The sequence below is a fragment of the Maylandia zebra genome, linkage group LG2 (genome assembly GCF_041146795.1).
Source record: "Maylandia zebra isolate NMK-2024a linkage group LG2, Mzebra_GT3a, whole genome shotgun sequence".
Taxonomy (NCBI): domain Eukaryota; kingdom Metazoa; phylum Chordata; class Actinopteri; order Cichliformes; family Cichlidae; genus Maylandia; species Maylandia zebra.
Window position 1 is genome coordinate 31538161 of NC_135168.1, and position 132839 is coordinate 31670999.

At 40.5% G+C, this 132839-nt stretch overlaps 3 protein-coding genes across 7 annotated transcripts in view; 2 read left to right on the plus strand and 1 right to left on the minus strand.

Annotated features, from left to right (window-relative positions):
* Positions 1-2458: 2458 nt before the first annotated feature.
* On the plus strand, positions 2459-16179 carry guf1 (GTP binding elongation factor GUF1). 4 transcript variants are annotated; one of them, XM_076890877.1, is made up of 18 exons: positions 2459-2516; positions 3047-3252; positions 3551-3662; positions 4432-4580; positions 5455-5535; positions 5612-5689; positions 5776-5859; positions 5938-6002; positions 6094-6297; positions 8180-8319; positions 8543-8666; positions 10719-10851; positions 12269-12412; positions 12783-12916; positions 13188-13289; positions 15617-15736; positions 15835-15871; positions 15957-16179. In XM_076890877.1, exons 2-18 carry the CDS (start codon positions 3067-3069, stop codon positions 16089-16091), a joined length of 2028 nt encoding a protein of 675 aa, XP_076746992.1. In that variant the 5' UTR covers positions 2459-2516; positions 3047-3066; the 3' UTR covers positions 16092-16179. The 4 variants fall into 4 exon arrangements, with proteins under 4 accessions (XP_076746992.1, XP_004563236.2, XP_076746994.1 ...); XM_004563179.3 differs by having other exon boundaries at positions 2465-2568; XM_076890879.1 differs by lacking the exons at positions 2459-2516; positions 3047-3252; positions 3551-3662; ... (4 more) ...; positions 5938-6002; positions 6094-6297 and adding exons at positions 6615-6716; positions 6906-7039.
* A 2228-nt stretch (positions 16180-18407) lies between these two features.
* pigg (phosphatidylinositol glycan anchor biosynthesis class G (EMM blood group)) lies at positions 18408-107615 on the plus strand. 2 transcript variants are annotated; one of them, XM_004563181.4, is made up of 13 exons: positions 18408-18814; positions 18915-19120; positions 28658-28867; positions 29340-29528; positions 35302-35440; positions 41691-41903; positions 49669-49886; positions 51211-51495; positions 62944-63347; positions 67092-67283; positions 89826-90135; positions 93767-93930; positions 100544-107615. In XM_004563181.4, exons 1-13 carry the CDS (start codon positions 18661-18663, stop codon positions 100764-100766), a joined length of 2907 nt encoding a protein of 968 aa, XP_004563238.2. In that variant the 5' UTR covers positions 18408-18660; the 3' UTR covers positions 100767-107615. The 2 variants fall into 2 exon arrangements, with proteins under 2 accessions (XP_004563238.2, XP_004563240.1); XM_004563183.4 differs by lacking the exons at positions 89826-90135; positions 93767-93930; positions 100544-107615 and adding an exon at positions 72297-73029.
* A 23498-nt stretch (positions 107616-131113) lies between these two features.
* tmem271 (transmembrane protein 271) overlaps positions 131114-132839 on the minus strand; it is a 1797-nt gene continuing 71 nt past the window's right edge. The window contains exon 1 of the mRNA XM_076877156.1: positions 131114-132839. This exon is cut by the window's right edge and continues 71 nt beyond it. Within this exon, the coding sequence (XP_076733271.1) occupies positions 131480-132271 (792 nt within the window). The 5' untranslated portion in view covers positions 132272-132839 and the 3' untranslated portion in view covers positions 131114-131479.

Sequence of the window (132839 nt, forward strand, 5' to 3'; positions counted from 1 at the left end):
TAGCAGAGCTGTACATTTTAATCTTTTCAGAAATCTCTCAGTCAGAACATGCTATATTATGTTTAGTTGGAAACTAGCGAGCTAACTTCCTGCTAACTTCTAACTCTGTTAAATTTAATAAACTCTGTTTTCATGGATTCCCAGATTTTAAATTTAACTGTTACGCCAGGCAGAGCAGCCACACTGATCATTTTATTAAAGATGAAAGAATTTAGACAGTTTGTAACTGTGTGTTGCGCCAGTGTTCGTTTGACTTTGGGACCTGAAGCAGAGTTTGGACCCAGAAACAGCTAATGACGTCAGACTTAAAGACTGGATTGGGAGATGAGGGTGGAGTTATTAGCTAACATTAACTGGCTTGGTTAGCATGGTGCATCCAAAGAATGTATGGGTGGATCACACAGACACAAAAACCTGCTATTGGTGGTATATCACCCAAAAAAACTCAACCCACTAGAATTTCCCTCATCAAAACTGGAAGACAGACCTCTTGATGTTCTATTAGTACAATGAGCCGTACAACAAATCAAACAAATTATGTCAGATAATTGCATTAAAGTGCTCTAAATGGCAGACACCACAAATATGGTTCAAAGATCCAGTTCACTGAATCAGTTCAGAGTGAATTTGCTGAGGTTACACCTAAGAGACAGCTGCCTGTAACCCACCTGGCAGCCAGAGCATTCCTGCGCATTATAATCCACTTCAATGCTTAATATAATTTAAACAAGTGAAGGGAAGCAGGAAATTAAATTATAGACCAGAGACTAAAACTCACCAGGTTTTCTGTAGCAGGTTATAAACATGTTTATTTCTGCTGTTACAGGGCTTCCTAACATCTAGTCTAATGGGACTGACTCAGCCTCAGGTTCTCATTCAAAGAACCAGTTTTCTTGCCACATTGGCTCCATCTCCGAGGTCACCGTTTTTCATGCTTTCATAGGGAAACAATGTATTTTACAAAGTGTTTATTTCATATTTCAGACCTAGTAGAAAGTCGGATTCTGTCTTTCTATATCTTTTCAGTGAAGCTAGTTAACATGTCAGCATTGGGAATTGCTATATAAACAAATAACAGGGGTTGTAAGATATCATTTAGGTGTATCCTTTAAAGCACAGTTTCTTGAATCCATTCAAGTTCGATGGTATTTGAAATGAATCTGAAATGTGTTATATTAGTATTTTGAGAACAGCTCTCAACTGTAGCTCAGTTCACAACAGCTCTGTAGGCTCCTGGGACCACAATTGATGCAACTCGGCCCTTCCTCAGTAGAAGAGGATTTGTTGTCAACCAGTGCTCCTCGGCTGACAGGAACTATCATTATGAGCGTGTTGGCAAAACCCACAAAAAGCCCTGTGGCGCTGAGCTGTTAATGCAAAGCTCGCTGAAGTTTCATTTTTCCATCCACACTGTGGGTGAGCGGTGGTCTGACAGAAATCAGTGCTGACGGACGTTTTATTTCACGACATCCATTTTACACAAAAAAACTAAAAATGGTGTAACAAGGCTGAAAGATTCATATGAGTGGAAAGTAATCAGTGCATATGAAGGTCCTCCTTTTTGTCTTCTTGGAATACAGGAAGCTCACTGGGATTTTTCTGGTGAAAAAAATCCAGCCAGATAACATAATTCAATTAAGTTCAGTTTTATTTATAAAATTAGGCTCCTAAATCCTTGTCTGATGAATCCTAAGGGTTCAGTACCCAGAGAGGTTTTCTACTTTTTCAAATGTAACCTTAAGAACACACGAAAAACATTATTACAGGTCATAAACATGTCAAGTTTCTTTTTAATCTCTTAGCATGTTCCAATTCTGTTGTTTAACTGAGCAAACATAGTAGCTGCAGTTGTATTTCTGCAGTTAAGCACTGCTCAAATGCTTCTGCAAAAAAAGTTCTAAAAGTGGGATAAAATAGGTTATTTGATGCAACAAGTGTATAATAGCCATTAACATTGTTTGTGTTGGGTGACCAGAGGAGTGGTGCCTTTGACCCCCATGTTTCTCCCCCATGACTGCACCCCTGGTTTTACACTAGTTTTATACTATATTAAAGTATATTAAAGTTTTAACACTGCAAAGAATTACACGTGCACGATGTCTTGCATACCAACAGACAGTCCTGTTTCTGAGAGATTTATGACCGGCATCATTTTTTATTATGCGGGAGAAACGAGGCAGAAGCGCCTTTGATGAATGAGGCGATGTCTTTGAAACGGATGAATGCAACACGTTACATTTAAAAGCCTGCCATTTATTATCGAAAGCAAAACAGCTTTCAATCAAACGCGTCGCCCAGTTTAAAAGTCTCACGTTTTGAAAAGGGGAAAGATGATTGCATGACAGGCAGAAGCGGGGACTAGCAGAGGCTTATTATCTGTGCTGGCACAAAGAAGAGAGGCATAATCTATTCTTGTGCGAGAGGCAGTTTCGTTGTCATAGCAACTGATATCCATTTTTATCCTTCATCTGACAGCCTGAGTGGGCGGGACTTCCACCTGTCAGTTATTTCCAAAGGTATTTTTATGCGGTGACAGTTGACCCCTGGACGCTTTCGATGGTTTCAAACGTGAGTGTAAAAATATTATTGCGGCAATAATCACTATGGACATTGCTGTATAATATTTTTTCTTTTTTTTTTTACATCCTTTCACATGAACAGCAGCAGTCGAGCTAGCTTTATCGACATTAGTGTCATCTCGGCAGATTAGAAGGGAGGTGCGCTAACCTTTGCTGAGTGTACATTTGAATTAAAGAGATGTTTTTGCTTTCTGTGCTGGACTAAACGAAAACGGAAGTTATTGTAAGGCTTCCTCTTGTTGTGTTGCGCCTCTCTTGATAAACGAACAACATTTCCCAGAAGTCCTTGCCGCTGACCTGTCACCCAAAATGTCAGCCCTCTGAAAGCAAATGCGCCGGGGTTATTATGATTACAGTGCTCTTTCTTTTAAAGTTTCGTTTATATATATATAATTAGTATATTTAATTGTATCGCGTGAACATTACATCATCATTATTTCTCCTCCCTGTCTTCTTCATGGCGTGAGGCTACAAGCGGAACCGAAACATGTCGTTTTCTATGGTGAAACGGTGCTGTGGGACGCCCCTGTTTAGACGTGTGCTGCAGTTTAAAATGTGCAGAAGGAAGAATCAAGACTCTAATGTGACCTACACAGTGTTTAGACACCGCTGGATGAAAGCACTGCCTGTGCTATGCAGCAGCTCCAGGAGGCTAAGCACCCAGTCCGACAAGGTAATAAACTGCTGGGACCTGGTACTGTCAGCGTGAACTAGATACAATAAACATTGATAACGATAATATTAATAATTATAACCAGGTACCCTGGTGTTACAGTCCGGAAAGGACTCTGAGAGTACAGCCAAGGAGCTGCACAGTCATAAAGTTGTTGCCTCCATTAGCCAGTAGCTCTCTGTTTGTCGCCCCCAGAGAACCATAAGCTGCAGTTACTGAACCAAGTGTGCAGCATGGCTTTAGGTGGAGTACTATAATACAGCTGTTCAGTGCACGCTTCTGCTGTTTTGCTTTTAAGGATGCTGTGGACCTGTCCAAATTCCCTGTGGACAGAATCAGGAACTTCTGCATCATCGCCCATATTGATCACGGGAAAAGCACCTTGGCTGACAGACTGCTGGAAATGACTGGTATGTTTGCTCTCCACACTCTACACTGTCAGCTTTTCACCTTTTCATTTTTTAGCAAATCCAAATTAATCATAATTTATTTTTATTTTTTTAAACGTCCAGGAGGTAGAAGTTAATGACACAAACTTGTAATATTGCTCCTGTCGAGAGTGCTCCACGAGTGAAACTCCACAGTGTCCTCTACTTAAGGGTAAAAGTAACAAAGAAACAAATGTGAGGCAAAGAGCAGGGTTGTGTGATGCAGTGTGACACGTGTTTCTGATGCTAAGAGGTGGTCTGAAATTTGAGAAATAAACGCATCCAAAAACAGGAGAAACTTGGAATTTAATGTGTGAGGACAAATCAGTTGTATTTGACTTTGGTTTCATTTCAGCATAACTAGATCAAGGATTGAGGGGAGCGTGACTTGATGGCTTTCTATAACTGTCAACGTGTTGTAGCTGTTTTCAGCTGCTGCCTAGTCTGGAGTTCACTGGGGATGAGCCCATACATCACTGCTACCCTTTTTCAGCCACACACTTCATTTGAGACTCACATGTACTCTGTGACTTAAGTTCATATTCTTCCCTGGGACATTATGTCAGTATATGAGCGATGTGGTATGAGCAATCTAAAGTACGACTCCTGGTCACCCTACTCCTGCTGCTGGAGGCCCGATAGCACCTCTCACACACGTCAGGGAACACCCGTCAGCAGTTCACATTTTTTGGTGTTGCATATGTTGAAACTAATTCATGTCATTTTCACTGATGGTGTCACTAACAAACAGGTGCGATAGCGAAGACAGAGAAGAACAAACAGGTGCTGGACAAGCTGCAGGTGGAGCGAGAGAGGGGGATAACCGTAAAGGCCCAGACAGCGTCTTTGTTTTACAACCACGAGGGGCAGCGGTACCTCCTGAACCTCATTGACACCCCGGTAAGGAGAGGTGTACGTTGGTATACTAAGTAGCAAATTCAATAGAACCGGGCTTTGTTGCGTTAACTAGCCCGACGAACCTAAAACCCCCCTCACAGCTGACAGGTGTCACAATGGCAGTTATCAGCTGTTGCATGCATCGTTTCACTCTCTTTTTCCACAAAATCAAAAGAGTTACACCCTTCTCCACTCAGAGACATTATCAGAGGAACAGGTGCAGCAGATCTATAATGAGCATTCAAATAAAACACTGTTGCTGCAAGTATGATGAGAGTAAAGCTGAGAAAAGTCATTAACCAATCACCACTTCACTTAGTGGAGGAAAAAAAGAATATTTAGTATAATATATTTACTTTAGCGCTTCCTGACAGTCGATGTGACATTTGCCATCAGGTCAAAGTGAAATTTATCTTATTGATTGAAAAGGTATTCTTGGTGATAAATAGCTTACAGACTGATCAATGTTCAAGTCTGAGCTCATTCGTTGCAAATTTATCTGTGTAAAAGAGCCTCTGCAGCATTGGGACCAAGAATAAAAACAGTTATAGATTTTCTGCATCACCAACTGAATACATGCAAATTCGCATAACAATGTGATCACACAGTTTGCGCTGCTGTAATTTTAGAGCATGGCTTCCTCCATCTTTGTTAGCTCAAAAGTTTGCATGTATGAAATATATTCTTTCTGCAGAGGATATGTTGAACTCTTTAAGAGCACTTCCACATAGTTACAGACATACTGTTGAAACTGCACTTATTAAAATCAAAATGAGCTGTATGTGGCCCAAAGATGAGTTTGTGATCCCCGGGCTAACATGCCATTTTCCCGTAAAGTTGTTTTTGCTCAAGCTGTGCATGTGAATCTTCTCCTCAGGGTCACGTCGACTTCAGCTACGAAGTGTCTCGCTCGATTTCTGCTTGCCAGGGTGTCCTGTTGATCGTTGATGCCAATCAGGTACTAAAATATGCTTTCTTTGTCATGTGCTTGCTGCATAAGTGTGACGATTTTAATTTTTTGCTGTCGTGTGAAGGGCATTCAGGCACAAACTGTTGCTAACTTCTACCTGGCATTTGAAGCTCAGCTGACAATCATTCCCGTCATCAATAAGGTACGATCTGACCTTCCACTGTTTGGGTTTGTTACACGCTATCGTTATAGTCGAACACATGTTTGATTCTGGTGCGTCTCCTTCAGATTGATTTGAAAAATGCTGATCCAGAGCGGGTGGAGTCACAGATTGAAAAGGTGTTTGATATTCCACGCGAAGAATGCATCAGGGTGAGCACTTGCTGCAAAAGCTGCTCTTCACTTTGCTTTGAGTCACTTTTCTGAGAAATGTCTCCGTGTGTTCTTCAGATTTCAGCTAAACTTGGAACAAATGTTGACAAGGTGCTCCAAGCTGTTGTAAACAGGATTCCACCGTAAGAAGGCTCTGCTGGTTTTACTCCTTGTCTGAAAAATATTTGATATAAAACAAAAACACAAACGTAAAATGTTACTACTTTTTCACAGGCCCATAGCGAGCACTGAAGACCCATTTAAAGCCTTAGTGTTTGACTCCAATTTTGACCACTACAGAGGAGTCGTGGCCAACATTGCCGTGTTTGGAGGTCGGGTCAAAAAAGGGGACAAGATCGTGTCGGCACATCTCGGAAAAGCCTACGAGGTCAACGAGCTAGGCCTTCTCCGGCCAGATGAGCACCCAACGCAGAAGCTGTACGCTCTGTTAATCCTCCACTCATTTTTCCCATTTCTTTTCATTTCCACTAAAACTGACTTTAGGATTCATCTCATGATCTCTGCTACAGTCAGTGATCGTAACGTTTTACATAAATAAAAACTAAACTACTTTCAGCAAATTTATATGAAAAAGAGTTTCCACTGCAAGGGATGAAAACTTACCTGATTACCTGATTTAAGTTTGGCTGCTGTCCCCTTAAAGGTGGTCTTTTATCACGTAGCTCACGATTGTTTTAAGAGTTCCTGATTGATCCTGTTCTGACCGCTTTCACTTGATCAGTTGACGTGTGCTGAATCAACTCCTACACTGTGAGAAAACAGTGACCCGTCATCCTCAGGTTCAGAACGACGAAGCTCTAAGGAGCCCAATCTAGTGCTGGAGGTGAGGAAAGATGGTGAGGAAGGAAGTGAAGACGTTATACTTGAGAGCGTGAGCTTTAAAGAACATTTTAGGTTGATTCCTGACTCGATGTGCCGCCTTCAGTATTTTTCACGTGCACACTTTTGAAAGTGATAATTGTCAGCAGGAAGATGGAGTCAGTTTGACACTGACGTTGATGTTTACCCTCTCTGTGAGTTTGCAGCCCATGGGGAAACAGCAGATGTGCATATGGACATGGTCAGAACAGAACCTCCAAAGAACAATCAAAATACAGCAGGAGCCCTGGAATGTTTATGCCATAGAATGTATATAAAAGATGGACCTACTCATTAATTGGTTAGTAAAACCTACAGCCGAGCATTTCCACTGTTGCCATCTTGATGTTTTGAGCAATGGGCAGGTCTGACAGAAACTGAGGGACACTGCACAGCAGTATGGCAACGACATGTCAACAGCATGGTAAAGCACACTCTGCTTTATGCTCCTACTGGACATTAATGACAATTTTGTTGTATTCAGTATGACTTGGCAGTAACATTTGATACTTTAAACCAGCGGGCCCCAACCTTTTTTGCGCCACAGACCGGTTTAATGTCAGAGAATATTTTCATGGACCGGCCTTTAAGGTGTCGCGGATAAATACAACAAAATAAAATGACCCGACTAAGACAAAACCTGTGGTATTTTGTAAACATAATAATAAATGTGAATCCACTGTGTAATTGTGTAACTTTATTAGCAGCGTCCTCCTGAAATGCGCCAACAACACTGAAAGTTATGGTAACGCGTAAATATTTCTTTCAAAATAAGACACACAACTACAACACGGGAAGAGACCCAGGGAAACAGAGTTAACGATAAAAATCCCGAAAACCATAAATTTCACACCTGAGCCTCAACTCTCGTGGCCCGGTACCAAATGACTCACGGACCAGTACCGGTCCATGGCCCAGGGGTTGGGGACCGCTGCTCTAAACCCATCATGAATGTGTTTACTGAAAGTCTTGGAGCTTGGAGGTAGACTTCTTTTTAAAACCACAAAATTCACCACACTACACAAAACTCACTTGTTGGCTTTACTGTTATGACATATAGGCCGTGTCCATCTTTTATCTACAGGTTATGCTCACAGCACTTTACAATGAGATGACCTTATGTGGGATATCAACCAAATTTAAAAGGTTAAACTGGGTAAATTATTATTTATTATTTTATGGTGGGAGTCGGCAAACATTTTGATCACACCTTATCATTATTTTTTGTATGCTTTCTCTGATTTCTCAGAGTCTACCTTTGACAATAATTACTGTTATTTTATTTTATCAGTTACTTGAACTGTTGAATATACAGACCAACATTTCCAAAATAACCACAGGTTAAAAAATCAGTTTCATTTACAGGTGTGCAGAGGTTTTTGCAAAATAAAGACTGAAGGTTATAAATTAGTGTTGCTTTCTGAGGTTGGTTTTTTTGTAGATTTGCAGGTCAGGTGGGTTACATCATAGCAGGGATGAAGGATGTGAAAGAGGCCCAGATCGGTGACACACTCTACCTGCAGGAACAGCCAGTCGAAGCTCTCCCAGGATTCAAACCTGCCAAAGCCATGGTCTTTGCTGGTAAGAAGTGTCCTTTCTGTTTCAATGAGAAAAATAAAAAAGATTAAGAACTTGAGCTAATGTAACCATTTCTACATAAACACTGTGAGATGGTAATAATGTGAAGCTTAGTCCTGAGTACTTCGAAAGAACTGGATAAAGATGAAAGTCCTTTGTGTTTCCACTGTGATGCAGGAGTCTTGTTTCCTGCTGATGTACACTCTCTATTTTTCCCGTCCCTCAGGCATGTATCCAATGGACCAGTCAGAATACACTGGCCTCCGCAGCGCCATTGAAAGACTGACCCTGAATGACTCAAGTGTCGCAGTGCAAAGAGACAGCAGTCTGGCCCTGGGGGCAGGATGGAGGTTGGCATGAATGTTTTTTGAATTAGACTAAAAATGATACCCAGCCAAGGATTGGGCTGTTGGGTGTCATGTAGGGGTGAATGTTTGGGTAATTAAGACACTGAGGTGTGGACACACAAATGTTTAGTTCCCACTTATGAGATTTTAAGGAGGTTACTGTAAAAGTATTGAAAAAATTCAAATTTCCCATTTATGTTAGTGTTCAGGCACTTGGTACAGGGTGAAAGCACCTTTGGCAGCAGGCACCACTGACAGCGTCACGGCTTTTTTGGAATGACCCCTACAAGCTTGGCACACTACAGTTTTGGAAATATCTTCTATTTTTCTTGGCAGAGTCATTTAAGCTTAACGAGATTGGTTAGTTAGGTCAGTGCACAGCCTTTGGTCTCTTGAGAGGTTCTCTATCAACTTTAAGTCCAGACTCTGGACTCTAGCTGGGCCACACCAGGACTGTTTTTCATGTTTTCTTGGCAGTCTGTGTTGGGTCATCATCTTCTTGAAATGTAAACCTTTGCCCCAGCCTGAGATCCTCCTGAGCACACAAGGTGACAATCAGAGGCTGGTCTCCTCAACACATGCCACCGAGATGTGTGAGAGTGTGGCAGAGTAATCAATTTTAAACCAGAAGACTTTGATAAAGTTAAACTTTTCTCAGGGCGAACGACTGAAGTGTCTGCCAGTTACAGTGAAAGATACTGTTACTGATTCACTTACGATAGGGTGGTAAATGCATTATAGGGTTACCTTGGTAACCAGAGACTGGAATGTCTGCTAGTAGCAACTGACCATCAGCAACAACCAAGATTTGTCTCAGATTACTTAGACTAGCCGGGAAGCCAGATATTCGAGGACTGTTGGTGTGTCAAGATTTTTCTTTGAGAAGGTCAGAGGCTGCCACACTCTTTGGGCAGCTTCATCTCATTTTTGTTTATCTTCCTCTGATCTGAGTCTTGACAGAGTTCTGTCTGTCAGTCTGTCACGCACTATCAACTCAAAGATACCACACTCCTCCATAGTTAGATATGGAGGACAAACACAGACTGTGTTTGTGTACTTAGTCAAAAAGTTGTCTCTAGAATTCTGTGCACTGTTTTCCCTCAGTGGTCTCTATCTTGCCTACATGAGGAGAAAAAGAGGGACACAGGATACATCAATGAAACAGACTGTGATGCTAATAGCTTGACAGCTTACTTTTTTTTTCTGGATTGGCGTTATTTAGTTGTGTTTTTTGGTGTTTTTGTGTATTAAATGATCATCTGTAATGCACAAGAATCTGGAATTACGTGTGCTCAGCAACACAACATGTTCAGTTCAGTTTAATTCAATCTTATTTATATAACATCAAATCACAGTCAAAGTCAAAAGTAAGGTAAAGACCCTAAAATAATGCAGAGAACTCCCAACACAAGAAGACCCCCTATGAGCAAGCACTTGGCGACAATGGGAAGGAAAAACTCCCTTTTAACAGGAAGAAACCTCCAGCAGAACCAGGCTTAGGGAGGGGCGGGGCCATCTGCCGTGGCAGAATGTGGCAGTTAGCATGACCGTCCCAAACAGTAAAATCCTCATTTCCCATTAATGCCCAGCTTTCTGGTTGACAAAGTTTTTAAATGAAGTCTGAAAAAAAAAATCGCAAAAGTTTACAAAAGCTGTTTTCTGCTTTGTCACTTTGGACGTTTGTGTGTTTATTGATGAGAAAATTAATGAGCTGAATCCAGTTTAATATTCTGTCATGATTTTGTTCACAAACTTTAACAACAAATGATTAATAGGGGAAACATAACTTTCCTTAGGACATACTGGGTGTTGCCAGATTACTCAGCCAAGTACGAGTCTGTTTATTATCTCAGGTCACATTATCAGTCCAGATGATGTACATTCGATTCTGTTCATGGGCGTGATTTAGACAATCTAAATGTACAACACTGTGCTGGGATAGCAATGAGTCTTACTTACTGTTGAACTGTTTCCAAACGGCCTCTTTCTAATTAAAAGCCTGAATATCAATTATGAAGCTCGAGTGTACCTGTGGACCTTCCTGTCCCCCTGCAGACTTGGCTTCCTGGGTCTCCTCCACATGGAGGTGTTCAATCAGAGGCTGGAGCAGGAATACAATGCTTCTGTTATCGTGACTGCGCCCACCGTGCCCTACAAGGCTGTGCTCTCCTCAGCCAAATTCATCAAGGTAAGAGCCATTCCACGCTCGTATATCTTCTAGCCTTGCTGCAGAGCTTGGCTCACGCTGATTTCATCAAAAAGCAAGTTTCAGCTGACTTGGAAATTGATTATGGATGAAGGCTGTCTGGTGTCACTGGCTTGCTTCCTGTAAAATGATATAGTGTAGGAGCTACCTGATGGGAAATGGTGCAGAATGTTCTAACGCTAATGGGAAAACACAAAGCATGCTGAAGTCCCTCTGTTACTTATCGTGCACTCAGCTCTATAAATAGTTGGACCATTAAACGTTTTATTATTTTTTTTGTAATATCGCCTCTCCGCATCATTTTAAATCAAACATTCACAGTGTGATTAAAGTTTAGACTTTCAGCTTTTTATTTAAGGGGTTTAGCAAAGATATTTTATTAACATTTTAGGATTCACAGCCATATTCATGCATAGTCTCTGATTTCCAGAGCCCCAAAAGTAACTGGAAAAACTAACAGAATTTTAAATATAATGATTTTTTTTCTCAGATGAAAATCCTTTCCCGCCTTGAGATCCTGTGTTAGACCTTTAATGCAGCAACCTTCAGTTGCTGCTTGCTTGTCTCTCTGCATTCATTTTAGTCATCACTAACTAAAGAGCAGCTCTACTGGGTTAAAATCAGGTGACTGACTTGGCCATTGAAGAATATCCCATTTCTTTGCTATATGTTGTTATTCATTTGCTCTGTGAAGGGCTGGACAATTGGTTTTTGCAGCATTTAGCTGAACCTGAGCAGAGAGTACAGCCATGTACACTTCACAATTCATCCTGATACTTCATATCAGGTCACATCATCAGTAAACACTAGTGACATGGATCCACTGGCAGTCATATATGCCTCTGCTGATTGTTTCAGATCATGAGATATTCTTTCCTTTTCTATACAAAGTGCTACAATTTAGTCTTGGTTTTATATCTCCACACTTATTTTTGTTTGTTTTGCTCTTGTAGATGTTTTCTGCCAAAGTCTAATCTGGCCTTCTTGTTTTTGAATGAAACCCGACGTTTAAACCTTGTTGTAAATCCTCTGTATGTCCATTCATGAAGGCGTCACCTGATAATGTTATGTCTATCTGCTTCAGTGTTCTTGAATTTGTTAGATGCTGTTAAGTTGTTTCTTACGAAGAAAATAATTCTGTGATCATTGGCTTGAGTTGTCTTCTGTGGTCTTTCGAGGCGTTTGATGTTGTTTAGCTGCCCAGTGCACTCATTCACTTTAAGAATGTGTCAGATCGTTGGTTCAAAGACAAAACAACGTGTAATGCTGGGAAACGTTCTTATCCCACTGTCAGTAAATATTGTAATGATTTTCTATTATTTTGTGACAAATTATTAAAAAATCTCAGAAAATAGAAATAAATATGGTTTACAATGTTCAAACCTTCTTCTGCTTACAGGAACATGGCAGTGAGGAGATAACCATTGTGAATCCTGCTCAGTTCCCCGACAGGTCGGTCGTGTCAGAGTATTTGGAGCCCATGGTCCTGGGGACCATTCTCGCTCCAGACGTTTACATTGGAAAGATTATGACTCTGTGTTTGGTAAGAAGGAAATGGGGAAAAATGCAGATGGAATATAGAAGAAAACCTCCGTCTGCAGTTTAACCTGTACAAGTTATTTTACTTTTCTATTTTAACATTATCGCTCTACTTTGTAAACATCTTATCTAAATTGTGGGAGAACAAATTCTTTTAACTCTTTAAAAACTGGTCTGATGACAAAGAGGACCAATAATACTGTAACCTGGAGAACGAATTTCCATCTGTGTTTATGAAGAACGTATTTTCCGATGAGACTGACATTTTCAGGTGTTTTTGTCTCCATGCAGCCTTCCTCTGTTTCAGAAATAACCAATAAAGTTATAGCTGGTGTATCAATAACATGTCAGACTAACGGTTTGTGTTCTTATAGAATCGCAGGGCGGTCCAGAAGAACATGGTGTACATAGATGACCAGCGTGTCATGATGAAATATCTCTTCCCTTTAAATGAAATCGTGGTGGATTTCTATGACCTCCTCAAATCACTCTCATCTGGATACGCCAGGTAAAGCCATCAAAGTGTTATGTAAATACACTGTGTAAAGGATTTTTATAGATTTTGTAGGTTTCATCTGCAGTATTTAGGTATTAAGATTTATAGAAGGTATAATTTTTAGGAAAGTGTAGATTATGGAAAGTATCCAATGTTACAAGTTTAAAAATAGGTTTCACACATTAAGTTATTAGTTCATTTTAATTTTGGTGTAAAATCTTTTTCCATGCACTCTAATGGTGTAGCCTCTCCTGTGCACCTTATGTATTTTTATGTTGCGCAGCTTTGATTATGAGAATGCAGGTTACCAGGCTGCTGATTTGATAAAGATGGATATTCTGCTGAATGGACGCCCAGTAGAAGAGCTGACCACAGTTGTACACAGGTACATTTCAGATAATGCTCTGAGGTAAAAAATTGAGACTTTTGTGTTAATTTTCACTGAATGATTTACTTTGTTTGGCCAGGACATGTGACTCTGATGTTACTTAAGAGCACCTTGTTATGAATTTTTTTGGTCATATTCTTACCTTCATTGTTATTGTTACTGGCAAGGTTACAGTATATAGTCCTTCATTGCTATAGTAATTACTCTTTGCCTGTGAAGCATGAAATGTATTCAGCACTATGGTTAACATTTAAGAAAAAAAGGCCTTTTGGCAGCTGCTGTTAACATGACTTTACACACTGGACAAGGACAAAGGAGTAACTTTACAGAAGAAAAGTGATGACGCTCAGCAAGATCTGTGTGTAATGTACTCACTAGCAAAGCTGGTACAGGAGCCAGCACAGACGTAGGTAATTGAAGGGCGCTACGCTTCGCCAATGATGGCTACTCTCAGACGATTTATACAGTAAGCCTTGGAGTTGAGCCGACTCGAGCGAAGCTTCGGTCTGTTCCTTAAGGCCAACGCACCAATCACAGAGCAGAATGTCTTTTATTGGAGGCGTGTTCACTACGCCTTTTCAAGTAGAGAAGTCATTAACATACCTTACAGTTTGAAAACAGATGTATAGAAAATGTATGATCCAGTTTCTCCCAAAGAGATGGGTGATGAAGTTCATGCTTCATTTGAGAGGATGGTGCTAGCTGACCCATTACAGCTAGTTCCTTTTATCCAATCGCGAGAAAACTGAAAGCTTTTTCATTTTTACACGGGCTTAACATATCTTACAAATAAACAAGTAAATATATATTATCAATAACTATTACTATCTAAGGAGCTTCTGAACTTCTTGAAGTTTCTTGAAGACGTTTCACCTCTCATCCGAGAACCTTCTTCAGTTCTAAGGGTAATTGGTGGAGAGTCCCAGATTTTTAAACCCTACTGGGAGTGTCCTTAAGAGGGTCGTTGATCCATTGATCATCTGCCTAATCACCTGAGCCAGGGTGTGAAAACTGATGTGGATCACTATACGGGTGAACCCATTGTGAGACCTTGCCCCACCCTATCATGTGACTTATGCGAGTGGGCGTTAAGACGTCTAGGAAGGGATCTCAAAAGGGTTTGGGTGGGAAGGTGTCACAGTGGGTTCACCTGAAACTTTGGCTGATAGATGAAATGTCTTCAAGAAACTCCAGTTGCCTTTCTTTTAAAGCTGCTTAGATTACCATGACCTGGATGACTGAGAACCTTCAAAGACATTATATTTTTATATAATACTAATATAAAGCATAATTTTAAAACTTTGGACAGAGCTACACAAGCTATATGGAGTATGTTGTGCACAAGTTTGCACAACATACTTATTCTAAATAAGATAATTGCGTGAGAAAATAAATCAGACAAATGTTATGACTTTTAACTGTTTCCTTTCAATCGCTCAGCTGATGTCTGTCTCTGTAATGTGAGCTAAAGCATTCAGAAGTCTCTCCTTGCACCAGCACTGGTGTGTCTGAAACCGAAAACTTCACTTAGACCTACTTCAAACAGCTTAGAGCCCAGACGATATCAGCTGTTTGCTGATAAATTGGTATCTGCATTTATAACAACCAATAAAAGCAAAGTTAAAAAGTGAAGAGGGGATGGGAGAAACACCCTTCATTCATGTTAGGACTGTTGGTGTTGCGTAGTTTGTACACCAGAGGGCACTCTGCAACTTCCCTGTGGGCAACATGTTTCTAAAGCCATAAAAACAACCAAACTTGCGTTGTCATATTATCTTATTAGGGACTCATAAATACCTACACATATCAAATGTTCAGGAAATCAGTTCGTTTTGTGACAGAAAAAAATATCAGCTTCATATACTGGATTTTTAAATCACCAAATATATTGGTGTGGATAGTGTTTGGTGAAACTTCAAGTGTCAAACTGACTTTGGTGAAAATCCGGCTTTGCATTCTTCAGTGTTTAGGAGACAGTACCACCAATAATGCTGCTTTTTTTCAGTCTGTTGTTAAGCTAGTACTCTAGATTAAGGACAAATGTTTAAATTTCAAAGTACCGTGAGTCCTGTGGCTTCAACCACGGTTTGATTTTGTGCTGACCTCCCAAACAGAACGCTTATTGATTAATTGTAAATGACACACGGGCATGTCAGTATTCAATACTGTATTTTAAGGTGACGTGGTGAGGGTAGTGGACTTTCTGCTCCACTCTCATTTGCTTTTTCATCAGCTTTACCTGTCAGGGTGAAGCTGATATATGGGCACCCGTCAGTACTTTAACAGTTTTATGATTTGTTCTGATAAGTGTGTTTTCATTACAGGGAGCGTGCGTACAGTACAGGGAAAGCCATGTGTGAGCGACTAAAGGACTCCATCCCAAGGCAGATGTTTGAGATTGCCATACAGGCAGCTATTGGAAGTAAGGTCATTGCAAGAGAAACGTAAGTACAAGAGCTAAGATTTTGTTAAAATGATGTGTAGAAATCAGATGTGAAGTACTGTATTTAATATGTGGTATGACCACACGTGTCTCTTCCAGAATAAAGGCGTATAGAAAAAATGTTCTCGCAAAATGTGTAAGTAAAGTTTGTTTTTCTTTCTTCTTAGAAAAGTCCAAATATACCACTGATGCTTTGAAATCACTTTTTTTGGTCTCGATAGTATGGAGGTGACATTACACGGAAAATGAAGCTACTGAAGAAACAGGCAGAAGGTAAAAAGAAGATGAGGCGTATCGGCAATGTGGAAGTTCCCAAAGATGCTTTTATTAGTGTTCTGAAGAGGAAAGAAAAATAGACTGTGAGACTATAAAACAACATGGAGCAGGTTTTTGTTATTGAAAGGCTCTGTTACGTTTTCTTTGAATAAAGTGCTGCAAACTGGAGTGAAAATCCTTATTTGTACATGTGTCACAAGTTATTGGCTCTTTTCTCTCAGACAACACCAGCATTACAAACCATTCTTTCATCATTACACCTTCATGTTCATGACCATTATAGTTATAACTTATAGTTATACTTGTAGCATTTACATAAATGCAGTCTGAAACCAATCAGGAGAATGACTAGATGTTTGAAATGCAAAACCCCCACACTGGTTCAACAGGAAGTAAAACAAGAGAAGCTCACATAGTACAGTTCTGTACAACATCTACCTGCTATATTGTTCAGTATGCGCCCTGATCAAATTATAGAATTATATAGAAATATAACTGGGAGCCGCAATGAGGAGGCCAAGCAGTTCAGCAGGGCACGGTCGCCATGACAACTCGATTCAAGTATGTCAAAGGGACTTTCGGGAAAAATACACTTTTGCTTTCTGTTACACCTGAAAATGACGCATTATTTTTGGTGTCATCACGTACAGCAGTTGCTAATATTTTTTTGTTTTATTTTTTCCCAAGTATCACACAGTATCTAGGGAGGCACTAATACTGTCAGTCGTTTTAAAGAAAAAAACATATAGATGCCATTTCCATCCTTCATTATCTTAATGTGGAACTTCTCAGACTAGAAACTATCAGACTGCTTTCGCTGGCTGTTTGGCTTTAGTTGGTAGTAAACGCCGACAGCCACTGTCCTATTGTAGTCCTAGAAGACACTTTTACGTGACCATGAAAATGCTTTGATAGTTGGGATCACTAATACTTCTGGAATGACATCTTTTCCAAAAAGGCAATGACTCAATTTGACAATATTTTCTGGTATAACTAGATAAGTACTAGTTTTCACAAATTTTATTGGTAATAAACATCAGTGACTTTAACCACCTTCACTGTTTCTAAGCTTTTGTTGGAGAAAACAACTAATCAGGGGATCGTCCCCAATCATGAAATCACATTTAACAACTTTACAAAACACATCAGATGTGTTAGGATTAGGATTCACCTTTATTGTCATTACACATGTATAAATATGGGTAATGACATACAGTTTGCTGTACAGACGGGCAGATATACAGATGTACTATGAACAATTATACTGATGTGGTCTGACGCTGCTGAAGCCTGATTGGACATTTTCATCAGTTAACAGTGCTTCAATACTACATGCATAACTCAAATCAAACCATCTTTGTTTAGGAAAACAACCTGCACTTTAAACTTATCCCATAGTCCTATCAATATTATTTAGAACCTAGTCCTTCATACTTACTACATCTTTATTTGTTGTTTTTTAGACCTTTTCACATGAAAGAAAAGTACAATTTATATTCTGCATCATTCATGCTGCGTTTCTAGGGGAAAACTAAATCATTCATTGTTGTATATTCTGTTTTTCCAGTAGATGGCAGCAGGAGCTCAAGCACACCACGAGGTGGAAGTTAATTTCATCCCCAGCTAATGTCCAGTCAGGCTTCATCAGCATCAGACCACATCAGTGTCACATTTAAATTGTGCAAAAAAAAATTCAACACTGTCCCCAGCAGTTCATTTGCCTGATGAAAGTATCTCATTGCCTCTAAGTGCTGTCCTTTGTACTTAGGCAATGTAAGCAAATCTAATTCAGGGACCAGCTGGCATTTTGCTGCAGTAAAGAGGAGGAGGACAAACGCTCACAAAGTGTACTTCAGCGTGTGTAGTGGATTCAGGAGAGGAACACTTCTTATTAATCTGTGTGGACTATTACAGATTATAGGCCTGTTTTTCCTTCACATTTTGTCAGCATAGCAGGGAGAGCACATACGACTCTGACGGATGACTAATGAGGCCATTAATCAGCAACGTAGGGAATGAATGGCCATAGGTTTCCAACAGGCAGTTTTTATGTGGCTGTCAGACAAGTAAGAGCTTTCAACTGCTTCTGCTGTTGAGATGGAAGGTACTGAAAACAGCAGTAGAATTGCAAACATTCAGATGGAAAACTTTCCTTATAATTAAACAGAAAGTCATAAATATATATAATGTGTGTGTGTGCGTGTGTATAACACTGTAATATTCAATTCAATTTTAAAGTACCAAAACACATCAGCAGTTGCCTCGGGGTGCTTTATATTGTAAGGTTAATACCTTGCAATAACAGTGTCACTCTGACAAGCATGCGTCGTAGGAAACGCGATTTGGTGTTGTTTGGCTCTAAGTCCCACCCGTAGTTTCGTGCTATCAATGCGGAAGCAGCTATGAATGAACACAGTGCTAACCGCTGGTAGTGTGTATATTGTGAATTACGCCCACATATACACCACGCAACTCATTGACACGTAGCTTTATAATATTTTGATTCACAGCGCTTCCACCTGAAATGGGATACCATGACTTTTACTGCTCTTTTTAATTTAATTAAACAGAGTAGAAAGCGTTATATTGGTTGCTAGCTAGCAAGTCATCTCTGTAGCCTAACTTCCTAAAGTGTCCGTCGGCCAAACCATGAAGGTCCGCTCGTCTGTTTTTGCCTCCTTTATTTTAATATTCGAAGTGATTGGCATTGCCCTTTTCCTGCGGGGATTTTTCCCCGTACCTGTCAAGTCTTCTTTCTCATCCAAGAGCAAGCTGTCAGATCTGCCAGCCGAGCCGCTGACAGGTGAGTCCAGCCTCATCCACATCTGCTCACACTCCTCTCCTCGGCCTGTACTGTTGACATAAATCTGTTAAAACTCATAAGCTTTCTTCTAACCTCACAGGAAGCGCTCCTAATTCATCTCGCCTCCCGCAGCCCCTGTTTAAAAGGGTGGTTATTATGTTAGTGGATGCCCTCCGAGAGGACTTTGTGTTTGGACCCAATGGTCGTATGTATATGCCCTACACAAGGCACGTGGTGGAAAGAGGCTCATCACACAGCTTTGTGGCCAAGGCGAGACCACCTACAGTCACTATGCCCAGGATCAAGGTAGGATGCCACTAGCATGATGTTGAAATGAGAACTCGCCCGTCAAATCTGTCCACTGTCTCTCATCATGGCGTGTGTCTGTTAGAATTCTGGATTAGTGTTTGCTGTAGTGAGTCAACCACTTGGATCCAAACTATCAGCATTTCTCAAATCCTTTCCAACTCCACACATAAATCTGCATCTCTGAAACTCTACATTAGCACTTTATTATGTAGTGAAAACTTGAAACGGATGATGCCAGGAATATTCTGTTGTTAATACCTAACCCTGTAATGTGGTATTCCTTTAAATACACACTAACTTCTCTGCTCTCTTTATGGTGCTGAAGGCGTGTAATATTTTCCATTACAGGCATGAAACCCAGGCTCAGTGTTAATGCTCAGTTTACTGTCCATTTTGTCCGCTTTGCAACTCAAATGCAGATTTAAACAACTAAATCTCATCTGTTTTGGTGTTTTATAGAAATCTGTTGATTCACACTAATGAGAAAATTGGACGTGTATTTTTTTTTAATGTGTTAAAAGAGTCATTAGTACATTTAGAAACATCCAAAATGAACAGACAGTTAAAAAAGTGTGAGAAATCAAGACAGGAAACATAACAAAACAGCATGGAGGAAGAATAAAATATAACACTTTAAAATGCTTGTGGAAAGTATAAGTCTTGTTTAAAAGAAAATAGCTAGACGATTGGAAGCGAGCAAAAACCATAAAAAACATAAATGTCTTCAAATCTTTCTGATAAATTCGGTGGATGGAGAGCATTTGATTGAGCAATATCACTGATTGTGAAACAATTGTTTGGCAATATATAAGAGCTCAGGTGAGAAAATCACTGCAATGATAGAGAAAAAAATTCAGATCTCCAGCATCCATGGAATAGTGCCAAGAAATTCTACAGTGTGTGACATCTAGCAATGATAGAAGTCCTTTTTAATGAAAGATAAGAACATTTAATATATGATAAGATACCTGATAATGGAATATATTTAAATCAAAAAGGTGCACCTGCACCTTTCCATTTAGTATTTTGTTTTTTCTTAAAAAAATATTTTATTGTAATTCGGTATATTTTCTGGTTCATGTTGTTATAGGAAACTATAAATAATAACCAAAATGCAATAATAAAAGTTATTATTTTTATTATTAGTAGTAGTAGTGGCAGTAGTATTCATTTTAAAGACTTTAAAGTGTTTAAATTCCTAAGGAAGCCAGGCTTTCATTTGTTTGTACACAGGATTCCGATTTGTTCCTAAAGTTTGAACAAATTCAGGTATGAAAATGTTGATAAATGATGGATTTGTGTGTGAAATGCTCGTACGCATGATTTACGCACAGATTTGTGCGTATTCACTTTTGGTATTCATATCCTTAAGAGAGTGAATGGACTTAAGTTAGGGAAATTCCATCAGCTTGAAAAAACAAAAAAACAACTTAGCGCTATGTTTTTAACTTCTGTCTTATTTGTCTTCACTCAGAAGAGATTCCTGGAGACAGCTAAGGATGGAACTTATGCGGGTTGACTACTAATGATTAAAAGTTAGATATATTTGTTTTATGTTAGCATAACAGTGAAATGAGATTTTGTGCTCATGAAAAATTTTGCCTAAAGTGAACATATAAATAAACAAAAAAGCTCCTAAAGATGACTCCTGAGGTACACCACCAGTGATTGGGATGGAGATGAAGAAAAGCTCCAAATCTTCACCCAAAAGGATCTTAATCAGTGTTGATTCTGGTGCCAACCTGATTTAGGGCAGTTTAAAAGAGTTGTGTGATTGAGGTGTGCAAAGATCTGGTAATACAACGATATATACATTGTGCAATTGCAGATTCTTGATAATTTGATTGTAGACAAACGTGAAACTGATGAAGACCAGGACTGTAATTTTGACTTGTATTGAGAAGGATTTAAATCATTCAGTCCCTGATCAGAGGTGTTTAAGCTAGAAATGGCAGTGCTTCTGTGAGCCCAGAAAAGCTTGTAAAAAGAACCTGTGATGAACATTTTGAATTAAGCTCTAAGTTTTCAGCCCGTATCTGAAAATAGGGTTAGATGGCTGAAAGCGTGAAAACATGGTGTGTTGTCACATTTGGATGATGTGTCATGTTGCCGAGAGTATTTTGGGAGCGGAGCCAGGAGGGAGTTGGAGTCATGTCATGTGCACCTTTCATGACAGTCTGCTGTGCTGTAACACGTTAACATCGCAGGCAGACAGAGAGCACACCACCAATTAAAGCCTGCCTGGAGCCCTTGCTGATACTTTTTAGGGAATGTATCTGATATTGATATCATCAGCCAATAGCATTATATATACAGTTACAAAAGAGAGATGGAGTCATTGTTTATTAGTAAATCGCCCCTTCTCGTCTGTGATCGGTACTACATGTGCTGCAAACGGGAGCTGTGTCACGGACTAACCATTTCAAAATCTGCAATCGTATAAAAGGTGTTTATATTGGTGCAAAATGGACAACATAAAAACCTTTACCTGTATGTTTGTGATAGGCCGCAGTTGACAGTTTGATATTTCAGTCAGGCTCTGTTGTCAGTGGTGTTGAAGAGATTTTGCAAAGGGAATGATTTTCGGGGAAAAAGAGCAGCCCTCTTTTGTCCATGGGTGTCGGGTAGTGCTGAGCTTGGGGGAAGCCATCTAACGGAAATTGTCAGGTGAAGCAGAATATGTGTGCCTGAGTGTCAGAGGGCAAAACTAAAAGCAGAGCCTGTGCCTTAGAGGAAGCGCTCTGCGGTGGGAGGATCGAGGATGTGCTGACAGCATCGAGTTGTTTTAACGGACGGGGATTGCAATACAAACTCAGACCTGGAGAAACGTGCTGCTGAAGGTTCACGGTATGGACACAGTTCTCCTCTGTAGCCTCTGGCACGGGAGGCATGAGAGTGCTGACTCGGCAATCTTCAGGTTAGTGAGGGTGACAGAGAGCATGTGTTGGTTAGGCAGTGAACAGGATGAGAGGTTGAGGCACAAAAAAGTAACTCTAGTGGGATACCAGCATGGAGAATGGAGGGTAGAGAAAGAGTTTTTTTTTTTTTAAGTCAACATTTACATGTTCTGTATTTATTAAACATAAAGTGAAATACTTCAATCCTTCTTTTGTTTTGACTTTGATGATTGTGGCTTATAGCTCATTAAAATCAGGAATTCATTATCTCAGATTATTTTAGTATTGTAATCAATTTAGTAATCAATGAATGATGTATAATAAAGAAATGCCCAAGCAAGTTTGTTTATACACTCAACACTGGTTGGGCCTCCGTTAACACAAATTATTGCATAGGTGTGTTATGACGTGGAGGCTGAGGTGTTACTGAAGCACAGGTTGCTTTGATAAAAGTCTTCAGCTCGTCTGTATTTCGGGGTCGGGTGTTTCTCATCTCCTACTTTACAGTACTCCATGGATTCTCCGTGGGCTTCAGGTCAGATGAATTGGTTTGCCCGTCAAGCTCAGTAATAATCTATTCGGCAAACTGTTTGGTCAGATGCTAAGAAGAAATCAGACTGAAGCATGAAGTGCTCCACAATCTCCTGGTAGGTGACTGTGCTGACTTTGGACTTGATAAAACACAGTGGACTAACCACCACCAACACCAGCAGAGGACATGTCATCCCAAATCATCAAAGACTGCACAAGTTTCCACTGGACTTCAAAGATCATGGATTCTGCGCTCTTCTTTCCGACTCGAACACCTTGATTTCCAAATGAATGCAACATTTGCTTTTATCTGAAAGAGCACTTTGGACCACTGAACAGCACTCCGGTTTTTTTCTTCTTAGAAGAAGTCAAGTCAGAAGTGGCTTCTTAGCCTAGGTAAGATACTTCTGACGTTGTAGACTAGATGACTAAACTAATGAAGTCATGGAGTACTTTTCTGTTAATTGAGTGGTTTGACCCTAGGAATGTGGCAGTTGTAGCCCCTTTCCTGAAGACATCTGTGCATGTTGGCACTGAATGTCACCAGACTCAGTCCATTCATATAAAGTTCAAAATTTTGACTAGTTCTCTTAAGTACTTAAGAACTCAGTCCACAGTCTGTACGTTCTTGAGTACTTATGGCCGGTCCTTGACAATCCTTTCAAGGCTGTAGTCTGTGGAATATTGGCCCACTCCTCTTGTCTTTCTGAAGTTTAATTTACAGGATGTTGCACAGGCTGTTGTACATGCCCATTGAAAAGTGTCCCAAATGTGCTCAAAGGGGGTCATGTGCAGTGAGTAGGCAGGCCATATAAGGACTGGGATTCAACTTCAAAAGGGTTGTGTACAGATCCTTGTACTGTGGGGTTGAACATCATCCTGCTACAACTTTAAGTGATAGTACATGACCCCACCCTACCCCCCACCCCGGGGATTCATCTTTGAAGCGAACACTTCCCTAACATGATAGCTGCCGTCAAAGGTGATCACTGGTGAGGACCATGAGCATGCAGACTAGCAGTTTCTGAGAGTTTTGCAGGAAATTCTCTGATTGTGCAAAAAAGCTGTCCCGTTGGCTGGACCGCCACTTCCAGCTTCTGCTGGGGAAGAAGCTGGATGTGGCAGTCCTGGGTTGCTTTGGTTACATGGTTATGGTTGTGAAATAAACATTAAGCTGACAAATCTGCACATTTTCCTGCAATCAGCATCCCAACTGCACCCTCCGTCTAAACCAGCATCATCTGTGGCCCTGTGCCCTGTGATAACACTGCAAAATGTAGAGCGACCTTTATTATTACCGTCTGAAGACACAGCTGTGCAGCAACCACGCTATTAATTCAGCATCTTGATACACTACACCTGTCAGGTGGATAGATTTTCTTGGCAAAAGGGAAGTGCAGATGACTAAACTAATGAAGTCCTGGGTTTTTCTGTTAATTGAATGATTGATGTTGGTGTTTTGAATGCTTTTTACTCTATGTCTCTGTTGCCAATTACATCTGCTAAGTAAAAATATACTTAGAGGTAGAAGTGAATTAAACAGAAAAAAGTAAACTTTCTGTAAATGTGTGAGAGAAAGGAGAACAAACACCCCGAAAAAAAACAAGCCGGTTATGATGTTATGGAGCATGTCATTGGTGATGTGGAGGAAGGCTGACAGGATAGAGTGGAGCGAGATTGAGGTGGACTTGCAGGGAGACAGATGTTTCACCATAATCCCCGGATTTAGAGAAGGAAGCGGTAGCGATGGAGAGAAAAGACAGCTTAAAAAAACAGTCCCAGATTTGAACCTTTTAAAAAAGATTTCTTGACAGGACCAGAGAGGGGGTGGAGCAGGCGGCTGTAGCAGGAGATCAATAAGAGTAAATTTTAAATTTAGATTTAGAAGCGCGTGTGTGAAGGGTTTACGTTGCAGCAGAGGTGTGTAGTATGGACACGGAGGAGACGGGAAAATTCAAGATGGCACGTCCTTCGGCTGCCCAGAAACATGCAAGTTTGATTTGTGGTTCATCTGCAGTCCTGCAGAAGGGCCACTTAATCACTTTTTAGAGAGCTTGGCTGTAACTCTAGATTCAAGGTAACTCACCTTGCATTTTGAGCTTAATGTAGTGGCTTCATTTTTCAACACACCTCTCCACAATTACATCCTGCATGATTGGCATCTACCTTTCAAACTGGGCTTTTTCATTGAGGAGCCGATAGAAAACTATAAGAACACGGCCTAGTGTAGTGGCATCTGCTGTCACCCTGCAGCCGGTGCGTCACACAAAAACAGGCATGTAGTCATCAGGGCCCAGAGGCACGCGTAGATTTGTTTGCTGGTCAGTTTAACCTTGAAGTGATTCAGAAGTTCTGCTGTCCAAACAAAAAGTGCTCTGTTGCATCGTCGAGGCTTGATGACACACCAGTAGGTGGCATTACAGACCAACTGCCTATTACTGCCCACTATCACTGCATTGCACCCAATTAACTGCTATGACACAGCCAACTAACCTAAATCATAATCTCTCCGTGTCACAGCCATTAATTTACACACGACTACCTCCACAGTTTCTAATAATATAACAGTATATCTCCATGGAGATATATTGCATGGTTGACTTCAAGTCTGGTGCACAGTGAGGCTTTATAGTCTTCTTTCTTTTGTGTGTTGTGTTTTATTTGTGGGAAACAAACTGTTATTACGAAGGAAAACCCCCCATGGGAGTCATTTTTACAAAATTTGATGATCCCCAGTTTAGTTACTCATTCTTACCATGGCAAGCAGAGAAAATTAGTTTCCCTCCCCAGTCCTGCATTCACATGTGGCCGGTAGAGCCCCACGCTCCCACTGGCACAGCAGTCAGTGGACATTACTGAGATGCCGGACTTGGACAGTGAATTCAGTTAATCATAGCAGCTGTGGGTGTTTCAAAGGCTGGTATCTCCCGGGATAGTAAGAACACAGCAAGGCATGATAGTTTTTGCTTTTGTTTTAAAACTCCATATGTATTATCTGGTCATAAGGCCTGAGAAATTCTGGATATTTTCAGGTAATGGTAGAAAGTGTTCCTTTCACGAGTCAAGAGAAAGTAAGCACTGAGGAGGAAACTGAAAAATCTTCTTCCAGGCTCGAGGACTCAGAATCGCAGCCCCCTTCCGTCTGCATTTTGGCACCTTGACAAGTTTTCATCACTATGCCAGAGAGTGTCTCTATACCCCACTGATATTGTATTTGACATTTACGCAGTAGCATCGCAAGCCTAGACACATACTGTGGGACAGTAATTAGTACGTTGATGAATCACTGATTCATTCGGGCAGCTTCTCGATGCCGTTTTGGCATCAAGAAGGATTTTAAGATGTAGCCTAATTAAGCTGAACTTTTCTGCACAGCTTTCAAACGGATCTTTCTTGTGCAATCGTCTAGATGCTTTTGTGTCCCTTCATTTGATCTTGCAAACAGTGTTATCATTTTTGCCCTTTTTTATGTCCAAGGCACTGTTTTCATTAGTCAGGCTGTCTCTATTAATAGACTTGGGACCTTCCTGAGAGCGAACAAACTGAAAGAGACGCCTGCTTTTGAAGCAGAAAGCATCCATCTCTCCCCGAAACAAGCACCTGCGCTGGCAGAGGCAAAACAATCGCAAGGAAGGAAGTTGTGAATAATTGAGCTCAGGAACAGAGCTCAGAGGATGGGTTTCGGAATTGTTACACCTGTGAATAAACAGAAACAACTGAGAGGCTTCTGCTGTTAGTGGGTTACTTTGTACCAGAGTTTGTGTATTAGTTTGTCATTTTTAAATAGGGAGACACAAATATTTTAAGAAGAATATTATTTCTCTTAAAAAACACATAAAAGATATTGGTATGCATTAGTGGCTGTTATTTACAAGGATGTGCAAAAGGCGTAAACCACTGTGACTTCTTTGTATTTTGCTTCCAAGGCTCCAGAATTCCTTGTAATCTTTTAAAGGTTGCATTGAGTAGTAGTTCTTCAGTCTTTTTTAAGGTTTTTCAAAGTTTTGATGGTTTTCTTGGGGGGACTGTGGCTGCTTTTCACTCATTTTTAGTCAAGTCCCTATCCCTGACAATTTTCAGAAGAATCTTTTGTTTGTAAAGCTGCTCAACGACATGACTATCAAATGCTGTTTAAGTAATATGAAAAACTCCAGCAAAGACCCGACACAGAAACTGAGAGATTCATCTGGCCCTTCACTTGATCTGTCACCTGTGCATTGAAGCCTCATCAGAAATGGTCTGTGGAAGGTTGTCGGTCAAGAAGTCATTCGTAAGGAAGGGAAATTACTTAAGAACTGGTGTGAAAATTGGTGGCAATGGGACTGATGGAGTGATGAACCCAGTTGTGAAAATTTTGTTTCAAAATTGTCATTATAATCTAAAACAGTACAGCATCTATAGAACACAGTGGAGGCTCTGTCATGGTTTGGAGCTGCCTTTTAACCAGTAGTGCTGGGGATGTTGGTGAATTTCGCTTATTTTAATTCTGAATTATTAATGCAGGAAAGTCTGGTCAGATTTTGATCCACCATGCAATACCATCTGGAAAGTGTCCGATTGGCAACAGCTTCATTTTTCATCATGACAAAATCCCAGCTCACTGTCAGTGTGTATCCAAGTATACCTGGATAGAAAAACACACAGTCAAGGATTGGCCTCCCCAGCCAAGATCCAAAGAAGAGCTTTCAATGTCCCTCGAGAAGCCTGGAGAACTATTCCTGAAGACTACTTTTAGCCAGAAAGCTCAGTAAGAGAGTTTAGACTTTGTTGAAGAGTAAAGGTGGGCATAACCAAATATGGATTTTCAGCCTGGTTAGTATTTCTCAGATTTTGTTTTTGCCTTATATACTGTGTGTCCATGTATGTTTGCAAATCTTTCAATAGAAACATTGCACTACTGCAATATTAAGAAATAAGGGGGTTTTCAAGACTTTTGCACAGTTGTTTCGAATGCAATTTTGCACTGAATGAATGTTAAAGAATAATGAAATAGGTTTTAAACCAGGAGTGTTGTGGTTATTAATGAAGATGAACAAAATAAAATATAGAATATGCTAACAGAAAAAAAAATCATGAAATACCAAATTATTAGTCTAAACCTCAGCATTGGCATAGAAATTCACATCTGGCGTTAGTATTCAAAAAGTGATTGAAAATAAAGAAAAGCTTGAATCTTGTGACATTGATGCATGATACTTCATTTCTACCCCCATTTTTTGAAGTGTGACATCTTTGGGTTTTTTTCCTGTGTAGAAGCCATAGAATTGCGATAGAGAAGTGGCACCTATACGGTGATATAGCATAAATTGCTGAAAATGTCTTGTAAGCAAAAAAACCCCCCTAAAAACACTGAACAAAATACCCAGATGTGGACTCATCTGATCAGGGTTGATCAGATGAATACATAAACACAATAAGGGACGATATAGATGAATAGATGACAGGGAATTTTCTGGCCCTGGACCCCTTGACAGCTCCGTCTTGCTTTTCTCATATAACAAATCCTGGTCACTACTCATTTTAGTCTGGATTTTTGAGTGTCCCCGAGGATCCAGAGCAGTGCTCCAGGCAGCACATGGAGGGGGGGTGTTAAATAACAATGTCTCCTGCCATCATCTACAATCTCTTGTCTACTTCGCTGCATAAAGACAAGGCCTTTGTACTTTCCCCCTCGACGATGCACCAAGCTTTTTCCTGGCTTCCAAAATAGGCTGTGTTATAGTTGTCAGTCAAATGGAGGCCGATGTTGTTTTATTTCAGATTCCATGATGAAATCGGTAGAAACTATACTTCATAAATATCATGTGTCTACCTGATTCAGCTTTCACTTTCCATTTGTGGTAGCAAGATTGGTTTGGTGATGTGGGAATTGGTTTAATTTCTAATGTTAGATCAGTGTAGTAGCCATTTAAATTTGACTGTTTGTTTTTTTTTTACCTTTAATAATAAAATAAATTAATGAATGTATACATTTTTTAACCAATCCCTGTACTGCAGCACAAATCCTAATTAGTGGGGTTAATATGATGAAACTGTAAGGTTGTATAACACCATTAAAAGACAATTATTGTTCAAAGGACAATGACAAAAACATATTCCTCCCCAGGCTCTTACCACTGGCAGTATCCCAGGCTTCATTGATGTGGTAATGAACCTAAATTCTCCTGCACTGTTGGAAGACAACCTCATTTGGCAAGCCAAAACTGCAGGGAAGAGGATAGTATTCTACGGGGATGACACCTGGGTGCGCCTTTTCCCAAAACACTTCATGGAATATGATGGCACAACTTCCTTTTTCGTGTCTGACTACACTGAGGTATGTGTGAGTTGAGCCGTTGGGGTTTGCTTGTAAAAGTCATGTAATGTAATTTTCTGCTAATATGAAAAAAAAAAAAAAAAAAGAATGAGAGCACCTGGTTGCTGATGTGGTACATGAATTTTAGAAATGATACATAAAAATGATCCAAGTCATACAAGGGATAAAGGCAGCTGATCAGCCAGCATCACATCAAAACTGCTCATCTAATAGCTCCATATGCCTTAGCGGCAATTTTCTGTGGGACTGTTTGCAATCTGTTCTTGTTTATAGTAGGATTTTGGTGGTTCTGAGCTCATTACCTGATAGGAGGGATGTTTACTTATCAAGGGTACCACAGGTTTGGGTAAATTTCCTCTTAGCTCAGATTTAATGAGGATAGTCTTGGTATGGAGATGAATTTTGAATAAAACAAGCCTAAATTAAATATGACAAATCTTGTATCTAAAGACGTGCGTCACCTTCTTTCCAGGTTGACAACAATGTAACCCGTCACTTGGACAGCACCTTAAAGAGAGATGACTGGGACATTTTAATCCTCCACTACCTAGGCCTGGACCACATTGGTCATATGAGTGGACCGTATAGCTCACTCATCCAACCCAAACTGATGGAGATGGACGACATCCTGAAGAAGATCCATAGTGCTCTCATTTCAAAGGTAATTAATTTTCTTAACTTCTACTCTTATGTGCATCATTTGCATTCTGTGTTATAGAAGAATTCCTTTTTGTTTCTGTTGGGTTAGAATGTAAGCTTTCTTTTATGAGACCTCATTATTTTTATCCCAAGGCCCCTAATTGTAGCTAACTAGCAATATTTACCAACTAGTCTCAACCCGAGTCTTTAGAGAGATGCATGGATTCCAAATGAAACAAAGGTAGTCAGGAACTGACAACATCTTTAGAATTCAGGAGAATACCTCCAAGACTTTGTCATAGTCAACATTCTCCATCTTGGGAAGAGCACCGGATGACAAAGCTGATGTCAAATTGATCTCACATCTGCCGTTGCTAGCTGCTGTTTTGCCGATGGTATACCTCTTGACTGCTGGGTTGCAGACACGTTCGTGTCAGTTTTTACTACCATCACTACAGAACCTCAGAGATTATACAGAGGGAGATATGTCAACAGGGCTCTAGAGTGCGACCAATTTAGTCACACATGCAACCTAATTTCTCAACGATACGACTATAAAAACAATCCTAGGTCTCAGCTGTTCGAGTAAAAAAAAAGAAAAGAAAAAAAGCCTCTGCAACTCTGAAAGTCTCCGTGTGGTTAGCAACAGATGCACATTATGCATATCATGGTCTAAACCAATCAGAGATGGTCAAGTGCGGGACCTCTCTGATTCGTCCGACAGAAGTAGATGCAGCTGTGGGTAATGAGAAAGGACTGAAAAGAACAATTGATAACTTTTTCGTTAGGTTAATGCTTGATCTGCCCGAAATTCATAGCCAGTGCTGTGACACTAAGCCATCAGGTTACGTCTAACACTGGTTTGGAGACGACATCACATAACGAGCCACATACGATCGACTCCGAGCTAGAGCCCACTGAAAGTTAAAAGGGGAACGTGTATTTAAAGCGAGTGGCTTGACCAGTTTCCCTGGCTAAGATACAGTAAAGCTGAGAGAATGATGCACTGCTTTTACTGCCGTGAGTGTGGAAAGACTGTTGTGTTTGTGACTGGTGCTAATATGTTTCGAATGGAAACGCCGAACAAGCACAGTGTATCCAGAAAACACATTATATGCTGCGATAAATGCACTGCCCAAGTGTCCCCTGTCCTCTAATTTTAAAAAAAAGTGAACATGTAAAACTGTGGTGTTAAGCAATGTGGTTAAAAAATTTGTGTGCACTTAAGAAAAAAAGTCAGGTACACCAGTGCAACCATGGCAAAAAGTTAGTCTAGAGCCCTGGTCAGCAGTTTGAAAAGATAAGACTTTAAAATTATTGGGTTTTGACTTCGTTCCTTTCCTATATTAGCGCTGATATTGCACTGTTGTCTGAGTGGTGACGCCTGTTGCTCGGGAAAATACTGCAGCTGCTACTAGAGTCTTAAGGGTGAACATAAATAAAAGCAGCTGTGTGATGACGATACCTGTGCCCAACTTGATGGGCATACTGCATCCCAGCTGCATAGTTCCTCTTTATTTGAAACCTGTGGAACCCTTTCAGCCTACTTCAGGCCATACATGACCCATAGACATGTAAAATCTCAGAAATTGGTTTGCCAAGCAAATAAAATGTGAGTCTTGTTGCTTTCTTCCAAAAACAACCAAAACATAACAAAAATAATGGACTCTGCAACACTCAAAAACATCTAAAAAAACATGGGTAAAGTATTTAATTATTAATTTAGCAGCACTAAAGTACTTCAGCTCTGTTGTTGCCTGTTAACTATCCCTGACAAGCCTTCAGTTGCCACAGATGGACTCAAGGTAAATAATAAGGAGGGAGTCTACAAAAGATGTTTACACAAATCCAATAGACCTTATTGAATACTTGAGGTAGTTTTTTGTGGCCTGAAAAGCCCAGTTGAAAGGTAGGCCTGAACCACTTCCAAGAAACTTATACGACTGTGTATAATGTATGAGGGGGAGCTCATTTTGGCAAACCCTCGAAAAGATCCAACTCTGCATTTTCTGCAACCTTACATGTATGTGCTTTGCATTTTACCTCCTTTCAGTCTTTTGTTTTGGGTCCAGGGTTTCATTGTTGGGTTCTGAGCAACATGGAACATTAAGCTTCAGAAGAGGCTGTTATTCTTCTTAGGAAGAGATGAGGGATGGAGTATTGGACTGTCAGTGCTGTTGCTGCTCATTGTTAATATAATTTGAGCCATTTTAAAGAGAGGTGAATGTAGGACAGACTTCTATTTTTTATTTTGCTCTCCATATTTTGTTTTAGTGCTTTGCCTTCAGATTTTTGTGTGAAGCTAATGGGACTGATGTGCTTCGTAAGACTGAACTGAAATTAGCTATTGCTTGTCAGCATCTGTTTGTCTCTAATAAATTTATAGAATAACTCTTTTTTTTTTTTATGGTTGTTTAAATCTAGTTAGTGTCATAATAAAGTAAAGACAGGAAAATATGCAAATATGAAGTAATGACTGGTTAATATATTAATATGATGCTATCAGTGATTCTTTTTTTAACACTATCAGTTTTTAGGTAGGCATTTAATTACACAGAGAATTTGCACCGTTTCCAGCATTTATTATGTTATCTGTTGCAGGAACCACCAGAGATTTAATAAACTGTTAAGCTTTTGTTATCTTTAATTTTGCCTTTGATCAGTGTGCAGGTCTTGTGCCTTTGTTCTCCCCCCCCTCCTTTCACATGGTCTGGCAGCTGTGCATGCATATTGTCTTTGCACCGTGTGTGTGTTGCTAATGGGCATTTTCTTGCTGTCATTCAGCTATGGAGCTTGTATTTAGATTGTCAAGTCATGTCTACATGAGACTACAACCTCCCTCTTCTTTCCCTTTGCTTTGGTATATTTGAAATGACAGAGAGAACAGAAGCCAAGTGCACGTAACCCTTTAAGATTTCCTTCCTTTGGATAAGTTGATTCAACATTTCACCAGATCCCAAAGTTTTGAATTCTGTCTTGTTAAAAACTGTCTGTCCGGGCTCATGGCGATATCTCTGTGCTGTGGGCAGCCTCACATGTGCTCCCAGTGAGCTCTTTGAATGAAACCTGTTTGAAAGTCTTGCTTCAGTCACATTAGTGGAAGCTGTGCCTGTTCTTTTTTCTTTTAGCAGCACTATGACCTAAATATAGACACAGTCCAGTGGGGTCCCGCAGGATATCTTAGAAGCTCCTACCAAACAACGTTTCCTCAATCAGCACATGCTTCTAATATATCCGGGTGTTTATGATACTGAGGTATCAGGATGTCTCACTGCACACGCAAGTTGTGTGTTATTTGCTGCCGCCGCTCCTTGATGCTCTTAAAGGGACGGTGGTTCGAGATGGAGGTAGCCTGCTACCTCAAAATGAAGCGAGAGGCTTATTTAACCGAGCGCAAATTAGGGACAGAGAAATTCTTTACCTGCAGCACGGACTAACGCAACACTCTCCATTAAAACATGATTGGAAAGCAGGACCTCCTGGTCATAAAGACCTCAGTAAGACATTTGTGTTAATGGAGAGCTCATGGCCTCAATCTTCTCTTCTATATATTTCAATTTTTACGGGTTGGTTTCTACTTTTGCTGTTTAAAGTATAAAACTTTTTAAATATGACCTGCAGAATGAGCAAGTGATCTAAGGCCTGTCAGGGAGACAAGTGAAAAAAACATTTATACCTGGAAATAGTTTCATGTGTCTGTTTCAGTTATCTTTATTAAGTTCAAACGCTTGAATATTGTTGTTTTAATGAGCTATATCGCTCCAGTCTTTCCTTCATCTGAAATGTACAGTTAACTGCTGGGGTTTCTTTTTTCTGTTCTTATGATTGGACTAAAAACAAAATGCTTTTTATGGCTCTTTGTATGAGCAGTTAGGTCATGACGTTTTTGGACAGCCAGACAATGTTGTTGTACACCACAACAGTGGATTTGAAATTGGATGTGAAGCGTAAAGTGGATATAACACAGTCGATCAAGACGTGATTGATTTTTTTTTAAGGGGTTTAACAAAAAAAAATGTATAAACTGTTAAGGATTTAGAATTTATTACTTATATGCAGTTTCACTTTTTTTTAAACCTTCAAAGTAACCGGACAGTTGACAGACAGCAGTTTCATGACCAGATGAGACATAATACCTCATTAGGCGTAACCGAGATCTTTGCTTCCTGTGTTTGACCTCCATAGCCCGGTCAGAAACACTCTTGAGGAGGTAGTTGTATCATTGTTAGAGTCTAGTCAAGAGAAACAAGATGCAATCCACTGGTTACACCCAAGAACAAGACGGATTTATGAGAAAACATCTGAAAGAGTCTGCACAGTTCTGGAGAAAAACAAGAGTTTACCAGAACTACGGGAAGAGAAAATTATGGAGAAGCAAATAAACAGCTCATGCATCATCATTTAAACATATATGTAGGAATGGGCATGTATGGCTGCCATAACGTGGAATCAAAGTACAATTTCTTTTTCTTCTATGAGTTATTTAGTTGAGCTTTCCACCCTCCTAACAGCTAAAATACCCCTGGGCTGAGAATCACTGATTTACCAGATCAAAAAACATGATTTCAGAGTAAAGTGAAGCTTTTGTTTTTCCTCCTGGCTTACTCATGGAGAACACGAGCAAGTGTCTGATTCAGGACAGTGTATTGGCCCAAAAAAGGTTTGTTATGAAGTGTGAAAAAACGTCTCCCAGAAGAGGTCGGCACCGTGCTTTCATCCAGGAGAAAACTCTGACTTATCTTAAACAGAAAAGAGGCTCACTCAGCGTGTGGCGAGGTGGTTTTTAGTTTCTTTTCTTTACCCCCATCGTCCCTTGTGCCCAGTGCCATCCTATAACAAGCATCCAAGAGGTAAAATCTGGGGCAGAGGATAGTCTTTTGCTGCTGCTGTGCTGAGTAACTAATATAATTGTTCAGCAAAGCACAAAGGCACAGTTCAGCGCAGGCTTTCCACCTGCAGCCTCGGCTCAGACCATTCTTCATGTTTTTATGTTCTCTCGTTCAATAGCTCCATCTACAAAAACAGCAGCATTTTCTGCTCCTCTGCTCGGATACTCGTGTTATCCAACTCGTCTTGGCAGGGTTTATCCCAGCTACCTCATTAATGATTACTTTGTCTGTCTTTCAGGTTGTCTTGCTTAATGGATTACAATTTTCACTCTTAAATAATAAATGATGGCCTTTGATATTGTTTGTGGGTATGATACAACATTAGAACTGAAGTGTCTTTTGGTAATATGTGGTAGGATCTGGCTTTTGTTTTGTTAACATCTACAGTCATGCCTTTAAACCAGCCCCTCTGCTATGACTCATAAGGCTTTCCATGTTGAATTCATTGTCAATGGAAGACTCTTGTGAGTCTAGTTGAAAGGGAATTACTTAAGGAAGAAACCAAGCTTGATCACAGTCTGTCATCCTCGACTTACGATTCGCCCTCTGTGTGTTTTTGTTTTCTGTGTGTGTTTTTTTTTTTTTTTTGAAGATGGTATGAAACAGCCTCAGTGTTTGTTACGGCTTTCTGTTTTTACAAGTAATTATTTAATACCTTCCTTTTATGTTGCTGTCGAATTTCGCCATCGTAATAAAATGAAAAGATATCTGAAGAAGTAATCCATTAGCCCAGCAGCCATCATTTTAACGAATTGTTGTTTTCCAAACTTGATGTATCGTTTTTATTTTGTTAGCTGACACAAGACACATTTAGCTCCAGGCTTGAATAAATCCCATCTCAGAGCTTTAAAGTTTGCCTTCCATCTACAGTGCAGTGCCATTAACCTTCAGGTTTGCTTCTCTCAGGAAGTCGAGGGATCCTTGCCTTACCTGCTGGTGTTGTGTGGAGACCACGGCATGTCGGAGACCGGCAGCCACGGAGGCTCTTCGGAGCCGGAAGTCAGTACACCTTTGGTTCTCATAAGTCCAGCCTTCAAAAGAAAAGGTAACTGTTCTACTGTTTAATGCTTAATTTTAATGTTTCCTTATTTTCTGTCATATGCACTCGCTTTTTAGTTCCATCTTAATAGTACCAGTTTGGACGTCATTTTACTGCTTTATTTTGGTTCATATTGACATTCTGCTGCTGCACATCCATGATCCAAATCTCCTGTTCCACCACATCCCAGCAGTGTATTGTTGGATTTTAGATGTGGTGACTGTGGGATGAACTCATTGTCATAGTCAAAATGATGGACGCTGCACTTTCATAGTTTGAGATGATTTGAAGTTTGAGACATGGCACATTATCTGGTCAGCAACAATAGTCAGGGAGGCTGTGATGTTTAAATGATGCTCAATTGGCACAAAGGGACCCAAAGTGTGCCAAGAAAATATCCTCCATGCCATTACACCAGCAGCAGCATTGAAACAAGGCAGGAGGGATCCATGCTTTCATGTTGTTTGCTCTGGCGTCTGAATGTCGCAGCAGAGATTGAAGAAAAGCTGCCTGTTCAGAATCTCAATCTTCTGCTCCTCAGGTTTGATGGTCCTGTGCAAATTGTAGCCTCAGTTTCCTGTTCTCAGCTGACAGATGTGGTCTTCTACTGCTTCTGCATTTGGAAGGCAAGGCTTAACATGTTCAGAGATGCTCTTCTGCATACCTTGGTCGTAACTAGTGGGTGTTTGAGTTGCTGTTCTCTTCCTATCAGCTTGAAGCAGCCTGGCCATTCACCTCAGACCTCTGGCTTCAACTAAGCATTTTTACCCCGAGAACTGCTGCTCACTGGACATTTTCTCTTTGTATTTTTTGTACCTGCTCTATAAACCCTAGAGATAGCTGTGTAGCAAAAACCCTGCAGATCAGCAGTTCCTGACCAGTTTCAAACCAGCCCGTCTGGCACCAACACAACGCTACATTCAGAGTTACTTAAAACACCTGTGACTGTGTGTGGATGTTCATATGAAATATGGCTCAGGACATGTTCAAGTAATCCACGTGAGCCAAATACTTCAGACTGTATTAAATGCTCAGTTTACATGTTTTTTTTTGTTCTGTAAAACACCTTGTAGTGGGTATATTCTGGCCACGGAAGCTCAGGCCTTCTCTTTACAAATCAGCCAATCATAAGAAAGTTGGCTTAAAGGGAGGGTAACAGGCGCTTGAATGACTTATTCCACACCATTTATGCATTCTGATTACTCAGTACTTCATATCTTTGACTGCAGAGAATTGGAATAAGAATCCAAATGAGCTGTGAACAACCCAAACATGTTCATGAAATTAACAACAGGCTCTCCAGAGTGAGCTGGTTTAAAACTTCAACAGTAGCAGCAGCCAGGAATCTGAGGTTTTGACATTAGCAGGGTAATGCACAGAGTAAATGATGTCAATTTTGGGAAGTTGCAGGATGTTACGAGAAGATTAAATGTGATCAAATCTGCTCGTGTCCAAGAATGGAAAATATGGATCTGGAAGTGATCAGAACAGGTCACGTTTAAAGGATGCAAGTGGCAGCAGACTTGCCATTAACTTGAAGAGCTTGTGTGATTTTTGTAATGTGTCTGCCAGCTGCTACAGCCTTTCTTGAGTTCTCACACATAACGTTTCATTAGTGTGAGGAACAGTGTCATTGCACACAGAGGCTTATGAGCAGAGCTTTCTTTTGCAGCAATGAATGTGTTTAAGTGTGAAAGTACGGTCGTGATAATTGCTTCTTTCTCAGCCAAGTCTATTTTTGAAACTGTCTTGGCACTTACTTTTTTTAATTTTATTTTATTATATGTGAACCATTCACCTTAATTAATCATTAACAGTTAAGTGGAGTTGCTACAGCGTGTGTGGTTTTGTTTGTACTTTATGCCTCCCGCTGGGCTCACAGTTTGACTGACTCTTTTCTTAACCACCAGAGGTTTTTGGTTTAAATATTAAACATACAACAACCACAGAAAGTTGATGAAGTACGTTTCAAATTATGTGTTTTCTTCAATGAAATAAACTCTTCTTTTGAATGAATTCATTCATTCAAGTTCATTCATAAACCGGTGATCTCTATGCCAAACACGGAGTGGAAAATATTGTACCTTAAAGTTTTTCTAACGAACATAAAACAAAATCCAAACAGGTCTGAAACATTGAATATGTAAGTTTAAATGAGCACGATCAAAAAATATCACGAGGTCTTTTGCCGCCAGTGTTTGTAGAGTGTTTGTGTCCTATTGAGACAATTCGATTAACGGTAGTTAAAATAAGCAGAAGCCTTCAGGGCCAAACAATGAAGGCAGTGTGGAAGTGGTGTGATGCCACCCATCAGAAGTTTGGATTTCAGTTTTGGTGAGTGACATTTTAGTATTTTATTCAAGTAGCCGTTTACCTGGAACCTATCAGCAGATACGTGTGTCTGTGTGTTTCACCCGTATAGTTCATGGATGCCCCTCACTAACCAATAATGTTAGGTTTAGTTGATAACTGAGCAGTCCTTCTCTGGATGGATGGATTTCTAGCAATCATGAAATATCCCTATAGTTCCTTGATGTAGGGACATTTTTATGTTATTATCTATTTATTTGAATCACTGAACTACATTGAGGACACTGACGTCTATTTAAAGTTCTGTACCTTGATTTTTTTCTTTCTGTAGGCACAGACTTGTTACTCATTACCACTTTAGATGTAAATATATTGATGCAAGTGTGTTCTATTTTAATGCATCAGTTAGTGCAATCAGTGGCCTTCATTAGCAGAACTTTATTTTGAACGTTGTGAGAATGATAGGTCATTAGCAGAGAGCTCATCTCTGTTGTTTTCATTAGAACGTGCTGCGGACGATCAGACTTCAGCACCACCTCACTACCTGAGCTTCACTTTTTAATCTGAATGCATCATTGAGAAAATAAAACCCTCTTACTGCAGATTGACAACACATTTAATTGATGTTACTTGGGGCAAAGCTGCGTTAATAAGACACTGTTGGTATCAGAAATCTTCTGGTTATTGTTTAGCTCTGTAATCGTCCTTTTTTTTGCTTAGAAAATGTATTTTGATAATTTGTATTTATCTTGGATTTGGACACAGAAAGAATGTTTTATTAAATTCTCCTGACAGTGGAAAGTTTGTATTTGCTCAAATGAAATCTAGGTGGATTTGTGACTTTATAGGAAACTGGTCTGACAACTTAAAAAAAAAAAAAGTGTGCTGTGGAAACTTGGAGTCTGCATTGCAGATGGAGTGCATTATGAGAGGAGTTTCAGCAAAGGAGCCATCTTTTATCCAAGGAAATTTGATAGGACACTTTGAGTTTTTTGTTGTTGTTGTAATAACACATAATTAATAATGTATTAATTCAGCAGATTATTGTCATACATTTTGGTCCATAGGTTTGTGGACAATGAGACCTCTTTTGTAATGTTGTAGCACCATGTACCATCATAGTGGATTTTAAAAACAAGTTGTGATTGATGGTCGGCCTCCATCTTTAATTCAAGGAGTTTAACAACAGTTTTAAATGAAATTTGTAGCAATTACAAACTTTTCATTCAACGTCCCCATTTTCAGATGCTCAAATGTGATTGGACAAACTAGCATCCTTTTAAATATAGGGACTGTATTTAATACTTTAATGGAAATCAATGACTCTTTGTCTCTGGAACCTATAAACCAAATGCTGTGTTTCCTCCCTTGAGATGCTCTGGTAGGCTTTTACTACAGCTGCTTTTTTGTCGATCTGCGCCTTCAGTTTTGTTTCCTTTGGCCTCCTTCGTGCTCTGTAGGCCTCCTATTGAGAGCCTCAGGCAACAACTACCAAATCCAAGTTCAACACTTGGAATTAACTCCAGGTCTTTTCTCTGCTTAATCTGGGATGAAATAACGAGTGAACAGGCCTCTCCTGGCAATTAATTTGATGTCTTTTCCAATTACTTTAAAATGAAAAGGGCATCCTTTGTATACAAATGGCCGTAATTCAAGAAGCTGACTGAAATCAACACTTGTTTCTAAAAGAGGTCAAATGAAATAGAATTCAATGGGGAAATTACCATTGACTCTTTTGTTTTGTGACTTCAATAATTATTTTACTAATGATGTTAAGGTCTCAGTCACTAGTTTCAAATTTTAATGAATACAATATGATGTTCATCTTGTAAATTATGGTCCCATTAGGCTGCAGCCACACAGGGAGCAATTGGATTTTCGCCCATCGCTGTGAAGCCGGCATTACAGACTCTGGCTGCCTAAACCTTTAATATATTTACTACCAGGTTATATATCAGTCAGCAATACCCTGTGCTCTTATTGGTAGTTGCTTCAATCACTCCCCTCAAAGTAGACTCAGATTTATCTTGGGATCCACCCACTTGGTGTCGGGTTTTTTAACCTCATAGTCACTGAGTGTTGACTTTTTACCTCGGCACTGTGAATTGCTTCCAGCACGAACGCAGCTTTAGAGTCATAAAGGGGCACAAAGCAGGATATTGTTTATTGCAGACCTACTTTGTGTCTGACCCTGTGAAAGTGCAGTGTCCATCATTTTCTTATTCAGATTTAACCCACCTCTTGCTCCTCACATCCTGTTTCAAAAAGTTAGGATGGTGTTATAGCGTTCTTCATCTTTTATATACATCCTTTGAGCTGGATTTTAAAAAATAAATACGCAACCTTTGTGGTCATAAATGAAAAAACATGGTCGACACACATTTGTTTTGGTTTGATGTGCTAGTGCTCAAGCTGTGACCTCCAGAAGTTCTGAATGATCCCTCACTGTACCATTTCAAAAATGTATGACTGGTTATGGCTGTATTTTACATTAGCAAGGCAGATATTGGATTGCACATTGAATTTCCACTAGCTGCAGTTTTCTCAATTATGAATCAGCGTTCAGCCGCTGTAACCTTTAACTGTGTTATGACACATCTATTCTGTGGGAACGTTCTGTGTAAGCCAGAAATTACAGTGCAAACCAAGCAGGTACTGTTCTAAAGAAGTTTCATTGGACGTAACTGTATAGGCTTTTACTTACTGCTTGTCAGAGAACAAAAAACAACATTGTAAAATTCTAATGTGTGGTTTTAAGACACAGTTAATGTGGGATTAACATTTGATAAGATGAATTAATTTTTTCCAGCGGGTTTGAAAAGTACTCGCCTTTGAGAAGAAGACTATTATTTTTTTGGACATTTTTTTGGGACATTTATCGCTAACTAGCAGATTTAAACAAGGCCGATATCCTTGATAGCTTTGTGGCATTATCCCAAATAGCTATGAGCTTAATACAGCAAAACCCGTGTCTTGTTGCAAATCCATCTCCTTTTAATATGAAATGGATAATTCCCAGGCTTATTTCATTGTGTCCAATTACAAAATTAGATCATAGCTGTGGGGTTTGTCTCATGCTTCAGTATGTGGCTCTCCCATTTCACCACACGTGATTTGCTTTGTTCATTTTTGAATATATCACACACCAGTTTAGTTCATCATTGTAACCTGAAAACTTCACTTCAATGACAATCTGGGAAAATACTCCCACTCTCTGTTTGTATACTTGAAAGCTCAGGATAGGAAGCCAAGTATCAACTTAAGTGTCTGACAAGCTTCAAGAAATGACAACCACAAATCGTATAATAATGATATTTTTTCTTTCAATTTGTTCATTTTCTGGTTTCTGATTTAGGCTTCTGTTTATAGTGATCCACAAACAGTCAAAGTAAAAGTTGTCCGTTTTGACACATTTGGGCTTTTACTTTGAAGACAAACCTTCTTCCGTTTGTGTTATCCACTTACCTCCTAGTTGGCAAGTATTTGCAGACACAAATCTAAAACCTCAGATAGCTGTTACCACCGGCTAGTAACCAAAGTTATTGTTTTGGTTGGTACAATTTTGGTGCATGTAATTGCCAGCTTGACCTCTTTCAATCAGAAATTAATAGCAGACAGTTATACCACAATTTTATTGCATTCTTTACGCCCTAAGTCCCTTTAAAAAAAGCAGCTGACTGCAAGTGGTTGCAGACTGGTCCCCATCTTCAAATCATTTGGACGCAAGATCGCACAACTAATGTTTCCCTTGGACGGCTGTAGCATAGCCAGATAGATTGTAGATTCAGGTTGATAGATAGAGCAAAAAAATCACTGTGGGTAACAAATATTTTCAAAACAAAATCAAAATTGTTTGGGCCAAAAACATGCCAGTTATTATTTCACCATCAGCCATTGCACCAGCTGTGTCTTTTTTACTCTTTGCCCTTTTGCCCTGTCTTCTCAGCGGGAATGGAGAAACCAGGAGTGGTGGAGCAGGTTGACCTAACCCCAACCCTGGCCTTAGGCCTTGGCCTGCCCATATCTCAGAACAGCGTCGGCCGCGTGATCCAGAGTGTCTTGGAGGAAACCTCACTGCGAGACCAGCTGCGCTTCCTGCATCTCAATGGCCACCAGCTCAGCTGCTTGCTCAAAGACAGCATATCCGACTATGAGAAAGGTTGGTTGCAGATTCACTGTGTTCCTCCTCTGGACTCGTTAAAAGCCAAGACCTTGTTTGACAGGTACTCTCATCATTATGCTGTATTGTTTCCTGGCTGGTGATGGTGTCAGTAGCTACTTTTTTTTTTCATTGCACACAGCAGCGTAAGTATGCCAAATAATTTAAGGCATAGTTATTCCAAAATTAAGATATGGAACTTTTTCTTCACCTCATGTCAGTTAGAACTCTGTTGAAGCTGGAACATCCATGAATTCCCATCATTCCCTATTCCTCAGCCTTCTCCTAAACTATTAAAGTTAAGGGAGGCATACTTTAAATTTAAAAAAAAAAAAGTCCAGCTAATGTCGTAATTCCACAAAGTGAAAGTCATTTATAATGTCGCCTGCTACTTGCATCGAACCTATTCATTGCTTAAAGCTGCACGTTTAAATATTCCCATGTTAACAGTGAGTAAGGATAATGTGAAAAGGGATGTTTCTAGTGACGGACTAATGGAGACCTATACTGTCTTTATACATAATCACAGATTAAGAACTGAGCTAAAAGAAGAGTAAACACCAACATGAGTCTGCTAATTCTATTGCAAGTAGTAAAATAAGCTGTTGAGCTAACATATGTGAACTGATGCTAACACTGTCATTATTGCATTTAAATTACAGTTTAATTTGCAGTCCGCTCAGTTTTGTGCGTATAACAGTTGTGACAGATGGTACAGACTTAAGATGGCTCAAAAGTGATTTACTTTGAGTCTGTCTCTGTGTTTTGGCATCAAAGCGTTTTCTTAGATGGTTTAACCTGAAGCAGTTTGATTAAAGTGAAGGCAGCATCGCATCATCTAACAAGCTCAAAAGATTCTACTTAATTAAGGCTATAATCCTGAGCAAAAATGCAGACTTGATAATTTATATATTTCAACATGTGTCAGATGAAACTGAACCAATTCAAACAGGCGGTTTTACTAGGCACTAATGGGCCTTAATGGTGTTTAGCAGATGTTAAAAAAATATTCTTCTTACAGTTAGAAAATCCTCTAAATGTCTGTGATTACAGTGAGTTTTAAGTTCCTGGTTGTCAAAGATAAACCCAGTGTGACTTTGCAGACATACCATATGGCACTAAAAGCTTTACAATGATATAAGAGTTTGAGACAAAAAAAGCACTAACCTTTGCCAAACATTAGATACTAGTCAGTTTGTTGTCGTGGGAGCGTTTCCAACTCCCACAACTTAGTCTATGCTCTGATCTTCAACATGCATTGTGCATGCATTTGCATCTCTGCAAATGCATGCACATATTCACACATGGCTTTGCTCTCTACTTGCATCTCGGGGTCACGCAGTTTGTCTGAGTTATCCATCTTTGAGTCTGTTCCCCACCCTTCTTGTCTGTCTCCCACTCTTTCTCTTGCCGTCTTTCACTTTCAGAAGCATTCGATACACCAACAGCAGCAATTACCGTCAGTCAGAAGTAATTTATCTTATCTTTTTAAAGTATCCCAAAGAGGCAGCGATAGAACTACATAAATAATTTGACACACAGCATTTTCTTATTTAGAAGTTGTTTTCCCTAAATGTTTTTGCTGACTAAGTTGTATTCTAAGCATGCTATCCTAGAGAAAATGTTGTGAGCAAAGGGGGGGGGGGGGGGGAGTCGAGAAAAGCATAACACATTTGAGTTTCAGATGATGTCTTTACTTTTTTCATTTTGGGAGTTGACTGGATGGAAGTTAATAGTCCATCATACTATTAACTTCCATGAAGCTGAGTAACTAATGGTACAAATATAGCAGGTTTATAAAATTTGGGCAATAGCACAATGCTTCTGCTTTATTCAAAATGGTTCACAAAAGTACTGGATTAACTTATTTTAAAATGCACTGTGATGTGTGAATGTTCACTTACCGTATTTTCCGCACTATAAGGCGCACTTAAAATCCTTTAATTTTCTCAAAAATCGACAGTGCATCTTATGTATGAATTCTGGTTGTGCTTACTGACCTCAAACCGATTTTATGTGGTACACGGCGCTCAAAACTCTGTCAAAAAATGTTTTAGTACGACTTTGCTAAGCTACAAAGCTAAGCTAATAAAGCTAAGCATTACGGCTACCGTAGTCAGGAGCCTTGCAGAGGAATCTGGGTCCAAAACTGCTTCATGTCCCAAAGTCAAACGAACACTGCAGCATCACTGAGAGTTAAAAACTGTCTAAATTCTTTCATCTTTAATAAAATGATCAGCATTGCTGCTTTACCAGGTGTAACAATTAAGTTTAACATCCAGGCATGCATGAAAACAGAATTTATTAAATTTAATGGAGTTAGAAGTTAGCAGGAAGTTAGCTCGCTAGCTTCCACCTAAATATGATATAGCATGTTCTGACTGAGAGATTTCTGAAACAAATGAAAACGTACAGCTCTGCTATCACTTCCAACATAAATGAAGACAAAAAACTAAACAGCAGTGATGTTTGTAGGGTTACTGAAGTTGCACTAGCTGGGATATAATAATGTGCTACGTGATCGCTAGCGACACAGCTATGCTAGCATAATATAAACACAGTGAAGCTGGAGGATGAACGCTAACTTTTTTCCACTCGATAAAAGTTACCATGAGGGTTCCTGATGGTTAGGGACAAAAATCCATCCACAATTCCAAGGTTAGTCATTAATATACTGCAACAACATGGGAATAGAGCAGCTGCGAGAGAATTCCACATTAATGAATCAAAGGTACAGAAGTGGAGGAAGTAAGAAGAATGAGTTGAGTAAAGTTTGTTTTATCTGACTGTTTTGTTCCGCTTAATGCGCCTTATGGTCCGACAGATACGGTACTTACTGTATGGACCTGACTGTTTAAGGACAACACTACTATTTAATAACTCCATCACTTTCAATAACATATATGCACAACTGATTGATGTGTTTGTGTTGTGATATAATTTTGCATAGCAACTCAACTGAATCCTAGATGAAGATTACTTTACACCCCACACAGTAGGTGTAAAAGAATATTAATGCCACAAAATTAATAACTCATGGTCATGATGTAGTCCAAAAGTTAACCCAAGGTTTATCAATCTAGCTAAAAGCACGTTCCCATGCAAGGGCTTCAGTTAGCAGGATCTATAGCAGAGCAACTGATTTTATAAAGTAAGAAACTATCATATTAAAGCACATAATATAGACTGAGAACAACACAGGCTCTGCAGCTGTGTAAGTGTAAATTTAGACCATGTACAAATAGGTTCTTAAAATTGTAAATCAATGTTTTGCTAAAAAAAATTAGGACAGGATTGTAAATCCACATAAGAATCCATATATCCTACTGATCATCATTAGAGACAGACCTAAGACTTCAGATGCTATTAAAAAAACTTTAGACTCTTGCACTCTGCACACAAAGGTAGCGTAATCTGCTTGAGTAGGAAAACAAGTAGGTTTCCAGCATAATTTACTGAGCGATGTACACTAGTAAAGAATAACCTGCTTTTGTGTATAAAGCAGCATTATCCCAGAAGTTACCTGCATGACCCCAAATCCTGCTTCGTGGTGCGGGCTTCTGGTGTCTAGCAGTTCAGAACATCACTAGAGCTTGCGAGAAAACACCAAATAGGTTACTCTTCCACTTTAGAATAAAAGCATGTCCATAGGAAGTTGCTGTCCATAGTAGGGCTGTTCGATATAACGATATATATCGGATGACGATATAAAAACATTGTACACTATTGTTTGTTTCGTGGTGTCGCAAAATAAACTGTTTACGGTAATATTTTTTCATTGTTTTGATGGTCACTGTAGTGGATATATTAATTTCTTAAAGTTCTCTCTTTCTCTTATATTTAATATAACCACACTACGGACGGACAAGCGCCTGTTTTTAGGCGTCATGTGCTAAAAAATAAACCTTAGTCTCAAACATTAAAACAGGCTTTTCCCTGCAGCACGCCGTATAATAAATACTCACAAAGAAAACTTCAGCCGTTATAACTTATGTCATGCATCGGTTAAAACACTCGACTCCAGGTACACGACACCCAGCAGGAAACACTTCACGCAAGTCGAGCTGCCCGAGATTCACAGAATTTACAGAAAATGTTACATTTTTGTGATTTTTATATATCGTTATCGGACGATAGATGTCTTATATTGGGATATGAGATTTTGGTCATATTGCACAGCTCTAGTCGATAGGGTACTCCTGTGCAGCAACTCCTGATGATGTGAATTGATTATAGTAAGTGCTTTCATTTCTAAATTTAAATGATTGATGCTTTGTTTTCCAAAGACATTTCTTTTGTTTTAACAGCGATTACTAATGCACTTTGGATCCTTTGCATTTCTTTGCATTAGATGACTTTTCTCTCCACTAAACTGCTTGAAGACCACCCTCTGGAACCTGTAATTACCGGCTATAGTTATCACTATAGGCTGTGATAAGATGAAGTCTTAAGTTCTCCAGCATACTCTTACAAATTTCAAAAATTAAAATAAAATACAGTTAAATTAAATTGTTGCTGTCTTTCAGTGATTAAAAACCCCTGTTGTGCTTACCCTTGTATTCTATATTCTGTGAACAGACTAAGAATTAATTATGCAATTTCTATGCATTACTAACTCATGGCCACTTATGGCCTTGCAATAGTTTTTTCCACCCAGTGTCACCAGAGAGGTTCTGCAGTGGTTTTAATTATCATCTTTCTTTTCTTCTATCACATCATTGAAATAACTCTGAAATGTCAAATCTGAAAAACAGGTTATTAGATTTGTGATCTCTTAAATTTAAGGACCGTTATCAGATCACAGCTTTGCACAAAATATTTGGGTTGCCCTACTGGTCAACCCATGTACTGGAGGCTGTGTCCTCATCTCAGTGGACTGAGTGTGACTCAGCTCCAGGCCTTTAAGGCCCCAATCACACAAGCCTAGAGACTGGTCGGCAGACATCTGCTAACCCCCAGTCATTGGAGTTTGCTGGTAGGCACTGTGGAACTGATTGCTAAGGCCTAGAAGAACTAAGGCCTAGAGACATGTCAGTAACTCCCTGGTAAACACTGGTCGCAAGAGAAGACTATGTTATTCCACAACTAGTTGGTGAGTGGTTGGTGGCAGTTGCTACAGTGTAGAAATAAGTATATAAGCTTCCTCCGAAGGGTGGCTGGCCTCTCCCTTAGAGAACCACCTCAACTGAATCCTTTCGATGTAGAGGAGCAGCGGCTCCACTCTGAGCCCCTCCCGGATGACTGAACTTCTTTGGGTATCTGACAAGGATGCCTCCTGGACGCCTCCGGGGTGAGGTGTTCCGGGCGTGTCCCACCGGGAGGAGGCCCCAGGGCAGACCCAGGACACGCTGGAGAGATTATATCTCTCGGCTGGCCTGGGAACACCTTGGTGTTCCCCCGGACAAGCTGAAGGAGGTGGTTGGGGAAAGGGATGTCTGGGCTTCTCTGCTTAGGCTGCTGCCCCCACGACCCGGCCCCCTTTCTTGCAATTGCTTTTTGTTGCCAGCAGGTTGCTTTAGTCTCACTGTGGGTCTGCAAACACTCGCCAACTACTTACTAAGTGATAGTGAAACTGTGAAAATGTGTGATGCAAACTGGAAACAGAGACCTTTTGGCTTCAGCGTAAAAGTTGTGCCTTACCGTTTCATTCAGCAGACTTTAAAATGCGCAGCTACAAGCCGGAGACTAAATGCTGACAAGTTGCCATCCTCCATGTAAACTATGGGTGATGACAGCAATATGCTACAGACAGGATCTCCCTACTTGCGGGGGGTTCTACTAATTATCAGAGGTTTCCTGGGGTTGCCAACCAATCTCTAGGCCTGTGTAAAGATTTAAACCTATTTATGTTATGATAGCCCTTGTGCACTTTGTATACAAATGTGCCCATGTAAAAAAACAGATGTGGTGAACTGAAGCAAACTTCTACATGAAGTAAATGCAGCATTTTCAAAACGACTACTATTTCCTGTAACATAAAAAAACACTCGGCACTGGCAGCAGTTTTTCCACTTTATTTTGGTCCCTGGTTTCCATAGAGATGGGATGAAATGGAAATTATCTCAGCAGACCTACATTTGGATATGTTGCCTTTTTTTGTATTCGTCCACTTGGGTAATCATGAAGCTGTTATGCAAAAGGATGTAATAGTTGTCACTGCTGGGAAATTCGCCGGGGATGTTATTTTAAGTAGCATGCCTGTTGGACATTTGTTAGGGTCGAATCTTTACTGGGCGTGTGAGGAGTTGCTTAGGAGAAATCCGCCTTCTGTCCGTTTCTGATTTCAGTATTCAATGAGGTTTCATCAGGAAGACAAAAAAGTAGCTCATTGGAGAAAAAACTTAGCAAGGATTTATAATGCTCGGCCACTCTCAGCTTCAGTCTGGTGCACTAAGTTAAATATTTTATGATATTTTTTTTGGGGGGGGGGGTGTTCTCTGTTTTTGCAGTCACATTTATTAGAGTTACAGTAGACTTAACCTGCAACTTTATAAAGTTCAGCTGTGGCGATACAAACTTTAGAAACTCTCTCTGCCTCACTCTCTCTCTGTCTGCTTTGCTTCAATCTTCATATTGTGTTTTCGTTTGTTTGTGTGTGTGTGTGTGTGTGCGTGTGTGTGTGTGTGCGTGCGTGCGTGTGTGTGTGCGTGCGTGCGTGTAACCTCAGGCGTCTTGCAGAGCCATTAACCAATCCCTGTACTTTTAGACAGATGAAACATGACCAGGGCCATTGATATTGCATGATTCATGCCTGTGGCTTAAAGTTCTGATATTTCAACCAACCCTTCTGTCTGGCAAAGCCACAGTGACTATTTATCATCTCTGCCTATGCTGCTGAGATAGGTGATTGTTTTTAGTAGTGTGTGTGTGTTTCACTGAAGTATACCACAACTCTACACAAGCCTACACGTTGCTTCGTCCTTGAACAGGCTGAAGTAAAATGAAAGGGAGCATAATTTCATCTGTAAACATGTGAATGAGTCACAGCTTGTCATAGTTAGCATCTTGATAAATTGTACATTGCTTTGCTCCAAACTAAATGGTTTTACCACAGGCGTATTGTTTTCAATTTAGCGAACGTTATTGACACAAGAACGCGGGAAAAAGAAAATGATGAAATTTAATAGGTTCCTATTTCTGAAAAACAGAATTCAACATCAATGATTGATGAACTCATAAATAGTTTCATTGCTAAGAAAACAAGCAGTTGGAATATGTCTGCATTTTCTTTTGGCTAAATTACAACAGGGTAGGCAGCAATATGAAACCTTTTCTTCACATTTGTCATGGATCAGTTTGGGGTTTTAATGAGCTCGTAGTAAAAATACTCCGCAAGCTGTACCAGTGCTTGCTGTGGCTTAACATTGTAATTAATTAATATGTCAGCATATGGGGAAAAATTGGTCATTATTATGAGGAAATAATACCCACAGTTAGCGAATGGTTTATCCTATAACATTAGGAATATTTCATTTAGGTCACCGAGATCCAGGCAGCAAATTTTTTCTCCTCTAAATAAAAGCTAAAACTTAGTTTTTGTATTTTAGAAGGTTTGTCCTGATTAATCACATGGCAGCAAACCAAGAAATTATGTGAGAATCAAACTGTAAACCTAATGAAATTCCTCATAAACTGTTAAAAAATCAGGTGCTATAAATGTCCTCCTCACTCACTCCCTCCCTCCTGAAATTCAGATTGCAGTAGCTGGAGCATTGCAAATAATAGTGCTTTAAAACATGCTCCCTTCCACTTCTCTCCACTCCAGAGGTGGGATTTGAGCAGTTTCGTGTGGCAGAAAAGGCTCACGGGAACTGGATGAAGCTTTACCTGGAAGGAAACACCTCCGAGGTGCTGACCAACGTGGGCAAAAAGGTCCTGAGGCAGTATCTGGAGGCCCTAGCTGCCATGAGCGCTGCTCTGAGCAAACAGCTGGGCAAGTATGACATGTACTCCATGATTGCAGGCATGGTGTTTGTCTTTCAGGTAAGGACCGAATCATCATATTTTTTTTATCTGCACTCGTAATAGTTTGGTGTGCTGCTTATCAGCTTTAGAGTGTGGGAGTGAGGTGCACGGCAACAAAAAGTAAAAACTAAACCCTCACCAGGTGTCATGCTTTCTTTTTGATAGTGGAAATATTTGTGACAATGAAGCCGTCCTAAGATAGATTTACTTTAGAGGGGGGTCTATTGTGTTTATCTTGTACTGGGCCTTGCTACAACCCATTAGTTCATCCACTGTCTGTTTTGGTTCTTTTAGGTCCTCTTCCATTAAGGCCACTGACCCTTTAAGCCGGCTTTCTTCTTAGGGATATTAGGGATATCCCCTTCTACTGATGTCAGTGATAGCCATGAAACTGTCTGAAATGAGCGTTTATAGCTGAGCTTTTAGCTCACACACACTGAATTCTTTATTTTAGAGAGAAGAGACTTTCTCCTGGCAACCTTTCTAAACAAGACCTACTCATTCAATCTTTTTCTTATTGTACTATTATGAACTTCAACATTTAACAGTTTGAGCTCTTGGGCTTTTTGCAGTTTCTCTGAACATTGCACAGTCTGATCTCCACGTGGGAATAATCTTTCTCACTGTAGAATGATGTTTGGAAATGGCCTTATAACCCTTTGCAGATGGATGGAGAGCAACAGTTGGGTCTCTGAGACCACTGCTGTGGCTTTGCGGTTTGGCATTGTGTTAACACACATCTAAAAGCTCCAGACCATCAAACTTTATAGAGGTGCTCCCTTTACTGAAAAATTTTTTGATTATCAGTACACGGCTGCTATTTACTCTTTTAAGGAAGCAGTAAGGATGCACTTAGTTTTTCACATACTGCTTGTAAATTTGGGCTCACTTTTGCTTAAATATATAATGACCCCTGTCCAGGGTGTACCGAGCCTCTCACCCCATGACAGCTGGGATAGGCTACCCCCCTGCGACCCTGAATTAGATAAGCAGATGGATGGATGTAATGAAACAGTGTAATTTATCATTTGCTGTTTTTCATCCAAGGTTGTATTTACCTAATTTTCAGACCTACTGAGGACCAGATGATTTTTAATCTGTCCTGATCTGTAAAACCTTTTTAGCACGACTGCATAAAAAATAAATAAATAAGAGAAAAGCATCATAAGTCTCTTTCAATTAGAAAATCAGTTAAACGTGTACATGCATGCATTATGTTTGTTATTAAATTGCTCTTCACTGTTCACATAAATTGGGGAGGTTATAAAACTGGAGATTACAATGATTGCATCAGATTTGTAAAAGACTTTTTCTCTCCTCTCTGTCTCTCCTGGCCTTTAAGCTCCTGTTGGTCTTACTGCTGGCTATGCCTGAAGCCCTCAGCAGTGCCGCAGCAGTGGACCTCCCCATCCTCTCGGCCCTGCTCTCCCTGCCTTTTTACCTTTTGTGCCTACTTCTTGCCTCAGTGCACGTCTTGGTGTGCACATCTGCTGGGAGCTCCTGTTACTTCTGCAGCCTCTCCTGGGGTCTCGTGTTTGCTGCCGTTGCCTTCTCCTCAGCAATGTTTTGTATTCTGGTCTCTATAGCAACACGAAGACTCCCCCTGGGTGCAAAGATTCATGGGAAGGTGAGTAAGTGCAGTGAAACACGGGTAGATATTGTAACAGATGTTAGCCCTCAGAGAGCCATACTTACATAGAGTGGATCCGCATGTAAAGCATGAATGCACAAGCTAACGCGCTAACCCATTCTGCTGCTCTCTGATTGCTTTAAAGGGACACTGAGGATAAAAGACTGAGTGTTAGTGAATCCATCTATCTCTCTAGAAACCTCGCTGCTTGTTAAACAGATTTGTGTTGTTGTATTTGAATTTTTCACTTCCTGTAGGTAGAGAAACGTTACCTAAGTGACTTTTGGAATTTATTTGAGAGAAAACCTGCTAAATCTACTGGAGCGGCATGCTCTTGTCTGTTGTGCATTCACTTAGTGATTTAGTTTGCAGAGTCTTTAAGGATGTAGATTTAAATCATTTGAGTGCTTCTCAACAGTCTCAGAAAAAAGTTTTAGTGTATTTTCACTTTGACAAGTAAAAAAAGATTCTGCCAAAAAGTGGCTTAAAAGAAGTGTCTGAGTAAGTGCCTCTTAGTCAATTTAAAACTGCAGACAACAATTGTATGCTTCAGAGATTGTGAAGAGCTGCAATAATTACTCTTTGATTACTCTGCAGTATCACACAAGAAAACAAGTGAGAAATAGTAGTGCGTTTAAGCAAATGATATTGTGTTGTTGTTGTGAGTCAGGCACTCGGAGTGACGGTGAGAGTAGCAGAAAGGCAACACAAACAATATTTTTGGACACAGCAGTGATCACATAATCATGACTTCTGACATGCCAGAAGTTTGTGGTGTTGGTGTGTTTACCCTGTGTTTTCTTACCCTGTGTGTGAAACATTTCCATGCTACACAGAAATAATTATTCAAATTGAAGCATTGTTGTAGCAGTATTGTCTGCATTGTCAGGTGGTGGGGTTTATAGGTAGGTCCATTAGTTCTTGTGCAGTGACACATTTTTTGTGGCATGACCGCAGTGGGATTTAAGTTAACCAATCAAGGTGCAATTAAAGTGCAGCTCTTCAACTTTAATTCAGGAAGTTTAATAAAAGTGTATTTTCTGATAGTTCTTAAGTGCAACCAGAAGTTTGCACTCTGTTGTCTCCATTCACGAAAGTGTCTCTTGTGGACCTTGACAATGATGCAGCTACCTCTTTGAGCGTTCTTGAATTATTTTCATCTTCTGTGGTCTTTGAAGGTGTTTGGTGCTCCTGAGCTGCTGAGCTGGCCTTTTCAGGAATATACCAGATTGTTGATTTGGCCTGTCAGTGCGCCCCAGGGTGGCTGTGGCTACAATGTAGCTGCCATCACCAGTGTGTGAATGTGTGTGTGAATGGGTGGATGACTGGATATGTAAAGCGCTTTGGGGTCCTTAGGGACTAGTAAAGCGCTATATAAATACAGGCCATTTACCATTTTTCCAATTTTTTCATTTTTCAAATGGCTTTATGTCTTTGTTTGTTTTTAAATGGTTTTTCAGACTAATACTTGCCTCCTTCCCTTGCATCAGCCTCTCTTTTGAACACAACTACCAAATACAGGTTCACTTGTACAACACTTGGAATCAATTCCAGTTTTCTTTGAATGTTTTTTTTATGGAATAACGAGGGAACAGGCCTCCCCTTGACATAAAACTTTCATATAAAATCAGTTGTCGAAGTACTCATGAGCCTTTGAAAACGGGGTGCTGTGTATAAAAACGTATGTTATTCCTCAACAGTAAATTCTGCACTTCTGTTAAAGCTTGTAAATGAAAACTCAAAATCTGATCTTCAAACACAACTTAATTTTTTGATTTTAAATCCACTGTGCTCATGTATAGAGGCAACATTAGAAACATGTCTCCAAAAACAGCAGTTAGCTTGCTAACAAGGCTAAAAAGCACAGCCATACATGACATCATAAACATACAAAACTCTGAAGTGCGTTATATATTCCAACTGCCCCCCATTAATTATTTAAAAGATGACAAAACAAATTAAAAACACTTATTTGATTCATGTACACATATAAGACCTGACTGGAGAAGTCAATCCATGTAATGTACAATTGCTGCATATTATCACTTTTTAATGTATGCCTCTTTATTGCCAAAAACTTGGCTCCGAGGGTGGGAAAGTGGAGCTGTTTCTGCATAATAAAGTTACGTTAAAAAAAGTTACACTAGTATATAAATGTCTTATAAAATATTATATGAGTGGATGCATCAGTAGACTGTGGTTCTATTAGGCGAGTAGATGCCGTTTCTCAACATACTGTCCGGTTTATTGGAAGAAGAGTTGCTGACTGTGCCCATAAAACTGCGAACTCTGTAAATAAAACAGACACTAACACAGTGGACAGATGGGGTGTCGAGTCTGACTAACAATTAAAATAGTAAATTAGAAGATATGCACTGCCAGGATCCTTTAGGAGAATGACGTAAAAACATCACTCAGGTAGTTTAAAGACAGTCAGGATTTTTACTTGTTGTGAATCTGAATTGAAAATGAAGAAAACTAAAGATGGTCCATCATTTGGACTCTAACTGCTGGTGCAGTTAGAAGATAAGTGGTGTATTTGTTAAGCCTTAACGATAACGCACTCTTGGCGGTGCTATCAAAGGTTTTGGGTAGTTTAAATTTGTTTCAGTAATTTTCTCTTTCCATCACTGCAATGTTAAATTGTCCTTCAACAAACTGAAGTAATTCCCAGCAATATGTTGAAGTAAGTTATCAATCATAGAAAGGTTGAAGTGGTTCTTCAGTGAAAAATGGAAGCTTTGAGTCATAAGTGCTTGTTTAAAGGGCTTTAACAGTAGCTTCCCTTTGCTGCTGCAACTCTTTGCTCATTATTAATTTATCTGTAAAGGTTACATCTCATTTGCCTTCTGGGAACTCTTGAGAAAGTGCTGATGTAGCAAAAAACAGTCAGAAGAATCCACTTGGGTCATTAGGCTGGGAGAGGAAATGAACTCTCCAACTCGACACACTGGAAGATGTGGAGGATTTCGTACAGTACTGGAGGTGTTTCTTCTCTGGCTCCAGTGACCGTGAAAAGACTGTTTTCTTTTGAGTCTTACAAATGTCATAGTGAAGAAAAAAACTGTGCTCATAGTTCAGTTGGCAGGTAATGATGATGACCTGTGATGACAAATGTGCTTTTGTACCAGCAGCAGATTTTTGTGAAATTACCAGACTTTGGTCAGAAAAATCAAACAGACAAACTGTTGAAGCTCAACTCATGTAGAAACAAAAATGTCAAAGAGCTGTTTTCAGCCACTGAACTGAAATTCTGCAGGATTCATGAAACGTCCTTCCTGCCAAGTACCTTGAAAGGCTGTGTGAGCATGTGCCCAGTGGAGAATGCACTTATAAAAGCAAAGCTTGATCACAACAAACACCAAAGCAGTGTCGTTTCTTTGGCTGCTGAAAGTCATTCATAAATCGAAAGCACTGCTGTATGTACAGCAAACTCAAAGTACAGTATTTAGATGGTTTCAGAGTGGATGAAAACAAACACAAATATTTGCTGCTGATTATAGCTGCAACCAATAATGGATTTTGTTCTCTTTTTTTAGCCTGAAGGTATTTCCTTCTTAATTGAATTATTGTTGAGTTTATTAAATGCCAGTGAAAGGTGAATTTCCAACACAAAAACTCAAAGATGTGAGATTTGAAGTGATATGAAACAGAAAAAGCAACAAATCCCGAGACTTGAAGCTGAAAATAATTTGGCATTTAGCTTTGATAGATGACTTTAATGTTTCAGATCTTTTCAGGTTGTTTTGTAATGGATTGTTTTTTTCAACTGGTGAAGGATCACAGCACTGGATTCTGCTTGACAGACCCACAAATTTTAAATTAAATGTAAATTTGTAAACAGGTCCATAGTTGCCCACCATTACAATCATGGATTTGTGAAGCCTGCAAATCAAAATCAGTCATAAGAAGCAGGGGGTGGAGCTAAAAGAGAAATCGAAGAGCAGTACATGCTCATGCAGGATTGGCAGAAGACCATGTAAACTGGACGGACCGCCAACGTTAACGAGAGGGCATTCGCTCAAGTCACTTTGCTATTACAAAAAAACCCAAAACACTATGCACAATTGCAAGCACACATGCACAGTACACACTGTTTGACTCTCACAGGGAACACAACATGAGCATCATGTTATATTCAGTAAGAAGTCAAACTGGCATTTCAATTTCTAAAGACTTAAAAAAAAAGTGGTTACTGAAGTCATACATGAAGGGAGCTGGAGGGTCATTCACCCAACGACTTTGATAATAATCTGATATCATTTCAGCCACAAGAGTCGCCACCTGCTGGCCATTAGATAGAATCCAGGTTAAAGACCTGGAAGCTAAGTCAGTCTTTCATACACATTATAATCAATGTCAGGTATTAAATCATTCTACAGATATATTGAAATGTTTAACTATTCATAGAACAACTGTGTTGAGCTTCCATAATTTGGCTTCCTGTTGATGTTGAAATTGATTTTAAATGTTATTGATTCCTTTAAAAGCTACATATGGATTTAGTCCTGCTGCTACTCTAGAGTGTATATAAAAGTGCCGTTGTGTATCATGCCATGTTTTATTTCTCGTTCCAAAAGTGGTGATTAAGCGCTTACAATCATGGCCCATCTCTACAGCCAAGATCTTTTTAATAACCTGTGGGAGGAAATGCAGTTAGTGGACTCTGTGTCCTCAAAGTCATTACTGACAAACTCATTTTGATACTGAGATTAAATAATAAAGCTGCTTTATTGTTAAACTGTATTTGTATCAAAGGATTACATTGATGAATTCCCAGGAGTCCCTGAATATTTGTCAGACAAGAGGAAATCTGCTCAAAATTACAAACCTTTGGACAGATTTCACACAAAAGTGTGTTTGAAGCTACTACCAGATGTAGCATGTAGTGCTGGAAAATGTGACAAATAATCCTAAGGCACAATAATGTTGTATACTTTCAGGAATCCATTTGGATCTAAGTGCAGAGCTGTGTCTGGTTAGACTTGACAAATAACTGCTTTGGGGAAACTGTCCAAAACATATATTCACTCTCTGTCCTCATTAGTTTCAGTGCAAGGTGGAAACGAAAAGAAAAACTTGCTGCTCCAGCAAAAATGTGATGAGAATTCCATTTAAGTGAGTTTTAATGACCCAAAGGTGAGGTCATTTTAAAAAAGTAGTTCTGTACAAGAGCTGTAAAGACGTGTGAAATACCTGCAATGTGTATCATGTTCATGCATTCGCCTATCAAGCGATGACTCCCAGTTCGATCCCAGGAGGAGACACTGATTCTGTTGGGGTTGCGTCAGGAAAAGCATCCGGCGTTAAAAAATAAATAAAAAAATCTGCCAACTCAGACATGCGGCGCTACCTGCTGTGGGAGACCCCTTGTGGGAGACCCCTTGTGGGTAAGAGAACAGCCAAAAGTGGCTTATATTTTTCCAACAACCAAAAAAAGGCTAAGAATCCCTTAATAAATGATTCTATTGAGTCTCTCATGACTTTTGTAAGGAGCTTACTCTAGTCTGTCACCAGCACAAGAGTTTAATATGATTTCTTATTATGCCTGAGTGGAAAAAGTCATATTTTAAATGGCAGAGCTCGGAAGTCAGTCTGAGTCAGTATTACCATTTCACAGCTGCGTGATGGAAAGGCAGGTTCAGCTGGCAGAATATGATAAATCAAACACACATACTGGACACATTGGTTTCACAGGAAAAGTGATGTTAAGTGGCATAGATGCAACGGTGGCATCAAAGACCCTCCAATAATTTTAGGCTAGAAAGACTAAAAGGTCATTTGCTACATCAGTAGCTGTGCTTTGTCATGAAAAGGCCTTTGGCAGGGCAGAGCAATATTCTACTTCAGCACATTAGGCTTCGGGTCAAGTCCTGATTTATGTTCTACTCTACATGGAGCCCTCAGCATGGTCAGAGAATATTTATGCATTATTTAGAATGATCTGCTCAAGTCAATAGACGACCATATCGTAGTTCACTTCATGGTTCATGTGAAGATGAAAAACCCTCATGTGTTTGTTTAATGTAAGACCACACCCATAACCCTAGCATTAGTAAATAAAAACAGCCCTGTGAAGCCCTCTTAATTAACTGGTTTCTTTTAAATGTATAAACTAAAACTTCCTTTTTACAAGTAGGGCTGCCACAAACGATTATTTTGATAGTCGACTAGTCAGATCATCATCCATTGGACGTAAAACTACAGCTTATTGCACCAGCAGCATCTGCTCTTATATAACTATCATTAGCTTACAGCTTTAAGTGTTTAAGGTCTGTGCTAACTAAAAATAAAGACAAGATGATAGTTTATTAAATTTTAATGAAATTTGCAGATTGTTTCAGTGAAGTTTAATAAACTCCTTGCTATCTAAAATATAACAGGACACTGGAGTATATTCTGGAGCATCTCACACTTCTGATAATCAGTTGTCTGCTTGACGTTTATTCAGCTGTGTAAAAACTATAACTTTAATCTCAGACAAACTGATTTACTCAGGAACAAATAAAATACTAAAAAAAAAAGCCAAACAATAACATTTTAAGTTATCTAAGTGACTCATATATATTTAACCTGAGTAGCGAAAGACGGTGGTGGGTTTGAAAACGATTTGCGGGGAGTCCGGTGTTCTCACAGCGCTAGTGAGCCTAGTCCCCGGCTCGCTAACGAGCTAGTGGGTAACAGATGTCTCCGAAAACGTCGGAGCGCTTTTGAAAATATGTGGTGTCCTGATAAACTGAGCAGATATTTGAGGTTTACACAGCTACATTCTCGCCTGAAAATATGTTAAACGTTTATTTTGTGACCCAGAAAGAATAATAAGAGTAACATTAAAACTAACTAGCTGCCGCCATTGTTGGAAACTGCGCTGGGCCGCGCTATGAATTCTGGGACACAGCTGCTTCTTCTTCTTCTTCTTCGGGGTTTAACGGTAGCTGACATCCTTGTACATGCAATGCTGCCATCTTCTGTTTCAGTCCGTTATTACACTCTTAAATCCTGCCACTTATTCCTGCGTCTTTTGTGATCTTACAAAGCTTCAAACGACGCGTCGACTATTAAATCAGTCGTCGACGATTTTGATAATCGACGTAATCGTGACTAGTCGACAAATCGTGGCAGCCCTATTTACAAGATATATGATGATTGTTTCTCGACTAAATTTCCTCGACTCTCAGCAAAGAACATGATGGGAGTATAATTTCCTCCTGACTCAGTAAGTGATGTGTAGACCAGCCAAAAGCACAGAAAACTAAGTCGGGATATAATTTACACTCACTCAGCAATTCATTAGGTTCACTTGTTCAGCTGTTTGTTAAGACAGAAATCTAACTGTACACATGTCAAGACGACCAGCTACAGTTCAGACAGCATTAGAATAAAGGTTAGTGCCAGACAGGCAGGTCTAAACTGCTGATCTAATGGGATTTTCCTGCACAGGCGTCTCTAAGGTTTATAAAGAGTGGTCTGAGAAAGAGAAATTAGCGGTGAGCAGCAGAGCTTTGGGGGAAAGTGCCTTGTTGATGTCAAAGGAAAATAGCTTTAACTGCTCTGAGCTGTCAGAAAGGCAACAGTAACAAATACTGACGTGTTATAACCAAGGTGTGCAGAAGAGCATCTCTGATGCACAACAAATTGAAACTTTAAGTAAGTGGGCCACAGCAGAACACCACACTAGGTGCTACTCCGGTCAGCTAATAACAGGGAAGTGAGGCTACAATTCATATAGGACCACCAAAACTAGAAAATTCTTAATGTTTAGCTTGTATAGAAAGAGACAATGTACTGATCCTTGTTGTGTTTAACAGGTGACGTGCTTGGGAACAAAATTGAGATAAAATGAGTCCTGTCCTGCAAGTGATATCTGAACCAAGTAGGATCACTAAAGTCTCCATTTTCTTTCAATATATTCTATAAATATATATTGTAGGAAAATGACCCTACAGTATTACAGAGAAAACATCAAACAACCTTGATGGGGAGGAAGAAAGGAAAGACTTAGGAGGATGAAATCATCTGCCCTGACCTGCTGGTGAAAAGAGCAGACAGAGAAGTCGTGGCACATAGTTGCCCCTCCCCTAAACCTGGTTCTGCCGCAGGTTTCTTCCTGTTAAAAGGGAGTTTTTTCTTCTCACGGTTGCCAAGTCTTTGCTCAAAGGGGGTCATGTGATTGTTGGGGTTTTCTCTGTATAATTGTAGACTCTTTATTTTGCAATATAGAGTTGAGTTCAGCCTAGGGTCTAGTAGGCACTAGTATTTCAACAGGTCCAGTCTCAACCCTTTTTTCAAAAATATCCAAGACCAGGATATAACCGAATGCATCAAAAGAAGCAGTTCTTTCTAATAATAGCTGAATAGCAATTTTGCCTGGACAGCGTTCATTCGAATGTCATTGAATGAACAGTGACTACCTCCTCCTCCACTCACAGTGGAGGAGGTGTTGAATACGTATGCCAGTGATACTTTTTATAATAACTTTTCTATAAACTGAAGTATCTCTTGAGTGTTTTGCTCTAGTTTTTCTGTTAAACCCGATGACTAACTTGAGTCATAAATGTGTCATTTGCTGTATTGCTAATGCATGCAAATTGTATACTCAATGATTTAGTGAAGTTTTATCTATCCTGCATCACTTGGTTATATTAGCCTGGGTAAATGTTGCTACTTGTTTTTGCTGTTTTTTAAGTAATACTTTCATTAAGTATGTATCCATCTACTTTGAAACCCTGCCATGAACACAGATTAGTATGCAGCAGGCTTTTCTGATTTCACAATTTGCCAGCCGCTGAAGGAAAGAGCAAGGAGCAGTGAAGCTGGAAAACTATATTACAGCTTCCTTTGGGATGTGACATGTTTTATCTCAAAAACAGGAGCTGTAGGCATAAAGGCCATCAGTCCTTTTCTCAGTAATGCATGGATGGCTTATAGTTTCGTACACAGAACAGATGAACAATCTCTACTTGACTTAAACTATGGGACTCGTAGAGAACTATATTTTGGGAGAGTTTAGGAACACGCCGTTTTTTTGTTGTTTTTTTTTTTGTTTTGTTTTTTAATCTAGAAGATATTCGTAAAAACCTGAAAAGACCTTAATAAAAATGCAACCTGCTCTTAGTGCACTGTTAATATATGAAAATGTATTCACCCACGACTTTTATATCCAGAGTTAAGTAATGTTTTTCTCTTTCTGTGTATACATAACTGCTAGACCAAATATTTAATGACCCGGCATCTTGTTTAAAGAGGGATAGGTGTAAAGGTTGCAATAACAATAACCTGGTGTAAGGGGAAATTATTCTGCAACAGCCCGGTCCCACAGCGAAGCCACCACTGTATCCTGGAGGGGCTGAATATATCATCCCAGCCTGTCTTTGTCATCAAGGCAAAGACAGGCTGAGATGCATGTCTGTTGTTTGTTAGGTTAAAATATTGCTGTTGAGCTAAGAGGCTGGCTGAACTCAGCCTGAACTTAAGCTCAGTGAATAAAATCATTTGCATACAAGTGTTCGATTGGACAAACAGCAATCTTAAAAATGGGATTGAAGCATCCATAACAGACCGACTGCAATTTATGAATGACAGCTCATGGTCACTGTCAGCAGTGCCAAGGCAGGAACCTGCTGCTGTACATCCAGTAGTGACATGTGATGGATGATCTGATGTTTGGCAGTAATATTTCCGTTCATCGTAACAGGAGTCTGAACGGTGTACCTTTTTAAATTTGAGTGCAAATAGCACATGCATCAGTTAACGCTTGTTCTCGTTTTGGTCTGCATGAACAGAGCAGGCATAACGGGTTTGAAATTGAACTGTTTTTATACCTCCCGCTGGTGACAGCTGTAGCTGGAGGCATTAATTTTGTCCATAATGCTTTGTGTCTTTCCCGTTTTTGAAGACTGTGTAGCTCTTTGAACGCCGTCAGAGATTTCTTCAAGTTAGTTAGGGATGTTCCCTTGGATTCAGAGATGAGCTAAGTTTGGGTGTGAAAGGCCAAGGTCAGCGTGACCCCACGATACCTTTTTATTTATTCAGATCTTATTGAATTAGACAAAAACATCAACAGAACAATACACTGACATAAAGTGAGGTATATAAGTCAATTTGTGCAATAAGTTGTTGGGTAATATTGATTTGGCAAACATCCAGTACACACAAGTTATGTTTTCACTTTGGATTTGAAGTCACAGAAACATTAAGCCAACATCTTCTCACAGTCAGCAGTGTTCATTATCTGTTCAGTCCACAGTTTTAGCATCAGGGTTTGAGATCATTTCCAAATCACAAGAATCAGTCTGGCATGAGCCTCTGGACAAACCACACTTCAACCATTGGCCCATATATTCCAAAACATTTCTCCAATCAGGAAAAACTTTGGCACACTCCCATGATGCATCTACCTAAGTGCCTCTTTCTGCCTTACATTATCAGCATAAAACATAGTTAATTAATTAATTAAATCCATTTTATGTATTTAGTTCAATTCAGTTTTATTCATACAGCACCAAATCACAACAACAGTCACCTCAAAGGGCTTTAAATTGTAAGATAGACGCTACAAAAATACATACAGATAAAAACCCAACAATCATATGACCCCCTATGAGCAAGCACTTTGGTGACAGTGGGAAGGAAAAACTCCCTTTTAACAGGAAGAAACCTCCGGCAGAACCTGGCTCAGGGAGGGGCGGGGCCATCTGCTGTGATTGGTTGGGGTGAGAGAAGGAAGACAGGATAAAGACATGCTGTGGAAGAGAGACAGAGATTAATAACAAGTATGATTCAATGCAGAGAGGTCTATTAACACATGTTGAGTGAGAAAGGTGACTGAAAAGGAAATACTCAATGCATCATGGGTAATCTCAAAGGAGTATAGTAATACTGATTAATTATTACAACAGACATTTTTAGGCATAACTCATGCCTACCTCATGAATTCTCAGGAACACCTTGGGAATATTTGTTAAATTCGGCACAAACATCTAATTGGACTTTAAGATCTGATGGTCATGGTCACGGTCATTGTAACCTCACAGCCCCGATTTAAGAATCTGTATGCTAATTTTGACAGAATTTCCTACAAATTATGGAATAAATGAATGAGGTAAAGTCTTTTGTTTTTGTTTTTTAAAGAAAGCGCCAATTCAAAGCTTTCATTGTTATGAACTGCTACATGACTGCTAGAAGCACGAGGCAGTAATCCTAGTATTGTGAAGTGCATGAGTCATATAATGAGTGTCACGAGCTGAGGTTTTCAGTATTGTGCTATATTAGTGTGAATCACCCAAGCAATAGTTTCATCCATCTAATTGTCCCACTGAGAATTGTGATGCCATCACTCTGGGGTGGGCGAGGTGAAAGTAGGTTGAGTATGTAGTCGGGCCTGTGTGGATGGAATAGCTCTTTCCTCTGTATTTAAAATGATCCTTTTTTATTCTCTTTTCACAGTCTCCTCTGAGGAGCAGTGAGGTTGACTGGTCGCTGTCAGAGCTGGATGTTTTGCTGCTGGCCGGCACCGTCGGTCACACTCTCAGCCTGGCGGCCAGCAGTTTCGTAGAGGAAGAGCACCAAACCTGGTACTTTCTGCTCAACACGCTCTGCCTCACCGTGTTCCAGGATGTCTGCCGCAAGTACTTCAGAGAGAAGAGGGGCTCTGGAGATGACGAAGAGCATATCCTCCCTTCCAAAGACCGTCATCCCTCCGCTCACCCCAAAGCAGAGATTTTCTCAGAGAAGTGGTTAGCGTTAGCCACGCCACCATTCACTCTGCTCTGCTGCCGGCTACTGCGCTCCCTCAACCAAACTGGGGTGCAGTGGGCTCATATCCCTGACGTTGGGCATTGGCTCAACAGGTGGGTTTATTGATCTAATATTAACTTTGATAAATGCTTCAGTTTTAAGTAGTTTAAATATTTGAGTCACTGTATTTTATTCATATCAAGAAAATGCAGGCAGTATTTGGAAAACAGTATAAATTAACTGGTTTCACTGATGATTCATCACCTAATGCCATGTAGTAGTGAATTTACACTCACTGCCAAATTTGAACCCAACCATCTGAATGCTGCATCAGAAATCTAGACTCATCAGTCTTCAATTGTCTAATTTTGGAGTTTCCTGTTGCTAGCTGACAGCAATTACAGTTACTGCTTTTGCGTTCAGAGATGCTCTTCTGCATACCTTGGTTGTAACAACTGGGTGTTTGAGTTACTGTTGCCTTCCTATCAGCGTGGAGCAGTCTGACCATTCTTCTCTGGCTATCACTTAAATGCCTAAATTGCATAAATCCACAAGTTGCTACCATGTGACAGGCTGCTGGTAAGATATTTCCATTCCTGAGCAGTTGAACAGGTGTGTTTTATTAAGTGGTCAGTGATTGTTTCCCAATTCCAGTGTGTCACTTTACCTGAATAAAAACCCAAAGGCACTCATATTTCCTCTTAGCAAGTGGTCAGTTGCTAGTAGATTAGCCAGCTACCTCCTTGATAGCAAGACAAGTGTTTTTATGTGCTAAATGCTAAACTATGTTTATTAAGTAGTCGCTAACTTTGTGTAACTATTGGTTGGACAGATAGTGATCATTGTATTGTTAGTAATTACAGCTGTGAAAATCAACCAATGTTAGAAAGGACAATAAAACTGTAAATAGTTGAGGAGAAATGTGGAGGATTATAGTTCTATTACTACAGTGATGCTTTTCTTGCACAGTCATATTTTTCATTGTTACGGAAACATTGATTCTAATTCTAATGCATGAAAGCTAGTAATACTACCTAACTAACCATCACTGTTGGTTTGTGCACATTTATTGTTTAACTAGGCAGCAAAGCAAAGAGAGAGTGGCAACAGTAACAGCTTCTTGGTTGATTCAAGATTAACTTGGCAGCATTTTTATTCCTAAGTCGCTCCTCAAGGGAAAATCAGACGACTCCATGAATAGCAAAAGGATAGAGGGTTCTGTCTCTGATGTGTTTGTGTTAAGCTGTACAAAAGGGCTGGGTACAAAAAGCGATTTCGCCGAAGTTCAGAAGTTTATCTGAAATCTGTTACATGCATGCATAAATCCCTTCAAGTGTATTTGCTCTCTTTTACTCAAAGCTAAATTTACAGTGGTAAACTGATTGCTGATATGGCTCTACAGCAAAATCTTCACTATGTTGTTTTTTCTGACAACCAGTGTTGTATTGTTGGTGTTGTAATGAACGGTGGGGTGCTAGCAAAGCTGAGGACCATTAGTTCTGTGTCATGCTGTATGGTATATTTCTCTTTTTACGTGGATATGTGGCAGCATGAAGGTGACAGGACATAACAGGAACTTATTTCCAACACAACTACAATTTGAAAAAAAAAACCCTACACTTGATGTTTTACGACAAATCAAACAGAATTGAAAAAGAACAGGCGTCTTTCACTGTTTAAGGATAGAAGTTCAACCGTCACATGGGGATACATTCGTTGCAGAAGGGCAATCTGTCTGAAGACAGTATACTCAGTAGGCTAAAATGCAGTGCAGCAACAAGATTTTCAATCTCAATGTGTTTCTCCACCTACACACAAATGTAACAGATCAATGTAGCAAATTCATTGATGTTCTTTGGGGAAAGCCGTGATATAGGATATTACTTACTGTAGTAGATGTAATGAAAGTGGTTCAGTGAACAATACATTTAGATTTCAATGCTAGATATAGACATCTAATGGAAGCTGTGTGGTGTTAACACACAGAGCAAGTCTTTTCTTCTGACACTAAAACATTTTAAATGTGTTTTTCTAGCTGAGAAGCTGATAGGACTACCCACTTACATTTTCTTTTTTTTAAAGATTCAAGAAGAGAAAATCGTCTTCAGATTGCCCAGACTGAAGGAAAACTGTGATTTCTCTGTAAAAACTGTGGCTTTTTCAGAGCCATTAATATTCTGACAGCAGTGCGAGGCAGGGGGATTATAGTTTGTTCTTTAACATTCATCACAATGTGGAACAGAGATGTGGATTCTGACCTTTTCCCTGTCCAGTGTTGCCCTTTCTTCCTACCTGCAGTGCCTGTTGCTTGGATAATGAGATCCAGGTAGCGTTATGCCTCATCTTGTCTCAAAGTATTCAACGTCCACTGCCAGTCTGATCCAGCTAATGGCTAAATACACGGCTTCAACTTTGATATGTCCTATTTCCTATCGGTGCTCAGTATGGTGCAATTACAGACTTTAATCCAGTGAACAATTGAGGGGCTGTGCCTCTTTTAAATTTAACCTGAATCTAGAGGATTTGACTGACAGTATTTCATCTCATCAAAGTAAATGCTCACCTTCAGCCTTCAAATGAGAACCTGTAATGCTTTCTCTTCATGTGTTATTATATATACAGTTACACTGGTGAACCGTCATATTAAAGACGGTCAGTTCACAGTAATGAGGTGAGTGTATGTCCAAGTAATCCCTGAGAGCCAGGAGCTAAAGCGTCAAACTGCTTTAATCAGCTGGTCTATCAATATTTTTTTCTTTTCTTGGATTTGTCGAGTCAACTCAGGCACACGTCTCTGGCTGTGAAGACAGAAGCCCCACCCACCTGTGGGTGGAGCCAGGTGCGAGGGGCAGCCCAGTCAGAAGACATCTGGTTTTTCAAGAGTGTGGCCTTAAAAGGAAAGGAGAAAATAGCCTTTTTTAGACAGTAAAACTGATAGATGATAGGAATTCACAGTTCAGAATACTAAGGATTATCCTGAAGTGTGTAACGCAAAGCCACTCTAGCTCTCTTACCGTAACAGCCTGTTTAGTTGTCTAAACAAGAAAGGGCTAGCTTGTCTACAGGTTGTTCAAAACTCTGCAGCGAGGCTACTGACCCACTCGAACAAGGGAGCTCATATGACCCCTGTTTTGAAGTTGCTACACTGGCTCCCAATCAGATTTAGGTTCCATTTTAAAACTCTAGTTTTAAACTTTAGAGCATTACAGGCCAGGCCCCTCCCTATACTGCTGATTTGATTTGTACACATACCTGGTAACCTGAGGTCTTTGAATCAAAACCTTTTAGTGGTACCCCACACTCGTTTTAGAACTCGAGGGGACCGATCTTTCCAAGCTGTTGCCCCCAGACTGTGGAATGCACTTCTACTATTTTTACAGCGTCTGGACTCAGTGGAGACCTTCAAAGAGCAGCTAAAGATATTTTTTATTTCAAAAAGCTTTTAATTAGACGGGTGTTTTATGATGTATTTATGACTGTATTATGTCTTCTTACCTTCTTGTAAAGCACTTTGTGACACATGTCTGAGAAAGGTACTATATGAATAAACTTTACTTACTTACTACTTACTAGCAGAGTCCAAAAATAACAACAATGAGCTGGAACTGAGCTGAATATATGTATATATATATATATGTATGTGTATATGTAGAAAGAGAGAGATCTTGATATAGATATCTATAAACTGACCATAGATGTGGTTTGCCTTAAGCCACTACTTGGCCAACTGTAATACTTTGAGCATTTACCTTAAAAATATATAAACTTCATTGTGAAAATTCCAAATCCCTTCCTCATCATTTGAGTGCTTGGCACGTTTCTCAGCCAGTGACTGTTCTCTTCCATTTTCTCTCTAGCTCTGAGCACAAGGTGGTCCTCTCCCTGCTGTCCGCTTTCTGTTTGGTTCTCATCTACTTCCTGGTTCAAAGACAGTGCTCGTGGGTCTCGAAGGTCGCCCTCGCCCTCGGGCTTTTGGGTGTGTACAGCTATCGGGCAGCTGTCGGCAACGTCCTGTTTCCCTGGTATCATTCTGGTCGAACTATGTCCAAGTAAGTAAGTCTTTGTGAACCACGAAACAGTGAGTTCATTCACCATAACAGCTGGCAAATTGCTGTCCCCTGGTATTGACTTGATTTAAAGTTCAGGAGTGCCAGGCTGTGCTGTGATGCAGATGAGCGTGAAGACTCTAGTGCTGCTCGTGTCATCTGGGACAATCCCTTACTCTGATGATGAACTGCAGTACAGTTTTTTCGCTTTACATCTACCTACAGTAAATCTCCCTGACCTAGTGTAACGTCATGTCCTCACGGTTTTGAACTGTCTTAAATTAAATTTATTACACTAAAAGAGGCATCAAGCAATCTATAAATGTTGATTTAAATTGGCAGCCAGTGGGAACTGCAGAAGTATCGACAGGTCTTTTCTCCTTCAACACATCTCTGGTACGGCCGCATCAACACTCTCCCCTCATGTCATCTGTAACTTATGAAACTAAAGTATGACATTCACAACACAGCTACTTAATTAGAGTGGTGAGTACAGAAGAAATAGACTAACATGCAGAATATTGGAATCATTTTTGTAAGTAAATTTGCTTTTCATTTGGCTTGAAAATGAGCTTTTTAGCTGCAATGACTGAAATACAAATCGATGTGTTTGTCTCTATTCCTGAGCGGCAAAGAGCTGTGCAGGCCACAAAGTGAGGTTCATATTTGTAGTTTTGAGTATAATTTCTAAACAACTATTGGATGGATTGCTTTCATGTTGGATACACATTATTAATATTTACCACTTGTAATGACTTTGGATAGCTTGATTTAAGACCAAAACCAATGGCAGCCCAGCAGCCTCATTTATCTTTGTATCTCTGTTAAGTGCTAGTTGGCATAATTTTAAATGGATAACCTCGCTGCATAGCCACAAGAGTGGAGCTGCTGTGAAAATGGATGTAAAAGCAAAATGATTTGTAAATCACTCAAACCATTGAAGCGGTTGACTTGAAGAAGGGGACCAGGTCGCCGCTAGAGGCCTTGAGTAAGAACAAGTGTCAGCGGGGCTTCAGAACTTAAGGTTGTCAGTTGCTTTGTGTAGCCTTCAGATAGTTCCAGTACATGTTTAGTGGATAACATGCAGACTTGTTTTTTACCTTTTTACATTTTAAAATTCCATCTCAAAGTTTTGTCCGACTACATCCCTTTAGTGCAGCTAATGTTTCTAACTGTGTGTTTATAAAAGTATATGGACTATTGCTGGTCAGTAGCCATGCTTTCATATAATATAAACACAATACAATCCTGTTGCCAACCAGTTGAATAGATTCCCCCTTTGCAAATATACGTGTCACAGACTCAGAGTGATTACAATGTGTTTGCAAACTGTCTGCATTTTTAAATTAGACTGCATTTATTTACAAACCTTCACCAGTTGGTCTGAGAGTGATTGCAGCCAGGCCAAGTCACACTGTGATTGTTTGAAGACAGGCTGCTTACCACCAGGCAAGCTGTGCAGTCGCCTTTCAGTGCAAAGCAATCACCCAGAGGCTGAGGCTGTTGCACGCTCAGTCGCTGAAAGAGGAAAAATTCCACTGAATCCTTTGGAGAGGAGGTCGCTGTCGTACTTTTACTCCATTGTGACTGAGAATATAGTGCACATGGCAGACCATAACATCTGTGAAGGCACCATTAATGCTGAAGCCGGCTTTACATACAGGTTTTGGAGCCACATATGCTGTCATTCCAAGATGTTTTACAGGCAGGGTATTAATTGTTTCAGTGAGACTGTGTCCCAATCCACATCGTGCCGTGGCATGGCTACGCATTTTTAAAAAGTGCAGATGTGAGGCAGCACAATGGTAATCCTCCACCATCTCACATTTTCAAAATGTGTTGCTAGCTTCCTGTTTAAGATGAAGATACATTTTTTGCAAAACAAAAAATGTCTCAGTTATGACATTTGTATGTTGAATTAAAAAACAGGAAAATAAAATCATGTTGATGCAAAGTGTAAGTAACTGCAGATCCAGAGATAGTTAAACCTGTGTTATGATCAGATGCCAGCAGGTGTAACTATAATTGTTACTTCATGACCATATTTTAAAGAAATCAAGTTTGCTGCCTCTTTCCTAGTAGTAAAGAAAGCCTGAAAGCATGGAGAGCATTGTTTTCCTCGTCTTGGGGTCATGTTTGTTGACAAGTCAGCCAGCCATGGCTAACTGATTTGTGTATTGAGATTGGATCAAATTGCGTGCGCAATTGTGATGACAACAGTAAGACTGGAGGCATTTTAACTGGCTCAACAGCGACAGGTTTTCCAAGGATGATGCTTTTTTTCCGGCCTGTTGATTTTCTTATCTCAGATTTTTTTTTTTTTTTTTAATGGTCCTCAGTCGTCCCTGCTGTCATTTAAAAAAAATCTTGAGAAGAGTTTTCATTTCTTAAGCCTGAAAATGCATTCAAGCCCTTCCAGTATACATTTGAGGGTAAGACTCTTCCCTGCTAAGACCCTCAAGTCTTAATCAAGCAACCTAGATGCATAATAATGTTTCTCATTTTAAAGAGCTGATGATAAAACTGTTCATCTGGTGCCAGCTGCTCAGCATCCAGTGCATTTAGGAAGTTATGTGTGTCCTTGAACTCAACCTGAATAAAAAAAATCATGTTCATGGTTTGGCTCTGAAATGCATTAGTGTTCTTGGAGACTGGAGCCCCTTTACACCTTTAGCACAGTCCGTCTGTAATAGTTGTTGTTAGCATTGTCTGAAAAGAGAGGATTTTTCCACCTCCTAAATGGTGTAATTTTTCATCCTGTAGCCAGTAGCTTGGCACAGAGTTACCTGCTACTAACCCCTGTCAGAAAATGATGAGTGTTCAGGACTGCACACGGTTCTCCTGTCTAGTTTTCCTGACCTCCCTTCATCTACCACCAGTACCTGGCCTTCCCTAACCTTTTCTGTTCTCCTTGGCAGGCTCGCCTACCTGCTTGCCTAATTAAAATCTCAACCTCTCACCCTTAGCCAAACAAAGATACCTTACTTAAGCCATGCAGTGACTTGCGCTCCTTTTGACCGACTGTATAATTGACATGGCCGATGTTCGACCCAGTGCTTCAGTGTTTCTTTTCACACGCAGTGATCATGATTGTGCATCACCTCAAGTTTTTCTTTAGCTTTAGCTCTTCTTATAGACTAACTTAAGTGCTGTTATTTTTGACGACAGCAGGTCGTGTAGCTCAGGTTCTGTGTTTTCATTGCTTGCTAAGGAGATTCTATTTTTGGCCAATTAAAATAGAACTTTGATTTTATTGTCTTAAAGCTTCCAACATTTGAGACAAATAATTTCCCATGGGTCTATATTTTGTTGTTTTGGCCATTTTTAAACAGCCATCTAGTTAAAGCTACGGCAATTTTAGATAGATCTCTTTTTGAGATAAAAAATGCACACACCCCCACCCCCCACCCATGCTGTAATGTGGATCTAAAAAGAAGCAGCTTTGTATAATGACCCTGTTTAAAGTCTGGTCTTCTTGGGTTACTCTTTCTGTGTGTTTTATCAGAGTAAAGCCCCCTGACAACTCCCCGGCTCCCTCCTCACCTCCCTTCGTGCCAACTGCCTAATTGCGCTGCTGCATCTTTCAAAATGGCTAATGGGGTTGAGAACAGCCAACGCTGCTCACTTTAAAGGGCTCAAAGACTCGCTTGGATTGATGTCACTGTGGATACAGTTTGTCTTTTTTCCCTCTCAGTTTTCCTCTCCCCCGCGCACGCCCCTCCTTATGGCATCATCTCAAATGAACCTAAAAATAGAAAGCTAACAAAGTCAGGCGACAGGGCACGTATATACTCTGAATTATTTGTATTTATTTAGATATTGAGAGGTGGCTGATTACCGCTGCAGCACTGACACATAACTGTAGACAGGAAGATGCAATTAAGGTAACAAAAGCGGAAGCAAATGAAATTTTTCTGAGCGAACGTTCCAGCAGGAAGTAGCTGAACATCAAAGCAGCCGGCTGAGGTCCAAACCTGTCTGAGGCTGTATGCATCATAGCCAAAGTTTGTTTCAGTCCCCCCCTCCACATTTATGGCTCTTTTTTTTTTTATACTGAACACAAAGCCACTAGAAGCATTTACAATGTTTATGCTTCTGTTTGTGTGTGCGTGTGAGCGCGCGTGCTTCACACCTGCACAAAACATGACCCATTTTATCGTGTATGCTTGATCTCGAAAGGGGGCTGTTGCGCAGTTTCCCAATTTAAAAATATTCATGCATACCGATCCCGCTTAAAAATGGAAATGTATTCAAACTCGTCTCAAAACACCTGTGAACCTCTGCCACACACACGTGCACGCACGCACACGCAGACAGGCACACACAGAATGCATTTTTCAGTTTTATTACCCAGGCGGTAAAGTGTTTTATAACCCTGTTTCAAAGTCAATTCTGTGTTTACAATATATCAGTGGTAACATTTAGCAAATTATTATGCTCCACTGACTGCCAGAGCCGTGTACGTAAAAACCGCTTTCTGTTGTTTCAGCACAAACGGGATTGTTTAAAAGAAATGACACAAAATAGAAGTCTAAAGAAAGGTGGACATCAACACATGCTGCCAGAGAAGCAGGTATTGATCTAGTGGCTTGTTGTGTAATTAGATGTTGTGTCTGTAACCATTGTTTTAAAGTCTTCTCCTCGGTCCCTGTGGCGTTTTAGCAGTTGCCACCGTGACAAGCTCAGCTTTATCCCGCAGAAAGTCAGGGCTCAGACAAAGTGGGCAGGTCCTGCTTGCTCTCAGGCGTCTGCTTCAAAGCTTTTCCTCTGGCACTGAATCACTTGTTTTGGCTGATTCACTGTAAGTGTTAGCCTGATGCAGGTGATTGATGAAGGGGATCTACCAAACATGTTAAGGGGATTGGACATAGTCTTACCTTTTCTTGTTCACTTGCTGGAGCGCCAGTGCTTGTTTCCAAGGTAACATGAAATCCAGGCAGCTCTGCAGCTTGACAAGCAACTATTTTCTGTCCACTGTTACTACTATTAACCTTTTTTTTTTTTTTTTAAATCCAGCAGATAAGAAGATGAAATTGATTGAATTGCACCTCCTCATCAAGCAATGTGAAGGTTTCCCAAAGGATTTAACACCCCTAAAAAACATAGTTTGAAATGAGACATCTTTTCTTTCACTCACATTAAATATTCATTACTAAATATAGAACAATCAAAGTCGAAGGTTGGGGGAACTGATAATATTATTGCTAAGGAGTTTAATATGGGGAGGTTTTGCTTCTTCAGGGTGAGGTCGGTGTGATTTGATCAGATTTGAGTGACAGTGGCCTGGAAACATGAGTAAATAATCCAATAAGAAGTCCTTTTGATTCAAATAAAGCATTTAACTGCTTTGGTGAATGGAGAATACAGAGCTGGATTCATCACAGTCAGCCTGCCACATTTTTCTTGTGTAACTGTTAAAATTGTTGATTATAGAAAAAGGGTTTTAATTCCTTAGTCTCAGTTCACTGAGTGGGGAGCATAGACCGTATGTAATAGATGGATGTAGCCATTGCTTTGAAATTTGCTAGTAAAGTCCCGTTTTGAAGCATCAAGCTGAGCATTTTATCTATCATCAAAGGTTTTGGGGTTTTTGCAAACAGACATGGGCTAAATCTGACCAAAATCAATGGCCTTTGTGTGCTTAGTCTAATAAAATTTGGGTTTTTTTAAAAAAATTGTTTAGTTTTATTTTATTTTATTTTTACATATACTATTTCACTTTGTTATTTGTTATGTCATGTGTACAGCACTTTGTTTTCAGTTGAAGGTTTTTTGAAAAGTGCTATATAAATCAATTGCTTGCTTGCTTTATTTACTTTTCATTCACAGTTGTGACACGTACTGCACTTCTTTTTGACTCTAATCGAAACCATAATTTAGAAAAGTAAACATTATGTTTTTAATAAAGATGACCAGACTGGTCATAGAGCAAAGAAGCAGAAGAGTCATTTCCTGATGAGCTTTTATGCAATTTGACCTCGTTTTTACAAAGTGACAATATTGCGTGTAGAAGGTCAAATCCAGCGCACAAACATGAAGTTTTCAGTTAGCAGTAGACTTATAGTTTACTGCTAATTATGCCAAAATTTAATTCTGATTAAAAGCATGGCTTATTCTTTGTGCTTGATGTTGGAATGAACTGACTGTGCCAGTTTTTTTAGAAAGCAGCAACTTTTGTAAAACTAACCACACTTAAGGCGCTATTTAGGGGATTGCACTTACATGATATTTTGCCCTGTTTAGTAAATCTGGCCCGGTGGGCAGAACTGATTGAGGAAACTGAGGACATTGCTCTCTTCAAGTACAGCTAGTGACTATCAGTCACAGGGAACCACAGGGTACCTTGTCTTCATTTAAAAAACTTAACGTCATGTTGTTTTAAGTAAGACCTGAAACTAGCAGTTGAGGCCATAAACTCATGAAAATATTTCCTGAGGTTATTGATAAAGGGAGCTGCTGGCCTTCATCCTGTTGATTTTCATACGATGTGACTTCTTATTGCTACTACAGAAGTCGCCCCCTGCTGGACACTTGAAAGAATGCAGTTGTAAGATTTTCTACTCTGCCTTCTCTTTTTTCCTGAAGCTAGAGCCATCTTTTATATACAGTCTATGGTAGATACCAGTTGAGCCCCACCCCTTTAAGACCAGTGAGAAGAGCAGATACTAAGACAAGAAATATTATTTTGAATGCCTTGAAATAAACATTTCCAGTGAAGAATCTCTGAGAGAAACTGGTTTTGAGCAATATCTTTTAAAAATTATGTTGAAATAAATTACATGTAATGTCTTTATGAAAGTAATACCAAAGAAAAGCTGTATGTTAGTAATGCAGTTTTTAACCCATCTGACAAAACCAACTAGAATAAGGCAACAGTATTGCTCTATCTGCTCTAATAAATGCTTACTGGCCTATGAATGGACATCTCCCTGTTTCTGTGAAGATCCAAGTGTTCATCTGTTTCCTGGTGTAGTTCTCAAACCCAAAAGTAATCTCTACAACAACAAAAAAACACCAGAAGTAACAAAATGCACTCTTAGCATTGTTCTTTGTGATGAATGTCTTCCTCTGGAAGACGCAGCTGAACACAACTTTGGGATATTCTGTGTTATTGTTCTGTGATAAGAGCAAGTTTCCTCTTCCAAGCTTTGCATTTGTTTAGTGGTCTGAGTTAATGTATGCCAGAAGGCGAATGGCAGACTTTTATAAATGATTCACTACAAAATAACATTATATCTGAGGAGGACTGATAGCATGGATTGTCAATACTAATGACTTTACAATTTCACTGGCTGTAATCTGGAACAAAAATTCTTCGACTGCAGTTCCAGGATCCTTTGCATGTATCCACCACCAAACAGCAACATGATAAACAGTGTTATTATCTCAATGATTCTATACTGCATCTTAAACTGTCTGTCAGACTGTTTCTATTATAAAACCACGACTTTATTCATATCTATTACAGACCACTGTAATTCGAGTTATGAAAGAGATGAGAGAGCAGGGATATGAAGGGCTGCAGGAGTCCTGTTTACTGTTGCTGCACTTTGTATTTTGGCTGCATGTCTCTACGTTTGGATGGAAACTGTGGATGGCATAATGCCTTCTGAGATTCATGCCATGAGAGTTGGGAAAGTTAAAGAATCTGATGCTTAAAATCAGCCTCATTCATGTCTTCAACCAAAAAACTGTGCATGACATGCTATAATAAGGGTACTCTTAAAATCACTGCAGACACTTTTTGAAGGGCCTGCAGTTATGGAAATTATATAAACATTACATAGAGCCTTTATTGCTCAGACAACAAGGACAGTTTGCGCAGTCTGCCTTGAAAATGTCAGAGCAAACAAGATGGCTTTCAGTATTCAGACTTTCTTGTGCCTCTTGGTTCAGGAAGATGGTTATTGTGTCAGAGTCATGTAGATTAGCCCTGGGTTTTTTTCAATTGTTAGAAATGTGAAATTTGATACTTTTTAAGCACAGCCTGAACTTTATTGGGCAAGTTCTCTTCCAATTTCTTTAAAAGGTCTCCAGGATTTTTTTTGAAGGGCATTCAAAGCTCTTCTTTGGATGTTTCTGCCTTTTGTTCTGTTCTCTGACAAGATGATTCCACACTGCCTCAGCAATGTTGAGGTCTGGACTCTGGGGAGGCCAATCTGTTCCATTGTGTGTTTTTCAATCCAGGTATGTTTTTACTGCATTGTCAGTGTGTCTGGGATCATTGTCATGCTGAAAAGTCAAGCTGTTGCCAATCAGATGCTTTAAAAATGGTATTGCGTCGTAGATGAATGCAGAAAATATAATCTGTAATTTTCTGCATTAATTAATTTTGACAAGATCTTTAACACCACAAGGTTGAAATGCAGCTACAAACCATATCATACCCTCCACTGTGTTTTGTAGGTGGTTGTAGTTACGGGGCGATCGTGGCTCAAGAGTTGGGAGTTCGTCTTGTAATCGGAAGGTTGCTGGTTCGAGCCCCAGCTTGGACAGTCTCGGTCGTTGTGTCCTTGGGCAAGACACTTCACCCGTTGCCTACTGGTGGTGGTCAGAGGGCCCGGTGGCGCCAGTGTCCGGCAGCCTCGCCTCTGTCAGTGCGCCCCAGGGTGGCTGTGGCTACAATGTAGCTGCCATCACCAGTGTGTGAATGCGAGTGTGAATGGGTGGGTGACTGGATATGTAAAGCGCTTTGGGGTCCTTAGGGACTAGTAAAGCGCTATATAAATACAGGCCATTTACCATTTACCATAGTTAGGTGACAGCTTTCCATCTCTCAGGTATTGTGTCAGGTTCTTGCTGGATTTTCCTGTTTCTCAAGGACATGACTTTCACATACTGTTCATGTGCTGTAGATAGTAGAGATGGCACGATACCACTTTTTTATGTCCGATACGATATCATACATTTGGATGTCTGCCGATACCAATATAAATCCGATATAGCATATTTTATAATCAATAAAATGTTTTGTTTAAATATCTTGCTGCATTTTGTATAAGTTCATACTCAAGTTTAAAAAACTAAACTAAAATAAAACTTTTCTGTTATACCTGTATGCAAAAGATACACTGCACCCAAAATATTTCATAGATCAGCTAAACTGATCAATCTAATAAACTTAAACCTACACCATCCTCCCTATTCTGGTATTTCAAAGAGTACTTAGTGGAAATATTAAGCAACCTAACTAATAGGGTTCCAACTCCCAGCAAAAAATAATAAAAAATAGGGAACCACCCCCCACCCTCTGCTTTATAATGCTTAATTGACGTAATCGACTGTAATTTAATGCAAGTGTAAAAAAAAAAAATGCACAGAAATCTGAAAAATCAGAAAATTGTCTACAATGATTAAATAGATTCAACATCTTTCTTCAAAAGAATTGCAGACTGCACAGATGGTGCCTTCCCAAAGGAAAAAGTACTATAGCTTACTAGGGTATAAATTTGACTTAATAGTTACTATATACAATAATGGATGTCTGTACATTTTACATCAGATGGAAACTTTGGTTGTAAGATTCAGATAATTATTTATTAAAAGCTAGACATGACAATTAGAAAGGAAAGTATGTCTTTGTGCCCCCTTTTCCCTGTTAATGCCCTATCGGCCCCCCCTGGCTAAACCTTGCTAGACCCGCCCCTGCACAGTTACGTCAGCTGGATCTTTATGTAGAAAAAGATCCTGGTGTAGAAAGTAATATTAACAGTTTATCAAGCTTAAACGTGCTGCTGTTGTTTATCCGCTGGTTTCCTTTTTCTAACGCAAAGTGGGCCAAAAACAAACGAGAGACGGAGTCGCGACAGAAAAGCAGATCAGCTGATCATTGATCAGTTTCATGATTGAAGTAGCAGCAGGAGAGGGAGGGAGAGAGTCGCTCCCAGCATTCGGTGGGAATGCTTTACAAACATTCAGAGATGAACTTGCACACTTGCTTTACTTCTCTCTGGGATACCTTTCTCGGAGATTAAATGCCGGTTTGGAAGCACGTAGCGAGGCTCCAAATGCTGAACCAGACCGCACGCCACATCCACTCTATCACGAGACCATACTCCTCTGACGTGCTAAGTTTATGAGCTGGGTTACGCTATGTCGCAAGTTTGTGAGGTGCTTTTGTGATATTGAATGGATCGGATTACATTTTTTATTCCTCTCCGATATCCGATCCAGTAATTTAGGTCAGGATCGGACCGATACGTAATATCGGATCGGTCCATCTCTAGTAGATAGTAGTTTTTTATGCCTGCCACGTCTTCTTTTGTCTTCCACTTCAGTTTCCTCAAACATTTTAAGGACACACTGAACATCACGCTGAGATATGCCAAGTTTTCTTTTAATAGCTCTTTGGAAATCTCATTGTTGGTGTGTAGCTGTGTTATCTTTGACATCATTTGGAAATTCGTTTAAAGAAATTGGAGCAAATGTGTTTTCATGACAGGCTGCAACTGTGGTACAAAGGTACAAGTGCCTAAAAATACAATTTAATGTTGTAGCACAACACTGGTTCATCCCTTGACTTATGTGCCTTTTTTATGCTTGAATGATTTCCTAGGTCAAAGAAAAAGCATTCCTCTGAAAATGATCAGACATTGACAGACAAAGAACCATTGCTCAAGACTCCAAGTCTGGCCCCGTGTAAACTAAACCTAAAGAAATTAAGCACTGCTCAAGACTTTTGTACAGTACTCTATACAATTAATAGAATTTCTGCAAAGAATTTGGACTTTGTTATAAGAAACAAATGCAACCTGAATAAGTGATAACAGCTGTTTCAAGTCTTTATTGAATACACTGAGTAATCGTTTGAGGATGGGAAACAAACAGCATGTTTATGTGAAAAGTTTTCACAGGACTCTCAGTGGAGCGGTGATGATTGGGGTTTGTTCTGCAGCCACAGGATCTCGGCACCTTGCAGTCCACCATGAACTGCTCTAGATACCAAAACAATTAGGAGTTCAGGAGAACGTCAAAGCCATCTTTCCATCAGCCAAAGTAGCAACTCTACAACAGACTTGCTGAAAAGCAAGAGAACTGAGTTGCTGCTTTGGTCCAGTCAAAGTCAACTGATTGAAATGCTGTGGCGAGAGACAGCTGTGCATCAATGAATGTCCACAATTCTCAATGAAGTGAAGGGACATTGTAAAGGAGAGGGGGACCAAAAGCTAGTTAGAATCACATATTCCAATTAAGGAGATGAGATTGAAAGCGTGGGTTGTAAAGATGCCTCTCTCGCTAAATAAAAGCATACAGTGTCTTGCTACTGACAAAGTCTGCTCTTCTTTAGAAAGATTGATTGGGGAAAGCCGTGCCTTGAACACAGAAACTTTCACAGCACCGCAGCAGGAACATTAAGGAGCTAGACATGAGAGTCTATAATCAGAACACTTATAGATTAATAAACAAATTCAGACCACCTCAAGTTGTGCAACACATGTGCTGCAATGTTCTGTAGCACGATGATGCAGAATTTGGCATTTCTGGTAAAAATGAACACCACTTTGTTTGAAATGCGTGTTAAAAAAACAGTACACCAATATAAGATCTGATCTCAGCTTTAATGCATGCACTTGGAAGGTTACAGCGTAGTGTTAAAAGGGGGCTCCAGTTAGTTCACAAGTTACAACATAGATTTACTGCAGAATTCTACATCAGCTTTAGAATAAGCAGTTCAGTCTGCTGACCTTTTCTCAGTTGAGATGGTTAGCATGACCTGGATAGTTCAGTCAACACCTCCCAGAGTTACTGGTGAGAACTGAAACAGTTTTGTGGGGAGGACTGGGCCAGAATTCCTCCTCGTGGTTTTGCAGGTCTCCCCAAGCAGTCTCTGGGATCAAAGTTGTTGCTGCTAAAAGAGCTTCTGCCACGATTCTGCACTGTTTGTTTAACATTAGTTTGGTCAGATCGTGTTTATCTAGAATTTTGTGGCTTAAATGAAAATCAGGCCTTGTGTTCTAATCAGTTTAGGAATCCTGGTAATTCCAGAGAGCTCACAAACATTTTCCTGCATCTGTACATCAGAATGAAAGGTTTGTCATCCACGCTAGATAGTTATTATGCCAACCCGGCAGCTCACATCCATCCCTGTCCTCGTGTAAAATCAAATCCAGGCCAGGATTTTCCACTTTTCCTCTGCATAAAATAATAATGAATACAATGCCTGGCATATTGTTAAGGGAGTTGTGAATAATAAGGAATAGTGCTGTATGGGGCATATTACTCTGCTCCTTTCTTCTGTTGGAACAGGTTTCCATAAAACCTGATTAATAATACATCTCCAATACTTGCTCAGCTCCTTCAGGGTCAGCTATTATCCTGTCGTACTTTTGCGGCTTTGACTGCATCCTGCTGCAAAAGAAACGTTCATTTACTGAGCGATTGCCTTCAACTGAAGACACCCGTGCTTGTCAGCAGGAGATTCTCTAAATGTGCAAAGAGCTTTTTGAGCTGCTGTTGCAGTTTGGAAATATCATCAGAAGCAAAAATGGTGGATATTATTCTGAAAATTATACAGCTGTTTGGAGGCGAATGGAGCTCATTCACAACAGCCATTTTGGCTTGTCAAAGAAAAATACAGATGGATTTGATCGCATTAATAAGGCTGCCTTTCAGCCATAGAAGTTCCTGGTATTGTTAGCACAGCTTACTGGGAGACTTCATGGAACTGAGTCATGAATGTGTTTAGTTCCATCTGTGCTTTTCAAGATATCTGATGTCAAAAAGGTCCAGAGGTGAGAATATTCAAGGCACCGCCATCCTAATGACTGTTAATCTTCACATGTTTGCAGAGAACAAAATTAAGTCTCAGTTTCCCTCTGGCTGTAACTGCCTTAATATTCAGTGGCTTTCTTAACTTCATTACCTCCTAATACTCTTTATTTCTCCTTCATCTATTATGAAATGGGTAGAAGAAAAAACAACTCGCGTCACAGTTCTGTCCACTCTTTGTTGCCTGTTTTTGTTTTATGAGGCTAATTTACTTAGTCCTTGTTTTAGGGCAAATATTAATAAATGTAAGTTAATTAAAGAGCAGATGTGAGTGGGAAAATCTTTTCATTTAAGTCTCTCTGGATAAGAGAAAATGCTGAATGCCTGAAATGGAAATTAGACTAAATGTAATTGCCTTCATAATCGAAAGCACTTTTCCTTTAAAGCTTCAATTTGGGACTTTTTCAGTACATAAATTATTGATAGCTTGAAAAGGCTTTTTTGTGGAGTTAGCCTTTTAGAAGAAGAAGAAGAAGAAGAGCTTGTGGAAACCTTTTTTTTTAACCTTGCGGTAGCTTCAGACTTTAGATCCAGACTCACCGTCGTGCACCACAGGGCATGCATTACTGGCCTCGTCTGCCTTTGAATCTCGCTTATCATGCGTCCTCTTTTTTTGTTAACTTAAAGAGACAAGCTACAAAAAATGTTGGATAAAAATGACAAATAACCCATGCTTGCGGTTTGTTTTCAGGCTATATAAAAAGCACATACGCACAGCCCATGCTTCACTTGGGTTGCCTCTGGTAAGCAGTGTGAGTTTGCACAGACTGTAGGTCTATTTGAAGTAACCATATATAGTGCCAGCAGTTCAAAATCTCACCCTTCATGATATGAGATGACTATAATATATTCATGTGACACACCAAAAGAAGCTGCACACTACATCCATCTGCCAAGACCATCAGATATAAGCCCTGCAGTCCGCCTCTTGTTGTAGAAAGAACAAACAGAAGCCTCAGATGTGGAGCTAATATGGTTTTCTTACCTGTTGAGAGTGCCTTGGGAGTGCCTCCTCAGATGTCTCAATAGTCATGCAGGGTGTCATTTTCTCCTCTCCCTGAGCAGCAGGACAAAAAAATCACCCCCAAAATACTAAATGAACACCTACCAGAGCTGTATTTGAGACTTCAGTTGGTCTGTTAGTGATATAAATCCCTCGCTTACTTGGGGTTGGATCAGGTGAACACTCCTCTAGTCATGCTATAAGCTCAGGCCCCGGCTGAGGCAATGATCATTTCTCCTTCTTTTTCATCTTTTCATTCCTCATGTGCTGTGTGTGCTGCTACTGCATGTTTCTGAACTCTTGCCTTCGCTCTCCTGTAGTTTACTTTTTGTTTTTAGTCCCTCTAAGAGCTCACTTTTTCTCTCTTCTGTTTTCCCTCCAACCAGTCGAGGCACATGGCTGACCCTCCCTGAGCCTGGTAGCGGGGTTTTCCTATATCTTGAGGCGACAACTTTCACATACTGTTCATCTATTATAAATAAGTTTTTAGCTCTGCCACTGATGTTTTCTTTCTCCTCAACTTGTCCAGTTTCCTCCGACTTTTTAAGGACGCACTGCACACCGTGCTGGGATGTACCAGTTTTCAGGTCATAGCTTTTGGAAATCGTCTTGTTGGTACAAAAATACAATATTATGACTGTTACACTGTGTTGTCTAAAAATTCTCTTAATGTCACTATTAAAAAAAGGCAAGAAATTCTGGATCATTGGAAGCAAAATAAAAAGAAATTTGTGGCTCAAACCCTTTCTACGCTACTGAAGGTGGATACAGTTTAGCCAAATTAAAGTTACTGATGTACAGATTTATAGAAAAATAGCAAATCTGTTGTGTCCATGAACTCAGTTGTTGTGCTTTGGTTCCGATGTTTGTTCATGTGACTCGTACTTAAATAACCATGGGTACAATTATGTAACATCAGTACTTTAAGGTGGTGACACTAACCTTTGCTACTTAGTGAGCTCACTGTTTAGCACATATAAAACAATGGGTGGGTGGGTGAGTGTTCATGTGGACAGCCTGTGCTTAAGTGATATCTGCCCCACTCATGTTGGTTTTATATCGCACTGTAGGACTACCTTCCCTATTAACCTTCTTATTGGTTCACAGCTCCACTACATTTCAACATGCTCAAAGCTCCCATTAGCAATTATTACTAATTATTATACTATTATTACTAATCCAAATAGTAATTGAAAGCACGTGTGGGTGTGAGCGACCTTAATGGAAAATGTGTTATGTGCTGGGAAATCTTTTTTTTGGTGGTGGTTTGTGATGGGATTGATTTTTTTTCTTCTTTTTTTTTTGTCAGAATCATTTATATCAATAAAGTTAGGCTGAAAATACTTCAACGATTCAATGAACAAGAGAATGCACCAGTGATAAATTAAGCTTAGTTATCTGATAAATTGGCAGATAAATGAATATTTAGATCATGTGTTCCAATGACCAGTGCATCACTGAGCTCCTGGACAGTCTGAGGTTCAAGCTGTCGGCGTCAGATGGAGCTAAACATAATGTCCCAGAGGTGTTCTGTTGGATTTAGGTTAGGTGAGCTTGGGGGCCAGTCAGTGGTATCAATTCATTCATTCTTCAGTTACTGCCTGCAGACTCTCGCCAGATGAGTCGGGCATTATTGTGCAGCAGGAGGAACCCAGGACCCATCGGACAGGCGTTAGGGTCTGACAATGGGTCAAAGGATTTCTGACCTAATGGCACTCACGGTGTCGTTGCCTAGCCAGTAGAGGTCTGTGTGTCCCTCCATGGATATGCCTCCCCAAACCAAACCTGACGTTCCACCAAACCCGTCATCCTGAACGATGTTACGGGCAGCTTAACATTCACCAAGGCTTCTCCCTTTCACATCTGTCACATGCACTCAGGTTGAACCTGCTCTCATGTGTGAAAATCACAGAGTGCCAGTGTTGCCTCTCCCAGTTCTGTTGTTTTATGCTAAATGACAGTTGAGCTCCATAGCAGATGCTGGTCCTGCTGATGGTCCTGTCCAGCTCTCCTACAGTAACTGTCTGTCTCCTGAAATATCCTTAATGCTGTGCTGGGAGACATTGATGTGCCATCCTAGATTAGTTGGATTACCTGTGCAACCTCTGTAGGGTCCAGGTGTCACCTCATGCTACCAGTAGTGACACTGACCCAAGTTATGTATCAAAAGATTACTTTTTTTAAGTACAGCAAGATACATTTTTGATTACAATTTTAGATTAAATTGTAATCTAATTGATTACATGTATAATATCTCTTAGATTTCACTTAGGCTAGATAGATTAAACTCAACTTGAAGTGACATATTATGTCTTTGCTGAGCTGAGAAGATCCATTGATCCATTTATCTTCTTCTACTTTTCTAATTCAGGGTCGTGGTTGGGTTGGAGTCTCTCAGCTGTCAGGAAGTACACCGTTTCAGCTTTAGCCATCCCTTCATTAATGATTTCATTTACCTGGAGCCTTATTTGTAAATATCTGAAGGAACCTTCTCTAAGCCATAACTTCTTTTTAAAGCTTCAAAGGAAAACAAGAGTGGGCTGTGAGCACCTGACCAGTCCACGTTTCAAATGTGGTATCTGTCATGTTGGCCCTAATGTAGTGATGATTATATTTGAATATTACGTTTTAAAATACACAGTTAAAACTGACTAAAACCCTCATTTCTTAGACACAGAGTGCATCCAGTGGTGACAATATTTTAAACAGGAGGTTAGAGTGTAAGCTAAAAGTTATAATGGAACAATGTAGAGGAAAGATGTATTTATTTTCTGTTAGGCTTAGGCTAGACTTCACTTAACTTGAATTAAACAAAACAACTTATATCTTTGCCAAGATGAAAACTTCCATCCATCCATCTTCTTCCACTTATCCAATTCAGGGTCGCTTGAGCCGATCCCAGCTGTCATGGTGCAGGCGGCGGGGTGCGCCCTGGCCAGACCACCAGTCTGTCACAGGGCTACAGAGGGGAAGCTGAAAACGGTGGCATGGATCAAAATCAGAATAGAGAAGGAAGAGAGGAAGGTTGAAATCTTTCCATTTTAACATATCATAATTAGCTAAATGAAACGGGAAAACAGGAGGTTAATGCAGTGTAGTGTTTTGTTTTAGAAAGACTACACGGTATGCTCGATGCTATATTTTATGTCGTGGCATCATACTCTTAGCAGAGTATCATTTTATGAAAGTAAAGTTAAAAAACAAACACGTGGAAAATTTTGCTTCAGAACACTGGTGCAAGCTCAAAATAACAAGAATGTAAGTCAGCTTTACTGATGTTGCTCCATTTCACAAATCACGCATTTGTCTCGAGGAGCATTCTGCACAGCATATGGAGCCTCTATACTTCAACCCTTTGTTTGGACCGGGTGAATATCCTGGAGGCATTAATAGCTAGGCCAGAAAAACAGAGAGGTCCCAGAGTGGTGGGTCAGTCCGGTACAGCCCGAGTGCAAAGAGAGGACAGAAAATGGAGAAAATGCCACATGCAAAGCAATGGACAAAGAGGACTGTCAGTAGAAGATAAATAGAAAAAGATTTGTGTATTTTGTCCATGGTTTAAAGTTTTTTTTGAGTGAAAATGTCAAAAACAAAGTATGTGGTATATATTTTTCACAATATCTAACAGGAAAGGTCAGACGATACAAATTTCATACCTTTCTTAATACTTTCTCTGCCATTTCCCAACAATCAGCAGCCATGGACTCCTCGTTGAAGCTGCTTAGCACTTTGAAAATTGAAATAATTGATGCCCACAAAGCTGGAGAAAGCTACAAAAAGAAAGAAAATTGTTTTGAAGTAGCAAGTTCCTGAGTTCATAATACAAGTAAGAAATGGTACTTAACAGGAACGGTGGAGGTCAAGTTGAGGTATCGGAGACAAAGAAAACTGTCTGAGAGAACTGCATGTAGGCTTTTATTTAGAAAGGTAAATCAAAAAAGCCTTAATTTATGAGACAGAATAGATTCAGTTAAATATCAGAAAAGTGCAGAAGAACCAGAACATCTGTCAAAAAAATAAGCATGGCTCCATAAACAATCCTAAAACCGTACAAGAGGAGCTTCCAAAAAGTTACGCCAGTGCACCAAGTCAAAAATAAAACAATCTGACCATACAGGGTGGCTAAACCTTTACTTCAGGCCCTGGGAAATATGAAAAATAAAAAGGTGTCATCGAGAATCGTCTCTGTGCACCACAAATAATCAAGAATTGATTAAAGGACAGATTTTCAGATTTAATTCAACGACTCAAATGTTTTAACTGTTTAGGAATTACACACATTTATACACAGTCCCGCAATTTCAGTGGCTCCAAATTAACTGGACAAATTAACTCTAAACATACATGTGTGCGATGTATATCGAAGGTGACTCGTGAAAAAACGCAAACCGATGATGAGATGAACATAATTCATGTGAAAAAGCCAAAGAATTGGAATTTATAATAAATAAATCAATATACGCGTGAAGTTGTTCATGCAAAGTTTCTTTGACATTGGCCTAACAGTTAGGAGGTAATAGGTGCCCTACTTAGTACACTAAGATTACGGTATCGTAAGTTAAGGATTGATTTTTAATGTTTGGATGGAAAACCTTTGGAGTCGATGACAGTCTGGAACCCGTTAACCTCACCAAATGCTGATGCTCAGTCAGGCCCTTACTCTAGCTGCCGTCAGCTTGTTTGTGGGCTTCACTGCCTTCAGTTTTGCCTTCAGTACAGGGAGTGCAGAATTATTAGGCAAATGAGTATTTTGTCCACATCATCCTCTTCATGCATGTTGTCTTACTCCAAGCTGTATAGGCTCGAAAGCCTACTACCAATTAAGCATATTAGGTGATGTGCATCTCTGTAATGAGAAGGGGTGTGGTCTAATGACATCAACACCCTATATCAGGTGTGCATAATTATTAGGCAACGTCCTTTCCTTTGGCAAAATGGGTCAAAAGAAGGACTTGACAGGCTCAGAAAAGTCAAAAATAGTGAGATATCTTGCAGAGGGATGCAGCAGTCTCAAAATTGCAAAGCTTCTGAAGCGTGATCATCGAACAATCAAGCGTTTCATTCAAAATAGTCAACAGGGTCGCAAGAAGCGTGTGGAAAAACCAAGGCGCCAAATAACTGCCCATGAACTGAGAAAAGTCAAGCGTGCAGCTGCCAAGGTGCCACTTGCCACCAGTTTGGCCATATTTCAGAGCTGCAACATCACTGGAGTGCCCAAAAGCACAAGGTGTGCAATACTCAGAGACATGGCCAAGGTAAGAAAGGCTGAAAGACGACCACCACTGAACAAGACACACAAGCTGAAACGTCAAGACTGGGCCAAGAAATATCTCAAGACTGGTTTTTCTAAGGTTTTATGGACTGATGAAATGAGAGTGAGTCTTGATGGGCCAGATGGATGGGCCCGTGGCTGGATTGGTAAAGGGCAGAGAGCTCCAGTCCGACTCAGACGCCAGCAAGGTGGAGGTGGAGTACTGGTTTGGGCTGGTATCATCAAAGATGAGCTTGTGGGGCCTTTTCGGGTTGAGGATGGAGTCAAGCTCAACTCCCAGTCCTACTGCCAGTTTCTGGAAGACACCTTCTTCAAGCAGTGGTACAGGAAGAAGTCTGCATCCTTCAAGAAAAACATGATTTTCATGCAGGACAATGCTCCATCACACGCGTCCAAGTACTCCACAGCGTGGCTGGCAAGACAGGGTATAAAAGAAGAAAAACTAATGACATGGCCTCCTTGTTCACCTGATCTGAACCCCATTGAGAACCTGTGGTCCATCATCAAATGTGAGATTTACAAGGAGGGAAAACAGTACACCTCTCTGAACAGTGTCTGGGAGGCTGTGGTTGCTGCTGCACGCAATGTTGATGGTGAACAGATCAAAACACTGACAGAATCCATGGATGGCAGGCTTTTGAGTGTCCTTGCAAAGAAAGGTGGCTATATTGGTCGCTGATTTGTTTTTGTTTTTGAATGTCAGAAATGTATATTTGTGAATGTGGAGATGTTATATTGGTTTCACTGGTAAAAATAAATAATTGAAATGGGTATATATTTGTGCGAATGGTTGTCTGTCCCTGTGTGTTGGCCCTGCGACAGACTGGCGACCTGTCCAGGGTGTACCCCGCCTCTCGCCCTATGACAGCTGGGATAGGCTCCAGCGCCCCCCGCGACCCTGAAAAGGATAAGCGGAAGCGAATGGATGGATGGATGGATGGTATATATTTGTTTTTTGTTAAGTTGCCTAATAATTATGCACAGTAATAGTCACCTGCACACACAGATATCCCCCTAAAATAGCTAAAACTAAAAACAAACTAAAAACTACTTCCAAAAACATTCAGCTTTGATATTAATGAGTTTTTTGGGTTCATTGAGAACATGGTTGTTGTTCAATAATAAAATTATTCCTCAAAAATACAACTTGCCTAATAATTCTGCACTCCCTGTATCTGAAAATTTGATCTATTGGGCTGTAATCGGATTACTAACTTGGCTTTTAAAGAATATCTCATTTCTTTGGTTTGAAATACTCGGGTTCTTTTACAGTGTGCTTTGGATCATTAATAATAATAATAATAATAATGGATTGGATTTATATAGCGCTTTACAATAGCACTATTCATTCTCTCACATTCACACACTGGTGGAGGCAGCTACAGTTGTAGCCACAGCTGCCCTGGGGCAGACTGACAGAAGCGAGGCTGCCATATCACGCCATCGGCCCCATGGCCAACACCAGTAGGCGGTGGGGTAAAGTGTCTTGGTGTCTTGCCCAAGGACACAACGACCAGGACAGAGAGCCCGGGGGATCGAACCGGCAACCTTCCGGTTACAAATGCGTTTCCCAACCCCCAGCGCCATGGTCGCCCCCCATTATCAGGTTTACAGCATTTCGCAGAATCTGAGCAGACAGCATAGCATAAACACTAGTTTACTGATGGTTTCATCTCTCCATATTTTTTCATTTTCTCTGGAAAACCCTAATCTTGCCTTCTTAACTCATTCACTGCCAGCCATTGGCAGTGAATGAGTTAAACCCATTGACTCATTCACTGCAATTGACGGCTATAGACGTCAATGGCAGTGAATGAGTTAATAATAATAATAATGGATTGCATTTATATAGCGCTTTTCGAGACCCTCAAAGCGCTTTACAATACCACTATTCATTCACTCACTGGTGGAGGCAGCTACTGTTGTAGCCACAGCTGCCTGGGGCAGACTGACAGAAGCGAGGCTGCCATATCACACCATCGGCCCCATGGCCATCACCAGTAGGTGAAGTGTCTTGCCCAAGGACACAATGACCGAGACTGTCCGAGTCGGGGCTCGAACGGGCAACCTTCCAATTACAAGACGAACTGCCAACTCTTGAGCCACGATCGCCTGAGTGTAACCAGTGGTTTGCACTTTTTTGTGAAGGCATCTTAGTTGCAAACTTTGACAGTGATGCATCTACCTTCTCTGGTGTGTTTTTGGCTAGATTTTGTGATATTCTGAATGTTTTTTCTTAACCAAGGAAAGAATCTGCACTCAAAATCTTTTGGTGAGCTGACAAATGCATTCATTCTTTTTAAGGACATGGCATAAAGTCTCATAAAGTTTATTTGGTGCATTGACATATTTATTTCATTATATAATATTGAATGTTGCAGCTACCAAATGGAAGTTCAACACTTGGAATCAACTCCAGATCTTTTATCTACTTAATTTGTCATGAAAGATGAAGGGAGCAGGCCTCACCTCACACATTCCCTTCATTAAATGCTTGTCAGTCAAAACTTCAAATACTTTTAAGCCTCTGAAAATGAGTTACTGTGCATAAAAATGGCTCTATTTTCCAAACGGTTAATGAAATACTTTCCTTAAACCCCATGATTAAAGTTCAAAGTCTGCCCTTCACACCACCATCGCACCATTATTAGATTTTAAATAAGAGACATATGGACGTACCTGTGTAACCACCACTGTGTGCTACATATCTGTGTGTTTAAAGCAGAAGTACATATCATCTGATGATAACAGTGAGGACCCAGGGAAAAAGTCAACCTGATATACAGTAGTAGGAGTTTTGTAACTGTGGCAACCCGTATAGTTCATCTCTGAGTTTGGACTTTTCCTTGTCATTACTGGCAAAAGAAAGATGAAAATTATTCCTGAGAAATGTTTTACCATTACAAATCAGCTGTCGTGAAATAACCAAGCCAATTTCAGGAGTAGTGTGTTTAACAGCAACATCAGTATGCTTGCTTCTTACACGCAGCAGTGCTCCACCGAACAAGGACAATTTAGATTAAATGTCACATGACCTTAAAATGTACTCAAAGTATGTTAATAGCATCAAATTATAGCGATGTGGGAACCCCGACAGACACCGTGATGGCGAGGAAGTCTGTTTTCCTGCGGCGATTCGTTCTGTCTTCAAGTCTCATAGCTTTAATAATTAATGTTACATTGACATACTGCATACTGAATGAAGGGAGGGTTATGAGTCACAGAAATGTGAGGAATCCTGTGTAACAAGAGACAGGAATATGAAATTAATTAAAGTGGTGAACTTTTAAAAAAACCCTATTGCAACATAAGATCTAAGTCATTCCCTTTCCTCTTGCCCCCAAACCCCTGATCTTTAACTGCTAAACACTTGGATAGTTACACATCCCAGAGTCACTCGCCACAGTTACTTGAATGATGAATGAGAAGTTTAACAGAAACTCAGTTCAGGCTTCCTGCACATGCAACAAATGACTCAGTGTTTGATCTTTCTGTTTTTTAGGGGCACGGTGGAAGCTCGCTTTGTTTACGTCTTCATTTTGGGGATCCTCTTCTCAGGCACCAAGGACCTGTTGCGATCCCAGATCATCACAGCAGATGCCAAACTGAAGAGCAGGGGATTATGGGAGATTTACAGTGGCTTGGTTTTGTTGGTTTCGCTGCTCTTCCGTGCTCACAACCTGCCAGTCCTCTGCTGCTGCCTGCTGATCCAGACGCTCATGGCTCAGTTTATCTGGAAGAAACTCCACTATGATGCCGCCCAGACTACCATCATGCACTACTGGTTTGGTCAGGCCTTCTTTTACTTTCAGGTAAGCTGGTTAAAGTTGATTCTTTTTAAATCAAATTATACTGCACAAGTATAATTTGCATTCAGTCTTGTAGAATCTGCATGAATTTGAACTCCTCAAACATTCAACTCTTTATTTTGTTTTGTTGGTTTTCTTCTTTGAAACGTGTAACAGTGAAGCAATGAAGGAGCAGAGGTAGTAAAGGTGGGGGAATTTAAATACCTGGGGTCAATCGCTTAATGCAACAGACACAAGAGGTGTGCCGAAGAATTGGGTGTCAGAGGTGATTTGTGACTAAAGCAGAGTGACAAGTGAAAGGAAAGGTTTACAAGGCGGTAGTGAGACCTGCTGTGATGTATTGTTTGGAGATGGTGGCACTGACAAAAATACAGGAGGTGGAGCTGGAGGTGTGAGGACTTTGGGAATGACTGAGATGGTCAGGATTAGAAATTAGTACCAAGGGGGCGGTTTGGAGACAAAGTAAAGAGAGGCAAGCCTGAGACAGATTGGATGTGTGCAGTGAAGGGACGCTGGATATACTGGATAAAGGATGTTGTAGATGGAGCTGCCAGGCAGGAGGGAAAGAGGAAGACCTGCAGAAGAAGAACATACAGAGGGTCGATGTGACAGAGGTGGATGCTATGGAGAGGGTGAAATGGAGGTAGATGATCAGCTGTGCAGACCCCTAAAGGGAGCAGCCGAAAGACAAAAAAGAAAAGCTCTGTTGGGAAAACATGGATTCTTGAATTAATGCGATTACTTTGTGCCTAAACATTGTTACAAACCAAGCACGTCGCCCCAAAAGTCTCTCCCAGCAGAACAATATGTGCCTGTTTCCTCTGGATCCCAGTCTAGTCAGGGATCACAAATCCTGCCAGATCCAAATTGTTCTACTGCATCATCTCATTCATTGTTCTACCTAAGGTTTTTAAAATGGGAGTTTTTTGGGATTGACTTGCTTTTAGAGCCAACATAAAGTGTCCACTAGAAGTATTTGGCACCTCTGTGTTGGCTTTGTTTGTTTTTTACCCCCAGAGTTTGCCACATGTGGGCCTACAGTGTCCATAATGCTAGTCTGCAAGTTTGTTAGCTCAAGCATTTTTAACCCACTTAAGATCACGAAGAGAGCACTTGAGCAATCCCAAGCCTGAGATCTTGGATCGAAGGATTGCTTGACCTCCTCTAAATTTGTGGTCATGTTTAATGTGAGCGCTATATATACAAAAGAAAATAAGACAAAGCATAATAGGTCTCCTTTGAGCGTATCACCAAACACGTTTTCTTGAGAAACCTTACCCACCTTTCCAAATTGACTTTGACTGTTGTGCTGAGTAGTGAATGCGTGTGTGACGCTGTGCGAAAATCACACCTCCCAGAAATACAAAAGGAAGCACAGTGAAGAACAAAACAGTCAGCAAGTGTCTTGATTGTAAAAGACATCTAATTTAACGCCCTGTCACAGAGTGTAGCAACATTTACGGAAGCTATCGCCACTGATAAAGTGCTAGATACTGTAATAGGTGCTGTTCTGGGCAGAGGAAGTGTTTGTGTATAAATCATATTACTTTCATCCAGCTCTACCATGAAGGCCAACCGGACCGGCCGCTTCCCGAGGATGTACGATGCCTCTTCCTCAAAGGCTGGAGAGGAAAACCTACCTTTTGATTCGACTTCCACCTACCGCAGATATTTGATTAGCGACTGTGCATTGTTGTCAACAGCAAACCTCCACGTGGTTAACAATTTAATCACCCTCATCACCCCTCGGGTCATTAATGCTGTGATGGGCTCGGGAATAGACCGCCACCAGACAATTTTCCCATCTAAGCATCGAGGCATGTAATTACAGGCATTTGAGCAAAAACGTTCTCGGCGCAGCTGTAACCATAATGGAACTGTAAGCAGCGACGTACAGTATAAAAGTTAAGCTCGCTGATGTGAAGAATAACCAAAATTATGTCCAATTAAAATCGAATCCGTGAGTACAGAGGATCGGTGCACCGAGTCTGAACTGTAACACATTAACGGTCTAGAAACAGAGTTGCTTTGTTGTGTTTTCCAAAGATTTGTTATGATTTTTGGCAGAAAGCTTTTGTTTCTAAAGTCCATCTCTTTTGGCATTCAAATGCTAGAAAACACAAGAGGATTATGGGAAGTATTCCAGGTAACATCAGCGGCAGACATCACTAGCATTACAATAAATAAATAAAGTGATATCGTCTGTCTCGATCGTTGGGAGTGACGGATTTTTCTCTGGATTTATCGCCATCACCCAAAACCAGATGGTCAGCAAGGCAGCAAGGACGGTGTTTACTCTTCAGATATGAGCCAGTTTGTGCAAATGTTGCCGCATGAGCAGTGACAAGTTCTGCTTCTGTGGAAAACATGATTCATCAGAGAGCAGAACTAAAAGGTGGGCTTGAATACACAGAGCAACTTAGAGCGCATATTTTTTATTCAGGTGATCGAAACCTTGCTACTCACCACGCACTGTAAGCATTTTTAATTTGAAAGGGTGAAAGTGTGCCGCCTGCTCCTCCTCGATATCGACTCCATTAAGGAACCGCATTAGTCCAGCCACACTCTCCGACACTGTCTTGTGAGAATCAATCTTGTCTATAAAAAAACACGTCTTGCAGTTCTTTTTGGGTTTTTTTTTCTTAAGTGAGACATTTGTTGATGGTGCCAAATGACATTTGAAAGATCGCAGCAGGATTCCAGCAAGCAGAAAATATCCATATGCAGTCTCCAACCTGCTCACTGGTGTCTGCTGTTTGTTTAAAATGGAGCCAGCTGTTAGTGTTTTCCTCCTCTGTGATCGGAGATGTGCTTACAGGAGGGAGGCAAATGCTGACTTGATGCTTGTTGTTGTCTGCGGACCGTCATCACATTTGCTTTTAAGAGGAGAGACACTGTTGATATCTGGGCTTCATTTTCTTTACCTGCCACAACAAACAGCGTCCGTTTAAAATGTTATTATCACTTGTTGTGCACAGAGGGGCAGGTCAGTGGCTTGAGTTACAGGAAAAGTGTGAATGCTGTGGTGTTGGGGGGATTTTATAAACCTTAATAAGTTTGAACAGCAATTACTTTTGTTGTGTCCCTTTTTTTGTAATAAATAAATATATATTTTTTCATTTGAACAAAGTCTTTTTGTCCTTGTAACTGTATGTTGCACTTCCAGAAGATTGGGGCTATAAATCCTGATTGCATTGCAGTGATGATATCTTCTAAAGGCTGAGATGAAAAGAAAGTACAACAAAAGTTTTATATTTTCAGTTTACTGCAGACATATTTATCTTGTTCCAGAGAAGCTCAAAATTGGGTGCAAAGTTAAATAAGGCAGAAATCTGTGTTTTGTTTTTCTTTCTTTTTTGTCAAATAAAGAAATAAAATGTGTTTGCTGGTGCATACAGTAGTCTGAGTGCTACTAAGTCCAGCTCCAGACCGAGAGCTGTGTGCGCTGCTCTGGCCAGAGACTGGAAAACAAACAACTGGGCTGCTGGGAAGTGGCCAGAAACTCACAGTAATGATGATAAAGCAAAGCACCAGTTCTTTAGAGCTCTGAAGCACATCCACAGTTCTTTGTTTACTTATTTTTGTCTGTATATAATGTAAATTATTTGAAGAAGATTTCTTTGTGCGCCTGCAGGGGAATTCCAACAACATAGCCACTGTCGACATTTCAGTTGGATTCGTTGGACTGGAAAGCTACATAGAAGCACCTGCCATCTTCTTAACAGCGCTCAGCACTTATGCAGGCCCGCTGCTCTGGGCGTGTCACCTTGTCTGCTACCTTAGCTCGGAGAGAGACCGGTAAGTTTCAATTTAAAACCCACTATTCACTGGTTTTTGGATTAGCACGGTGATTAGCATCATTGCCTCGCAGCAAGAAGGTCCTGGAGTGTGGAGTTTGCATGTTCTCCAGGAACTCTGGCTTCACAGTCTAAGGGGATGTGGTTAGTGGGGCTAGATTAACTGGTAATTCAAAATTCTTCATAGTTGTGAATGTCTGTGTGTAAATGGTTGGCTATGTAAACACACAAAAGAGAAAAAAAAATTGCAAACTTTTAGTGTGACTGGAGGTACGCAGGTTTGGAACGAGCTAGAGAGCACTACAAAAATCAGCATCTCGCTCAGAGCTTAAGACAGCTGCTACTAAAAAATGTTCACTCCTAAAACCCCGCATCACTCAGGGTTTTTAAATATTCTCCATAGCTTTCCATTTAAAATTCACCCACCAGTGGATTTATACTGTTATTCCCCATGTGTCTCTGTCTGGATGTATTGTTTTAGGATCTCTATACTGTACTTTAGGAGTTTCAAGGTGCTTTTAAAGATTTATGTTAGTATTAGGATACAGAATTAAAAATGATATTTATCGTGATGTGATTTACAAATCACTGTTTTATGCGTAATTATGATTGTAACTGCATTTTAATTGATTTGTGTATAAAATGAAAGTGAAGTGAACTGCAGGAACCTTCCTGGTGTGAACTGTTTGTCCCAAGCTTAGAGAACAAGTGTTATTTATGTGTCACCAATTTCCAGCAACAGTCACTAGGGCTGTTTGATATAACGAGATATATCGGATGATGATATGAAAACATCTATCGTTTCATACGCCATCGTTTGTTTCGTGGTGTCGCAAAATAAACTGTTTACAGCAATATTTTTTCATCATTCTGATGGTCACTGTAGAATTTCTTTCTCTCTTTCTCTTATATTTAATATAACCACACTACGGACGGACAAGCGGTTGTTTTTAAGCGTTGTCGTTAGCAACAACGACGGTAAAACCATCGCGTGGCTCCGCTGTACGGTTGTTTATTTTCCACATAAAACTTTCACAATAAAGTTGAAGATCCTATTGAGATTTTTCAAAATGAACTGAATCACTTGAAATAGTATGCAGAGTGTTTATGGACGAAAAGCTAAAAAGAGCCGTCAGGTGCTAAAAAATAAACCTTAGAACAGGCGTTTCCCTGCAGCACGCTGTGTAATAAATACTCAAAGAAAACTGCGGCCGTTTCAACATATGTAACACTCGACTCCAGGTACACCACGCCCAGCTGAAAACACTTTAACCAAGTTGAGTTGCCCGAGATTCACAGAATTTACAGAAAATGTAACATTTTTATGATACATATCGTTGTCGGGACGATAAATGTCTCATATCGGGATATGAGATTTTGGTTATATCGCATAGCCCTAACAGTCACAGTAAAGACCATAAATATTAGAGTGAAAACCCCAACAGTCCCCCTGTAAGCAGTCACTTGGCAACAGTGGGAAAGAAAAACTCCCTTTAAACAGGAAGAAACCACCAGCATAACCAGGCTCCCCCCTTCTTGGCTTCAAGGATTGCTCGATCTTGTATGTGCTCCTGGTGGCATGACCGTAACCTGAATAGCTAAAAGAAAAGGATAAATGGTTGAAGCATCCAGCGTCTGTGACGAGCTGGTAGTCGTTTCGATTCCATAATCCAAAGTCATGCACAGCAATTCTATACGTAAGTCCTACATGATCGAAGTTTCCACTGTCAGCTGGGTTGCATAAAAACATTGTTGTAATCACTTTTTATATAACCGAACGTTTGAAACGACGCCCAGTTTGTAATCCATTCATGAGAAAACATTTGGAACATTGGTAGGTGTCACTGATGGAGAGGCACTTGTGCTCTTCGAAACGTGGTATGTCAGCTAAAGCTTTGGGCGCAGCCGCTCTGCGTTATAACCAAATTCAAACACACTCCTCTCTCTCACTGTCTTTTGTGCCCTCTGTGCCAGCACCGCCACACACCAGCATCGCTATTACAGTTACTTTTGACTGTTGTTTGTTTGTTTCATACTTTTTCAGCCTGTGGGTGGGACAGTGCTGGCGCGCAGAAATGCTATGTTAATTAGTTTACTCGTGGCAACGAGGAGCGTTCCTTGGAGGGTATCAAAGATGCATGTAAACAGCTTAACCTGCGGTAGACCTCCACTGGAGAGGGGCCAGTAGCTGGGCTGCTGTATGTGTGTGAAAGCAGCCAATAACTACCGCTTCCTCTCAGCGTGAGGCCTCTGCACAGCGCTGAGTGATGAGGTCTGTGGCTGGGCAGCAGCTGCCCTGCTGATAGAGCCAAAACTAAAATGCTATTTTAATGCAGACAAAAGATACTGTTTGTGTAAAAGGAGTCATTTTAGCCTGCCTCCTATGTTATAATGCCAGCAACTAAAAAGCGGAGATATATATGCAAGTCTGCTGCCTTGAGATATAAAGAAATCTTACTTTATGTAATAAAACGTGTGAATTTTGTTGGCAAAAAGAATGCATAGAAATTAGACTGTAGAGGGTGAAAATACCCATACATGATTTATATTCTTAATAGTCCTTGATCCCACATTTGAATAAGCTGTGTTTAACATTTCAGTAGTTGAGACGGTCTTTGATTAAAAAGTTCCATCCTTCTGAATTGTTTTTTTTTCTTTTTGCTGCTTTCAGCGGGGTATAAAAATGAAAAACGTGATCCAGTAGTCCAGCACTGTGGTCGGTTTTGTCTCGACCTTTCGTTTAGTACTGATGTGTCATCAAAAAAGCCACGTAGTGTCCATCACAGTGTTTTTGGAGAACATCTGGTCATACATCCACGGGAATCTCACCCTAAGTGCTCTAAATAGGTCGGAAATATCAACATAAACTGATTTTATCCTGCAGTCGAGTATCACACAAACACACGCACAGCAGCAAAGGAAAATTACTTTACGTGATCCAATAAAAGCATGATACCTGAGATGTCTAGTTGTAATTATTGCATTTACAGTAAGTTGAAAATAGCTCCTGAAAACGTTGCTTCTGAGAAAGCCCGTTCAAACGCAGCACCTGCATTGATCGGTTGTAAACTTGAACCTAAACTGGAGCAATGAAAGCAGGCGGTAAATTCCATTTAGATCGACGGCGTAATTGCAGCCAGTTATGGGATTTGGTGCCTGGCAGCCTCGCCATGTTCACTGTGGTTTTATCCTCTGAATAGCCAAGTGGGAAACCCATCAATTTCATATGTAGGCTGTAATGAACGCTGCAGCCTCTGGAGGGGGTTAACACCGCCCAGCTGATGGTAAACATCACACACTGCATTCCAGTGCAAAAACTTTTCCTGCTTGTCATCACTCATCCACAAAAGACTTACCTCTAATAGGTGCTCAGAGGTACTCTGACTAATGGCGCTAAAATAATCTCAGTTAGTTTAAAATTCACTCTGCAGCGTCAGCAGCTGGAACACGAGGCTTGTACTGGAGGTCCTCATCTGCTGAGTAATGACATAAAACTAAATCATTATTTATACACAGTGTGTTTTTCTTTGTCTTAAACCACTGTAGGTTTTGTAATCTGTGAGATTTCATTCATTCAGCATAAGGCACATTCATGCTGATTTATTTCTAAGACACTTTGCAAGAGTGACAAGTGTCAGTCTCTCAGCATCTGCATGCTCGTGAGCTTTAAGGTGAAATGATTTATTGAAATAGATTGTAGTTAAAAACGAGACAAACTGTAAAGTGAAGTGTTAGGAAGGTGTTTTTTGAAGGTTAGGTCTGATATTAGGGGTAAAGTTAGAATTAGGTTAGAGTTTAACACACGGAGCCAAACAGACATGCTTGTAAATATATTTGTGGCCCTTTCCTTGCACACAGAGTGGAGCAGGCTACGGTCACAGCTTTGCTCAGAGAGCAGCTTTTAGCCAAAACATGAGAACCATTTACCAAAAAATCCTCAAACTTGGCACTGATTTACTCTGGTCCTCAGCAACGCACCCACCAAGAGTGAAGCAGATAAACATGTTAACTTGGGTAACAGTTACAGTTAGTTTCTCACAGCATTAGCACAATGAGCCTTAGTTACACCCTTAGCGATTTTGTAAACTGTCAGTTTTTATAGGTATTGTTCACAGGTTTCACAGACTGTCTGTGCGTTCTCGTGACCCACCTTAGAGCTCGCCTATGAGGCAGCACACAGAAATAGACCCCAAGATGTTTTGATATGAGCAACTCTGTGGAAGTAGGCGTAACAGCAAACACAAACAGAGAATGGTGGCGTTCAATTTTCTATTTCCCCATTTTTTTTATGCAGCTTTATATTTCTACTTTACTGTGACATGACATGCACCAATTTCATTTCTCTCTATCTGAGAGACTTTGTCAGTCATAGTTTTAAAAACGAGTCCATTAGGGCAGCAAAAGCAACCAGACATATTTAAATATATCATCTCAACCTCTTACTGTGATGTTAAAAAGCAGGAATATGTTCATATTATTATCTATAGTGCCTGGAAATATCCATTAGAGCTTCCAGGGGTAGTTTTTAGTTCAGTGTTGACAGGCTGTGCGTACTGTAGTCTATCTAGCATGCCAGCAGTTTGGATTGAATGACAATAATGGGTGTTTTCAAGTGTCGTGGTAGCTGTTTTCACTTCCAAAGAAGTGGTTTATGTCACTTTGGAGATGTTTGAAATGTGTCTGTACACACAGGGTTTCACCAGTCATCAGTCCATCACAAGCTTTGTGTGTAAAGCTTTTATCAGGCTGGTGTAGCTAAAAGCATAAGAAGCAAGAGCACATGGCTAATTAGCATATCATGCATAATGCAGGCTACTGAAGCTGCAGTCACTCGGGCTATATTGATACACATGCTGTTTACACCAACGCTAAATGTAATGCAAGCAAACACTCAGGTAAACTGTGCGTGTATTCCCACTACAATGCTTGGCTAACATGCCTGTAGCTTCTTTGCAGTTCACTACAGCGATGAAGTTTTCTGCACCTTTTTTATGCAATAATTACATGACACCAAGGATATTTTAATCTTGTTACAAACCTAGTGTTTCCAATTAAAAGTAATCAACTCAAGTCAAGAGGAGGTCACAGCAGCGACACTTTGCAGCAGTAAAGTGTGATAGTTAATATGTCTAAATTCAGGTACTTCCATCTTTACAGTGTCATCAAATACTCAACGATCATGGGAAAAAGAAATGTCCTGTGCAGACATGTGAAAACTAACTACACCCCATGATTCAGTAGCTTGTAGAACCACCTTTCGCAGCAGTAACTTAAAGTAATTGTTTCCTGTATGACTTTATCAGCCTCTGACATCACTGTGGAGGGATTTTGTGCCGCTCTTCTTTACAGCCATACATTTATACACAGCTCTCTTAAGTTCTCACCACAGCGTTTCATCAGGTCGATGTCCGAACTTTGACTGGACCTTTGCAGCTCCTTGATTCTTTTCTTGTTCAGCCATTCTGGTGTAGATTTGCTGCTGTGCTTGGAGTCATTGTCCTGTTGCATGACCCACTGTGGGCCAAGCTTTAGCTGTCAGACAGATGGCCTCGCATTTGACTCTAGAATACAGTGGAACCCCGGCTTACGAAGACCCCATTTAACGAAAAATTCAACTTACGAAGGCACTTAACGGCAATATTTCTTCCCCGTGGTACGACAAAATGCCCGTGTAATGAAATAGATAAAATAGAAAATTTAAAAAAATTAAATTAAATTACATAATGTTATGTACATGTACACGTACGTATGCATGCATGCATACGTATGCTTTCTTCAACCTCCACCACTTCCACCTCCACCAAGAACTTCGTCTTCAGACTCTACAAAACAAAGACTGAGTTTCTGAAAATGTTAGCTTCCACTAAGTAACATGATGTGGCTTTTGGAGATTTTAATAATGTTTATTCAAATGATTTCTGCCTCTACAACTGAGGAAAGTGCAGTAACAATGATACACACAAGCCTTTTATTTTCTCTGTTATCCACTGAGTCGTAAAACGTGATTATCAGTATTGGTCAGTCTTTGATCCACTCGTGTGTTTCTATCTATCCATCTGCTAACCGGTCTACCTAGCATGTCACCTACTCCTTTGGTTTGCCTTCCTGTCTTGTGAAAAGACTTAAAGTTCCTCCCCCTCAGCTGGGACTCTGCCTGCTGTAATGAAGAAGATCCCTTAGCAAACCGGCGCATGTGTTTCAGTGTATTACAGACCGAGTCTTTTGTATATCTGTGCGTGTTTGGCTTTACATCATCATCGTCTCCTAATCTCCTCGCGCCATCCCATCTTGCAGGTTTTAGAGTCATTAACTTCTTTATCAGAATTTGCCAGCAATCCGCATTACTGTGCCAAGATAATTGGATCAGAGTCTTCTCCTGGGTACATGTGTAAAGGAAAAAATGCGAAATTGTGGCCTCTGCTATGAATCACTGAGCAATCTGCATTTTTAGCGAGTCAACTTCATCACGACAAACATGAAGCAGCTTCGGATGACCTTGGCTTACATCAAAACTTTTCTACACAGGAAGTTTTGACTATTATCCACAGTACAGTCGCCTGCTTTGCTCTCTGCAGTGCATCTTCCTCTCTGATGAATCCTTTTCCTCTCCACAGGAGCCCGGTTGCAGTCGGCCATGGTTGCTACTGTTTGGCCCTGCTGAGGTCTGTGCCAGCCGCAGCCTACATAGTGCTGGTAACTGTTCTGCGCTATCATCTCTTCATATGGAGTGTCTTTTCACCCAAATTACTGTACGAATCCATGCATCTCCTGCTGACTGCAGGAGTCTGTCTCTTCTTCATCACCATGGAACAAAGCCCCAGCTCAAGTAAGTCTTAGGAAGCCAAAGACTGAAAATCCCCCCTAAAGGATCAGACTTGGTCTTATACTGTGTGGGACTTTCAGCCTGATCCACGCTACAGTGTACTCACCTTCACTCTCTAAGTTAATTCTGTTCACATTATGTGAATAGATGTTTGTGAACTCTGTTGCAAAAAATACTTCGGGGATGCACTTTTAATGTATTTTTGAGAAGCATATTTAAATATTTAATTCTTTTCCAAAAAGAAAAGTGTTGAAGAGGATGAATAAAAATGAGATGATGTAAAGATTTTAGAGGGGTTTTTTTTTTTACATACCTCAGGGATGAGTGTACAGTGAGCAGCAACGGGCGCTTTGACTCCATGATTAATTGAATGACTTTGATGTTACACTGGAGAGCTTGATGTGAATGTGCTGTGAGCGTTTGATAATACTTGTTTTAGTCTCGACTTGCACCCTCATAGTTGTTTTCACTTATTCATGCTGAGCTTTATAGTGGTGAAAATGTACAGACTAATTCTGAGAAATATGCGATGTCACTAAAGTGAAAAAGATCTTACTTAACGGTAGTTTGAGCACACGTGCAAATACTAATGATTATGACTCAGTTCCATTTAGCTGCTTCAGTTTCAGTCACGGGACCTGATTTTTCTTTCTGAAAATCTTGTGAATGCGATAACTTGAGAACAAAGCAACGTAGATTTTGATTTGATACTATAGGCGTGTTTTCTAGGAGGCTGGCAGTTGTCCGAATTGTTCGCCTCTATGGTAGAGATCAAATACTGGAAATACCGCCTTAGATATTTTGCCATCTGTGTTCTTATCACGTTGTTTCATGCAGGCTATATGAATGTGAATAACCAACCTTTTTACTAGATGGAGTTTAAAACTATATACCACAACAATAAAATGATTAGATTAATAATAAAACTTCTTCCTGCTGAAGAATCAATTTGCTTTTCCTTTATTAAGTCTTTGATCATCTCTTAAGTAAAACTAAATAAGATTGACTTTATTTATTCCAAAAGTTAGAAAGTTACTGTGAAAAACATGAAAACCAACCTAGCAGTTTTTTATATTGGTGACTAAAGTTTTTGTATACAGCGCCAAATCACAACAATAGTTACCTTGAGGCACTTTATATTGTAAAGTAAAGACCCTACAATAATCCAGAGAAAACCCCAACATTCAGCTGACCCACTATAAGCAAGCACTTGGTGACAGTGGGAAGCAAAAACTCCCGTTTAACAGGAAGAAACTTCCAGCAGAACCAGGCTCAGGGAGGGGCGGGGCCATCTGCTGTGAGCTGTTGTTTGTTTTATATCACAAAACAAAACAGCTCAGAAAAGTCAAACACACACAAGAGAAGTTACACAGAAACATGAGATTAACATCTCTGACCCGACCCACTCTGAGACCTCCAGAATCCCAGTCCATCCATGTCGCTGCAGTGCTTTATGAACTCTGCTCACTGCGTTTCCTTTGGGCTTAGTACGGACAAGTTTGATGAACTGATTGTCTTCCACACACCACAGGTTACCCATGGAAAAGGCATTAACTATGATCCCAGAAGCGAGCAACATGACAACATAACCCCCTGTAAACTAAGTTACAATTTCCATGAAATGAAGTGAGAGAAGATTTCTAAAAAGTACTTCATGCAAAGCAACAAGAAGAGTTTTAATAAAGTAGCATAACCTTCATATTTGGCCTGTAAACAGTCAGGTAATAATAAAGGTAGCACTGAAGCTCTTTTCCTTGGCATTCAACCAGCTCAGCTATGGCTGCCAAACACTTTTTTATGTTTTGACAATATTTGACAATTCGACCACAACCTCAGTTGCCTTTTGTCACAGCACGATGAGCTCAGGTGTAAATGATAAAAAAAAAATATCATCTCAACTTCCTGTTGCTCATGCTGGCTGCTGCGTCTTACGGGAGTCATTGTTGGTATTTTTAGTACTACGTGTGCTTTCTCCGTGTTCATGTTAAAACACCTGCTGTGAGAAAGTGTGTGTGTTGTCTCGGTTTAAAAGGTCCAACAACATTAGCAGAAGTTCGAGGGGGACGTCAATCAAGTGGAGCTCCTTTGTGCCCACTCAGTCTTGAGAAAAGAGTCTAATCAGGCAAGTGTAAGTGAAAACAGCTGTGTGGGTGTAACATGGGGGTGCAGAGTGGGAGTTTTCGAGCACATCGCACAATATTTCCAGTACACTGCACTAAACCGTTAGCTAAACTGTGTTCTTTTCTTTCTATTACTGTTTTTGTAACTGTAACCATCCAGTGTCTGGTGACATTCTGAAAGATGTGGACACAAGAAGTTCAGACTTTGGTGTTCGATATGTTCAGATGAAATGAGCAGTTATGTCTGTGGGTCTTCTTGTGTCTTTGCTGCATTAGCCTCCTTTACGAACTCGTATCCCAGTAAATGACCACATTCATATGAAGTTGAGCTCAGTAAAGAGACGCAAACAGGAAAGAGTTTGATGTTGTGTATAAACCTAAATAACTTTTGTTCAGCTTCAAATCCAAATTTCAGCTTTTGATAAAAGGACGAATAATGCTGTTGTTTTTTTCCATTCAGTCTTTTTTGATTTTATGTTTCACTGAAGCTTTACATGTTCTTACTGCACAGAGGCAGCATTTGTTTGAGCTCACTGCTGTTTGTCTTTTGATTTCTACTTGCAAAATTGTGAAATTGCAGCTGGTAAAAATCCAAAACTGTGTGGCGGTTTATAAACACTGCAGAACAAGTTCCAGAAAGACTGGGTTAATAATTCCTCTTCTTTTCAGTAGGGCTTTATTTCACATGATGAATTGTTCTCGTTTGGATTTCGATGCACGACTCGTAAAATTTTGTGTCTGACAGAGGGCCGCGGACATAAACTTTGTTTAACGTCCACTCAATCTGTTTCTTCAGTATAACTGAGAATCCCACCAAAGTAAAACTGGCATGTAAGCTGGCTTCGATCCAAAGCAATAAGAGTATGGAGCCAAGAGAGCAAACAATGTGTCCCTGTCCAAGTACTTAATGGAGCTCACTGTGTGCTTGGACTCTTGTTTTGAAAGTAAAGTCTGAGTTGCAGTGAAGACTGGAACACTCATCAAACCTCCTGTTTGGCTTCAATTTTGTATAATTTGTTAAAAGAAAATATCCCCGCCTCCAACACAAAAAGCTAGACTTTTAATCCAGCGGGATGTGGTGTAAAGTAGAAAGTAAGACATCATTCCAGCAGTTATTTTGTTGACTCATGGGCTTTTGACGTCGACGAACAGAAGCAACTGCTTCAAAGCTTCTTGTTGATCATAACCTGGCAGTTCTAACCAGGAAAAAAAATCAAGTTGAAAGACTCGGTATGCATCTTTTCACCTCCAGACACCAAAGTGAATCTCATGTTCCCGCCCCAACACTTGTCACTCACCTTGATGAGCTGTCTGCATTGAAACAGCGTCTCACCCGGGGCGAAGATCACTGACTCCCTCCCCCCGAGGCGTCAGAGAAGCAGGTGCCAAACTGGGAAAAGTGGGGGAAGAGGAGGCAACACTGGTGTTCCATGTTTTCCTGAATAGATTTTTGTTTGATGCGAGGTGAGCTCGTCACCTTTTATTTTGCCGCCGTTGTTGTTGCTGTGACTCACCTTGACAGGGACCTCACTGCTTACTACATCGGCACAGAATGGAATTTAAATGCCCCGAGCATCATTGGAAAGTCAGACAAACAAGAGGATTTGCATTTGAATGCAGGGGGGGTCAGGGGCAGACACACGCTGCATATGGATCACTGCAGGTGAGCTGGTTTGCATTACAGGGAGGACACATTTAGCTTTTTTTCTTCTTTCTTTTTTTGGTGGAGCCAGCCTCAAAGCTAAACTGGCAGCATCTTATTGTCAAGTGCCTTTTTCCTCTCGTTAGTTCAACGAGGAATCTCACAAAGATATCAAAGTGTGATGTAAATAGTTGATGAACCAGATAATGATCTACAGGATTATTCTGTCAGCATGCTTCACTTCGCTCGACTTGTCCAATGGTCTCGCACTGTCTTTACAAGTCGAGCTCTTGATCCGACTAAATCTGGATTCCCATACTGTGTTTTGTTTTGTTTTTACCAAGATCTCCTCCTGTGATTGTAAAGTGATTTAGAAAAATTTAGAATGACAGCAACACATTTTCTCAGATGGAGATCGATTTTCTGTTTTTTGTAAGAATAAAACATTATGAACCGCTCTGTGGGAACTGCAGCGCCGATGATGAATTATGCTTGAAAAGAGTAACATCCGTCTGTATCTCATCGGCCTCGTGAAAAATCTTGTGAAGCTGCGTTATAATCCTGACCAGTTCTGTTGAGTTTGACAAACTCCTGCAGTCGAAAAGCTTGATTTATAGTACTGCGCTGAATCCCTGCGGAGCACGCACCGTGGTGGGTGACATCATTGTTTGCAATGATACTTGAGTGCGGATGTCTCTGCGCTGCCCTGTCATCATGAGTAAAAGTGAGCTGATCAGGCTGGAAATGAATGATAGGATAGCTTATGAATATCCAGCAAAACAAAGGTTACTTTATCAAAATGCAGGAAAAAGAGAAGACTTCAGTAACAGCATGGTACTAAAAAAAGACAGTATGGCACATGTCCACATTGTAAGAATATCTTAGAAAATAGAATAGAATAGAATTCAACTTTATTGTCATTGCCCATGTCTGGATATAGCCGTTGGTGAAATCACCTGTTGCATCTGTGCTCCACAGCTGGTTACAAGCTAGCGTTATGCCAGCTAATGTTAAACATGCTAAATTATGCTAAAATTCACCTTCCCACTGTTTGATTAGATTTTTATCCCGTATGAGAGTTTATTGTTTGAGTCCAACAATCTTCTTATCCTTTATTTATCCAGCTAAAAGTCTCGCTGAGATTAAATCCTTTTTTCCAAGACCTAGTCGAGATCCACTTTAAATAAATGGTAAATGGCCTGTATTTATATAGCGCTTTTACTAGTCCCTAAGGACCCCAAAGCACTTTACATATCCAGTCATCCACCCATTCACGCACCCATTCACACACTGGTGATGGCAAGCTACATTGTAGCCACAGCCACCCTGGGGCGCACTGACAGAGGCGAGGCTGCCGCCTAAAGTTTCATTAAAGCTGGCTAACAGCAGCTAACACAGGCTAACAGCAACAAAAACAGCAGCACTTACCAACAGAAAAGTTTACGATATCCTCAACAACTGACGTCAGTGTCCTTGTCATCAGACAGAAGTAAACTTTACTTTAGACTGACATATTGGACTCCTTTCAGAAAGTTTTACAGTTTCCTCCGGAACAAATAGTCACTCGAATTGTCACTTGAATTAGGAGGGATGAGAAAACAGAATTCAGTTGACTGCAAGCTGCAGTTGTACATGCTGTAACTTTAAGCTTTAACATTAGCATATTTATTGTCACCATGTTTGGTTAGTTGGAACCAGAGGTGATTACACTTGGATAAAAAGGCAGAGTGCTAAGTCATTAGCTAACGCTAGCCACTGTAGTTAGCAAGTGGCATTGAGAGTTTTTACACATGCAAAGTAAGACACACAAATATCGAACATTTAGTGCTAAAAAATAGACAAATAAATATTAAATGACTCACAAAACTCATGCGCAAACGTCTTGGATAACCTGTACCACTCACGCCGCAATATCATTTGTAATTCTATAATTCCACACTAGGCTCTAGCTACCTTTGTCAGAACACCCGACAGTCAAAGCTGCCACTACCACTGTCCAGCTGAATTATAAAAATTAAAAAGGTGATCACATTCAGAGAGGGGACACTATCTATAGAGACCAAGGTAGTAGTTTCTTTTTGTTTTTTAACATGGGACTCTGGGGATTGATTTACTTGATTTACTGCAGTTTTTCGCACTTAAGCTTTAGCTTCATTTTTAACCTTCTTAAGTTGCTGCTTGAAAAATATCTGCTATAGAATTAGTGCTTTCAGGGAGTTGTGGCAGCTTTATTTGATTACTTTTGTTAGAAAGTGCATGCCAGATCATCTCTATAGAACACAGTACACTATAAATCATTTAAAGAATGCAATAAGCTGTTGTCAGGTGAAGCAAAGGGGTTTTATTGATCAGTCGTCACTTCAAAACAAGAGGAGGAGATGATGTTTGAAAACCAGAATTGTTGTCTGCGTCATTGTAGCTGAAATGCTCGGCTCACAGTAAAGAGCCGAGTTCGTTTGTTAAGTTATTTAATCTTTTTGAAAACTTCACAATTCATCTATAAAACGATCAGAAGCCTCGGAACAGCTTCTCACCAGCGTGATGAGGCAACACTGTGACAGTTTAAACTCCTTCCTCTGTATCCAAGTATCCAGCAGACCATGAAATAGATCCGAATAATTGTTTTGTTCACATGGTCGAAAGCTTTTAGGCATGTGTTGTACATCACATCATAACCTGACTGTGTGTGGGGTTATTTTTGCCCATCTGTGTTGAGATGACTCTTGTATTTCTGTGTGACCTGCACTCCACATTCCACAGTGATGTCAGTCTGTTTTTAAACCTTTTTGTTTTCTCCTGTTCATAATTTGGCAACAGCCCTCATGTTTTCTTTTGTTGTATTTTGTTTTTTCCTAATCTAGCCTGTGGTAAACTATGCAATTCATACTGTTTCTGTATTCAAACACTTCACTCCTCTGTCTGTATTTGATGAATTAGGTGTTTAATCAGATAAAATCTGCCTTTATGTTGAAAATCCCTCTTTTATATCTGTAGTTTTCTGAGTTAGTGTTTGGGGTTTGTTTATTAATGTGAAAAGTGACAGACCTACAAGAATCATCTGTTTATGTTCTCCATATTAAAATAAAAGACTTCCTCTGCAGGATTTGTGTGATTCCTACAAGCTGTTACATTAAGTGTTTTGATAAGGATGTGCACACGTTCCTCCTGTGATATTAGTGATTAGCTGCCCATTAAATTGTCTTTCAGCTTCTTGCATCCTGGGTGGAAGCCATCTGTCTTGATTCCTCCTGCTCTGGAGGATGGATGACATATGATGCACTTTTCACTAGAGTCTCAAAGTTTCCTACTGATTTAGTAAAATTGGACATAAAACCATCTGTGAAAGGGCACCTAGCGTATCTTAACATACAGTATAGAAGTAGGAGGATGATAATTTAGTAATCATCCCTCTATCTGCTATCCACCCACTAAATAATTATTTTATGCCTTCAGGAGCTGGACTTCATTGCCACCATTAAAGGAGCCACACATTCCACGCTCTGCTCGCTTCTGAGTAGGAGTCTCTTTTAAAACCTCCAAAGCGATGATGCACCCAAGATGTGTTATAGCCCTCATGCCACAAATGTAAGGCACACAAAGCTGAATTCAGTGAGCTTTTAATTGAAAATATTGACTCGAAACTAGAAACCAGCTGGAAATAATAGATACACACGTGAAAGCATCGATATGGTTGGTTTGTGCAGTTTTAGGCCATACTGAAGTACACATATCTAATATTTTCTTCTTTTGCTTGTTTTCATGATGCACGGTGCTCTATGTAGGCTGTTAAGAGTTTCCTCTTGGCTGAATTCAAGCAATTCAAGTTGAATCCAATCACCTTTTTTCTACAGCTTTTGAGTAATCGTGCCTTCTAGCTTGCTCTGAGGGATTGAGGTGTTCCCAGGCCTTAGGGCCCACTTTTCGATTCCCGGGTTTACGAGAGCTTCTGATCAGATGAGCAGACTCCCGTCCAATTGGCAAAGGTGCCGCCAGGTGTCCAAACAGTCAAACTTCACTTTTCAACCTCAAGTGGCGAATAAAGCCTTGATTGATTGATTGAATGAGGTTGTAATTCTTTTGGCCTTTTCTGTGGCTTTATTGGGGACAGAGAATCTCAACCATTGGTCCTTCATTCACCGATATGAGCACAGAAATGTGCATACTGTGAAAGTGCCCACAGAAAATTACTCTGGATTCATGAAATGTGAGCTCTGACCAGTTTCATCCTTACCTCCATGCATACGTTAGTGAATCTGAATGTAAGTAAACACATTCATTCAGAGGTGTGTCATGGAAAAGTACTGCTGCAACAATAACTCTTCATTGACTGAAACTAAAATTGAAGAGTGTCCGTGGATGAAGCCAGCAAAGGTCTACCTCCTCGTATTTTCCTCAGGCAAGACGATGGATAACAAACAAAAGAAAGAAGTGATATTTAAGCTGCACTAACTGAGTCGGTGAAGGTTGTGTCCACTGAGACACGATGTTGCTGTATACTGTAGCTGGGTAAAAAAAAATACACAAAGCTCTGACATCAAAAACAGACTGGAAGAAAAGGAGGGAAGCGGGAGGAGGATGAGCAGCTGATTTATCTGCTCAATGTGAGAAACTCACCACATTTATTTTAAAAAAGTCCATAAGTGGGAAATTACTAATAAATTAAAGTGTAACTGATGTCAACCAGGAAGGATGTCCTTCTTTAATGAATGCAGTTTTAATACGCTAAGCATACAAATGAGATACAGTGGGGCAAAAAAGTATTTAGTCAGCCACCGATTGTGCAAGTTCCCCCACTTAAAATGCTGACAGAGGTCAGTAATTTGCACCAGAGGTACACTTCAACTGTGAGAGACAGAATGTGAAAAAAAAATCCATGAATCCACATGGTAGGATTTGTAAAGAATTTATTCGTAAATTAGGGTGGAAAAAAAGTATTTGGTCACCTCAAACAAGGAAAATCTCTGGCTCTCACAGACCTGTAACGTCTTCTGTAAGAAGCTTTTCTGTCCCCCACTCGTTACCTGTATGAATGGCACCTGTTTGAACTCATCATCTGTATAAAAGACACCTGTCCACAGCCTCAAACAGTCAGACTCCAAACTCCGCCATGGCCAAGACCAAAGAGCTTTCGAAGGACACCAGGAAAAGTATTGTAGACCTGCACCAGACTGGGAAGAGTGAATCTACAATAGGCAAGCAGCTTGGTGTGAAAAAATCAACTGTGGGAGCAATCATCAGAAAATGGAAGACATACAAGACCACTGATAATCTCCCTCAATCTGGGGCTCCACGCAAGACCTCATCCCGTGGGGTCAAAATGATCATGAGAACGGTGAGCAAAGATCCCAGAACCACACGGGGGGACCTGGTGAATGACCTGCAGAGAGCTGGGACCAAAGTAACAAAGGTCACCATCAGTAACACACTACAACGGCAGGGAATCAAATCCCGCAGTGCCAGACGTGTTCCGCTGCTGAAGCCAGTGCATGTCCAGGCCCGTCTGAAGTTTGCCAGAGAGCACATGGATGATACAGCAGAGGATTGGGAGAATGTCATGTGGTCAGATGAAACCAAAGTAGAACTTTTTGGTATAAACTCAACTCGTCGTGTTTGGAGGAAGAAGAATACTGAGTTGCATCCCAAGAACACCATACCTACTGTGAAGCATGGGGGTGGAAACATCATGCTATGGGGCTGTTTTTCTGCCAAGGGGACAGGACGACTGATCCGTGTTAAGGACAGAATGAATGGGGCCATGTATCATGAGATTTTGAGCCAAAACCTCCTTCCATCAGTGAGAACTTTGAAGATGAAACGAGGCTGGGTCTTCCAACATGACAATGATCCAAAACAAACCCCCCGGCAACAAAGGAGTGGCTCCGTAAGAAGCATTTGAAAGTCCTGGAGTGGCCTAGCCAGTCTCCAGACCTCAACCCCATAGAAAATCTGTGGCGGGAGTTGAAAGTCCGTGTTGCTCGGCGACAGCTCCAAAACATCACTGCTCTCGAGAAGATCTGCATGGAGGAATGGGCCAAAATACCAGCTACTGTGTGTGCAAACCTGGTAAAGACCTATAGTAAACGTTTGACCTCTGTTATTGCCAACAAAGGTTATGTTACAAAGTACTGAGTTGTATTTTTGTTATTGACCAAATACTTATTTTCCACCCTGATTTACAAATAAATTCTTTACAAATCCTACCATGTGGATTCATGGATTTTTTTTTCACATTCTGTCTCTCACAGTTGAAGTGTACCTCTGGTGCAAATTACTGACCTCTGTCATCATTTTAGGTGGGGGAACTTGCACAATCGGTGGCTGACTAAATACTTTTTTGCCCCACTGTATGACCACTGCCGTGTATGAAATAATGATGCTTTGGAATTGTTTTCTTCTGTTTTCTTTATTGACGTCTCAAAGTGAACATATAAAACAAAAGCTCCAGCCTGTTGTTCAATCATTTGTGTTATTTCAGGAAAATAAATAATGATGATTAAATAATCTCAGTAGTTATCTTGGCCTTCTTCCTCTAAGGTTTCACCTCATACTCAGATGCAGATATCTAGTTCAAGAGGGACATTCCTTCTAGCCCGACTCATGGTTGTTGTTGTGGTGACCACCCTCAGGCTCTGGCCTCTGAAGGATTACACTGAAACGCTACAAGGAGACCATCAACTCTGGAACGTTGCAGGGTGTAAACATGTCGGCACAAACAGCAGCTGAGACCATCGAGGTGATGTGGCTGTGTTTTTGGCCCAAACAGCAAGACTGCAGTGCTCAGCTGTGGGCTCATGAATACCCTGATATCTGCCCCACTCTTTTCACTCCAGGCATCTCTGTGAAAGGAAAGTGTCCTGCTCCAATCCTGCTCCAAGCCTGGTGCATCGAATATGGAAAACTCTTTTTCTTTCTCACTCTGTAAAAATTTTAATCTTTGCGATCTGTGCCACATGTGTCAAAAGAGAAAATTTCTTCTTTCAAAAGACTTTAAATGTTGGAATCTATATACGAGCAAAGACATGGAGTCAGACAGGAAACAGCAGCTTTCAGCCCATCCTAACACCATAACCAAATGTCATTGTTTTGTTTTATTATTTTTTGTAATAAAACCTCCCACACAGCTGTTAATTTGTTATGCTCATGCCTGTGAAACAGACTAGATAAGAAATATGTGCTAGGACAAAGTTAAAGATTCCTTGCGAAGCTTTTCCAACACAATGAATCCGACTTTATGAAATGACCCACACTGTCAGGAGCTGTTAAACTCTGCTTGTGAGTCATGTGATTTTGCTGTGTGGAAGCCTGTCTGTAGAACTACGCTCAAGTGTGCTTAACTAAATGTTGCTAAAGAGCCTAAAGTGTGACCAAACTGTACATGAAAAGGCTGTACTGGACACGCTTCTTCAGTGAAGTCAAAGCGTGTCAAACTGCATGTTTCTGGCTGCTGGTGAGATTGTCAGCTCGCAGCGAGGCCCTCAGTGAAACTGCTCTGGGGACAAACTACACACACAAGCATGGTGTGCAGGGAAAAAGGCAACAAGCTGCTTTACCGTGTTCAACAGGAATCTGTTACAATCGTGATGCCCTTCATTTGGCTTTGGGTTAAGTGGAAAACAGTCCTGCATATTTCACCTTCGTTACTGTCACACGTTCATCTACAACACAGCTCTTGCTCTTTATACAATGACTAAAATGTGTTTTTAAACATACTGCTGGGTCTAAGAACATCAGCTTATTGCAGCCGTCTGAGATCTAAACTGCAGAAACTAGTGAATATTGGCTGTTTTGCCATGGTAACCCAGAAACCACAGAGCCCTCCACATTTCAAATCCCCATTAACCTCTTTGTCCAACACACATTGTCTATGAAGCCGAGCATGTTGTAACCACTTTCTAAAGACTGAGACCTTTAAAGGGATTAAAAAGAGCTGGAAGTGACACAGAAAGGACAGTTATTGATTTGGTTATTATTGTTTTTATTTGTATTATTTTATCAATTCGCTTAGGCCAGATTTTAGTTTCAATTCTTTAAATTACCTTTTTAATTATAGCAGGTGGTGTGTTTAATGTCAGAGAATAATCAGATGATCCCCAGTGAGAAGCACTTGGCAACAATGTAAAGGGAAAACTCCCATTTAACAGGAAGAAACCTCCAGCAGGAGGTTTAAAATTGACTATGTGCACGTTAGCATATGCTACTTCCGGTGCGGAAACTCCTGTGGGGAGCTTTGTTTCCGGTGTCCTATTCGCGCCTGGTTTACGGTCCAAAACAAGTTAAGCAAATGAATGAATCAAGCGGCGATTTACATTTCTATAGATGTCTTGGGCATTTACCCAATATATCTGTAAATGATGTTCATCGACTTGTCGATATTTTTTCCCCGCGCCTCAGAGCAAAAGAGAAAAGGGATTCAAATGTTATATTTCTCAGCTGTCCCTCGTTTATCGCGGGTGTTATGTTCTAAAAATAACCAGCGATAGGTGAAATCAAGTAGCCAATTTTATTTTTTGACGGTGCAAAACGTTTGGTGGACATCGTGGACATACAGCACTGCACTTCAGAGTCACACTGCAGCGATTCTGTACTGTACAGGAGAGACGTCACAGAGGAGATCGTCTGCAGCGATCAGGACACAATGTGACGTAAAAAAAATAAGCATGCACTAAACTTGCACTAAAAAATCAGCGAAACAGCGAGGTGAAAGGTGAACCACGTTATAGCGAGGGACCGCTGTAATTTTGAAGGTAAGTCACAACATACCCTTTGTAAATACTAATGTATAGAAACCGGTACCAGCAATTGTTCATTTTTTGTGTGGCTTTTTTCACAGTTTGTTAACATGCTGTGTAGGTGTGTACTTGACTAGCTGATATGGACATAACGGGGAAACATCTGGTTTGACTATTCTTCACCTGTAGTTTGAATGCTGCCTGTTTAAATCATAATAACTGTCACTATACAGAGATGTGCTTCTGAATGTGGACGATGTGTCTTCTGCAGTGATGCAGTTCTGCTTGGGTTGAGTGATGTAAACAACTGATCGATCTAAACTCTTTAAACATCAAAATTGATCATTAGATTTTTTATGACACAACAGTGGTGAGTGTTCCCACCTTCTGCTCTTTGTAACTTAACACGATCTTTCCGTTTTCGAGTTTTGGACATGATTTTGGAGTATATCTTCGCAGTAGCGATTGACCGCAAAGTAAAGCTACCGGAAATGTAGAACCCCACATCCGGTCTCAAACCAGGAAGTTAGCATTTTCTCATGCACAGGGTCAATTCTCTAAGATGATGGCTTATCATCAAAAGAAAAAAAAATGGTGTCATTCCTGGTAAGGCTTGTGTTGATCACAATCAGCCAAGGATCTAAAGGTCAAAGGTCACTCTTTCGAGGATGCCAATGTTCACATTTTGGACAGAGAAGACAGATGGTTTGAAAGAGGAGTGAAAGAAGCCATGTCCACTGTTAGCGACCATCTTTGAACAGAGGGCGGGGCTTAACGCCCACTCACATCCTGGGCCATCTGACCTCAGGAAATCACATGATAGGGTGGGGTTAGGTTTCACAATGAGCTCACCCGAAACCCTGGCTGATTGTGACCTACACCCGCTTTCACACCTTGGCTCATGTGATTAGAGGATCATCAGGGGGTCCTTTTGTCCCTCTTTGGGGGGAAACTCCCACTGGGTTTAAATCTGGGACTTTCCACCATTTGACCTTAGAACTGAAGAAGCTTCTTGGATGAGAGTGAAACGTCTTCAAGCAACTTAAAGAAGTCCAGACGCTTTTCTTTCCAAGCTCCTTTGTTTTTCTACAATGTCACTTGCTGGAACATTAAATGTTTATCCTTGTTCTAGTGCTAATTTAGTAACTAACTAAATGTTTGTACAAGTCTGCTCTTGATTACTTAAACAACTCCTGCCATTAGGTTGAATAATGCTAGACTAATTGCAGCTGTGGAGTAAAAAAAAAATTGGTATTGACAACTTCAAATGATAATAAAAATTTAGATATATATGCAGTTTTTGAAAATGTAGAGGACTATTTTTTTGGAAGTCAAATTTATATCAAAGGTCGATGCAGATGATTTGAGATTAGAGCCCGTCAATAAGATTCCTGTCTGGCCCCCAGTCAGACTCAGCGCCAGACCCGTCTTCTATCACGTTTGGATGATCTGCCGTGAGACATCAAAACATCTCACTGTCTGAACTGTAAGTCTCTCAAAGCTCCACTGCTTCAGAATACCAGCGGCATCAAGATGTTTAAGGACCCACTAGTTAGGTTTGCTGGGAGGGATTCCTGGAGTTAGATATCAGCAGGCATTACCGCTCTTCTGGTTTTTGGCACATAACCCTTTGAACTCACACTTCTTTTTTTATCAGAGTCAAGTTCAGATGCAGCATGCAGTTGTTTTCACAAACTAGGTGCACACAGCCCGTCTAAAAGCAAGGCCAGTCTAGCAACAAGCTGATGAACACACACAGCCTTTTGTAACTGAAAAGAAAGCAGATTTTCCCCTTTATAATGCAGCTTGTGCTCCCTTCCAGCAATGCACATGTTGGATAGAACATATCCTGTGACGAAAATTCGAAATTTATAAAAGCAACCTAAATATTTTTATATGTTTCTATTCTGTAGTGAAGAAAAACAGAATGTGTGAAATGAGAGTTCTTCCTCTTGCAGTGTGATGTATCTTTAGATCACCACAGGCCTGTGTTTGTGCCCATGTGAAACAGCATAAATCATTTTCTCATAAATCGGTAAGCATTTTGCACCTCCTCAGCATGTATGCCGAATGAAGGAAACGTGTGTGTTTGTTTTTGCCCCTCGTCTCTCTTTTAGGTAAGGTAAGATCCAACCGTGCCTGCCTGTCCATCAGCAAATGCAGGACTAATTACAGCTGCGCCGCTCCTCCACTCTTTTGATGCTCCAGGAGTTGTCTGCTAAGTGGCAGATGGCAACAAGCCAGAGAGGTTATTGCAAGTTTAGAGCTGGCTCCCTCTGAAAACACTGCCACTGCAGGAGCTATTGATTGACGCACGAGTCACTCTGTGGCTGCAGACTCTGCCAGGGTTCCCCTTCTCCCCTCACTGAGTTTCTGCCACAGTTTCTGTTCCAAGCTGCTGAGAGGAATCCAGCTCGCTAAACCTCGGCTTAGTTGTTAAGAAGCCTGGAGGGAAACACTTGCTGTTTGCATAAAATTACTACTGGCTTGACTTACACAGCAGTGAAGGAGTAGCTCGTTAACCCTCCGTGAACTACATGGGACAGGAACGCGTTAGCTCAGACGTTTCAGGGTCTGATCTGATTTTGTGTGAAGTCATTCTGAGAGCACTTTCCAGAACTTCAATAATATCTACAATAATACTGTAGCTTCTCTCTTGCAGAGGTTTTGGTTTAGAAATGTAGCACTCACTATTTCTCATTTTCAGTAAGAACGCAACAAAATAACAAAATAACATTGGTAGAAGATGGTGTTTATTAGTTGGTGGAACAATGGAACAGACAGATATCTGGTGTAAAGGGTTTGGTTTACGCTGGTTATTAAAAACTAATAAAAATTTAAATAGCAGCAGAGATGAAGAGCACTCATTAAATATTAACTCAGCAGGTGTGAGATGATCCAGCCACAGGTCGATGATGGTGGAGTCCAGATCGCTAAAAGGGCTTTTTAGCAATCCTCATGACCCTCATCGAAATAAAAATGCCCTCTGTGAGTGACACTTTTTAAGCAAGGAGATGCTTTATGAGGTGGGAAGGTTTCAATCTGATACACAGTACTGACTGAAAAAGGCTGAAATCTCAGCCTTTTTCAGACTCACTTCTAGCCTCCTGATCAGTAACCACAAAGTGCACTCACTAGCTTTTTCTGGAGCTTTGAATCATCGGTAAATGATGTTTGCAAGCTTGTGTTTGTTTACAGTTTACCTGCTGATCAGTGGCGTGTCTAGAAAATTTTTGTTGGGGGGGCCAGGTAGGGGCACAGATTTGGAGAAGGGTGGCAGATGTAATTGGCAGATAATGTTTAAAACAAATTCTACCAACCATTAACCATAATTCAATAACCCTATAAACCTAATAACCGAATGCGCTTTTAACTCTTATTAGAATGAGATTTTAACCACTACGGTGCAAAGTTTTTAGATACTGCGTTGATAAAGTACAAGAGATACAATCAGTGCTTTGTCAGTGTTTACTCAGCATTCAAGGACATCAATGTTTGCATAGTATTTTTACTGCCATGTAGTGCACATATGTTTTGGGCAAAAACAGTTTTTAATATTAAAATACGAACATTTGTAACAAACAATTGACAAATTAGCCAATGCCAATGCAAAACTTTATCTGCCTGTTAAAAAAAGAAGATAATCTTCTCACAAACTGGTGATTTTGAAACAGGAAAAAAGTGGGGAAACAAATGAAAAGACTAACATTTGAATAAAACCTGAAAGCAAGTAAATACTTTCTATGCTGCCTTATGGTAAACATCTATACATTTTACGTCAGATAAAAACTTTGGTTGTAAGATTCAGATAATTATTTAAGTTTTAAGAATAACTCCAGCTTTGTGTCTTTTTTCCATTCTAGCTAAAGTCCGGGACAAACTGCGTCTCTTCTCAGCTCAATACGAAACGTGTAATATTTTCTCTGAATGAGGGACCATTCCATTTTTTAAGGAGCCGTTGGCAACTCTACTAACCTTATGAATAAAATAAAGTTCACTATCAGTAACATCATAGCACCCACCCAGCTGTATATAAACTCCGTCAAGCTGGCTAGAACGCAGTATGAGTTATTGCAACTGAGGGTAAAAAGTCAGCAACATGAAAATAAACTCCACCTGAACTTGGTTTATATCTGACCCAGATAGACTGCAGGTCATAACTTCTTACCTGAAGTTCAGTTCACCTGACACTCGGACTGGCGGCTGCCTCGGGGCTCTCCTCCTGCCTCCCCTTCCCTCATCCACCTGCTGGCCTCTGTGGAAGCTCCGCCACAGCCACCACCAAACAACTGAGTTATTTTTACACATCGACCTGGATCTGGCCAATCCACCACCTCTCATTGTTCATGCCATTACAAAAAAAATAAAAAATAAGTCATATGCCCGGTATGCCCGATGGCCAGTCCAGCGATGTTAACCTGCAACCAAATCTGCAGCTCCATACAGCAATGTTACGACTTGGATTATATCTTATAACTCATAACTCTTATGTTAGCTGCCCTCAGTAGCATACTGTCAGAAATATTCGAGGGCTGCAATAATTCTTTAAGTGTTATTTTTTCCTTGGTATTCTAATTTCACCGAAGTTTACTAAACTCAACAAACTTAATATTACTTACCGGGACATTTATTCTGTCCTCATTTTCTTTCACCGAAAAATTGTTTCCTGCAGTGCCGTCTTTCGTGCTTGGCTCTCCTACCTTTGCTAACATGATGCACATAGCGCAGAAGCGATGCTGCATTCACTTACACTCGGATATCTGAGCTTCACTGTGAAAACATAATCGTACATTTGATATTTGATTGAATTTTATTGTTTTGCCTTTGGGGTGGCACCTGGGGTGGCCAGTCTGGTTGGGGGGGTGGCCTGTGCCCCCCCAGGCCACCCTGCTGGACACGCCATTGCTGCTGATGATATCCTTGAATAATGAAGACCGTGAGCTGTGACTGAAAAACTCTGGTTAACATTGTTTGCTTTGAAACTTCTAAAGCCAAGAGTGAGCGCTGATGCTCCATTTTAAACCGAGACTGAAATGATTAGTGAGTTATGTGATGCAAACATACAATAAAATAAAACAAAGATCTTTCTCTTTCCTTGGCTAAGATATTAAACGTAAGCAAAAATGAAATTGTAAAAAAGTTTTATCGAATATTGCTGACATGCTGAAATTTGGATATACACATCTGTTTCACCAGATGTTTGAGGTGATATGTAAATCAGTAAACATTGGTCACATTTACTGATTCGCATAGTAACTCCTGAATCTTAGTGTTATTGTGTTTACAACAGTTCACTCTGTGAATACATTTTATTAGCTTCATCTTTTGCTCTCCTTAAAGCTGCTCATCGGGTCCCTTCATGCTTGGTCCGCTTTGGGCTTTGGAGCGTGATGTCACGGGAGCTGGGCCACGCCCCCTCCCGCCATGACAGTAGGCCAAAGAAAGCCGAGGACCCGAGTGAGAGTCGGCGCCAAGTTTGAAGTAGTTTAGGAGAGCCGGTGTCCTGACAAAACACGCTACCTATCAAGCTGTCCTACTTGTTGTTACTGCGCATGCGCACAACTCAAAACTGCAATGTTTTTGGTGTTAATAGTACACGACAAATATTTGATCCTACCCCGATCTTGTGCGTGCGAAAAAAGGTTAGTATTATATGTTTACTTCTTTATTACAGCTGATACTTGTTTTCCTTAAGCTGTTGGCAGTTTGTTAACTTTTCAAGCCAACATGCGTTTTGTTTTTTGTGCAAAAATACTCCAATTTGGAGTCTCAATTGAAGTCATATTTCAAGTCTTAATTTACGTCGATTTATTTACGTCATATCTAAATAAATCCAAGCCGGAAGCATGTAATGTAATGATAAGTGTGATTTGGCCATCAGAACGACCTACCTATAGATATGTACGATGGAGGCATAAATCACATAAGGTAGCACGGATTGATAGACGTGACTATACATTTACGCTACGGTTGGGTGTTTGACAAAGTTTCGCAGAACACCGGAAGTCTTTTTGCAACCACGTGCACTGCCCCCTGGTGGCCTTTAAAAAGAATGCAGGTTCAAGGCATTTCCAAGTTGGCTTCACTCTTCAAACCCAGAAGCTTTGTCCATCTTTTATATTGTCTGTGAGAGGAGAACGGGCACACATAAGCACAAAGGCATATTGTTTGGCTTACTTTGTCAGGACAGTCACTGACACTATTGCATTTCCAAGCTTCTTAAAACTAAGTTTAACTCTAACATGAAGTGGCAAACCCTAACCTTAACCTAAACTTAAAACTAATCCTTACATCGACCCCAAACTCTTTGTGTAGTGGTCACAAGTATAGCTGGACATGTTTTACAATCCCAATTCCCAAAAAGTCAGGACACTGTATAAAATCCATATTTTGTTGACAGCAGAACATAAAAAATATCAAATGTTTAAACTGAGACAGTTTATACTTTATGAAAAATATTAGCTCATTTTGAATTTGATTGCAGCAACAGGTCTCGCAAAATTTGGGATGAGGGCAAAAAAGCTGAAAGAGTAAATGATACTGAAAAGAAACACTTTGTAACTACTCAGTTTAACCAGTGACAGGGCAGCAACGTGATTGGTAAACTTCTGTCAATTACCCAATCTGTAAAAACTGTGTCTACAAATTTTGCAACAATGTCAGAATAATGTTCCTCGATGTAAAACTGAATATCACCATCATCCGCCATACATAATATCATCAAAGGAATCAGGGAAGTCAAAAATCAATCTTGGATGCCTGTGATCTCTGGCAAGCACTGCATTGAAAACAGGAATGATTCTGTCGCATCTAAAGAAATCATTGTTTATGAACACAAATGCAGATTAATCGTCTACAATGCAAAAAAAAAAAAAAAAAGCCATATGTGAACACAATCCAGAAGTTTCACCACCTTCTCTGAGCCAAAGCTCATTTAAAATGACTGCAAAGTAGTGATCAGACAAATTAAACAAACATGGACTCTGAACTGAGTGCTGATAACACTCCTCCTCTTCAGTCTGGAGGACGTAAAGCCCTGCATCTCTGATGGTACCGTGGTGCATTAGTGCCTATGGAGTTGGCAGCTTGCACGTCTTCAAAGGCATTATCAGAGCAACATATGCATATGAAGTGTTTTGCCCAAGGACACAACGACCAAGACTGTCCAAGCCGGGGCTCGAACCGGCAACCTTCTGATTACAAGGCGAACTCCCAACTCTTGAGCCACGATGATGTTTTTCCTTTAATAAATAATATCATCATTTTAAACCTGTACTTTGTTTTTTATAATTACTATTTGTTTACTTATTTATCTTTGTCTAATATTAAAATGTATTAAAATTTGAAACATTTAAGTGTGACAGAGATACAGTATTGCACATTGTGTCTATTTCCTGTAAATAAATAAATCTGAACCTCTGAAATTATACAGAAAGTATCTGGATAGGTTTGGATCACATATCCATCATTTGTGTGAAGGAGCACCTGTGAATGACTTCACAGCTTACATGTATTATAAATGAAGTTGGTTAGTTAAGCAGCTGCTAAAATGGCAAAAACAAGTGAAGTGAGCTCAGAGAAAAGGTCATGTTTGTTTGCATGAAGACCGCCGCTCTGTTCGACAGTCCTCCACAGTGGGGGTGGGAGTTCACAAATAGAGACCTGAGAACAGGAAAGTGCACATGCAGACCCAAAGAGCAGACTGGGAAGCATAATTGGGAGCAATGTTGAGAAAAGGCAGCAGAGGGAAAGTGATACAGCAAAAAAATCAGGCGTACCCTCAAAGAATGAGACCGAATGGATTAAGAGCATACACAGAAAACAGACCTCTGTTATTTTCATTCAAGAGACAGCTTAATGCATATGGCTCTTATGGTGGGAAGTTTATATAGAGAATATGAAAGGAATGAAGTTGAAAGCACAGTGCCTATAAAAAACATTCCCCCTCCATTTATCGCTTTTATAAATGGAATCATGGTAAATATAACTTGGTTTTTATGGCAAGAATTCATTTTAAAAACATTTGACAAAGTTAAAACAGACGTCTAACAATTGAAAATAAAAGTAAACGTCGTGTAAAATAAGTGAATGCATTTAACAGATGAACCTTTGGCTGCCATCACAGCACCGAGTCTGTAGATACCGCTCCATCAAACTACTCAAGCTCTGTCAGGTTGGATGTAAAGAGTCCTTTTCAAGTCCAGTCATAAATTCCTCGTTGGATTGATGCTTTGACTTGGACACTCCAGAGCCTTCACCTTGTTCATCTCCATAAACCATTTCTGTGTCTTCAGGTCATTGTCATGCTGTAAAACGACCCCTCCAATCTCCGAAATAATGAAAAATCAGATTGTCTGCCAGGAAGCATCCCCACAGCATGACGCTTCCGCCACCATGCTTCACAGTGTGGATGGCACGTGTGTGGAGATGTGCAGTGGTGGGTGTCTGACAAACATCGTGTTTAGTCTGATGGCTAAACTGCCCATCAGATTCTTCTAGTTCACCTCGGAGTTTCCCACATGCTTCTCCAGCAAAGCTTTAACATGAGCTTTTTTTTCTCTTTTTCCTATTGTTCATAAAGCTTTGACGGGTGAAGCTCTCAGTGTTGTAGTCACGGTCTCTCGGTCTCGGCTGCTGAAGCTTTGGAGTAGTCACAGGTGTCTTGGTGGTCTGCGTCTTGCACACTCAGTTTGTGAGCACGACCAGTTCCAGGTCTGTTTACGTCTCTGTCTTATTTCTTGCTTTTCTTACTGACAGATTTAACTGAACTCTAAGCGATGTTCAGTGACTTCATATTTTTTACATCAGTCCCTGACTTCTACTTTTCTATAACCTTTTCTTGGAGTTGCCTAGAGAGTTTATCTTCATGGCGTGATTAACCAGATACAGACACAGGAAGTGCACTCAGGTGATCTCTATTTCACTAACTGATTCAACTAGCATCATCTGGATGAACCTGAATTAGGTTAGCCATTTTAAAGGGGGTTTAAAGCCATTTTATATGTATCCATTAAAGCCACTTGGCTGCTGCTTTATTCATAAGGGGTCACCACAGCAGGCAGCTCCTTCTGTTTGATTTGACAGATTTTTAAGCTGCCCTTCCTGACGCTATCCCAAAGGGATTTATATCTCCTCCCACCATCAAACTGGGGATTTTTTTTACTTGTTAGGCAACTAAATTAACTGACATTAATCTGTAGAAGTCTGTTTTTTCCTGGACATGAGAGAGATGTTTGGTAAATTCTTGACAAAAAGCAATTAACTCTTATATGTTGGGAGGTGGGTTTTTTTGTTTGAAGTCTTACAGAAGAAGAAAAGCAGTGACTGGATGTCCAAACAATTTAGACTTTGTAATCTATGCAACTGTTTTACTGCATGTTTGTAAGTGGATACCTTGCTGTCTTTCTTTGAAGTACATTTTACTGTCTAGTCTAAAGATATTACTCCATTTTAAAGTGTCCAAATCAAGAACATTCTTAAGTTGTGTGCAGCTAGCGTCAGCGACACTCAGAAAGATTATGCGTCATTTGCAAAAAATGTGAACACACAGTTAGCAGGTAGAGTTGGAGCAAACTAAATGTACATGAATTATTTGCCCTGTGATTTTGGTGATTTGTCCTTTGTGTGTTCAGCAGTAATTACAAGCCTCAAAATGTTGCTCCTGATAAGAAAAGTGAAAAGCAGAAACTTTAAAATGCTACTTCAGAGATCTTAGAGGAGAATAAAGGTTTCGAGTAGTCGGCTCAAACGTGTCTAATAGCTTGGAAGCCCACACATAGGTAATGAACCACATTTCTGTCAGGAAAGGAGCCTCGAGTTGGCTTTTAAAAAAGCCACTGGAGCTTTTCCAGACACAACTTTCCCTGGCAGCCATACACAGCAAATGGATATGTTTCTAATGAAAGGCTTTTAGGGGATATCGATTTTTTTTTCCATAAGCATGGCTGGCAGTTTTGTCCTTGACATGCAGTCGGACGAATATGCAGATGGGAAAGAAAAATTAATGAAAAATTCTGTTTCAACCCAGTGTGCCTGTTTTCTGAGCAACGTGGTGATTATTTTCTCTGCGTGACCACCATAGAGTGGCACTATGACATTTAAAAAGTTATTACACACATTAATGAGCTAATTGTCTCACCAGGTCTCACACAGTGCCAAAGACATCTTTGATCTAACTTCCTCACCTGAGGATTCACCCCGGCTGCACACTCCTGTCCGTGTACATCAGTCATCTAAATATCTGCAGCGTAATCACTTGTGCAGAAACATTCTCTTATTCCTCAGAGTGAAAAACTTTAAGATGCAAGTCAGCAATTTTTTTACTTTGCGTGTGACCAGAGCTGGGGGGAGTGTCATTACACTAATGCGGTACTGCTATCCAACAAAGGATCTGCCACCAGGGGGGGTAAACTCTGGACAGCAAAGAACACAGATCTTAAGATAATGGACTGCCCTGCATTACAACCTTACTCATCTTTCTTTCTTTTTTTAAATATCCTATTGCTCATTCTACCTCCGAAGCAGCAGGGCATCATGTGTTATCTTCAAAGGCACAGTGACTATATTAACATTAACAGAAGTACTCACACTGTCAGTGGCATCTTAAAGCAGTTTTAACATTTCATTAATAATTAAAAAACAGCCACAAACATTTAAAGATATTCGCCAGATGTCTTTTAAACTCTCATCAGCTGAACAGAGAATTTTAAAGCTCAGATTTTAAAGCTAGGGAAAGCAGGTCTGTGCACAGAAAGCCTGCAAGTCACAGCCCATTAAAAGGTGCCACTAACAAGGCACTTAACCCCTGTCTCCTCTCATGTATCAGCTCAGTAGCAGCAGTATAAGACGCTGTCCACACCAGGCTCTCGGTGGGATTTGGTAAGTTGCTGAAAAAAGCCTCCAGGCTCAGTAAACACCCGTGGATAAATACAGATTAGATTGATGGTGTAATCTTAGATTTTCTTTCCAGTGAGCAGGCAGGTGACGTTTGTTAATGACCACAGATATGTACAAGATGCATTTAGACAGCATGTTGTAAAATGCTCCCACAGTGGTGACTTTTTAGAAAGTTAATCTCTCCCTCTATTACCTGTAAGGGTGAACGCACATTGTCAAATTGTAATTGGATCTGATGGAGCTGATATTTAAGCTCAGCAACACGGAGAAACATGCTGGATAAAAATAAATCAGACTAAATTTAGAGTTTCTTTATTCTGGCCTGGAAAACAGCCAGTGAGGAAACAAAATTGTTTTTGTGGAGATAATGATCACAGTTTCAAAAGATTATTTTGAGAAAAAAATATTTAATGCTCCCTACGGTTATATGTAACCCCAACGCTGATCGATGATCGATTTTGTAATCGTATCATCAGATCTGCGACCATATGTTCGAGATACTCAGGTGAAGAGAGGTGCAGAGCTGTTAACTGATCACCACCTGGTGGTGAGTTGGATCAGGTGGCAGGGGAGGATGCTGGACAGGCCTCGGGTACCTAAACGTATAGTGAGGGTTCCCTGGGAACGCCTGGCAGAGGTCCCCGCCTGCGAGATCTTCAACTCCCACCACCGGCAGAGCTTCGACAGCATTCCAAGGGAGACTGGGGGCATCGAGTCCAATCATGGTGGTAACCCCCAAACCAGATGGTGGACACCAGAGGTGAAGGGAATCATCAGGCTGAAGAAAGAGTCTTATTGGCCTTGGTTGGCCTGTGGGACTTCGGAGGCAGCCGATAGGCCCTGACGGGCCAAGCAGAACGCGGCTTGGGCAGTCGCTGAAGCAGTAACTCGGGTGTGGGAGGAGTTCGGAGATGCCATGGAAAAAGCCTTTCAGACTGCCTTGAAGAGATTCTGGCAAACCGTCAGGCGATTCAGGAGGGGAAAGCGGTGCTCTACCTGCACTGTGTGCACTGTGGGTGGAGCACTGCTGAGTTCAACTGAGGATAATTTTGGGCAGTGGAAGGAATACTTCAAGGAGCTTCTCAATCCCACTGAAACGTCTTCTGTGGAAGAAGCAGAGTCTGGGGAAGAGGGCAACGACTTGTCCAACACTGGGGGTGAGTTCACTGAGGCAGTTAAACAGCTATTTAGTGGCAAGGCCCCTGGGGTGGATGACGTTCACCCTGAGTTCCTGAAGGCTCTGGATGTTGTAGGGCTGTCTGAGTTCACACGTCTCTGCAATGTGTGAGATCAGAGGCGGTACTTCTGGATTGACAGACCGAGGTGGTGATTCCTGTCTTCAGGAAGGGGGACTGGAGGGAGAATCCTCTGCCTCCCTGGGAAAGTCTGTGCCAGGGTGCTGGAAAGGAGAGTCCATCCATTTGTTGAACCTTGGACACAGGAGGAACAATGTCATGCTGGTAGAGCAAGCTCTTTGGGTGCCCTTTGTCACCGATTCTGTACATAAAGTTTATGGACAGAGTTTCTAAGCATAGTCAGGTGGCTGAAGGCTTCCACTTGGGTGGTCTCAGAATCTCATCTCTGCTTTTTGCAGGTTTTGTTGGCTTCATCAGGTGATGGCTGTTCGCAGCCGGGTGTGAAGTGGCAGGAATGAGAATCAGCACCTCCAAGTCTGACATCATGGTCCTCAACCGGAAAAGGGTGGAGGAAAGCAAAGCTCTCGATTTACTGGTCGATCCATGTCCCTACCCTCAGCTATGGTCACGAGCTGTGGGTAGTGCCCAAAAGAAAGAGATCGGATACAAGCAGCAGAAATGAGCTTTCTCTGAAAGGTGGCTGGCCTCTCAGTTAGAGATAGGGTGAGAAGTTCAGCCATCCAGGATGGCCTCATACTAGAGCTGCTCCTCCACAATGAAAGCAGCCAGTTGAGGTGGCACCTCGTAGATGAGGTGTTCTGGGCATGTCCCACCGGGAGGAGGGCCCGGAGCAGACCAAGGACATGCGGGAAAGAATTATAGCTCTTGGCCTGCCTGGGAATGCCTTAATGTTCCCCTGGACAAGCTGGAGGAGGTGGCTGGGAAGAAGGCGGTCTGGGCTTCTCTGCTTAGGCTGCTGCCCCCGCGACCCAGCCCCAGTTAAGCGGAAGAAGATGAATGGATGGTTCAACCTCAGCTTCTGATGCTAGGTAGAATAAGCAGAACGTTAGTGAATGGAGCTTGTTGGCTACCTCCCGCTTTAACTATACATATCCATTACTGTTTTCTAAATCCAAGTTGTCAAGTTTTAAACAAGCTTTAAAATCCAGTGATATTTTTATTTTGTTATTTCATTAACTATTAACTTCTGGTGCTAGGTAGAATAAAAAGAAAGTCTTATTGGCTAATTGGTTACCTTCTATATTACCAATACACACCCATGTATTATAATTTATTAGTGTAGTTCTAAATCCAAGTTCTCATTTTTTTAAATGTTGTAGCAAAAAGTAAATACAGTACAGAGACTTAAAATCCTATAAAGAGATATATTTTTTTAATTTAGCAATATCAACCTAATAACTTCTGTTGCTAGCTGAAGGTTAGCTACCTTCCTCATTACCTGTACTGACCCAATATACATGATAATTTCTTAATGTAGTTCTAAATCCAAGTTGTCATTTTTTAATTCAGTAGCAAAAATTTGATATAGTAGAGAATTTTAAAATCCCATAAGTTATATTTTTCATTTATCTGCTGTATTAGGTTACATTTTGGTGTCATTGTGCAAATAAAGTAGTGTACTACACATTACTGATTACTTTTTAAAAATGAATAAATAAATGCAATATGTTACTCCCCAGAAAATGTAACTCATTACTCTACTTGTAGCATTACTTTGTAGCGTGGGGTGAAATTTATTCTCACATAATTACCAGTTACCGAGTTAAACCTTAGGCTACAGTCCCACACACTGAAACAAATCCCTATCCTAATGAGGACACGCAAACTTTCTTTTAATGTTTACATTTGAACACAAAGCCGAAAACATGCAAGTCAAAAACCAGCCCAAAAGACTTCAAAACAATCTCTGTCTGCAGGGCTGAGGTCAGCAAACGCCCAGTTTCAACATCACTCTGGATTCTTTGTGTGAGCACGTTGTGTGTGCAGATGCTTGCAAAGAGCTGAAGTTAACAGCAGAATGCAGTTGTTACCATCCTCAAGCCAATTTGCACTTTACCATCACACTCATGTCCTTTTGTGCAATAAAGGTCCAATTTATGTACATATGCATACGACTCAAACGTTGTAGATAAGATGTGAGCAGTGTCTCGGTAGCTTCTTGTCTGTAAGACAAGGTACATTTTTTTTGTAATAATAATAATGATGGATTGCATTTATATAGCGCTTTTCGGGGCCCTCAAAGCGCTTTACAATTCCACTATTCATTCACTCTCGCATTCACACACTGGTGGAGGCAGCTACAGGTGTAGCCACAGCTGCCCTGGGGCAGACTGACAGAGGCGAGGCTGCCATATCGGCCCCTCTGGCCTTTTTAAATTATTATTGTTGTTGTTTTTATTAATCTTGCGTTAATGACAAGCAAATAAATAATAATCACCTTACAGGGATTGAGGGACTATATCGCCCTTAGTTCAGTCAGCATTTACCAAGCTGGCTGCAGTGGTGGAGAAGTATTCAGTATTTTACTAAATAACAGCAATGCCACAGTGTAGAAATAGTAGAGAGTAAATGTCAAGCACTGAACATTCCAGTGTGTATTATTAGCTGCATTTTCCAACAGTTTTGAAATTAAAAGCCTCATGAATTCATAAAATGTCAGTAATGTTGCAGTATATAATTGGATAATGATTACCTCTGCATTAGTGCTGAAGTGTCACTGATTGCTTTGGTTAGTCCAGTTAAAGCTCATATTTTTGCATCATATTTACACTGCTTGAGAGGGCGGTTTATACCACAGCGTCATATCTTGTGAGCTCATCATTAATTTTGTATGACGAATGTGCTCAATATAAAGTATGAAATGCCGTGAAATGGGAACACTTCCACGATCATGTGTAATTAGCTTCTGGACACTAACGGGATTTAATTACTTTTGGCAACATCATAATGCACTTATGTGCAATATGGTGTAGCACACTGATTGCAGCTCAGAAAACAGATCTGATAAGCCAGCGAACAGAAGCATGACACAGCTCGGTTTTCGTTTAATCACCTCAGTGTGAACAAAAGCCATTCTTCTTTCCTGGAAGAAACTTTGCTTAAATACTCGTGTTTTCTGGAGTGAAATCCACCAAATATGGTCTCTGTGTTATCAGTGCAGCAGATTTTATCAGCAAATGTCAGAAAATGTTAGTCCTGGTATCTACATAATTGTGGCTCCACAAATTTGAAAGATAAAATCATCAGTTTTGTGCATTTCGTGGGGATGTTTATGTAGAATTTGACTCGTAAAGCTATTTTAAATATATGCCATAAGTGACCTTGTGCACTCTGTCTGTGCCTTGCCTAACCAGACAATAAGCTAGAAAATGGAAGTGGCAAAAATCTTCAGTCCAATATCTGTAAATGCAAACAGCCTGCACTGAAGGTCTGGTGATTTAACAAGGAGGGGAGATCAGAGTACCGTCAGACAGGAGTTTATTCCACCATCTAAATTTTGGGTTTATTTGTGCCACATTTAGCCCATTAATTAACAATATAACTCTGAGGCATTCACGTCAAACCAAATGACGCTTATTTACCTCATTGACTCTGGTTATTGAATATCCGACCATTTCACTAAAGTAATAATCACAGTGCGTAATAAAAAAATAAGTAATAGGAGCAGCATTGCTTCATTGCACCACCTCCCTGTAGTGTAATCTTTACTACATTTTGAGGTTTTATGAGCTGAGAGAGAATGCTAGAAACCTTCATATAGCACTTTTAAATCTCTCAAATAAAAATAAAACACACACACTTGTCAAAAACCACCTGAAACACATTCGGACCACATAACTGATCCAGCCCCGTGTGGTACTGCTGCCGTGGAGCGCAAGCGTGCAGCTTTATTCGTGGTAGAGAAATCATCTTTTAGTTTGAAAGTCTTTTTTCTCTGTGCTAACTTTCTGTTTATGCACACTCACGGCAGGTGACTTTCAAAGAACCAACACCATTAGCTTTGTTTGGATCTTCTTCTGTTTTCCCCTTTTCTGGCCAACACTCTGTGAAACTTTGAGGGCACCAGCTCCTTGGAGACTTCTTTTGTTCTTCACTCGGCTGTTCAGATAATCTTAGGTCATATCCACATATTTTACAGGCAGAAAACCTAAGAGAGATGACAAGAGCAGGATGTTTTTCCCCCTCCTAGCCTCTATTCAGCTCTGGCACGCAAAGCCCAACCTAAGCAGAATGAGTAAGTGGAGAGCATCATGACACAGTTTTGAAAAAGATGAGAGGAGGATTATTACACTGAGCCAGTGAAGTACTTCTTAAAGTTTGTTCATCACAGAGTGCTCGTCAAAGTGCCTCTAGAAAGACATTCAGCCGCGGATGCTCATTTGAGGGGATTTAATTTGAAGGAAAAGGAAGCATTTCGATTTAATTTTCCACAGAGACGCGTTGTCCAAAGGTGGGCATGTAATAATGACAGCCAGATCTGTCATTTGTCTTCTCTCTGTTCTTGCTGTTAAGTGAAATGAGTAATAGTGTGGTTGAAAAGCTTTTCAATCTCCAGGGAGGATCCATGCTGAGAAACAATGCAGTCATTTGTGTGGATGGAGAAAGTATATAATTTCAAGACCAATCACATGGAATCATATGGGAAGCAGCGCTGCACAGTTTGAACTCTTTAAATTGGTTAAAATGAGTAACTGCATTGGGGCTGTATCGCATCCGGACAGCTGGTCTGATCCCTTGAATTGAGAGATTTTGTGTCATTTACCCGCCTGTTACTTCAAAAATCAAGGAAAGTGAAGCGCATTCAGGCTCAGACTGCATGAGACGTGCCTGCTTCCTCCTGAACCTGACATGCTCATTATCAGCATTACCATAATCTATTGTGTCACTCACAAAAGCTTTGCTATAAAAGGAAATTCCACAGATTTTACATATCAAGCTCAGGCAGCTCATGCGGTCTCAGCAGCCAGCTGAGAAAAACTATCCAGAGGCTAAAAAAAAATACCCCTGATGATGTCATAATGATGTCACCAGAGTTATGTCAGACTGGGTGGTCAGGTAGTAAGGAGTAACTTTTGATGAAGGTAGAACAAATCCAAGTTTGCAGCTGCTTTATGGATCCTGTGTGTTTGAAGCTCTTGATTGTTAGACTTTACTCGTTTTTTAAAATAATGTCTTTCTTTCTCTTTAGTCACCCTGCTCTTTGGAGTGCAACACTAATGCATTACTTAAGTGTGGCTAAACATAAGGTAAGAATTGGCCAGGAAAGTCTGAAATCTGGCCCATTGTAAGCCTTTGGTTTAGGAGGGCATAGATTTTAGACTTTTAACTGTATTTTCATAAGTTTTATCCTACTGAGAAAGACATTCATACAAAGTAATTAAGGAACAAATAAACTGTAACAGTTAAAACACATATGTTCATGTTTTTTTGCTTTTTACTAGCAGCTACAGAAATGTGTGTGCTTTTTTGTGGTAACAATTACGACATAATTTATTTTATCGTGCGTAAAAACTAAAATTGCACTTGGATGGGATTAAACGTGCAAAGGAGAGTTTCTCTGTCAAATTATCCCCGCTTTGACGTGAAAAGATGTGACTCCTTTTAGAGCCTTTTCTCGGGTGTTTACCCAGCGGATTACATGAATTCTCGTGATTTTATAAAATTACCGTTTGGATTGATGTGCATGACACTTTCATTAATTACGCTCCACCAGCTATCCTCGGAGTCTGGAGGAGGTCTGCCCGCAACCTTTAGGCTCGAAGTTTAGAGTGAACACACCAGCACAAAATCTAAACTGCCAGCAGCTCCATGACGTCAGGTGAGGTTAAATACAGTTTATTCACAGGTAAAAACGTTAACAGCAAACATTCAGAACACAAACTCTGCTTTTTGTTATATTAGCAAGCTGTTGCGTTTTATGGGCCTTGATCTGCCTGCACTGTCTGGCCCTGGATGATGTGTTTATCTACATCAGTCTGATTGATGATGTTGAACATAAGCATAGGCAGAGGTAAAAGAAAAGTGAGAAGGAATGAGGCGAAAACAAAATCCACTCCGCCGTCCTCCTGTGTAACTTACTGCTTTTTGTTGGGTTGTTGGAGGAGGAAGAGGAAGGGGTTGTTGTTTTTTTAAAGCGTAAAGTCATTGATTGTCACAGCAGAGGGAAGCGCTGCTCCAGAGCGGCTATGTGTTGCATGCCTCAGCGGGGAAAATGTCTTCGTATGCGGGTGGCAGTTCACTGGGGAGCGGGTAGGAGAAAGGGAAGCAATGATTGAGCTCCGGGTCCGTGGGCGAGTATCCCGGCAGTTCGATTGACGGGTGTCCCCCGCACTGCACTTCTGCACCTGTCTCGTCAAACACACCAAAAACACCCAGGTTGATGTAAGACACCGGCTGGAAATCCGCCGAGGAGCAGTCCCGCTCCTCGCTGAAGATGATCGCCCCGGCGCTCTGCCTCTGACACTGTCTGCTCCTAGAAAACTGCGCTGTTTTGTACCTTTTGATGATCACCAGGTTGATGAGCCCGAGGAGGCACTCCAACGTGCTGAGAACAGTGGAGATGACCAAACTCCGCTGGTAATCCCTCAGCTGCTCGCAGGCAGGGTTCAACACCACAGAGTGGAAGCAGTAATGGGAATATTTCCTCTCCACCAGAGAAGCCGTGTCCCCGTCCACCACCGCGCCAGAGAAGGCGGTGAGGACCCCCAACAAGAAGACCACAACACCGAGGAGAAAGAAATTCCTGCAGCCGGGCTTGTCCGTGCAACACACCAGCGCGGTTCCCAGCATGACCTGCCCGATTCCCACAAGTAGCCCGGAGTAGAAAGCCCCGGCTGTGGAGCCGAGGTGGAAATGCGCTTTCACCGTAGATCCCAACGAAACGCATCTTAATCCAACGACAACTTCGCTCAGGGCGCACACGAAGAGGAGGGTGCTGGAGAGGACGGTGCACAGCCCTTTCCCACTCAACTTCATTATATTCCACCTCTGCCGCTCTCGATCCCTCTCCCCCGCTCTTCATCCTCCTGCGTCCTCTCCTCCGTCTCCTCTGGAAGCACTCTCACATCGGGACATCATCTGCCGGTGACTCCTCCGGTTCAGAGCGGGCGATCCTCGCCGCTGCGGCGTCTCTCTCGCATGCCCGCCGCTTTACAGGAATATATAAATAATTAATGACAAGAACGCATTCCTCACTGCACTTATCGATAATCCATACAGCCAATGATCGCGTTACCCAAGATCAGCTATAGCCGCCCATCTCACTCCCAAGCAAAAGTTTTTTTATGTTGCTTTTCCTTTTTCCTCCTGACGAGAGAGTGCAGTCCGCCAAGTCTCCGGCTTGAATGCCGTGTGCGGGGTTTTGTGGCAGAGAAGGAGGCGGCTGCTACAGCCGGAGATGCTCGAGCGTCCTGTTGACCAATGACCCGCAGGCCCCAAGAACACTCCTACAGGGGCTATAAGTGTGCCCGAGGTGCCACGTAGAGACTTTACAGTGACGTTGTGTTAAATGGAAAGGCGAGTGAGCGACTTTTGGTGGGTGATC

What these genes read in the sequence shown, in the direction of transcription:
- guf1 (XM_076890877.1), top strand. Translation starts at nt 3,067, where the DNA reads ATGTCGTTTTCTATGGTGAAACGGTGCTGTGGGACGCCCCTGTTTAGA. An exon ending in GTTGTAAACAGGATTCCACC is followed by an intron (nt 6,003 to 6,093) that starts GTAAGAAGGCTC and finishes ACTTTTTCACAG; the next exon opens with GCCCATAGCGAGCACTGAAG. An exon ending in AAAATGTTCTCGCAAAATGT is followed by an intron (nt 15,872 to 15,956) that starts GTAAGTAAAGTT and finishes TGGTCTCGATAG; the next exon opens with TATGGAGGTGACATTACACG.
- pigg (XM_004563181.4), top strand. Translation starts at nt 18,661, where the DNA reads ATGAAGGTCCGCTCGTCTGTTTTTGCCTCCTTTATTTTAATATTCGAA. An exon ending in ATAGTGCTCTCATTTCAAAG is followed by an intron (nt 29,529 to 35,301) that starts GTAATTAATTTT and finishes TGCTTCTCTCAG; the next exon opens with GAAGTCGAGGGATCCTTGCC. An exon ending in GCATGGTGTTTGTCTTTCAG is followed by an intron (nt 49,887 to 51,210) that starts GTAAGGACCGAA and finishes CTGGCCTTTAAG; the next exon opens with CTCCTGTTGGTCTTACTGCT.